Consider the following 144,179-nt stretch of genomic DNA (forward strand, 5'->3'; position numbering starts at 1 on the left):
GCAATTTGTCTGCTTAGCGGAAATCTGAAGGATAATTCATGGCCATCAGATGTCGTGGTTATAACTGCTGGAGGGGGGTTTGGGCATACCTGTCAACTGTTCCTGATTTTAGGATCATACTTTTGATCTGTCCCACCTAATGACTACTAAAACTGGTAATTTTGCAGAAAAGGTTGTGATTTAGTGTTTATATTATATCCTCAAAGTCAGTTCAGCGAACGGCATTTTACATCAAAATGCCATTCAGCGAACTTGCTCTTGTGGAGGGCTGAGCCCCCTGCTAATTATATATAGCAACTCCGAGATCACACTACAGTGAGGAAAGGGCAAATTTTCCAATCTTCACTGTACTGCGATCTCACTATGAACAGTTCGCTGAACGGCATTTTGATGTAAAATGCCATTTGTTGAACTGAATCTTTGAAGATATAATATAGACCCAGTGATTTACACCTAATAAATGACAATAATTAGAGTTATAGGCTACTTTTGCTTCAGAAAATGTATGTTATTTTACATGCTCAAATTCTGTCAACTTCCATGCTAATAGTACTAGTATTTTAAAAAGCATCCCTGATTGTCTCTAACTATTTTTTGGATTTGTCCCTGATTCTAGTGATAAGAGATTGAGAACTATTGGGCTGGGGTTGGCTGGATGAAAGTAAATTACCCTCTTTCTTGCTCAGTTTTAAGCAGTACGTATTTGGCTTTGTGGGACTAGTGTGCTATAATTGCTTGGTGGCAGGGTGTCTGGATGAAAGTAAGTGGTCATCTTTTCACTTTTTCAGCTTACGGTCATCTCTCCAAATAGTATAAAATGTGTCAAAGAATACCCATATCTTCAGAGTTTAGGGGGGGGGGCTGGGTCTGTACAGACTAAAGCAGTATAAGTGAATTCTGATATGAGATTAGAAGTCACCTCTACCCTGAACCCCACCTGGTCTAAAACCAGCCATAGTCAGAGATTTACACAAAAGGTCACAGTAGCTTTCGTGAGGTACTAGGGAATGATGTCATTATTTATTTAATTCCCCAGAAACTGAATAGGTCACTGTTTGTATTGGGCTTGAGATGATGTGGTTGTTATATCTTTAACTTTCCTCATAAACGTCAGATGGGTGAACAGATGGTCATTAAGCTTATACAGGAGCAGTATACTGTTATTTCATTTCATTTTCCTATCAAACATCAGATGCATATACAGGCGGTTATCTTTTGAAGAACGGTAAAGTATTCTGTTCATATATGTCTGACAGCAGATACATTCTATTTGTTTTTTTCAGTTTTGTTCAAGTCTGACATCAGAGGAGTACACAGAGGGTAGCTGTCTTTTGCAGGTAGGAGTAAGGAGGTATGTTGTATATACATATCATAGAAGCAACTTGAAATATATTATTATGGCAATTTGATCCTTAATTTTCATCCCAATGTAATACCAGATGGGGATGCTCAGAAAGTGACTACATTTTTTAAGATGGGGTAGGGAGGCAGGTACTTTTTCCAGACATGAGACCACTGGTCTTTAGTGAGTGTCAGACATTTATCAGTAATACACAGAATGTTTCATGGGGTCCCTAATCTGACAACTAGTATAATACATGGATTCCACACTGGTGCAGATACACAGGACAAATTTGATACATGAGTTGTAGTTAGAGTTAACTGCTGTGTTATTTTGGAAAACTGATACCATTATAGTACTAAATGAAACAATACAAAGACAATTTAATTTGGCAAGAATAAGGTGAATTTGACATTAGCATAGTGTAAAGATATCATGAAAAACACAGGCCCAGCAGAAACTTGGAGTGTTAGAAATTTTTGGGGGTTCACTTACCCCAGGATTCAATAAACTCTGTGTAGGGACAGTGTAATTTCTACATGGAGTGAATGGTGTTCACGTCTGTATATCCTTCTCAGCAGCAAGCTTTTCATATTAATGAAGGTGCGCTACTCACAATGGATCTGAATGAGTGCAGGGGGCATGTTGCTCGCAGATCCAGCATGCCCCCTGCACTCTCAAAGTGCCATACTGCACTTTTAAATGCTTTCAGTGTCTGCAGACACTGAAAGCAACTAATAACAGTAAAACAGTGTCCGTGGACACTGAAATAATTAGTAGGAGCTGAAATAAATGCAGAAAGCATGATTGTCAATAGGAAGCAATGCAGGGGTGTGTGACAGGAACTGTAACACACCCCCTGCATTGTCAAAGTGTTTTATGGCACTTTACAGTACAAGTGTGTCCTCAGACACACAGCCATACCTGTAAGCCTCTTAGTGCCCAAAGGGCAACCAAATGGGGGGACAAAGGTCCAAAAATTGAGACATATTTTGAGTACAGCTCTCATAAACTTAGAACGTTGATAGAGGGACAGGATTTGTATTAACATAACTTTTCTGAAGGATTAGAAGTCTGAAACTCAAATGTATGCTATTATTTAGTGACTTCAGTCCTGAGATCATCCCACTGATTTGCAGAAAACCACGAATGTTACAAGGAACAAAAAAAAAATATGAGCCAATCATATGGACAGTCTGCAAAAATCTGGACAGTTGAGAAGTATGCACACACCTCAACCTCTTCCACCAAGAAATCTGGATAAAGCCATGAAATAATAGGGCAAATCTAAAACATATTGCACATACAGACTTAGAAAGTTGATAGAATGACAGGTAGTGCATTACCAAATATGAATCAGCATTAGTATTAATATATGTAATTAAAGTGGTTGTATACATTTTTTTTCCATTATAAGTGAAGTTTAAGCGTAGCTGAGCAGGTTTGCATGTCGCGGCACTTTCCTCAGCATTGCTTACACATCTCAAAGGAGCTAAATACAAATATATAGCTAAAATCCTCAATGGCAAGATAGTCTAGTGGTTAGCATTCCGGCTTTGCATACAGCAGTTCACAGTTTGAGTACCAAGACAGGCCCTTCATTTTTATATGGGAAAGCATTGTTAAAAATTCTTTTTTATTTTTAAAAGATATAGTAATTGATATTTGTTAACCAGGGTGTGTATCTGGTGGATAATTGAAGTGCCAGTGGATATATGCTGTGAAACCCCCATATAAACACAAGTGCCCCATACAGTACAGTCACACCCCAAGGTAATGTCATGTAAGCACATAGGGGGATATCATGTAAAGTAAAATATATACACTTAATAATATGCCAGTAATGAGCAATTAATGTCCAATTCAAAACTGTTTTTGACCTGAAAATTGAGCAATGCTTAGCAGCACTCATTTCTGCTTAGCCGGTTTCAGCAATGCTTAGAAGTCTATTCTAAGCAGTATTCAGCCTAGCTGAGTGGATTTGTGCACTGCTAAGCACTGCTCAGCATCTACCCCTTTAACCACTGCTCAACTCAGCTTAGCAGGTTTGCACACTGCTGAGCTGAGCTCAACATTTTCAAAATGGTCTAATGATGTCAAAGAGTAGGAATATGGCCTTATTTAAACCTTACAGGTGGGAATCCAGCCAGAACCTGTTGTAGTTTGATCTATGCATTAACTATGTCTGGCATTGGAGAGGGACCGTGCTTTCAGGCATAGTGTTGGGCATCTTGGAGTCCAGGGTCATGGTTGGGCTCCTTGTTAAAAGCCATGACCATAGACTGCTACAGGGCCAGCACCAGGGCTCACAGTACAAAGTGGAGGCCTAGGACTGTCTGGCACATGATCTCACCAGTGCTACTGGAATTTCCCGAACTGGTGAGCAGGTACAGCATCATTATGCCAACCTAAATTGTAGGAAGGGGGCACTCTTGGCTGAATGGATCCAAGAAGCTTGGGACCAGAATGCCCAAGTAGTTTGTAAGTACCAAATTCTAGCCTGAGTATGTGATAGACAGGTATGCATAATGTGCCTTTTTTCCCCTACAGCTGCAGCGGAGAGGGCTAGCAATGTGGAGGCCCATGCGGACAGACTGTCGAGGCTGCACCGACAGGCTGGTGAGTACAGCTCTATCTTGCAGTATATAGTGCAATAAATAAGGAGTATGTTGTTTACTGCCAGTAGGTATAGTGTGTTTTGTGTCTACTGAATAAATAAAGTTTGTCAGACTAATATTGATCTACAGGATATGCAGTAATAAAGCACTGTGTCTTGTTACTCAAATAAAGATTTATACCACAAACTGTTATGTTTACTCTGGTATGTTGTTGTAGAAATAGAATGTGCACAGGTTCTTCACAGCAAATATGGCTTTGACAACATGCAACTGAGGTTGTTCTGAGAACCAGCTGTTATGCAAAACTGTAGATTGTGGAGCTGTAAAACGCAATATAAATAAAATATGAAATATGTCCTGCACTAAGATCTGAACCCTGAATAGTAATGTGTAATGTATTATAGTGTGTCCCCTGCAGCATTGCCTTGTGTTAACCTTTGCTTTCCCGATTGTAGTATCTCAAAGGAGGAATACACAGTACACTATCTGTCATGCATGAATCTCATGATTACAAGGTCAGACTGTCTAACCAAGAGAGTATTAGGCAGAAATCAGTCAAACAAGAGACAGCAGTTCCTCAGTAGCTCAGTGTTTTGAGAAATAGCTTTATTGTTCATTCTTACATACCCAGACATGGTTTGAATCCAGGGAGTGGTACTAAGAAGTATACATATTTACACTAAAGAAATCTTGAATATTTGTAGCAACAGTCAGGTAGTGTTAACAGATATTTTCTCCAAATGTCTTACAGGTAAAGAAATGTTTGTAGTAGCTGTAGGAAGGGTATACTAATACACCATGTACAACTGTTCCACTCTCCAACCCCATGCCTGCAAATCATAGCAGGATAGGTACATACACCATGCACTCTTCCCGATACATGTCTCTCAAGTGTCACATTGTCACAGCTAGTGGTCACTGCTGCCAATAACCTTGGACACAGATAGGAATCCAGGTGAAGTACAGCAGTAACACATTCACACAACATCAGTGCAGGGCACCCTTCTTTGTCATATATGCAACCCTGACATGTATGATTCCCCTCTAGTAATATATCCAGGGTTGTCACAGTTTGTCCCATACCATTCCAGGTTGACAGTTTAACAGCTATGTATGTGCTACAGATGCTATGGGCCATAGGTAGATATAAAGTGAGGGCAGACCTGTAGAGTATTGAGCAGTACTGTTGTTAAAAATAGAAGCCTATACTGCTGTTAATGGACTTTTTTCTCTCCCCCACCCCTTATCTGCATTAATAATTATTATTTCTATACTATGGGTATGTTTTTCTCAAAATCTAATGTTGGGACTTGTGTTCTATTATTGTTCATATATTTAACTGGTTGCATATTAACATACCTTGTTCAAATACCATTGTCGGTGGCCTGTTGCCGTCAATGTAACTGGCATGCTGTTACAATGCTTACTGTTGTTCCATTTATGCATGTGTTCTGTTTGCTATGCAACTGTTTCAAATCTATTGGTTTGGGTTAATTTGAACACAGATGCATGTTGTTATAACTAATTTTGACATGTGTTCATAAATAACCAATAAATCTTGGAAAACTTCAACACCATAGCACATTTGTGAAGGCAGGTCCCAGTGGCTCCACCTATCCCACCACATCTGACCATGGCACCAGGCCCCAGCACATATGGGACGCAACCTGGAACTTCCTCCTCCGCTGGTCCTGCACCACCTTTGGGATTAGGTTCATAGGTTCATAGGTTGGTATTAGGCTATCAGTCCTAGGGCCTATACAAGCCTAGCCGTAACAATTACCTGGCTATTTCTTCCCAAACTATTTACTTCCTTGGACCCCTGTCTAGCAGGGCAACTGACATGATCCCCGGGGTGAATTTCCTTTCTCCCATCCAATTGTCAATGTTCCTTTTGAAGAGGGCCAAAGAGGCACTCTGTTTGACATGTATAGGCAATCTATTCCAGAGTCTGGGGAGTCTCTGGGTCAGGAACCTATCCCTCCAGCATGTTTTGTTTATTGTGATGACAAGGTTTAGATCCCTGGAGCATGTGGCTCTGTGGGATTGGGATTTCTTTAAGTGTAGCATGTCCAACAGCTCTGGGTTTGACATGGCCTTGTATGTTAAGCAGAGATCGCCTCTGAGTAGACGATATGCGACAGAGTATAGATGGAGTTTTTTAAGGCTGTCAGCATAGGGCATCTGCTTTAGGCCTGTGATTCTTTTAGTGAGGTATTTCTGTGCCCTTTCCAGTTGTTGCAGATGTCATGAGAGATACATACCAAATGGGGCATTGCATTCTATAATGGGTCTAATGAGGGATGAGTACAATGGGACAATGACCTCCTTTTTTCTGGATGAAAAGCCCTTAGTGATGAGGTGTGCCACATAGAAGGATTTCCTGACTGTTGTGGCAATGTGGTTATCGAAGGTGATACCACTGTCCACCTGTGTGCCTAAGTTTCTTATCACACTTTCGGTGTTTAGTGTACTGCCACCTATATGGTAATTCACAGATACATGTTTTTTCCCAAAGGGGATAACTATACATTTCTTGGCATTGGGCTTGAGCCCATGGCTCTGGCACCAAGCATCTGTTTCTGTAAGGCCCTTTAGTAGAGTATCCACATCATTTGGGGATTCAATAATGGCTCCCAGTTTGCAGTCATCTGCGAACTTTGTTAGCCAAAGTCCCTTAGTGTTGGCCTGTACTTCAGAGAAGTAGATGCCAAACAAGAGTGGTCCCAGGACTGAACCATGAGGTACTCCACTTGTCACTTGTCTGGAGCTGGATTTGGAGTCGGCTACTTTTTCAGTGTGTATTCTATCAGTAAGCCAGTTAGCAACCCATTGGGTGACGTAGGGATTAATGCCCAGCTTAGTAAGTTTATCTATGATTCCAGAGTCGGGGATGGTGTCAAAGGCCTTGGCAAGGTCTAGATAGGCTGTGTGGACCACCTTACCCTTGTCCATGGCTCTGGAGACTGATTCGAAGAAGTCAGTCAGGTTCAGGAGACAAGATCGGCCCTTCACAAACCCAAACTGGGTGGGGTCCAGTGTTTGAAGATTGCCAATGTCTTTGTTTATAAGTTCCATGATAATACGCTCCATGGCCTTGCAGATAAGGCTTGTCAGACTGATGGGACGGTAGTTTCCAGGATCCAAGGTGGATCCCCCCCTTGTGGAGTGGGATAACTGTAGCTCTGCGCCACTCAGTGGGCATGAAACCTGAGGTGAGGCTATGGTTAAACATGACACTTAGGTGAGGTGCCAGTTCATATTGTAGTTCATGTAGTACACAGCCTGGGATGTCATCTGGTCCCATGGATACTGTATTCTTAGCTTTGTAGAGTGTGTTTTTTACTTGTGTGGCCGTTATTACCAGAATTTGGCAATCTTCCGGTATTGAGATGGGCCATTTAGGGGGTGAGAGGAAGATGAAATTGACACTGAATCGATCTGCCAGGATATTGGCAATATCTTTGGGATCAGTATATTTAATGCCATTCTGTTTTAGCTTAGAGCAGATCTGAGCATTGCCATTTAGATTCTTGACATAGTTATAGAATGTCTTGTGGTTGTCTTTGGAATCGTTGGCAATTTTATTTTTGTAACTAGCTTTAGAGGATTTTATGAGGGATCTCAGTTCCTTACTGAGGCTGGTAAGGGAGTTTTTTGCATCCTGGGATTTTCCTCTTTTCTGCAACAGTTTCTTTCTGTTGTTATAAAGTTTGTTTATGGCAGGAGACCACCAGATTGGCTTCTGTTTTTTTGGATGAGAGCATCTTGGTTCTATTTGGGATGGCACGATTCATGCATGAGTGAATGTGCTCGTACAGTACCTTAGTGTAGGATTCAGCAGTTGAACTTTCAGTTCCCGTCTGCATGGGTGTCATGAAGTTTGTCACTTCTGACTTGAGTAGCATGAAGTTGGCTTTGGAGAAGTTTTTTTATGGAGGTTTCCTTACTGGGGGGTGGGAGTGGGATGTGGATGTTAAGGGTGATTAGCTTATGGTCAGACCTGACTAACGAGGGGGTGACCATAGGTGTGGAGCATCGATTTCCCATGTTGGTAATGACCAGGTCTAGGATATTGGAGCCCCTGGTGGGATTATGGATTAGTTGATCCAGGGCATTGGAATTTATGAATTCCAAGAACCGTTGGGCAAAGGTGTTTGTACATGAGTAGTTTTCCCAGTTAATGGCAGGGTAGTTAAAATCACCCAGTATTTGGGTGTTTGGTTCTATCTTAATATTTTCCAGTATGTTTAGAAAGTTGTAGTGAGAATCTTGGGGTATGGTGGGGGATCTGTAACAAGCTACAATTTGGATTGCAGTCTTACCTAGTGTTAGTTGCACCTGGAGAATTTCAGACGCATTGTGTTGGGCAACTAGCCTGGTGGTGTGAATATCCTTGGTGAATATCAACACTCCTCCACCTTTAGTGTTTCGGTCCTAGTTTGGTGGCTGAAAAGTGTGGTAAGAGTTGTAGCCTGGTATTGCAGGGGTGCTCTCTGGAGCCTAGAACCACGTCTCAGTTACTGCACAGATATCGATGTTCTCCATTTTTAGGAGTGCCTCGAGAGAGTGCATTTTGAGGTTTAGACTTCAAGCATTGAGTAGCATTACCTTCAGATTTTGCATGCTTATACCTGTCACGGTGGTGGTTTTGTCCTTTGAACTTTGCCTAAAAAAGGTACTATAGGGGTGGCAAGAGCCTTAGCCAGTAACCTGAATCCCAGGGGCGACAGGTGCAGACCATCTCTGGCAAAGTATCATGGTCTGTCAATCATGTCGTCCCAGGCAGACAGATACTGGATCCCCTTTGAATGACACCAGAAGCTTGGCCAATTATTGAAGTCAATCATTTTGTCTTTATATTGTGGTATCATTCTGGGTGAAAGCAGGATGCTACTCAGGGCTAGGGTCATACCTGCCTGGGCCACATGATCCAAGAGCTCTTCCATGTCTCTTTTCATGTAGTCCAGGGAGGTATGTCTCAAGTCATTCACTCCAACATGGACAATGACAGAGTCATATTTGTACTTGTTGTGGAGTGACTTGAGTGCATGCATTATGTGGTGGATACTGGCACCCGACAGGCAGCTGACTGTAATTTTCTCCTTGTTCAACCTGTTGAGAGGGACATCAGTGTGCCAGACTATAGAGTCACCTATGACTAAAGTGTTAGGCACATTGTCTTGCCTTAGGGGCTGTTGCTGGGTGGCACACTGGTGTTGTGAACTGTGTGACACTTTGGTTGTGATTGGTGTTTGTTTGCATTTCAGCTTCAGAGGTCCTTGTTGCTTGGGCAGGTTACAGTTAAGGGCCTCTGCATATGTGGATTTAGTGTTGCTATATGTGGGTGTTGGTGGTGTGGGTTTAGAAGGGCTATGTGTTGCTTGAGGTGTATTGTGGGTGTTAACCTTCTCCTCTTGACTGTCTAGTACAGTCTTGGGTGGAGAGAGCTTTGCTTCCATTTTTGCTATGTAAGTGCATCTCTCACAGGTTAAAGTGTTAGGTGGTAGGAGGAGAGGGTTGTCTGTGTACATGAGGCAATTGCTGCATTGCCCCAGTATGCCCAGATTCACCAGGTGGACAGGAGAAATCACTGGAAGCTGAGCCTTGGACATGCCTGGTTTGGTGCTTTTTTTTTTTTGTAAAGTACATTAGCTGTTTTCCCTTACATTAGCAAGGTACTTTGCAATTATAGACTGTTTAGTGCCTACTATTAATTTCTCCTTATTAACAAGGAGAGTTGAGTGCTTGTATTAGTTTAAGGCTTCCTAGTGCTTTCCAGCAGGTATTAGAGAAAGTGCTAGTCACAGGGATGCTTAAAGGTAAGATGAAAAAATAATGCACACTACAGTGTGCACTAGAGAAGTTAGATGTGAAAGTAGGTAACTTAAGTTTTACCTGTTTAAAAAGTTAAGGTTTATTGGAGAGTTACTATTTTTAAAACAGCAAGATGGGTTGAAAGGGGTGGTCACTTTTGTATTCTGGTACTATGGAAGACAGTAGGATGGCCAATAAATTTAAATAGTTGAAGGGGAGGGATTTCAAAAATGATGATTTTGTGATTACTCACAGAGGCCAGTGAAAATAGAGAGGAAATGAGATATATGATCAGATTAACATAAGAGGCAGACAACTAGAAAGACAGTGGTATTTAACAAGACAACTGTAACTGGGTGGGAAGGCAGGAAAACAAATTCTGCCTGACTCAGAAGAGAGAGAGAGAGAGAGCTATGGTCTCTTTTGAAGTTTTAATATGCTGTTAAAGCAGAATGCAAGTAAAACACAAGGTAAAGAAAACAAACCACAGTATTCAAAATATAGAAAGGCAATAAAGTAATACAAAATACAAAAAATAAAAGCAAACTAACCTTTCCTTCACAGCAAAGTGTAGCAGAGTCTGGATGAGCCTGGGGATGAACTGCCTCAGGGGGATAGGGCCCATCCCCCCTGGGCGCAGGCATGGAGAGGTGCCCATCACCCACAGCAAGTTCTGGGGTATGGTGCACAATGTCATCCGGTTAGAGTTGGATGGATGACTGAGCTAGATTGAGGGCTGCCTGGTGCACCTTGAGGGGAAGCCTGCCCCTGTTGTCCAGCCCCCAGCACAGCCACCTTCAGGGCTGTGAAGGTGCAGTAGTGACTACCCATGGGTGGAGAACTCAGTCCCACTGTTTCCATCTCAGGGCACATGGGCTTCCAATTCTCAACCACCATCCCCATCCAAGGTGTTTACCCCCCTCATGTGTCATACACCACTCCTGTCTGCTGTCTTGTCTGTCTGCAAAAGCAAACTCTCCTACCCAACTTACCTCCCCAAACGTACTTACAACCTTTCCCCAACATCCCACTCTCACCTTAAAAAAAGGGGCATCTGTCCCCACAAAAAAAAATCCCATCCCATACATAGCTCTCCATTTTGGCTCCACGTACACTGATGTAAATCAATTCACCCTTAAATTACTGAAGGAATGTATGTCGCCCACACCCCTCCCTGTGTGGTGTGAGGCTCTGAATTCCGAATTGTCCACAACATTCACAGCTGTTGCTGCAGAATAAATGGAGAGCTATGGTCCTTTCCTATACCCATCCTGCACATCCCTAGCTGTTTTTCCTAATGTTTTTCCCACTACTTGCCTCCATTTCACCACTTTCCTATTACCCTTTTTTCTTTTCTTTTTTGAAATTAATGTGGGTTTAAGTGGGAATAAGTGCCACTAAGCAAAGCTAAGGGGACTTAAGCACTTCTTAGCATCATTTAGCTTCGTGCAAAACCATGCAAATGGGGTTGGGAGGGTGGCCTAATGGTTGAGGTGTTTGCCTTGCAAACACAAGGTGCAGGGTTTGAGTCTCACAAGGGATAATTGGCTAGGCTTAAAAATGGCTCGCAAGGGCAGTTAGCCTAGTACTAATCTATGAACCTATGAACTCGCTTACAACTGCTTAAAAGTGCTTTAATCACTCTGTCTCAATAAGCCCTTGCTCTGCCCAGCAACAAAATAATCAACCCTACCAAGTCTCAAACCCAGGACCCTGTGCATTACAATTACAGCAACATACCACTACACCATCTGAGGTATGGGAATTTATAATGTTTTTAAAAACATATCATTCATTACGGTCATTTATCATAAGGGGAAAAATACACATCCCTGGCAAGTCTTAAACCCAGGCCTCTGGGCACTCCAGTAACATCAACTACCGCTACTCCACATGAGCTGTGAAAACTAGGAGAATTAGTAATACCTCAGTAAATACATCATGCAGGATGGTCATCCAACATTAGGGAAAAAGCTGTGGAATTAGTAATGTTATATATGTGCGACCTCGGAGTTAGTATATATAAGTAGGGGTGTGTGGGGGGTGCATGGGGGCTTGCTCCCCCTGCTTGTTTGTAGTGTAGAATTGTTTGATTGTGGGGGGAGATTGTGTGTATGTGTGTGGTGTATTTGTACTCTAGGTTTGCGATTTTAAATTTCTCGGTTATGGGGTTTCGGTATTTAAAGGTTTCGGCTATAGAATTTTGAAATACTGAAATTCGGGATTTCAGTATTTCAGGATTCTATAATGAACCCATACATATATATATATATATATATATATATATATATATATATATATATATATATATATATATACACACACACATAATATAGATATATACTCAACCCCTTTGTGCAAAACATCTGGACAAAGCCTGACAAAGTGGGGGCCAAAGGCCAAAAAAATAGGGACATAACTTAAATATGGATTTTATAAGCTTAGAAAGTTGCTGGAGTATCACAATTTGTTTTAACATATATTTCTTGATAGATTATAAGTCTGAAACACAAATGGTTGTCATTATTTAGTGACTTCAATGCTCACATCATCCCAGTGATTTGTCAGACATCCATAACAGTTATGGGGAACAGACCAAAAAAATGAGCCACACATCTGGACAGTCTATGAAAATCTGGACAGTGGAGAGGTATGAGTGCAGTTATGTAGCAGAAGGGAAAAAACACTGATATTTGCCAACCATTTCACCACACACCTTCTGAATTACAGTCAGACCAACACAACACTACACTAAATCAGCTCTGGAGAATTGCTCATGCATTTGCAAATATAGCATGCACCACAGGGATGTAATTGTAGGGAAAAACAGACATTGGTAAGAAATTGTCTACCCACAACCATTTGCACCACAGTCACAGCAATATACCAGTAAGCAACTGACCTCTAGAGTATAATGACTGTTTGAACAAACATATCCTGATTGCCAGTCACACACTACTCCTAGATATACTGCCCCAAGTCACAGTGTTCTTGGAATCCTGAGGTGTTAAGGGACATGTCACAGTCTGCCCCTACAAGCATATACAGCTGATAGACCACCAGCAACTGTAGCAGCATGTACAGTCAGATAGGAAAGAATCTATGACACTCACATCTGCCCCTCTCCCTACTCAGCCCAACAAACATTTGCACACTACACTGCTACACAATCTTGATAGTTTGTTAACAATGGCCAGACATACCTAACTCTCACCTGTTCAGATTTCCACAGAATTTCCAGGATTTGGGACCATATTTATGGCCTCTTCCTCATAACATTTCTGGGATTCTGCTAAATCTATGGGATGATATCAGGAATGAAGTCACTAAATAATGATATACCATACCTCTGAACCTCTTAGTGTAAGACATCTGGACAAAGCCTGACATACTTGGGGGACTGAGGCCCAAAACTAGGGACATATTTTAAATAATGGTGTTATAAACTGAAAAAGTTGCTGGAGTGACAGGGTTTGTTTTAACATAAAGTTTCTGAAGGATATGAAGTGTGAAACACAAATATATGTCATTATTTAATGTATTCAGTCCTCAGATTATCCTAGTGATTTGACAAAAATAAAAATTGTCTGAGGAACAGACCAAACATAAGAGGCATACCTTTGGGTATTCTAAGGAAATCTGTACAGTTGAGAGGTATGTCATATACATATCAGTGGCAGACTTAAAATCACACAGAAAATGCATTTCCAGACAAACCCTGTTAATCTAGCAATTTTCTAACAGTATAACAGCAATACTTACAATCTGTCCCTAATTTTGGAACTTTCTCCCCCATTTTGTTGGGCTTCTTGTTCTAAGATGTATTTCCACCTACCCACTGTGATGTTGTAGTTCCCACACCTCCATAATGTCCTCCTCACAGGCAAGAAAAAGGAGCAAGGCCCACATGAAGAACTTAATTATAGCACTGTGTTGCCATGCTATTTGGCTAATGAAAAGACAACACAGCTGTTCTGGATGCAATTAGCAAGTAGGAGACACCAACTGGTGCACAGGCCATCACCTGCTCATGAACATTACCTACAAAAGGCAAGCTGCTGCCTATGCAAAACAGGTCTGAACCTTTCTATGCAAAGTCAGAATGCGACTACAGAAACCTACACATTTGCATTACTTTGAAACAGAAAACTCTGCAGCACTATAACAGGTATGTCAAACAATTAAGCATGTAATAGAATGCAGAAGGGAATGCAATAATGGGAAATAGGAAGTTAAACAATAGGTCTCAACAACACTTGTGGACTGACATGTTGCTCTCCATCACCTATGGCCATCCTTGCTGGCTCTGTCTGCAGTGACATAGAGCACATCTCTGGCCCTCAGTCACCCCAGCAAAGGTCAGCTCACATATGACTACTACTACTGGAGTGTCTGTTGTACAATACTGACTGTGACACTGCCAGGCCAGCTATCTGAGATGATGTAAATAGTCATATGTCACTTGTGAATGCTACTATGATACATATGCTCATCTTACAAATGTAAGAGACCTATATAGGGTATGGGCATAGTAAACAACTGGCGCAGAAGTGTGTGTTGAACTGTATGTTTTATACTGAGCTCATACCTTTCAACTGTCCAGAGTTTTGCAGACTGACCACATGTTTGCCTCCTGTTTGTAGTAATATTTTCATACAGTTGTGTTTTCTTTGGGAAATCAATGGCAAATCAGTAAAGACTGAAGTCACAACATAATGGGAAACATTTGAATGTCAGATGTCATATCTTTCAGAGTATTCCTGTGAATGCAAAATCTACTTTGCTATCAACTGTCTAAGTGTGTTACAGCAATATTTATAAAGTGTCACTATTTTTGGGCCTTTGCCCCCCCACCCCCCCATTTATGTGTGCCTTTATCCAGATGTCTTGCTCTAGCAGTTTGAGAGGTATGACTAAGCTCCAAGAGTGTAAGCACAGTGTGCCATACTGACAAAAAACAGAAATGTATATCAAGTATTACCTGTGCATATGTATGTAGTAACAGTAGTAGCTGGAAGCCTCAAACATACAGACATGAGTTGCAAAATGTCAGGTAAATATGCTGTACTTGTTTTACAAATGTGTAATCTGAGTTTCAGTGCATCAAACAGACATAAATGTCTACAGCTACAGGTTGTTGTATTGCCTTGAAACAGTTTGATTTTAATGACTACCTTGAAATTGGAAAAGTGATTAACTGTGTCATGACTTTGTGTCCAAGCCTACACGAAACATCTATATGAGCACCTACATAGCTGTATGGACTCAGCAATACCTGATTGGACAAAACCATCTCCCCATATGTAAATTAAACCTCTGTGGTGGACAGCAGCAATACACAAACCCCATAATAGGTGGAAATATTGGCTGTACAGGGCCAAGAAGGAGCAGGTGCCAAAGTGGAAGCAATCTCACCTTTGTCTGAACAAGAAAATAAGGTCACAGGTGAATTACTCTAAGGCTAACTTTGAGTGCATATTGAACACATCCACCAAGGCCAATTACAAGGCCTTCTGCACATATGTCTGCAATCTCAGAGGGAACACCCAAATCTGCTCTGTACTGGTGGTCAATAACACCACATACACATACACCATGGATATAGCCAACCTGCTGCAGACAGTTTAAGTGAAAACATCACCCCCCCTGTCCTCCCATCAGTAAAGGGTGACATGCACAGCACCTGTCCCCCCTCCTCTCATCATCAGGAAGCAGGTCCATAATGCCCTCTCAAGGCCAACAAACTGAAGTCTCCATGGGACCTGATAACATCCCTGGCACATCCTACATGATCTCAGGCATGAGCTCTCAGGTCCATTACACACTGTAGTCAACCAAAGCCTGAGGATCAGTGTTATCCCATCTGCATGGAGGACAGCCACTGTCGCCCCTCTACACAAAGGTGGAACATCCACTTACCCAGCCAATCATATGCACATCAGGCTAATTAGCCTGATCTGCAAGACCATGGAAGGCATTATCAAAGACCTTATAAACAGGGACATCGGCAACCTCAAAAAGCTTGAGCCAACACAGTTTGATATTGTCAAAGGGAGATCAGGCCTGTTAAACCTGGTCAACTACTTTGAAATGGTCAACAAACACATGGACGTGGGGAAGACAGTGCACACTGCTTACCTTCACCTAGCCTAAGCCTCTGACAATAATCCCCAGTTGGCCATAATACATAAGCCTACACAGCTAGGCATCAACCTGTATGTTACCAGATGGGTAGCTAACAGTCTCAATGATAGTACCCACTCAGTCAAATTAGTGAAAGCCACCCATACTAGTAGACCCTTAAAGAGTGGTGTACCCCAAGCATCTGTTTGGGGCCTCTACTGTTTGGGATATACTGTTGTGAGGTGCAAGACAAAACTAGTGGTCTGTGGCTGACCAGGTTTACAGATGACTGCAAGCTGGACACTGTCTTACATCTCCCTAGTGATGTGAGCATCCTCCAAGAGGCCCTTACCCAAATTAATGACTGGTGCTAGAAGCATTGCCTCAAACTGAATGCCAGGAGATGCATCATTATCCCTGTTGTGGTATATGTCATCCACACTAGTTATGACATTAATAACAATGTACTGAGCATGCAATCAGGCGTGAGATGACTTGTACACCAAGGTTGATATCAACTTGACAGTTTCCCACCCCATTAGCACCATTGTATGGAAGGCTGTCTACATGGCCCACTTCACAAATAAGGGTATGTCATCCAGGAACCAGGAGGCCATAGCATCTCTGTACTCCTCCCTTATCAGACCCATTACCAAGTGCAATGGCTCATTTGGCATGTACCTTGCCAACCACATGCAGCAGTTGCTAACCAGGAAAATCCAGGGTCTGCAACACCTATCCTATACAGATAGACTGAAAGCCCTGTCTCTCTACTCAGTGTTATACTGACTGATCATAGGTGACGTGTGTCTGACTAACAAGGCCATTCCCAAACCAGCCTTGCTGGAGTGTATGCATATCCATAGGACAAAGCCCACACCACACAACCTGCACGCAAGGCCCTCACATGGTTTGTGACATGAATAGTACTTGTTGGCGGTATAGATTTGTGTCTTAAACAATACACTGTTTGTAAAATACACTCCCTCCCCATATCTAGCAGAGTACCTCTCTAGCCTTCTTTCAGAAGAAGCTGGATGACTGCATGGCAAACACAAAAGACACCCCAGGATCCCACCAGTGTCCCTGCTGGACAAGGGAAACAGGTGTTGACATTGAAAGGACATGGGCAAACATCTGGGCTAGGCTTATGAGGACATCTGGGCCAATAGCCTAGTATCATCCTATGAACCTATGCACCTAGTACTTTACATGTTTCCTGTATGTATTGCAGACTGTCCTGTAATGTTGTCATATATGAATCCCTGTGAGTCTGAACTATATTTATTATTATTTATTTATTTGCATTTGTTAACCGGGTTGGTCCAGCTGGGTAAGAATTACCCTTTTCAGTGGAGACCCGAGGGGAAAAGCCCCAAACAGACATACAAATGCATACGAATAGAGACAAATTAACAATATTACAGAGGAAAACAATATTATGGGTACAATGGATAAGAAAAACAAACAATGAAACTTTGAGAATATGAGTAAGGTAGGCCAGAGGTATGCATGCAAAAGATTTATGAAAAGGTGTTCTGAGCAAGATCTCTGAATTAAGTTAAAGTAGGCAAAGAAATGATGATTTCAGTGTGGAGTTAGTAGTGTGGGAGTTTTAGGTGGGAGCATGTGAAGGACATTCCCATTTGGAGGAGAGATGGGAGAGAAGCATGGATTTGAAATTGTTGTGGTTAGGTATATTACGTAGTGGTGTGGGGAGATTGTTCCATAGTTTGGCTATAGTGTGGGATAGTAGTAGTTTACCAGTTGGATGGATGGGTTTGTGTACATGCAGGAAGTTTTGGCCTGTGGATCTCAGGGTATGGGTAGTTGTGTAGGGTGTTAGAGATTTAGCAAGAGAGGGGTGTTCTGCTGGTTTAAAGATGAGTTTGTGGGCTGTTGTAAGTTGTAGGTACTTGAACTGTGTAGTTACTGCATTGATAGAGTATTCTCTTGTTCCTTTATTAGTTATTGTCACATATTGTTATACCTTGTCATTGTGTCAAGTCTGTATAGCACTAGGTCAGCTCTTAGAGTACTTGCATATTCACATGGTGACACTGTATAGCTCACTTCAATAGCCTTGGTCTTGGTCACACTTACTATTTTGCTAACAAGCTCATCACACAGTAGGATTTGTCACCCTTTGTTGAAGGCCTTACAGTAGCTGTTACAGAGATAGATTGTGGCAGTCAGAACTACCTTAAAGTATGGGCTGAAGGGCCCATAGGTAGCAAAGTTGTGCCAGACTTTAACAGGACTGTGCATGTTTGTGAGTGTGTGTATGTGTGTGTGTGTGTGTGTGTGTGTGTGTGTGTGCGCGCGTGTGTGTGTGTGATTCAAAACTCAAATAGCAAAGTGTGTATGTCAGCTACTTGGCCAGGGACCCAAAGTACTGGATGAACAGAGAGGGTGACAGATGTTTTGGATTGACTGCTCTGCTAAGATGTTAACCTCATAGATGTGTCAGTGTGGAGTGTTACTGCGGTTGTGGAAAGAGAGGAAGAAATTATCCCCACACTGACTGTGACCTCTGTGTGCTCTGAAGGGTAATTGTACTTTAATGTGTGTGTACTTGTCATCGGCCATTGTGCACATCCCTCACTGGTGGTAGTGGTGAGTATTTAGGCTCCCTGATGATTGGGCCAGTGCAGGGGGGACACACTGACAGTACGCACTGGTGCATACAGATGGCATATCACATTGTGTACCATCATTGAGCCCCTCTCAGTCTGACAATGTCATACATAGTTATTTCACAGATTGTCTGGGTCTCCTTGACCATTCCTAAAATACTCTGCCTAGGTGACTGTGTACTCCACACCTGTACCTGATTGCCTCACACTTATGGCTAGCATACCTGGTGACCCCTGCAGCAGGACTGCAAGTTATAGGTAGTAGTAGTAGTAGTGGGTGGATGCTGGCACTAGGTCAGCAGCAGTGCATACATACTGAGCATACAATGTAAGGGAATGGATACAGTTCCAGATACCAAGGTATCATCACTGTGCCCCCAGGGGTCTGGCATGTCACAGACACATTCCCCAAACTATGTGTACAAACATTGTGTATTGTTCAACTGGTGTGCAGAAATACACATTTGTCTGGTGGGGGGGGGTCTACATCTCTCAGGCACATGTACACATTCCACAAATATCTGGGTGCTGAAGACGTCAGACACCTATGAGGAGGTCACCCTACAACACATACGCACTGATCTTAGTTATTGTGTAGCTCAGATATTACTGGAATGTCCACATGCACCTGTAGGAGCACTTACCTATTTGTGGTATGTAGGCTTGAATACAAGTTGTAGACGAAAAACGTGTGTTGTATTTTCGTCACGTTTTATGTCAATAAACTTTGGATTTTATCATGGGCTGTCTGGTGCATTGCTTTTCCTCATTGCAGTGCTTTTGGAGGTTATGTAGGCTTGAATACATGGTACTGTAATGCTGCCTATAGGGGACAACCAGCAGTCAATGGCACTGATGTGTGGACACATAAAAACACAGTCTGTCACAGCAGACAGGCCACTTATGGTATTCCACGTACCATACCAGATTACTAGGCTGTGGGCATTGAGCAGCCATATCCCTAGGCCACATGTTAGTCCATGTGTATGCAAGGCAGTAGCTGATGTCCCCATCCAGCAGGGACACAGGTGGTATCCCAAGGATGTATGTGCCATTAACCATCCAGTTAACCATGTTATACCTACAAAGGTGCAGGTAGCTACTCTGCCTGATGTGGACAGCATGCCCATTCCCACCACAGGGTGAATGTGTGTGGCACACATCCAAGCTGCCAACAATGCCAGTCCAGGTCACTCATCAGTTGGAGGCTGTTTGTCTGCGTGTGTGTGTGTGTGTGTGTGTGTGTGTGTGTGTGTGTGTGTGTGTGTGTGTGTGTGTGTGTGTGTGTGTGTGTTAACAGAGTGGAGCATGACCTGCACTCCTGCAGCAGTGCCAGTTTTTAATTTCTCCAAGTTTTTTGGGTCTCTAATACCATGATGGGAATGGACCCCATTCCTAAGTCAAAGTACAATTAAAGTTTATGAAATTAGTATTGTTTCATTCTTTGATGTCAGCCAAAAGTGCTCTTTGCAGCTCTCGAAATGTGCCTAGTAATGACTCCTGCAATTCGTATGGTGTTACATGAACTGGTGACATATCTAAATACGATTGTAATTTTTTTTTTATAAGACCCGTTGCTCCCACTACTATTGGAACTGTCTGGGTATCTTTCTTCAACATGGCTCTCACTTCTGCCTGCAGATCCAGGTATTTTATGACTTTGTGTCTCTCTGTACGCAAGACACTGTAGTCACAGGGTGTGGTGATTTCAATGATCAATGCTACTTTTATCTTCTTTTCTTGGACCACTATACCCAGTTTTCTAGCATCCATCTTTTGAACTGTTGGTATTGGGTGATCCCATGTGTTATAAACTTCATCCTTTTCTATGATTCTTTGTGGCTCATGTTTCCAATGATTTTCAGCCCACTTCAATACCATAATGTTTGCACAATCTCCAGTGTAACAGTCTCACCACATTATTATGCCTTTCAGTATACAGTCCCTCTGCTATTAGTGCATCATACCCAGCAACAATGTGTGTGTCTGTTTCCAGTTCAATTTTACAAAACCTACATATGTCTGTTTCTCCCACATGTTCAATGGACTTTGTAAACCAGCATGTACGTAGCCCACTATCTTGGGCTGCCAATATTAACCTTTCATTTCTTGGTTTGAATTTGCCTCTCCATAATCATTCCTGCGTTCATTCTTGATCAACAAGAGGCTCTTCCAGAAGTTTTCTATACTTGCATCTATATTTATGATTTTTCCACATTTCTTGCCTTCTCATCTGGTCGTTCATCTTATATTCTTCCTTTTGTTTTTTGGAACATTCAGTTGCTGCCTAGTTTTTATCCACTTCTGGTTTGATTTCCATTCCTGCTTGATGTCAATATGCTTCTGCTAAATTAAGCAGAGATGTCATCTTAGATTTATTATCCTCATGTTTCAAAACTTTCACTACATTTGGATCTTGTGGGGTCAGTAGATATGTGTGGAGTCCCACAACTGCAGATCTATACATGTAATCAATTTCAAGGAGGCCCATCCTTCCTTCGGAATGGGGAATATATAATCTTGGCATACACCGATGTTTATAAATTATTTGGTGAGCATGAAGCATCCTTCTTGTTTTAATATCCAGTCTATCCAACACTTTTTGAGGACAGTCAATCACTCCAAAACTATAAGTTAGGACAGGAAGAGCAGCTTGATTTATAGCTTGGATCTTGTTCGTAGATATCAGTGCTGTTCTCAGGATTAATTTAAGTCTTCTAAAGTATTCCATACTGAGTTTTATTCGCATCTGTTTGTGTTTTATTGCTGATCCTTCATCAGTTCCCAAGTATTTATACACTCCCTCTTGTTCAAGTTCTTTTATATTACATTCTTGTCCCAAACTGATGTTTTCCTTAAAGGTTGCTTTTGCACATTTATCAAGACCAAATGACATTCCAATATCATCTGAAAAAGTTTTGAAAACATGCAGCTGTGCTTTCAATTCCTCATGTGATGAACTATACAGTTTTAAATCATCAAAAAAGAGAAGATTAGAAGTCATTAGACTTTGCTGTTTTCTAGGATCCAAATTGTAGCCATGGCCTAAGCTATTAAGTAAACAGAACCCAGACTGCAAAAGTAGCCAACTCCAAATCCAGCTCCTGACAAGTGACAAGTGCAGTACCTTAGGGTTCAGTCCTGGGACAATTCTTGTTTGGCATCTACTTCTCTGAAGTACAGGCCAACACTAAGGGACTCTGGCTAACAAAGTTCGCAGATGACTGCAAACTGGGAGCCATTATTGAATCCCCAAATTATGTGGATATTCTACAAAAGGGCCTTACAGAACCAGATGCCTGGTGCCAGAGCCATGGGCTCAAGCTTAATGCCAAGAAATGTATAGTTATCTCCTTTTGAAAAAAACATGTACCCATGAATTACCACATAGATGGCAGGACACTAAACATCAAAAGTGTGATGAGAGACTTAGGGACACAGGTGGACAATGGTCTCACTTTTGATAACCACATTGCCACAACAATCAGGAAATCCTTCTATGTGGCACACCTCATCACTAAGGGCTTTTCATCCAGAAAAAAGGAGGTCATTGTCCCACTGTATTCATCCCTCATTAGACCCATTATAGAGTATAATGCCCTGTTTGGTATGTACCTCACAAGACATCTGCAACTGCTGGAAAGGCCACAGAAATACTTCACTAAAAGAATCACAGGCCTAAAGCAGATGCCATATGCTGACCGTCTAAAAAAATTCCATCTATACTCTAGCATATCGTCTACTCAGAGGTGATCTCTGCTTAACATACATGGCCATGTCAAACCCTGAGCTGTTGGACATGCTCCACTTAAAGAAATCCCAGTCCCTCAGAGCCGCATGCTCCAGGCATCTAAACCTTGTCACCACAATAAACAAAACATGCTGGAGGGATAGGTTCCTGACCCAGAAATTCCCCATACTCTGGAATAGACTGCCCATACATGTCAAGCAGAGCGCCTCATTGGCCCTCTTCAAAAGGAACCTTGATGATTGGATGGGAGATAGGAAATTCACCCCGGGGATCATGTCAGTCGCCCTGCTAGACAGGGATCCAGAGAAGTAAATATTGTGGGAAGAAATATCCAGGGAATTGTTATGGCTAGGCTTGTATAGACCCTAGGGCTGATAGCCTAGTACCAACCTATGAATCTACGAACCTTAATGGATTAATAGCAAGGCAGAATAGCAACGATGACAGACAGTCACCTGGAATATCCCCCTTTGAATTTTTATCCCTGGGATAATGATCTGTCCTTTATCATGGCTTAATTGCAAAGTGGTCTGCCATTGTTTCATGGTTACTGTAATGCAGTCAGTTAATGTAGGGTGTATCTTATACATTTTTAAGCACTCTTTTATCCATGAATGTGGGATACTATCAAATGCTTTTTTATAGTCAATCCATGCCATACTTAGATTCTTCCCCTTTTTACAGTTGTCCACTATAACTTTATTCAACAACAAATGATCCTTTGTTCTATATGACTTTCTTTTATTGCCCTTTTGTTCTACTGCCATAATTGAGTTTTATTCTAAATGACTATAAACTCTGTCGGCGTCAATTCCCGTGTATAGTTTATACTTCATTGGAAGACAAGTTATTGATCTATAATTTTTAGGATAGCTTGCAGGTTCACTCTTAAGTAAGAGCATTGTTTTCCGTGTTGTTAACCAGTGTGATGTCTGTTCGGGGTGTGCATATAAATAGTTCTTACTCATGGCTAAATCCTTGTGCAAAGATGTTAATACTTTCAGCCAAAAGTTAGGTACTGCATCTGGGCCTGGGGTTTTCCAATTCGTGGCTTTTCTTAACTTTGTTTCAATCTCTCTGGCTGTTACTTCATCCTATTTCATATCCTGTACCTTCAACCCTCTTATTCTTTCTTTTACTTCTTCTATCCATTTAATATCTTTCTCATGTTCCACAGGATCTTCATAGATACTTCTCCAAAATGTATCTATTTCTTCTTTTTTTGGCGGTCTTTCAATTCCTTTCACCTTATTTCCCAGTTCTCTATAAATTTTTTTTGGATCATCAATAAATTGCTTATTTTGTATTTTTCCTTTATATTTATCTTTGTATCATCTAAGTCTTTCCGCCTGTGCTAAAATTTTTAGTTTGTTATTTGGTATAGTTCATGATAGATCCTGGTCTGTTCTAATACTATGCATTGCTTTTATCACATCTATCTTTCTTAGTATTTATGTTGATCTGTTCCCTCTTCTATAATCTTCTAACAGTGACACTTCTTATCTTAGCTGCTTTATAGTTTTCTCCATTTGTTATTTCCACGATGGTATTTGCTTTCAATCCTTCCTTTCCCCTCTCTATCCTGTGTTCCTGTGGTAGAACTTTTTCAGTTATTAATTTAGCTGTACAGTAATATATTCTGTTTACTTCTGTTATATCATAGGGATCTCTATGGACAGTCCTAATTACTGTGTTCATTTGTTTTATCAAACTTCTGACTTTGGGGGTTTTATTAACCTTCTGCAGTCTATTGCTTTCATTGATCTTGATATATCTGTCTATGTCTATTAAATCAAGCAACTCTTCTCTTAACTCATTTTCTTCCAAACTGAAGGCACATCCCTTATTTTCTGTTTCCTGCAGGCATTCTATAGAAGATTCTATAGCATCTTCCTGTGGCACATTCTCTTCAACTTCATTCTGTGCTATCCACTGCTCTATCATATGGGAACTCACTGGCCTATCACTCCTCAACATTGACTGCATCAGTTTTCAGTTTCCTGTTCCTTCCTTTGCTGTATGGCTTCAAGTGAACGTTTCTACTGGTTTCCTGTGGAAGGTTCCAAAATATCTTGATATGGCACTTGACCAATTGCTTCCTGTTCCACTGGTTTCCCCTTAATTTGGATATCCATTGCTCTATCCTGTTGTGGTGCTTTCTGCATGCAATTTTCTACACTAAATCCTTCTCTTTGCAGCTACTCCATAACCTCAATTTCTATTTCTTTGACTTCTCCATTAAAAATCTTGTTTTCTACTTTTCCTCTTAATCTCCTTATTTTTTGTATTGTAAAGTTTTCCATATCCGGATTCCTTTGCCTATATTTTTCTTCAAATATCTCTGGTGCTGCTCTTTTTGCATTGGTTAATTTTGCTTTCTCCACCATATTAAACCTCTTTTCCTTTTCCCTGTCCATATTTATTCTTCACGTCTCCTGATCTTCTTGCTTTTCCTTATTCTGGGGACTCACTCCATCATGCTGTGATGTAGTCTGTTTTAGATCTTTTACATTAAATCATTCACTTCACAGGCACTCCATAACTTCAACTTCTATTTCTTTAACTTCTGCTTTACTAATCTTCTTTTCCACATTGCATCTTTGTGCTATTAATCTTTTTATTATGACATTTTCCATATCTGAATGCTTTTGCCTGTATTTCTCTTTGAATATTTTTGAAACTGCTTTCTCTATATTAGTTAACTTGGCTTTCTCCTTTGCACAAATATTGCACCATATCAAATCTCTCTTCCTTTCCCATGTCCATATTTCTTTTTTATATTTTTCAAATATCTGTGGGTTTTGCTGTTTATATTTTCGCACTTCCTCAGATGCTTCTTTTTCCAAGCAGGTCAAAGTTTCTTGATCTATATATTGTTTTTCAAATGTCTGCTGTATTAATGAACGCAAATTTTTATTTGAAGCTTCTGACAGTTTTTCTTGAGGAAGTATTTTTCTTTCCTCTAATTTCTCTTTTAATCATTTTGTCTATCTTGTGTCTGGAAATTCTGGGCTTTTTACATAATAGTAACAATACATAATTTCTTTCTTATCCTCAATAGTCCACTCTATCGTCTTTATGGCTCTTCTCTGGCCAATCCATTTTTGTGATATTTGTGGACTTCTACTTCCTTCTACAACAGGGGGCCAGCAATGTGGAGTGTGTGATTGCCTGGCATGCCAGAGTGAGGTAACTCTTGAGGGGTATGTATGACACTGGGGAGAGGGTTGGCCTCATAGCCTATAGGTGTACGGTAGATGTATGATGGACTGGTATGCCCTGGTAGGGAACTTATGTGATGTCCCCAGCAGCTGCATGTATTGTCTGATGTGAATGATGACTGGAGTATTATGCACATTAATGATCCTTATTTGGGGGAACATGAAACTTCAGGATCAGGAGTGCACTGCATGCTGTAATGCCAGTATGGTGCAAATACCCACACACATACTGTGCTGATAGAGGGCAGGGATATGATGTGGGTGTTAACAGTGGATAGTGCTAGGAAACATGGATGATCATGATCTGTACATAACAATGCCCAATGTATGAGGTCCTGTGATGTGTTTCCTTGCTCATGTCTTTCAGATGGAATGTCTCAACAGTGGCAGCAACCATTCTCAGACTCTGAGACTTCAACAATCGTAGATGGCATAAGACTGCACCACACAGACATATTTGGGAGGGGGAGACAGCAGCTGCAACAGTGGCCACCATGTGGTCAGACCTAGTGGCCACTGTGAACAATCTGGGCCAGCATGGGCACACCTATGCACATGTCAGGCACAGGGCCACTGATCTAATCCACCATGCCCAGCAAAGGGCTGCAGGTGTGGCCAGGGACCGGACAGCCAAAGGTGGGGGTCCTGCTATGCAACCTCCACTTACACCAACAAAGGAGTTCCTCGCCAACCTTGGGGCAGCCACCACACCCCAGGAAACCATACAATCCTATGCAGTGGAGGCGGGTGGCACACAGGCAACAGGTGAGGAACATCTAGGTAAGGCCCCATAGACACCACTTCAATACTGTATCATTCATACTGGCGTCCTTGGAGTATCTGGATGCATATGTCAGGTCAAACTGCATTTGTGGGTGGGATTTTGTAATGCACACAAGTGCACATCTATTGTGAATGACAGCAAATTGTGTAGTATCAGAGCTTGTACTGTACATGTTCAGAAATGCATCGTTTATCCTGTACCAATGCCACACGTGAGTGTGCAGAAAATACCTCTCCCCCACAACTACATAGGTCCCTCTGGTCTGGCTGGAGAACAGCTGGCTGAAGCCAGTGAGTATGGAAATGTCTTGTTGTGTTTCACCAATACATTAGGCATATTAAGAGCATGTATTTTTCCATGTACACAACTGCTACTGTTAGCCATATTGCAATATGTGCATGTTCACTTGTGGTGGGGTTAACTGCAGTGCATCACAGTGGTCATCACAGGAGCCTATATGCAGGAGCTGTAACATATCGGCATGTATGTTTCTGTAGGTGTTGCCTATGCTATACAGGGGTACATCAGTATTGTGTACATGGGTGCAGTGTGTGTTAGGTGAAGGTCCATCACATAACTACCACTCCTCACATATCTCAGATGTATGTATTAGTAGCAACATTAAGTGGACATAGCTGAACTGCATGTTGTTGAGGGCCTGTCCAGAGTTTGTCTGTTGTGGTCTGATTGTGTGTTGTGCATGTCATCATTCAGAACATGTGTGGTCTGTATAATGCCTTTGTGCCACCTTGCCTATATGTGTGTGTGTGTGTGTGTGTGTGTGTGTGTGTGTGTGTATGCATCTGTGTGTGTGTCTGTGTGTTTGTCTGTGTGTCTGTGTATCAGCAAACATTATAGTGCAGATATTGATTTACATATGTTGTCTTTCCCTCACAGGTGAACATGGGGGTTTGGGTCTCTCCCCCTCACAACCTGATGTTAGTGACTTAGCGGACTATGATGATGGCAGTCATAGTGAGGCAAAGGTGGGGTTGTTTGGCATCTCACTTTCACCTACAATGTCCTCACACACAGTCAGTATGCCCCCACATACCCAGTCCCCAGAAGCCACAGATAATGGACAGTTGGAGGGTGGTGGCATGGAACAGGCTAGTGTGGTGACTATGGCAAGTATGAGTGTAGACACTATCCATAGCCAGAAAGCAGGTGAGGTCCCACAATGGCAGATGGACAGGGGTGCTTGAAGGAGGACTGTGGCCCATCAAGCCCCTGTCGCAAGTGTCACAGCAAGTTTCACCAGATGCATGTTTCAGTCTGTCATGGAGGCACGGGCATGTTCTGAATGCAACACCAGACAGATGCTCAGGTTTATGAATGCAATACTTCCAGCCATGCGTGATGACCTCCACACCCATGTTATTATGCTGATGTCGTGGACAGACGGTGGGGTGAGACATTCTCTTTGCTCAGCAGTGCAATGTCTGTGCTGGTGCATGTGGAGGGAGTAAGGCATCGGCCAAGTGGAAGTAGGTCAGCAACAAGATCAGCTGAGAGTTCACGTGGATGCGCACATTCACAATCCCATAGTGGTAGTACCAACAGCACTACTGAAGGGAGGGTGCTGTCCACACAACAATGGAGCAAGCCATGGGCATGTGGTCCTGGCTGGTCCCGCACTGCATCTGGCCTTGGGCCTGGTGGTGCCAGTGAGACTCCTGGCAGAACCAGTTCTCATTTCCGTGGCCAGAGATGGTGAACTGTACATCATGCCATGTACGGTCCACGGCTGTCCAACATACCCCTGTGTAGGGCAAGCACATGACTTGACTGTGTGAATACAAACACTTACACATGTCTATCACAGGCAGGTCACCACCAGACACACATAGCTCCTCTGCACGGCCCAGTTGAACAATACCCCTACAGACACACACACACACACACACGCGCACACACACACACACACACACACACACACACACACACACACACACACACACACACACACACACACACACACGCGCACACACACACACACACACACACACACACACACACACACACACATGATGTCAACCACATGGCCCATCCCAGGCCTCTGGCAAACCCACACCACACCCTGGGAATGTGATGATACCTGTGCCACATCCCTGTTATCCATACCATCAATGTAGGGACATGCTAATATGAGTCTTATGCACAGGATGAATATAGTACAGTATAGTAATGCAATGCTGTGTAAGGTGCGGTCTGCTGGCAATTGTTATGGTTACACATTGTAGTGTATGTTACCTTTTCAGCCATGATGCATTATTGTTGTTAGTACTGCTGACTGACTGCAGTCTCACATACTGTATTCTGTTTGTGTTTGAGGTGCCTATGTGTCTGCAGGCTGTGGGCCAGCTGAGATTAGCAATGATGAGTATAGTGGAGTGGAAACACAATGATCTTTTAATAACCAGCTGTATATGTACATGTTTACCAGGTGTGTATGCATGTAACAGCATGTGAGAGACACTGGGGGCAGACAGGGTGACCTTGCATACATACCCCTTGACAGGACCATCTAACCTTCATACATCTCACCTGGGTGGTCTGTAGTACCACAGGTTCATACATACAGGAGAGGTTACTTGAGTAATGGCACTAGGTCCCTCACAAGCCTAGCCATTACTTTAACCCCCAACAGATTCACCTATCTTGTGGGCACCAGGTAGTCACCAGATCTTCACATGTCTAAATATTGCACACACATAGGCAACACACAATGTGTGTATGACATTATCAAATGTGGAGTGTGGGACACAACTTATAGTAATGTGACATTTGGCAGGACATAGCATGCCCACAGCAAATGTAACACACAGGACTTCCTCTGGTTTGCTACTATGACACCTTCTTTCTGTGCCATTACCATAGCTGACAGTATTTTTCATAACATTAAGGTGCAATAACTGCTGTACGCAATCAGTACAGAACTGTATGACTGTTTCTTGTCCTATAGTCTTGGAACCACTCTTCACTGTTTCAGTTGTTGTCACATGTTGCACTTTGCCAAATATTGACTGCTACATACAGGGTGGTAAAGACATGCCTCACAACTGTACAGATTTCCTCAGAATGTCTGGATTCTTGCCTCATATTTTTGGTGCATTTTCTCATAAACCTGTGTTGTTCTGGCAAATCATTGCCAAATTATTGTGGGTTGATGTAAAAAAATAATGGCAGACATTATGAGTTGCAGACTTCATATATTTCAGACTACCTATGCTAATGCAAAACCTGTTATTCTATCACATTTATGAGTTTGTAGGAGCAATATTTGAAAAGTGTCCCTATTATGTGGTCTTTGTCACCCCATTATTTATGGCTTTGTAAACATTTATTGCTGTAATAGCTTGGGAGGTATGGGTATACATGGTGGCCATACCTCTGACGTCTGCATATCTCTGCAGATTGTCCTGATGTCTGACACATGATTACTTTCCATCTGTCACAAACATGTGGTTTTCTGGCCAACATTTTGGAAGATCATGACAGACTAACATTGCAGATTAATGACGGCTGTTGTCATGTAACAGCACATACCATTTGGAAGGTGCATTCAAATGCATGTCCTGTTCTGCTATCTATTTCCCATGTGTGCCACAGCAATATGTGAAGGGTGTGCTCAATGTTTGCTGTTTGCCCCAGCTTCTCATATGGTTTTAACCAGATATCTTTTTGTGAGTGGTTGAGAGGTATGCTGGTACATACATACAGACACACACACACACACACACACACACACACACACACACACACACACACACACACACACACACACACACACACACATTCATGACCTGCCCCTGCTGATAGTTGAACCTCTATCTGCCCAGTTTTACAAATGATACTGATAGATACATAACAGAAACACCACAGAGGTAATGTAGTGTTGCAGTGTCTGCCACTACTATTCAGGTGGGTGACAATTGCAGGGGCTGTTAGGATTGCCAATGGTGGGGGTCAGAGGCCCTTAACATGGTAGAGCCACCTGAAACACACACACACACACACACACACACACACACACACACACACACACACACACACACACACACACACACACACACACACTGCTGCATGGAGACATGCATTGAAATGCACTTGTACACAGAGTTGACACTTCCCATAGTAGATGACCCACCTATCTATTTATGTACAATACACAGTGATATGATGATTGCATGCACCACAGTGCCTTTGTTCATAGGTTCATAGGTTGGTACTAGGCTATCAGCCTTAGGGCCTATACAAGCCTAGCCATAACAATTTCCTGACTATTTCTTCCCATACTATTTACTTCCCTGGACCCCTGTCTAGCAGGGCAACTGACGTGATCCCTGGGGAGAATTTCCTTTCTCCCATCCAATCCTCAAGGTTTCTTTTGAAGAGGGCCAAAGAGGCACTCTGCTTGACATGTATGGACAATCTATTCCAGAGTCTGGGGAGTCTCTGGGTCAGGAACCTATCCCTCCAGCATGTTTTGTTTATTGTGATGACAAGGTTTAGATCCCTGGAGCGTGTGGCTCTGAGAGATTGGGATTTCTTTAAGTGTAGCATGTCCAACAGCTCTGGGTTTGACATGGCCTTGTATGTTAAGCAGAGATCGCCTCTGAGTAGATGATATGCGACAGAGTATAGCTGGAGTTTTTTAAGGTGGTCAGCATAGGGCATCTGCTTTAGGCCTGTGATTCTTTTAGTGAGGTATTTCTGCGGCCTTTCCAGTTGTTGCAGATGTCTTGAGAGGTACATACCAAACTGGGCGTTGTATTCTATAATGGGTCTAATGAGGGATGAGTACAGTGGGACAATGACCTCCTTTTTTCTGGATGAAAAGCCCTTAGTGATGAGGTGTGCCACATAGAAGGATTTCCTGACTGTTGTGGTGATGTGGTTATCGAAGGTGAGACGACTGTCCACCTGTGTCCCTAAGTCTCTTATCACACTTTTGGTGTTTAGTGTACTACCACCTATATGGTAATTCACAGATTCATGTTTTTTCCCAAAGGGGATAACTATACATTTCTTGGCATTGAGCTTGAGCCCATGGCTCTGGCACCAAGCATCTGTTTCTGTAAGGCCCTTTTGTAGAGTATCCACATCATTTGGGGATTCAATAATGGCTCACAGTTTGCAGTCATCCGCGAACTTTGTTAGCCAGAGTCCTTTAGTGTTGGCCTGTACTTCAGAGAAGTAGATGCCAAACAAGAGCGGTCCCAGGACCGAACCCTGAGGTACTCCACTTGTCACTTGTCTGGATCTGGATTTGGAGTCGGCTACTTTTACAGTGTGAGTTCTATCAGTAAGCCAGTTAGCAACCCATTGGGTGACGTAGGGATTAATGCTCAGCTTAGTAAGTTTATCTATGATTCCAGAGTGGGGGATGGTGTCAAAGGCCTTTGCAAAGTCTAGATAGGCTGTGTGGACCACCTTAGCCTTGTCCATGGCTCTTGAGACTGATTTGAAGAAGTCATTCAGGTTCAGGAGACAAGATCGGCCCTTCACGAACCCAAACTGGGTGGGGTCCAGTGTTTGAAGGTTGCCAATGTCTTTGTTTATAAGTTCCATGATAATACGCTCCATGGTCTTGTAGATAAGGCTTGTCAGACTGATGGGATGGTAGTTTCTGGGATCCAAGGTGGATCCCCCCTTGTGGAGTGGGATAACTGTAGCTCTGCACCACTCAGTGGGCATGAAACCTGAGGTGAGGCTATGATTAAACATGACACTTAGGTGAGGTGCCAGTTCATATTGTAGTTCATGTAGTACGCAGCCTGGGATGTCATCTGGTCCCATGGATGCTGTATTCTTAGCTTTGAAGAGTGCATTTTTTACCTATGTGGTCATTATTACCGGAATTTGGCAATCTTCCAGTATTGAGATGGGCCATTAAGGGGGTGAGAGGGGGGTGAAGTTGGCACTGAATCGATCTGCCAGTATATTGGCAATATCCTTGGGATCAGTATATTTAATGCCATTCTGTTTTAGCTCAGAGCAGATCTGAGCATTGCCATTTAGATCCTTGACATAGTTATAGAATGCCTTGTGGTTATCTTTGGAATCTTTGAAAATGTATTTTCGTAACTAGCTTTGAAGGATTTTATGAGGGATCTCAGTTTCTTACTGAGGCTAGTAAGGGAGTTTTTTGCATCCTGAGATTTTCCTATTTTCTGCAACAGTTTCTTCCTTTTGTTGTAAACTTTGTTTATGGCAGGGGACCACCAGATTGGCTTCCTTTTTTTGGATGAGAGCATCTTGGTTCTATTTGGGATGGCATGATTCATGCATGAGTGGATGTGCTCGTACAGTGCCTTAGTGTAGGATTCAGCAGTTGAACTTTCAGTTCCCGTCTGCATGGGTGTCATGAAGTTTGTCACTTCTGACTTGAGTAGCATGAAGTTGGCTTTGGAGAAGTTTTTTATGGAGGTTTCCTAACTGGGGGGTGGGGGTGGGATGTGGATGTTAAGGTTGATTAGCTTATGGTCAGACCTGACCAATGAGGGGGTGACCATAGGTGTGGAGCATAGATTTCCCATGTTGGTAATGACCAGGTCTAGGATATTGGAGCCCCTGGTGGGACTATGGATTAGTTGATCCAGGGCGTTGGAATTTATGAATTCCAAGAACCATTGGGCAAAGGTGTTGGTACATGAGAAGTTTTCCCAGTTAATGGCAGGGTAGTTAAAATCACCCAGTATTAGGGCGTTTGGTTCTATCTTAATATTTTCCAGTATGTTTAGAAAGGTGTAGTGAAAATCTTGGGGTATGGTGGGGGATCTGTAGCAAGCTACAATTTGGATTGCAGTCTTACCTAGTGTTAGTTGCACCTGGAGAATTTAAGACGCATTGTGTTGGGCGACTAGCCTGGTGGTGTGAATATCCTTGGTGAATATTGACACTCCTCCACCTTTAGTGTTTCGGTCCTGGTTTGGTGGCCGAAAAGTGTGATAAGAGTTGTAGCCTGGTATTGCAGGGGTGCTCTCTGGAGCCTTGAACCAGGTCTCAGTTACTGCACAGATATCAATGTTCTCCATTTTTAGGAGTGCCTCAAGAGAGTGCATATTGAGGTTTAGACTTCTAGCATTGAGTAGCATTACCTTCAGATTTTGCATGCTTGTACCTGTTACGGTGGTGGTTTTGTCCTTTGAACTTTGCCTAAAAAAGGCACTATAGGGGTGGCAAGAGCCTTAGCCAGTAACCTGAATCCCAGGGGCGACAGGTGCAGACCATCTCTGGCAAAGCATCGTGGTCTGGCAATCATGTCATCCCAGGCAGACAGATACTAGATCCCCTTTGAATGACACCAGAAGCTTAGCCAATTGTTGAAGTCAATCATTTTGTCCTCATATTGTGGTATCATTCTGGGTGAAGGCAGAATGCTAATCAGGGCTAGGGTCATACCTGCCTGAGCCACATGATCGGAGAGCTCTTCCATGTCTCTTTTCATGTAGTCCAGGGAGGTACGTCTCAAGTCATTCACTCCAACATGAACAATGACAGAGTCATATTTGTACTTGTTGTGGAGTGACTTGAGTGCATGCATTATGTGGCGGATCCTGGCACCCGACAGGCAGCTGACTGTAATTTTCTCCTTGTTCAACCTGGTGAGAGGGACATCAGTGTGCCAGACTATAGCGTCACCTATGACTAAAGTGTTAGGTACACTGTCTTGCCTTAGGGGCTGTTGCTGGGTGGCACACTGGTGTTGTGAACTGTGTGACACTTTGGTTGTGACTGTTGTTTGTTTGCATTTCAGCTTCAGAGGTCCTTGTTGCTTGGGCAGGTTACAGTTAAGGGCCTCTGCATATGTGGATTTAGTGTTGCTATATGTGGGTGTTGGTGGTGTTTGTTTAGAAGGGCTATGTGTTGCCTGAGGTGTAGTGTGGGTGTTAACCTTCTCCTCTTGACTGTCTAGCACAATCTTGGGTGGAGAGAGCTTTGTTTCCATTTTGGCTATGTAAGTGCATCTCTCACAGGTTGTAGTGTTGGGTGATAGGAGGAGACGATTGTCTGTGTACATGAGGCAATTGCTGCATTGCTCCAGTATGTTCAGATTCACCAGGTGGACAGGAGAAATCACTGGAAGCTGACTCCTGGACATGCCTGGTTGTGTTAGAAACTGTGTAACTGTGCTAGTAAGGTGGATGACATCTGTAGTACTGCAACTAGGTTAACAATGGGGGAGTTAACAGGGTGGTGGAAGAGGCACACAAAATTACATAACCATCGCATACATACAGCAAAGACAGCCACAGGCGATATGCATACAGCAACACATACACAGTTGCCAATAGATTACTAACCCTACGTATCCACTTGTATGTACAATAGTGCTACATACACATTACATGCACCACAGAGATTATATGCTGGTGACATAACTTACTACCTCTTACAACAAGTAATCTTGGGAAGCCTTCATGGATGGTGGGATAAGACACCCAAAATAGCAACTGGTCTCATATTTTGCTCTTACATACCTGGACAAGTGATAGATTAAGAGATGTTGTATCAGCATGATGTTTCAGACAGGTATGATGTCTGATGCTGACATGTCTGTCACTATGGTAACTGTGACATATTTTGCAATGATTACTCATAAATGCCCATTGTTAGCAGACACAGACCACATATAGGTTGCAAACATCTGGATATTCCATCTACATCTGTACAGATTATTGGAATGGCCTGTATAGTTAACATGGTGCATGTAAGGCAGATGCCATTAACTGCCTCCTTAAAATAATGCCAATGGGAAGGAGTCAACAGGCCTTAAAATCATATAACCAACACTCACATGGGATATGCTTCATAAGCAAACAGTACTATAGTTGCCAGTATTGGGATTAAAACCCCATCTATCTAATTATTTGCACTATAGTATTACACAGTTATTGCACGTGCCACAGAGCTTGTAAAGTTGTGCAATGGGAAGTTTACTGGGTGAAACACACACACACACACACACACACACACACACACACACACACACACACACACACACACACACACACACTCTCTCTCTCTCTCTCTCTCTCTATCACAGTTGCCAGTATTGGGTTTAGAACTCTTATATATCTAGTTATTTGTACTACAAAGTTACCACAGAGCTTACAGGGTTGAAAAGTGTTCCAAGCTACTTCTAATGGGAATTACATCAGCAGCCCTTGTAAAGTATGGCAATGTGAAGTTTACTGGGTGGGAAAGGCCTCAAAAGATTTAACCTACAAACTGTTACACACAGACACACACACACACACACACACACACACACACACACACACACACACACACACACACACACACACATATATATATATACACACATTTGCCAGAACTGAGGTTAGAACCCATGTCTATCTAGTTATTTGCACTATACTGTTACATAGTTATTGCACGTGCCTCGGAGCTTATTGGGCTGAGGACTGTCCAAAGGTACTGCTGGGGTGAATAACATCAGCAGCCCTTGTAAAGTATGGCAATGGGAAGTGTACTGGAAAGGCCTCAAACACTTTCACCTACAAATATACACACTTACAAACACACACACATTTGCCAGAACTGAGATTAGAACCCTTGCCTGTCTAGTTATTTGTACTATAGTGTTATGTAGTTATTGCATGTGCCACAGAGCTTATTGGGTTGAGGGTTGTCCACAAGTACTTCTAAGGTGAATAACATCAGTAGCCCTTGTAAAGTATGCCAATGGGAAGTGTACTGGCTGGGAAAGCCTCAAAACACTTTCCTCTACAAACACACTTATACATACACACACATTTGCCAGAACTGAGATTAGAACCCCTGCCTATCTAGTTATTTATATTATACTGTTACGCAGTTATTGCACGTGCCATGGAGCTTATAGTGCTGATGGGTGTCCACAAGTACTTCTAAGGTGACTACATCATCAGGACTGCTAAAGTAGAGCAATGGGAAGTATAGTGGGTGAGAATGGCCTCAAAAATCTTTAGCCTACAAACACACATACATTTTGTAGAACTGTGATTAGAACCCCTGCCTACCTAGTTATTTGTTATATACTGTTACGTAATTATTGCATGTGCCATAGACCTTATAAGGCTAACAGTTGTCCAAAGGTACTTCTAAGGTAACTGGCATCAGCAGGACTGATAAAGTAGAATAATGGGAAGTGTACTGGGTGGGAATGGCCTAAAACTCTGTAACCTACAAGCACACACACGCAGGCATACACACACACTTATGTTTGCAAGGACTGAGATAAAACCCCCTACCTATCTAGCTATTTGTACTATAGTGTTACACAGTTATTGCACATGCCACAGAGCTTATATGGTTGACAAGTGTCCAAAGGTAATTGTAAGGTGAATGATATCAGCAGATCTTGTAAAGTAGAGAAATGGGAAGTGTACTTAGTGGGAAAGGCCTCATAATACATTAACCTACAAACACACGCAAAAAGGCAGGTGATGTCATATTACAATCCCTATCTCAGTACTATTACACAATGGAGCTCACCTTCATGCTAGCACATGCAACTGGTCTCAACTGGTATCCAACTGTCTGCAGCAGGACATCACTCTATGCCTTTTAGGGTATCTCTGTCCATGACTCACTCTCTGTGTGTGTGTGTGTGTGTGTGTGTGTGTGTGTGTGTGTGTGTGTGTGTGTGTGTGTGTCCCTGTCTCTCTCTCTCTCTGTCACTGTCTGTCTGTCTCTCTCTCTTTCACATATCTATGTGTGTGCATGCTTGCAATATTGTTATATGCTGTACATATATATGTCTGTGTATCATATACAACAGATGCAGATATGTCACATATGGGCCATCTACAGCTAGTTGAGGATAATCCTCTCTGATGGGTGTGGGTAGAGTCAGTTAAGGTGTACATAGCTGTCTGTATGCAAAGACATCTATGCACAATACAGTTATATAGTCCGATGTGGGGTTTAGACAAGGGCTGTAATTCTATAAGTGTAGGAGCAGGGCCAATATGACCTTCTATAGTAAGAGTGGGACTCCATTCCAGAGTTAGTTGTACTGGGGTTTTGTGTGTTACAGCCATACCTCTCAACCGGTTAGTGCAAGGAATCTGGAGATAGCCTGCCAAAATGGGGGGACAATGGTCCAAACATAGGGAGACACTGGAAATATTGCTCTTATTAATGTGGAAAGTTACTAGTATAACAAAGTTTGTTTTAGCAGACATTGTCTGACATATATGACATCTGATACTGAAATGTATTGTGTCATTACTTACTGCCAGAAATCCTCAGATCATCACAGTGATTTACCTGAGATATCCGAGATGTATGATGCACAGACCAAAATTATGAGCCAGACTATACACATTCTTGCCCAATCCGGCCAGTTGTGAAGTGTGGTTATGGCTGATTGGCTGATGAAGCTATGTAAACAGTCCAGCACCTCAGTGATATACTGGCTGGAGATCACCTGTTCGTGTGTTATTCTTCTTAACTGAAAAGTCATATCTTGGTGTGACTCATACCTCTCAACTGTACAGTTGTTGCAGAATGTTGCAGAATGTCCAGATGTTTGTCTCGTAATTTTGGTCCGTTGTTCATAAAACTGTGGGTTTTCTGGCAAGTTAGTGGCAAATAATTAAAGACTGAAGTTAGAAAATAATGACAGAACATTTGTTTCAGACTTTATAACCTTCAGAAAATTCATGCTAATGCAAAACCTGTTATTCCATCAATTTGTAAGTTTGTGAGAGCAATATTTAAATATAGTCCCTATTTTTGGGCCTTTTTCCCACTTTTATTTCTGACCTTGTCAAGTTGTCTTGCTCTAAGAAGTTGAGAGGTGTGGGTGTGGGCACAGCGAGTGCATTCTACTGAGCAGAGATGTCCATTATATGTGTGGTATATTTCACATAGCACTGTGATTTCCAGGTATGTCAGTGTCAGAGCAGTATAGAGTAATGTGGTGAACCACTGACAGACATTGTTTATAGATTGATAGGTTGATATGAGATTACTAGGCTATTGGCTCTGACACCCTTATAACCCTGGCAGATGAGAGTGTAGCCCATGTTAAGACATGTCAGCACCTAGAGCCCCTGTACAGCAAGGACACAGGTGGATTTATAGGACTGTATTTTCTGTTTCCCATGCACTTATACAGGGAGCACTTCACAAGGGGTATTGAGAGACTCGGCTTGATGTGGATAGGGAGTTTCTTCCACAGATGGGGGGAGTCTGTGGGACACGTACCTGTCACACCAACAAGCCCTTTTGATATCACAGACCAGGTTGATACTGTGCTTACAGGTTGATCGATTGGGCCTTAACTTCCAGATGTGCAACAGTGCCATCAAGGCAGATTTGGATTGCTTTGTATGCCAGACAGAGGTCACCTCTGAGGAGTCTGTATGGAGATGAGTAGAGAAACAGTGCTGTTAGCCTATCTGTGCAGGGTAGGTGTTTGGGGTCATAGAATCTCCTGCTGAAGGACCTCTGGGGTCTCTGCAGCTGCTGCATGTGCTTTGTGAGATACATGTTGAAGGGGGCATTGTACAAAATAATTAGCCTTATAAGGATAGAATACATGGATCTTATGACTTTTTTGCTCCTGGATGAGATACCCTTACTTTTGTGTTGGCCCATCTATGAAGCTTTCTGTACAACGGAAGCAACATGGTGCTCAGACTTCAGGTTGCTATCAACCTTGGTGGCCAAATGCCTCACTACTGATTGTGTATGTAGGACATTGTTGTTCATGTGATAATATGTGGGGGCATCAGACTCCCCTAAGGGGATGATGATGATGCCTTTGCAGGCATTCAGCTTGAGGCCATGTTTCTGGCAACAGTCATTTGTTTTGGTGAGACCCTGTTGTAGGACGTCCACATCACTTTAGGTACTGATGACTGTTCCCAGCTTACAGTCGTCTGCCAACTTGGTCAGCCATAGGCCAGTGTTTTTGGCCTGCACCTCAGGGGAGTATATCCCATATACCAGAGACCTCCAGATCGATCCTTGGGGTATGCCACCCATTACAGGTGTACTGCTTAAGTTGGCTACCCATATTATGATTATGTGGGTTCTATCAATGAACCAGTTTGCAACCCATCTGGTAACATATGTATTGCTGCTGAGTTGACAGAGTTCATGTGCTATGGCCAAGTGGGAAATAGTGTGTAAGGCTTTGGTCGATTCAAGGTGGCTAGCGTGCACCATCTTTCCATCATCCATACCATTGTTGGCTATCTCAGGGAAGTCATCCAGAGTTCACTGACTTACCTCCCCTTGAGAAAGGCAGAATGTGTGGAGTGAAGTATTTGTAGTTTGCCAATGTCCCTGTTAATGAGGTCCATGATAATCCATGCTGATCCATAATGATAATACTTCAGATGGTTTGTGTTGCTATGTTATTATGAGGCTACATGTTGGCTCTAGCTGTCAACCTGTCACAGACTGACATCTGTACAGGCCATATATGAGAGTCAGACACAGGCCCACATACATACATACATACATACATACATACATACATACAAATGTTTCAAGCATGGGCATTAACGCCCTTCTAGCTTTCCAATATGCCAAAACACTTGTTCCCATAATAAATTTCCAGGCTGTTCTTAAAAATATCTAAACTAGTACTTGCTTTAATGTAATTTGGTAGTCTGTTCCAAGCATCAGCTACTCTGTCAGAGAACCAATCAGTACAATTCTCATTCCTATAGAATCTTCTACATAGGTTATCTGACAGTTCTCTAGTACTTTTTGATAACCCCAAACATTCCCAGAGGTAGTTGTCCCTAAATGCCTTATATACCTGAAAAAGATCTCCTCTTAAATATCTGTAAGAGACACTGTACAAGTTCAGATATTTTAGTCTTTCATAATAACTTAGATTTTCACATCCATGGATGCCCTTATTATATTTCCGCTGTACTCTTTCCAGTTTATTTATGCTTGTTTTCCTATAGGGTTTCCATATTGTTATTCCATACTCAAGTTTTATGTTTGGTTTCCTAGACTTTATATAACTTTTTATACAACCTATAGTTCTATAACTATCATTAGCCAATTGGTTGATTTGATTAAAAAAACTCATAGCTGAATCTACACATATACCCAGGTCCTTAAATGAGTCTATAGTTTCAATCTCTGTGTGCTGTATTAAATATACACCTTTCAGTTTATGTCTCCCAAATCTCATATGCTTAGTTTTTGATGTATTTATCAACATATTATTCTCCTGTGCCCAAATGGTCAATTTAGTCAAATTGTTTTGCAGACATGCCTTATCTGTAACACTTGTAATCAGTTTACCCAATTTCAGGTCATCAGCATATAGACTGTAGAACACCTCAGATGAGACTGTAACCAAGGATTTCACCTGTCCAGTTGATGTGTGATACTTGCCATGTCTTTTTTGTAAGCCATTCAGCTATCCATCTTATCAACAGTGCATCAATACCTAGTTGTACTCCCAACCTATCTAGTTCTGACAATAACTTATCCAAATACCTTTCTCATTATTTTTTTTTCACAGATGAAAGTAGACTTAAGGGGCTACATGATTCTAGGTTTGCCATACTCCCCTTTCCCTTAAAGACAGGTTTAATAGGTGCATGTGTCCAATCTTGTGGAATCTCCCCATATTTATATGACTTAGTGAATAACAGATGTAATGGTAGTGTAAGTTCTTGATTGTTTATTCCTTCTCCTCCCTGCGCTTTGTTTGGATCCAGTTTGCACAGTTCTTTTTCAATATAATCTAAATTGATTCCAGTATCTGGGGTTACCTGGATGTCACTAGGACAACTTACCACCCCTTTTGTGGAGCCAAACTGTTTTGCATAATATTTTGTAAATATATCTATAATCTGTTGTGTCTGAGAATAAATTTTAGAATCTGCACACAGTTTATCAATTTGTGTATCTTTACTCCTTCCACAGCTTATGTATCTATAAAAAGGTCTCCTATTATGCTCAATATCTTTATATAAATTTTCTTCAACATTTTCTTGATCTTATCTAACACTATGGTTAATCTGTTTGTCCAGCTTGTTTATTTCATTTTTCATAGTTGTAGTTCGACCTCTTTTCAATTTCTTATATGTTTTATCTCTCATCTTAATCAGGTATCTTGTTCTTATGGAAATATACCCCCCTGATTTTATGTGCCAAGATCCTGATGTTACACATTTTTTTTACTTTTTGCACTCAAACAAATTCTCTCTCAAAACTTTTCACATTCTATTTGCACTTTTTCCTCTGAACACCTCACTCCAGTTAGTTTTATTTAGCAACTTTTTTGCTTCCCTATAATCTGTAATTAACCTTCTGTGCATTGGCTTAGATTTCAGTTTGGCAGAATTATCTAGCAACAATTAGCCTTTATGATCACTGTACATCAATGGTGGTAAAACTTGACTTGAAGTTACAGTAATTTCTTTAGGAACACAAACAATATCTAGTATATTCCATCCCCTTGTAGTTTTTTTTTTACAATCTGAAGCATTTGTTGTTCCTGAATATACTCTGAATAATTTCTTAACTAACGTTGTTGAATCAATATTATTCCAGTCTGTTTCTGGTAAATTTAAGTCGCCAGCTAATATTATTCTTCCCTCCTGTGTTTCATGTAAGAAATGTATGAATTCCTCTAGATCATCTGCACTTGACTTTAGTGGTCTGTATACTCCAACAATTGTTATATGTTCCAGGGTTGTCTTTATTGTCACAGTTACACAGTCTATAGTATTGGTATTATCACTGAACATGTAATAATCACAAGTCTCATAGCTATCTTTAATACCTATCATAACACCTCCAACTGATTTTTTGTTAGAATGTCTGTTACAGTAAAAACATTTATTACCCTGACAGAACTGGTTCCCAGAAGTACAAAGCAGGCTAGCAAGTATGGTAGATGCACGGATAAACCAACCTTGATTGAGAGCAAAAAGAATCCAGCACCCTGAGTATAAGTAGCAAACAAAACAAAAGTTTATTATGACCAAAACCGGTTTCAGCAACTAGCTTTCTTCAGTGGCTGATTTAGCAACATCACAATGAGTCATATATATAGGAAATACAAACTAGGTGACCTGACATCACTTCCTGTATTCTCACAATATAGCCACAAAAAATGAACAATGATTTAAAATTTGACAGTAAAAGTAAAATATTGGTTGTGTTTGGAAAATTATATAATTTAAATACAACCATCCATGAAAAAATATCCATGAAAAAATAATATAAAATACCATATGAATGCTGGTAAATGTAATAGCAAGCATTCAAAAGATTATAATAGACCAAAAAATGGCCAAAAAATCTATAATCACGGAATCAATATTGATATAATATACTAAATGACATTGAGTAAATCATTATAGTTTATCATTGAGACCTGATGGGAATAAGCCACCTAATTTCACTATCCATTTGGTCTCTTTGTTATCCGATATTTTGTGCCATCCTGTTTTATACATTCTGTTGCCAACAATTCTGTCAATACAAACAAAGGAGAAATGGGCCGTTTTGTGTATAATGGAATGCTTAAATAATGCATTAGTTTGCCTGGCATTTCTAATATCCCCCAAATGTTCAGAAATACGGATGCGAAACTGTCTGGATGTTTGTCCAATATAGAATGCCCTGCATGTGCACGTAGCTAGATAGATCACCCAGTCCGTGCTACAATTGGCAAAATGTTTGATGTCATAAATCTTACCTGTGTTTTTGCTAGTGAATTCTTTAGTTGTAAAAACAAATTTGCAAAAGGCACAATGGCCACAAGGGTGACAACCAATTAATTTATCCCCTAAAATGGTGGTTTGAATTTTGGAAGCTTCCAAGGGAGTATTTTTTTTTGAAATGCGAAAAATATGATCCCAGAGTTTTTCCTTTCCTATAAGAGAAGAGGCATCTATCATCTAACCAATTTGCTAAATGTTTATTGTTAGTTAGTATGTTCCAGTGATGATTTATTATATCTTGTAGTTGATAGGTGTTTCTGCCAAAAGTAGTAACTAAATCTAGGTTTCTGAGCAAGCGATTGAGCAGCCTTAGGTTTGTAGCATAACAAAGAATCCCTAGACAGGTTGGCAGTCATGCCAACTGCAGAGTGAATGTCTGAAATGTGATAACCCCTCTGTGTAAATCTATTATAAAGATCATACTGACAACATTTGAGGTCATGGTTCGATGAACAAATTCTCTTAATCCTGATGAACTGTGATTTGGGAATGTTCTTGATAATGTGTTTGGGATGTAAACTGGAAGCATGTAGTACACTGTTGTATTTTGGATGTTTCCTGTGTAATGTAGTACATAGTGTATTATCTACTTCTCTAGAAAGATGTACATCCAAAAAATTCATTTAATTTGTATCAAAATTAACTGTAAATTTAGCACCCCATTTATTGCTATTAAGATATTCAACAAATTCTTGGAGATACTCAATACCTCCTTTCCAAACCAGCCAGCAATCATCAAGATAACGTCTCCAGATGTCCATGTCTGGCAGATATAGGTTGTGCAATTCGTTATATATGATTTGATCTTCCACATATCCCATAAAGAGATCTGCATAAATGGGTGTGAAAGACGCACCCATTGCAGTACCCTGTATCTGCCAGTAGCAATTGCCTTTGAAATAGAACACATTTTTAGTAAGGACGTGTTCCGCCATGCAAATCAATAGGGTGTTAAATCCAGGACTATAAATGTTGATCCTTTGTAGCCAATATTCAAGAGCTGTTAACCCTGCCCAATGTGGTATACTGGTGTATAATGACGTAACGTCTAAAGTGCACATCATCCAGTGCTCTTCGAGCTGGGATTCAGAAACAATCTGAAGAAACTCTGTGGTATCCTGTAATCTGGCCCTGATATACCGTAACACAGGCTTAAGATATTGAGTCAGAAAGGCAGACAGAGGTTCCGTCAATGAACCTATACCTGACACTATGGGTCTCCCTGGAGGTGTAGAATATGATTTGTGAATTTTGGGGAGTAAATACAGGTATTGTTTGGCTGGATCCTGAACAGTAAGATGAAATTTAGATTTAGTACTGATGATACCTTCATCAACTGCGAGTTGCAAAAAATCATCAATTTCTTTTTTGAAATTAGGCGTGGGGTCAATGGGCATTTGTAAATAGTGCTGAGTGTTGGACACATCATGTATTAACACCAATGGAAGAACAATTGTTAAATAAAGGACTTGGTTTTATTCCTGGCTTTTTGGTTGATGAAAGTACTTTTGTATTTGATGTTATGACTTTCTGCAGAAAGTTAAATCTTAAAATCTTTTTTGATGAGCAGGATTCTACTCAAAGATCTACTGAATTTAAATTTCTACCATCCAAGTTCAGTCCTCCGATTGACAAACATGTAGCTATATTTCAGAATGCAGTTATTGAGGATTTACATCAGCAGTTAGGTACTGGATATATTATCAGAAACAATCTAAACATCAATGAACAACAGGCTTTTAAAAACCTCAAAGATAATACTGATATAACTATTCTTCCTGCGGACAAGGGTGGGGCCATTGTGGTGATGAACTTCAGTTATTACTGGGCTGAAGGATTAAGACAAGTGTCCAACACTCAGCACTATTTACAGATGCCCATTGACCCCACGCCTAATTTCAAAAAAGAAATTGATGATTTTTTGCAACTCGCAGTTGATGAAGGTATCATCAGTACTAAATCTAAATTTCATCTTACTGTTCAGGATCCAGCCAAACAATACCTGTATTTACTCCCCAAAATTCACAAATCATATTCTACACCTCATTTTTAATTTTTAAAGTTTAATGAATTAAAACATTTAATTGAACTATTAATTAATTATTAGATAATTGATTGTGAGGGTATATATTATTGTGTATTTACTAGGTATGCATTCAGTTTTCTTCATCTGAGGAAGTCACTTGAAACGAAAATGCAGGATATATTTCTGTACAGCGTTAATGTGTTCGAAGGAATAGGAGTCTCAGTGGAATAAAGTGTATTACGTATTACTAAGGATTCAAGCTTTCTTTTTCAATTGCTCCTTTGTATCTATGCATGTGACCTATGACCCACCAGTTTATTTGTCCCCCCACATACACTGCAGTGAGTTTTGTCACCTAGGTGACTACTGCATACTCTGCAGAAGTCAGTATTGCGTATTAAATTCTCATCCAGCTGGCATTGTAAATCCACAGCTTGAGCCATGTAGTCAACATCTGTCTTTCTTTTCATTTTTTTTACAGTAATGTTCTTCAATCCTTCCACGTTCAGTTTTAATTTCTTCCTTTTCACCTGCCCTTTGCCTCTTTTTTCTACCTTTTCCATAGCAAATCGTTAATTGCACTCATTTAAGGACGTAATATTCAGATTTAATTGAATAAAATATTGCAAAGGAAAAAAAAATACACAAAATCAGTAGCAAAAAATTCAAAGGAATTTAAATCAACTTCTATGACAAAAATTATACCAACAATATACAACTAAATAATAAAATACAATAAAGTTGTTCTGACCATACACGTTCTACCAGCGAGACAGAAGTTGTAATTTTTTTACGTCTCACTATAGCTCACAGTCACATCTCCTTTTAACAGTAAAAATAAATAAATCTTCTCTTACCAGTCAACTCCATAACAAATCACAAACCAAGACAAGATTCTTTTGATATGCTCAGAATGTTCCTCTCGGCAGTCTGTGTAAATTTATAGCTGTCTAGGCCCCTTGTGGTGGCTAGAGCTTGCCTGTCCAAAACCTATCCCTTTCTCACAACCAAAAGTGAAACTAAAGGTAAAACAATAAATATGACTCAGAGTAAAGCTTGTTAATAAGCATTCTCTTCCTACCTACAAACAGTTAAAATAGTGATTACAAATGCAATATAAATTCAAATACAACTGCTCTTACCAGTGAACTCCACAACAAATCACAAACCAAGACAGGATTGTTTTGATATGCTCAGAATTTTCCTCTCTGCAGTCTGTGTAAATTTATAGCTGTCTAGGCCCCTTGTGGTGGCTAGAGCTTGCCTGTCCAAAATCTATATCTTTCTCAAAACCAAAAGTGAAACTAAAGGTAAAACAATAAAATATGAATCAAAGTAAAGCTTGTTAATAAGCAGTCTCTTCCTTCCATAAACAGTTAAAAATAGTGATAACAAATGCAATATAAATTCAAATAAAACTGCTCTTAACAATCAACTCCACAACAAATCACAAACCAAGACAGGATTGTTTTGATATGCTCAGAATATTCCTCTCTTCCTTCTTCTTCTTCTTTCACCAGCAAATTAGGTGATTTGCATTATTCCATTGCGTCAGTGTCGGAATAGTGCTGGGAGGCTCGTGCACGCTCCCAGCCTTGTTTACTGGATCCCACAGGCTCCAAACTCCGTGTTCGAGCCATGCCACTATGTTTACATGGAGATTAGCTCCATGTAAGCTTTATTAAATCCCAGGGTTAGTCTTTTAAAACATAGACAGTAACATAAAGAAAATAAATAGATAGTCTTTATAGCATTAAACCCTGTGTAACAGCTGAAACAAGAATAACACCAGCTTGTACTATTCTACTCCCTAAACTTGTGTACTGAATAATAGCATGTTAACTTTGTCTAGCCATTTGAAGGACAAACATAGAACACATAAAAGCATTACAAGGTTTTTAGTAGGCTCCATTCGATCAGTCACCACTGTGATTATAAAGAACAAAAAACTATTGCACAGCAACAAATAAAGGGAGTAATGATATGAATATATACTGTGTTAAAAAAGAATGTTTTGGGGTCTTTGTGCCTTTTATTTGTTGCTTTTGCATTCACCACTGTAATACTTCTGAATATAATGTGGATGACATTCAGGCACAGAAAGCCATGTGATCAACATTTATTTACCTAAAAACTTCTGTATGGAAACAAATGCTCCCACCTGTCTGACCCCTTTTTGTAGCAAAGGCCCAACAGATACCAGTGGTCCACAAATCTAAAATATATTTATATTCTTTAAAATACATGCCAAAGTGATGATAAAGTATCAAGTATATTCCCAGCAATCCATTAGAAGAGGCTTCATCCTCACTTTAGAGCAAAAGAAGAACAATCTCAGTTTAAATAATCTTCTAAAAACACTTTCCTCAATTCAAGGAGTGCCTGCAGTGCAACAGATTATTTAAATTAAATTTCTCCTCAATATATATACCTGATTCATCCATCTGGGTAAGTCTGTTAATATTTTAGCTATACTAGAATTGTATGCTTTCACCATTGTAATGCCTAGATGTTTGCCCTCACCATTTATGAAATTCAAAAAATTGTGAATGCAACTGAAAAGTGAAATACTAAGTTAACAGTTGTCCATTAATCCCATCTCAATGACTACCAAACCACAGAGTTAAAAGGTACACAGGCAAACCAGTTAATAAAAACTAAAAGAAAAACCTAGCCAAGCTAGAGTTTTCACTTTGTGATACCTAAAACCTGTTGTTATAGAGTCCCATGGGATATAAGCAAACAACCTGTTACAGGCATCACGTGTTTCAGCTATATGGCTTCTGAATGTCCATGACTTTTTACTTTTTTTCTTTTTAAGTCTTTGTGGGATACATTCAGGCCAATAAAACCAAACAATCAGAATAACTAAATTCATCATCTTTGCCTATGGTATGATACCTCTAATGAAGAACTCAGGTGTATCCTCTAGGTAGAATTTGGTTACATTTTTGTATACTTTTATTGTGTTGTTTACTGAATTACATTACATTACTTTACTGTGAGCTTATTGTCCATACCTTACTGATTATGCATTAATAACTGATACTTTAACAAATGTCTTGTTCTGTACTTAGACAAGCCTGTTATTGTGTTGATTCTTTGGAGATCTTCCTCATGTCCCCTTTTAAATGGACTCGGCACAGTATGTCTAGCATTGTTAATAAAATAATTAATTAAATAATAAAACTTAAGGCATTCCTCTATCACATCACTGCTGCTGTCATAATTATGTACTACACTCAGCTTGTTTTGGATACTCTTCACTGAATGTGGCTGCTAACTTATGTTTCACTGTATATTTGTCCTGCATTTGGGAAGCCTCCTTATTGTACTGATTCTTGGCTCTCCAGTATTTGCTTAAAGCTTTCAGTACTTGTTTCCTGGGATCACGCACAGCATTAGCAATAGGCAAGTGAATAAATTCTCATCTTCTTGGGTATGTATATTATATTTCTGACCTGAAAGAGTGTGATGATTTCCTTAGCATTTGTATATAAGCAAGTTGCTTTCATTGTCTATATTTGATGCAGAATTCCAGATGGTGTGTACTCAGTCTTTTGTTCTATGCTTTTTAGTAGTGAGAACTCATCCTTTATTTTGACTTCTTGGTTTGTTCTCTCTCTCTCTTTCTCTCTCCCTTACACTCATTATATTGAGGACAGCTTGGTCATATCAGTTTTTGTTTTACTAACTACGACTATATTTATGTGCTGTTTAAAACTAAATTTCACTTCCATTTGCTTTACTGAAACCTTCTTCGTCTTTCAACATAAATTAGACTTCAGAGTTAACTTCTTGTCTAGTTATATCTTCTTAGCAGAGGGTTTACATAACAAGGGGATTCCCACACAGCAGTGTGCTGAGTGTTTCTGACACACAATTTGCCCTATAACTACTCTCCCCCATTCCGTCTAAGCTCGCCCTTTGCAAAAATTTCAGGTCCTGCAGCTGCATTTAGAAACAGTTACATTTAAAGTTATGTGTATTATGTCTGCATTAACTTAGTTGGACTCAGCATTTTTCAGCAATATGTTCACAGTGCCTTGACTGACTGGTATATTCTTGTGAGACACCATACAGTTCATTTTTGCTGCTTTTCTTATATTGTGACAGGATTGGTTGCCCATATTCAGCTCTGCAATTTGTTAAGACGTAACTGCTGTTGAATGCTTTCTACACTAATGTATTATATTGTACATTTTTGTTAAATACAAATGCATTTCATCTGTTGATTAATTATTTATAAATCTAAAGCATGTACAATAACATTGTATGTATCCTGTTTATGCTTTACTGGATGTAGAATCCGTATTTCAACCCTCACGTATACACATCCCCATATCTTTTGTTGTTGCACTTAGCCTACATTTTGCACCTACCCATGTGATGCACTTTTATGTCTCTAATAACTATTTGTCTCATGCACCTTATCTGTGTTAAAGTTATTGTTTAAACCCTGCTACAAATACTACACAGCTGCTTTCATGGGTTCATATGCAAAGTACTAAGTAATTAGTCTGCAGACCAGTTTCAAGCCTAGTAAGAAAAAACATATTCAAAAGTTACCTCTAGCCTCAAGGAGGGCAAGACAAGATACACCTGGATAGAATTTGATGCTGCCTATCCAATCATTTAGGTTTACCTTGATGGTGGCAAGGGTGCTACTCTGCTACCTCTCAACTGTCCAGATTTCTGCAGAATGTCCAGATTTTTGCCTCATACGTTTGGTCTGTTCCTCTTAAAATCTGTGTTATTTCTGGCAAACTACATTAGACTGAAGTCACTAAATGACATACATTTGAGTTTCAGACTTCATGTCTTTCAGAAAAAGCAAGCTAACACAAAACCTGTTGTTCTACCAACATTCTAAGTTTATAAGGGCATATTTAAAATCTGTCCCTACCACCCTATTCCCCCCATTATTTAAGACTTTATGTAGATTTTTTGTGTTAGACAGTTGAGAGGACTGCATGTTGTGAAAGTTTGTTTGAGAGCTGAGGGACATATTGGGATATGGCTCTGTCACACCAATGTGTCTTTATCTGTTGATAAATGTTTAATTCCTTGAACTGAGTATTTGAGGTACCATTGGCTCTACAAAGAAATAGGAGGTCAAATAGGGTTAAAGCTTTCATGGCTTGAAAGGCTAGACAGGTATCTTCACAGAAGAGTCTGTAAGAGACTGAGTACAGAGAAAAGGCTGCCAGTCTCTCCTGATAAGAGACCACTGATCTTTTTAGTTAAGAATCTTGAAGTCTTTCAAGTTGTGTGATATGTTTAGTGGATACATGACAAAAGGTGCATTATATTCAATAATGGGTCTAATAAGATATGAGTAAAGGGGAATTCAGACTTATTTGAATCTAGTGGAGATGCCTATGGAAAATGGATGAGCCAGATAATGGAATTTCTGAATTACTATGGAGATTTGATAGTCAAATGGTAAGGAATTATCAGCAAAAGTGACTAAATCCTCTAAAACAGTGTTTGATTGGAGGGGTGCATCATCTATGTAATAAGTAAAACAGTTTTGTTACCAAAATGCACTGTTACATTTTTTTTTATTTTAATTTGAGACCATTGTGCTTTCACCAATTATTAACATTGTGTAGCTCATGCTGGAGCAATTGGGAGCCAGTTGAGGATCAAATAACACACAATTCACAGGTCTAAAAAGGTCTGAGAAATGCCAAATAATAGAAGACCTAAAACTGAGGCCTGCGGGTCACCTCTGTTAACTTTTGCTTTCAGAAGTGGCTCCTGTGATTCTAATCAAATGTGTTCTGTCTTTTAACTAGTTATCTATCCACCGTACAATATAAGGATATGTATTCAGATTTAGAGGTTGATCAGTAATGCCTGCATGTGAAATAGTGTCAAAGGCCTTGGTCAGGTGTAGACATGCTGTATGCACTACATAACCACTAGTCACTGCTTCAGTTACAGTGTCGAAGAAATTAATGAAGTTAAAGAAGAAGGACCTTTCTTTGAAAAAGCCACATTGATGAGGGTCCAGGGTTAAGTAATGCATTCCATAGCTTTACGTGTATGACTACTGAGACTAATGAGTCTATAGTTACCAGGGCAGTGGTATTGCATTACAGTGGCTATTTTCCAGGCTTCAGAAATGCAACCAATAGAGATGCTGAGATTAAAAGTTTAAGTAAGGGTTCTGAAAGGTCATATTTGGCACTGATAATTGGGCAACTTGGTATGTTATTAGGGCACATGGAAGGAATAATCTAAGTTTTTGATAGGGCTGAGAGAACCTGTTCCATATTAACTGAGGGGGTGGCTGGGATATGTACAATTTTTAACTATTTCCTTTAGATATTATGGACTAGTTCCAAACATTGTTGGATATCAGTTCTTAACTTCTTGACATAAAGAAAGATTTTGTTCATGCTTGGCTTTGAGCTTCCTAATGGTTGCCTGAACCTCTTCATTAGTTTGCTTAAGTGTGCTCTTAAAGTAGGTAGAATGAGACATCTTATAAGTATTAAGCAGTTTCTTTTTCTTGTTATATAATTTATTTATTTATACGCGTATTCCACCACAGGGGTTATTTTTAAATTTCTCATTATATTTTTACCCCATTCTTATCTACTGGTATATTTTGTTCTTGGCATCTCTTAATTCTTCTTCATTTTTTAGGGTCTGTGATCTGTTCAGCCACATTCACAAATAAACCCTCAGAGCTGCAGCTACCTTAGTTGCTGAGACACTTCATTTATTCTAAATTTCAAGTGTATTAATAAAGTCCAATATCCTAAAAGATTCAAAAGCTTTGGTATGTAACTCCCAACCCCAAAACAATAGCAGGAATAGCTGTGGATTACTGTGGCTTAGAAACAGAGCAGCAAAACTATGCAGTTGAGAAAGTTCCAGACAGTTTAATTGTGTACTAATTGAATCTACTTGGTAGAGATGTTGAACAAATGTGCCAATTAGGTTTAAACTTTGAATATCCGAGGAATTACTATAACCTTATCTGGGGGCTTTGTTAATCTTGTAGAGCTTGCTTGTTGCATATACCTCTGTATCCACACAAACAATGGTGATAATACCACATTTCGACCAGAGACATAACTGAAGAGTGGAGATGCCAGCTTTACATTTTTTTTTCACATTAACTGCCTTTATATCATACATCTTCAATGCATTTGTAATAGTTCAGAGCATTTAAGGTTTCCTCAGTTCTTGCATTACCACAATTTGTTGAATATACTGTAGCTACCAAGCTATGTAACCCAACTGTACAGTATTTTGCTTTGTATTTCTGAAGTCATCTATATTCTACTATGTTTCTGTAATTCCTAGGTCCTTACAATTTGGTTATTGCCATTATACGATATTCCCTGTGGCCTATTAAGTATTATAGACATATAAGTTCATATTAACCTTATGGCTAGAAGGCCATCAAGAAGCTTAGTCACAATACCCCTTGGTATTGAGAGTATATTAGTTACCCCTGGTAAAGAGACCATATCCACATACACCAGGTATGAGTTTACAGTCTCCCATCTGTTCATGAAGTAATTTCTTTAAAAGCAGACAGGGTATTACTTTGTCTAATGTATGGACAGAATGTTTTTTTTTATTTACACTTTGAGCAGGTTAGTTTCACTAGGCCAATGGCCGCTTTTCAGGGGAGACTGGAGGTGGTACTCATACTGACTAAGGTAAATTTGACAAGCACACCAGGGAAATTCCCCTACTCTTTTGACAAGTGCTGTGGGGATCTTTTATATTCACCTGAGCTACCACCAAATGAGGCAGCTGAGGCCATCATTTAATGTCTCATCTGAAAGAATGGACATTCAGGAGTGCAGCCCCCCCCCACACACACACACACCATGCTGCACAGCAGTCTCAGTACTGGAAAATTAATCCAAGTACTTGGTATGGGAATAGAATCCACAGCCTTCTGCACCAAAGGTGAATGTGTTGCATTCCAAGTACAGGAAATGTGCAGGGTTATGAATTTATTATATCAGCAAGCACTGTTGATATTTCTGTGAAGGTTGAGACTTTGACTCAAGTGTTAAAAGGACTATTGATTCAGGGACAGTGGAGATGGTTTAAAATGATAGTGATTTTCAGTGCTAAATAGTTCACCCCTAAGGAATCTATATGGGACAGAGTAGAGGGTTAAGGCTTTTAGTCTTTGGGGGAAATTATATTAAATAATTCAGGCATCTTCTTGATCAAATATGTTCAGTCATTCAAGTTGGTCAAGATAATTAGTGAGGTATATTCTAGAATGGCATTATTTTTAAGGGTAGGTCTGACTCCCCTGCAGACACTAGCACTCTTCAAGAAGGCCTGTCTCTGACTAACAAATGATGCCAAAGCCATGGTCTTAAACTCAATGCTAAGAAATACATAATTGAACCCTCTGGGAAGTCAACCATCCCAGCTAATTACTGTGTTAATAATATGCCCCTAATAGTTGACCCAGTGGTCAGGGATCTGGGTACACATAGACCGTAGCCTTACCTTTGACCAACACATGACCACAGTGATGAGGAAATCCTTTTATGTTGCACAACTTAGAAGTAAGGGCATGGCATCTAGGTAGAGAGAAGTCATTATCCCACTGTACTCTGCCTTTATCAGACCTGTCATAGAGTACAATCATACCTCTCAATTGTACCAAATGCCTCTGTACTTCCTATTTTGGGGGGCAAAATCATATGGTGCCATGAATTCCCAAGTGGCCCCCTTCAAATCTCAATTTTGTTTTCTTGCTTTATTTACATTTTTAGAGAAAGATGAGGTGATTATGAATTGCTGGTGTATCCTGCAACCTGCAGGGGTGTGCATGATGACGTCAGCCTCATGAGACAGTGTGGCAGTGCCTGAATGCTAATACGAGGAATATGACTTCGATATTTTATAAAACTGATTACCTCAAATTGGGTTTGTGGGGGGGGGGGGGTTACACAATTAGTATATTCTTAAACACATGGAAGTGTAACCTGGTAACCTTTATTGTATGTAAATGTAGCTCAGCTGCCAACCCATTTTCATCGGAGCAGGTTATGCCTTATTAAATATTAATATTCACTGAGTGTGCTATGCAAGCAGTGCCCAGTCCCACTAGTCCCACTGACACTGAAACAGTCACAAAATATCTAATTCCACAACAGCTACCTAGCTTGGTTTACCATATACCCATCTGATTTGTTTCCCAGGCCCTAGTTCTATAAATCTCTCTTTCCCTTATTACAGTTAGATGCTAATTATTCTCAGTCACCTGTCAACAAGGACTGCTGCCTGGCTTATTAAAATAAACACTTCTGAAAACTATGTCTATGCATTTGATGCTTATGAAATGCATTCAACAGTCCGCCCCCAGCGCAGTAGGAATTACATCAACATGTACTTATTCTAGCTTGGGAACCTTTACCAACTACCTCACCTAATTCAAAATGCCTGCTTTTACAGCAGCTTGTTTCAGTGTGATTTGAATCATGCCACATTACCCTGCATGCTCTACTGTTTCCTAATCCTAGCGTAGGAAGGTTCTACCAACACAGTTGCTAAGCTAACAAACAGGATAACACAAAAACAAATCTGCAGCAACAGTATCACACCAGGTAGCCAGGAGAACACCACTCCCAGCCCTTATGCTACCCTTCCTGCTGCAAGGAAGGATCACTTTACTTACAGGACCTGGTATCTTCAGGAGCTTTTATCTAACTGGAACTGGTAAGAATCTGGGCCTGGCATCTAAACTTTTCAGTTGCCAAGCTTAACTCATTAAATTAATTTTCTGGGTTGCAGTGATAGTGTCAAGGGGTGTGGACAGCTTATTTGGAAGTGGATGTAGCAGGTGGTTGAATTCATGGCATTTTAAGATGGTGTAGGGGTGGTCTACAATGTCTTGATGTTGATGTTACTTAATGTTTATGGGAATACCTGATTCTTTTATTGTTTTATATCTAAGAGTAGAAGCTGGTTGGTTTAATAATGTAGTCCTTCCCTGCTTTATGCATGTAGGTGGCTTGGGTGAAACTGATGCATCCTCAAGGTCTATGCCAAAAAATAAAGCATTACCATTTAGAAATTATTCATGTATACCCTTGCACATCATATATAAAAATGGCACTGATGTACTTAAGGATATGAAGGATAATTGATGATTTGCTAAAAGCTTTGCCCTGAGCATTCATTCAGAGGAAATGTGATTGGTATTTCTGTATAGTGCCAACAGTTGTCATAATCAATATCAGTTAAGTTAAAACATTCTTAATACTGACACACCATGTGCGTGATGAACATGCACTTTTTAAGACTCAGAATGGGGAACATTCTTTGTAATGAGGTACACTTGAGAAGTAGGAGGGGTTGAGTGGGATGGGGATGGCTGATGCACATGTTTTCATACAAGAAACACAGCGGTTAAAAAATATCATGATGGGGAGGGGGGGGCACATGCTTTTCACAGGAAGCTGTGATGATAATATGTTACAGTTTGGTCGACCTCCAATACCAGCATACCTCATGGCGTAGCCGGCTTTAGTTGCCAGCAAACCTTGTGGTCACTGGGGGCCCCCAACCATAGCAAGTTATCTTATCCTGATATTTTATAACATATATGTCAACTGTCAAACCAACAAAAGCTAGTACAGCAATCTGGTGTACTTAGTAATCCAGCTGGGTTATAACTCTTATTTATGCATATCCTTTAAAATAAAACAGTATTGTTCTGTTTATATTTTGTATTTAATATTTTGTCTGTTTTTCAATTTGTGTTTGAATGTTGATATCCCACGATTCCACTGGAGTGGGCAGGGTTACATAATTACACATGCAAATTTTATGTCAATCAGCATCCAGATTTATGGCCAGTTATACCTACTTTTCATGGGCCTTTGTTCAGATTTTTGATGTTTCCAAGTTGAGAGGTATGGGTATGAGTACAATGATTCCTTCAGGACAGACGGTGCAGTGGTGCAGCAGTAGTGTTGTTACCTTACACAGCAAGAGGTTCTCTGGTTTGATTCTCAGCTGGGGTGCCTTCTGTGTGGAGTCTGCATGTCCTCCCTGTGTTTGTGTGGGTTTCCTCTGGGTGCTCTGGTTTCCTCCCATGTTACAAAGACGTGCATCTGGAGCCTTTCTCCCTGGGCCTTTGCTGAAAAGTGGCTTTGTTCCAAGTTGGACTTTCCTGGTTAACAAATGATAAATAAATTTCTGTATGTACATGACCAGCCTTATGCAGTAACTAGAGCGACCTCAGAGGTTCCTTACAAAAAGAATGCAAGGCACAACAAACCTGTCTTATGCAGAGCACTTTAAATCCCTTTCCCTTTACTTCAGTCTCCTATAGATTGCTGAGGGGTGATCTATGCCTGGCTTACAAGGCATCTGCAAACCCCACACTTATGAATCTCCTGCATTTTCAAAAATCAAACAATACTAGAAATACAAGGTCTAGGAACTTGAATTTTGTCTGTGACTTAACAGAACATGCTGGAGAGACAGATATGTGTCCCACAGACCATCAGTCCTATGGATCAAGCTTCGCATCCATGTGAAGCTGAGTTTTGTGTATTACCCAGTTTAAGTGCAAGCTAGACCAGTGGATGCGGAAAAGGAAATTTATACCAGGCCTAGCACCCATTACAAAAGTAGCCTGGCCCTCGTTATCTTATTTGGATACAGAATGTCATTATTCTTTTGGGAAAACCTGGCTAGGCTTAGAAAGGCCCCCTGGGTCTATAGCCTAGTAACAATCTATGAATTTATCTTGGGGACCCATTTAGTGACATTTCCCTGGTTAGTAGAGATACCCTCTACCTCAACAGTGGGGGTTCTCTTGGAGAACCAATTGGTTATCCAACAGACAGTTTATATTAATTTGGGAAGCTTATTAATAATACCAACATGTGTGATAATTTGAACGTTCTTGGCAAGGTCAAAGTATGTAATATGGACTGTCTGGCCATCTCCCTTTTAATGAAAGCAGTTAAATTTATTAGGCATGAGCTATGTTTTACAGTACTAAGCTGGTTTGAATCCAGGGTTTGCAGAGCACCTTTGATGCTGCATATTAGCTTAGCAAATATGCACTCCATAACTTTACAGATGCTACTTGTGAGGCTAATAGGACTATTGTTTCTAGGACCTATCATGGAGCCTCCTATGTATAATAATACCACTGTGGTCATTCTCCATGCTTCAGTAACATAACCCATGGAGAGACTGCAAGATATTTAAGAGAGGTTTGGCTATGTGGTGCTTGACACTAATGAGCAAACAGCTTTGATCAGGTACCGTGGATTTTTGTTTCTATATAGTGTGGCTATAACATAGTGCGAGGTGATTTGTGGATGGCTGGTTCATTAAGGGTGGAGGGAGGGAGGGAGTCTAGCTGGGTAGAGGTAATAAAGTTAGCACTGAATTTGTCTGCTAGTGAGTTAGCAATGGTTTTGGAATAAGAGTGGGTGATACTATTGGAATACATTTTATACAGTAACTGGCATAATTTGTAAGTTTTCTAATGGAATTGAAGAAGGTCTTGTCATCTTTAGCATTGGTAGTAACCATGAGTTCATTTCTGGGATTGTACTCCTCGACGGTATGCTTGACATTTTTTTCTTAGATGTGAGTCCTTTTTATAATTGGGAAGTAAGAATCTGTTGCATTTCCTTTTTATTGTAAATGTTTCTCAGATGTGAATTCTGTTGAATGAGCAAATTTTTGAATTTACCATTATACTTATAGCACATGAGAACAGATGATGATGCATCTGTCTGTAAGAGAATATATTTCAAAGAAGTATGCAATAATGCTGAGTACTTGGTTATTTGGAGGAACTGTACCAATTATACTTGTCAGGAAGGTCTGTAAATAGGAGGGTTATTTTGGAGTTAATCATTAAATATTTTGGGGAGTTCAAACTATGTTTTAATAAAGAAGGCTATTTATTTATTTATTTACAGATGTTTGATTGTCAGGTTGCTGCTAGGTGGTTTGATTTTACTAAGCAGATAATGGCTTTAGGGCAACCACAGAAAGAGAAGAAGTTGTCAAAGACAATGTCAATGGATTATAACCCAGATGATGAGGGGAACTATTTGATCAAGGAAATTACTATTAATAAAACTGAGGAATTGTTCAGCATATTTGTTGCTAGTGGTGTAGGCCTGACAGTTTATAGTGGGATATGTAAAGTTACACATATTAATTGTATTCAGTTTGATGAAAAGCTTTTTGTTTAACTTACATAATCAGTATGCCCAGGGACACTGAAGGGAACCTAAGGGTGCCAAAGATATAGTAAACAATTTTAATGAGATTTACCTGGAATGATTCATGAACTGTTGTGAAACAATAGGTTCCATAACAGATATAGATAAGCCCCCACCGCTCTCTTTGGTCCTGAATACATGGCAGGTGCTAAACCCTGTCAAGGTGGGAGTACTATCCTTCCATTATAATAAAATTTCCATAATTATACAGGTATGTGTATTCAAAGTAGAGGAACATCTCAAACTCAGACATTTTGCTGTTCAAGTTTCTTGTACTGGTAAGTGCTACCTTGATAGTTTTCAAGTGAAAATCTGCTATGTGGGTGTGTCTTTGAGTTGATCTTTGCCTATAAGGGCATTATGGAGGCAGCACATGGTTTAACCAATAAATACAAGCCATGAGATGAGAGGTGCAGTCCAATTCTAGTAAATCAGGACTGAGTGTTGATGACCTTGTTCCTAGCTGACCCATGCAAGAGCCCCATGAGTTGACACCCATTAACTAGACAGTTGTTGAAATCTTCTATTTTTTAAACATCACTATTAAACATGACATGTCTTAAAAAGTGACATAAGTATATATGCAGGAATAGAAATTAAAACCAACCACAATAAAGTTTCCCTTGTTATTTTCATGAAGCGTACATCTTAAAAATCTTCATTCATTCCAGTATAACATAACTAAACAAATTCATCCCTTCCCTTAAATTTCACTCCTCCTTTTGAACACTATATTGCATGTATTGTTTCCATAAATTGCATCTATTTCTGTATAATTTATATCTTCCATTTCTTTGTATATTGCCTTTCCGATCTCTCTCCCCGATCTTTTCATACCTCCTCTGATTGATTCTTTTATCATGCAGTATTTTACATTATCTACTAATTGCCTCTTTTTAACAGTAACTTCTGTTCCAGACTTGACTAAAGACATTATCAGAGATGATCTTTCATTTAATAACCCCATCCCTTTCACTTTGCCTTTGCCCTGTTATCAGTCCTGGTAAGGAATGTAGTCTCTAACCTACAGTCCAAACTTCTGCTCATCATTATCCCACTCTTAGCTTTATCTCTGTACTTATTTGTTCCCAAAAACTTGGTTGCTTTGCTACTTTTTTCCAGTACATTCCAACATACCTTTGCTTATTTTACATGCATTTACCTGCAGTCATCTGTTTGTAAACTCTCATTTCTCCTTTGTGAAACCATTTGGTTCATCTTTGAACCTAAACATAATTATTGATGAGTGTAAAATACTTCTCAGTAAAAGTGGCTTTCCATCATTGGAGACAGGAGAATGGAAGGTCCTTAAACAAAAAGCAATCAAAAGAAGGCATTACTAAATGTACAACATACCCTTCCAACAAGAAACTTTCTAAACTACTTTTCCAGTTGTCCACAACCTCTCCTTATCAAGCCACCAATTCCTTTCACCCATCAGACTGGGTCTATATAATTTCAGTGAACTGTCACTTTAGCGAACAGCATTTCATCGGAAATGTCGTTTACCGACTTCCCCTAGCACCCCCCACTCCCCACTAATTATATATACCAACTCCGAGATTGCGCTACAGTGGGGAAAGGGCAAATTTCCCTATCCTTGCTCTATGAACAGTTCAACGAATGGCATGTTCGATGCAAGTGCACTGAAAATGTCATTCGATTAACTGATTTTTCACTGAACTGATAGGGACCCCATCAGACCACCTATATTCACTCCCTTTCTAGTTTTCTAGTTTTCAGCCAATAACAACAACAAATTGTAAAACTCTTACTCCAAATATCTGATGATTCATCACCCAGGTCTGATGAACTCTACCCTAGTTTACTAAGTTATGTTGTGATCATGTAGTGTACCCCTTATTCCACATTTATAATATATGCCAGTTATATAAATGTTGACTATATTTAGCACTTTCTCAGAAATTCATAAACACATCTCTGCCAGTGATTTCTATTTTTCCAACCATTGCACACATTTTGAAAAGTTAGTTTGCATACAACTGTCTACCTATGTTCAAAAGTATAATGTGCTATATCTGCACAGAGTTTCAGTGTTTTGACACTTCAGTGTTATGAAGTGAATCTATATATATATATATATATATATATATATATATATATATATATATATATATATATATATATATATATATATATTCCTGTTGCTGCTTTGTAAGTGTTGAAAGTAGTTACACCAATATTTTCACCAATTTCAGTATACTACATTGTTTTAAATTTTCAATATACATGTTTAGGAACACATGTCCAAGCTATGAATATATTATATATTACTAAATCTAAATCTTCAAGGCCTCTATGACTGTACAAGGAGACTATACTGTTCTGTGAAATATAATTAACCTAGAGTGGCTAGGCAGAGAACTGATGATGGTTAGTAGAGGATGGTGGAAATAAATACAAAAATATATAAAAAGAAAGAGGAGAAGACTAGAGGCAATTACACTATAGAAATGTAGCCACACTGTGATATCTGACGCCCCACTCCCTCATCTTGAAATGGACAACAGTCTTGTCAATCAATACATTTCCAATAAGACTGGTACCTAGCTCCCTGAGCTTGTAATTTCCATGCTGCGTATTATGTAATGCCCTTAACCTTACACATTTATCTGTAACAATAAAATTATTTATTACAGATATTACCTTTGCAACAATGTAAGCGCCTATCATTTTGCATATATTCCTTACCTAACATGAATTTGTGTAATTACTACGCATTTTGGAAGTAAGCCTTTTAGTAACTGTACATCTGTACATTTAAGAGCAACATTTGTAGGCATCTTCAAATATGCTTAGGTCAAGCTTGTTACATATTTTAGCTATACAGAATACATCCTGCATCCTTTAAAACATCTGCAGCCAAAACTCAGGAATTACCAGAACGTTTTAAATCATTGTTAATGCTATAATGAGTTAGAGTTAATGTTATGCACATTAAGACCAGTGAGGCAAACAAAGCTGCAGCAAAATTTACTGCCAGAACCGTTTTGTTTTGAAATGGGTAGAATTCAAATGTTACATGCTATTTCAAGTTAACTCTGGCAATTATTGCAAAGGATTAAGGCTATGCACTATTAAGAAAGCTGCTTCCTGTTACTGAGGGCTTGATTCCCTCAGGCTCCAATTACCTACCACATGATTCTGAGCAAGTCACTTACACAGGCAGTGTTCTGGGACAAATGAGAAAATGGGCTAGGTCCCTCAATTGTCTCTTTTGACTGCATGTCTAATAGCTATATTTAAATACAGCATTTAAATAACAGTTACATTGCACTTTGAATACTCTCCTTGCCACTTTTAATAATGCTAGCAAAATTCAAAAAATAACTGTGCCTTTATTGTGGCAGATGTCAAAATATTTATTGACTGCAAGCTTTAACCAGAACACAAATGCAGCACAAGGGTCTTGACTGTCAAAAGGAAACCATTTGGTTGTACTGAAACACAACATGGTTTTATTGTAATTCATCCCACTCAAATTCAATGGGCTGGATTCGCGATGGCTTGCACGGAGTCTAAGAGTAGAATAAGACTCCATGCAGCCATCATGTCCGACGAGCGATCCACGAACAGCCTGTAGGGGCATGTAAGAGAGCTCCTAAAACGGCTCTTACACAGACAGGGTTTGGATATGCTAATTACCTCACTTGCAGCTGAAAGGCATGCAAATGAGGTAAATTTGCGATCCAGGAAGCACAAATCTGTCCGTGTTGGAGCCGTGTTAACTGCAGAAATGTACTCAGTTGACAACTGAGTACCGTTCTGCAAATACCACAATGGAGCCTTGTCAGCTCCAAATAAAGGTTGCATATGTTCCAGGAAGCATGCTAATGGCCAAATATGTGGCCACTGGCAACGTACCCACATGCAAAATTAAAATAAAAATGTTTAAACGTAGTGCAGCACCGCACAAACGGGCTGCGCTGCAAAAAAACAGAAAAATAAAAATTTAAAACCCACAAACATGAGTTTTATGAAAACCATCAATTTACAATGTAAGGGAATAGCAGGCTGAAAACAACATGGCCACCGAGTAGGGGTTGCTAAGGGGGGAAGCTCAGTGTAAGACATGTAACTAAGCATTAGTAGGCAATCCTATGTAAATGAGTGTTAGGATACTGAATCACACTTTTACATAGCAAATGAGCACATTCCCTGGAGTGTAGGAGTAGGATAAGGGAAGTAACAGAGTAGGAGATAGGTGACATCACAGGGGGGTATGTATGAAAGAAGTGAAGCTCATTGGAGCAGAGTGGCATGTGAAAGCTGTCAGTTAGACATCATGGAAAGAGGTGTGTCAACAGGTAGACAAGGGAAAACCAAGAAATGGAAGGTGTACACTGTGGATAACACCAAAGTTTCTTGCTGAGCGTGCATGCGCGTGTGTGCACGCTGGGACGCCCGAGTAAGATGGAGTGCGCGTGTGTAAGCGTGAGTGCGCACGTTTACTCCGGATTAAGCATGTAGAAGCCTGTTTAAAGACTTGTAAGTGCGTTTGCGCTGGTGTGCGCATGTTTTAACCCAAATAAGCAAGTTGTAGTCCATCTAAGCATGTGTGCGTGCGTGTTAGCTGCCGTGCGCGTGTTTGCCCCTGTATGCGTGTTGCTCCCCCCTGAGGAAACAGACAGGAAAAAGGAAGCACAACAAATTGTAGGAAGCTACCAGGGAATACTAGCAGAGCTAGCAGGTGAAAACAATCAGAATCAGGCAATTACACAGGCAGAACAGTAGCCCAGCCCAGCACTGAAAACTCTGCAAACAACAGTGCAGTATGTGTCTCTCAAGAGACACTGCAACACTGGAGTAAGCTACTAGAAGTGAAAACTGAAAAAGCTTCACTCAGACAAAAAATGCTAGGGGCTGCCATAGCTGTTATAAGGCGACATATGCAACATGCTGAGGGTGGTGACAATGTAAATGCTGCCGGACAACCCACAGTGAGGAGACGGAGAAGAGTGTACAGGCTCAGGGTCACCTACCAGGGGTTACATGAGCTGGAGATAGTGGAGCGCTATAGAGTGGACAGAGACCTCCTGCAGCAAATTGTTGAGCTGTGCAGGCCACGCCTCACACACAGAACCAACAGAGGGGAACCCATCCCAGTGGAAACCAAGGTATGTGTTGGCCTAAGAATACTAGCAACAGGTACCTTCCAGAGACCAACTGGTGATATGATGGGGATATCACAGGCATCAGCATCCAGGGTACTGCACCAGTTCCTGGATGCCATGTCAGCACATGTCGGTGATCATGTATATTTCCCCAATTCCCGTGAGGTATTGGCCAGCAATATGCATCTCTTCCAGCAAATAGCGGAATACCCTGAGGTAGTGGCTGCAATAGACTGCACGCATATACACATCAAAGCACCAGCCGGTAAGCAGGGTAGGGCCTACATTAACCGCAAGGGCTTCCCCTCCATCAACTGCCAGGTTGTGTGTGATGCCCAGGGCATAATAATGAATGTGTGTGCTGGCTGCCCTGGAAGCTACCATGATTCCCATATCTGGCATCTGACGCAGCTGTACCAGATATTTGCTAATGGGGACATCCCACATGGTCACCTATTGGGGGATGCTGGCTATGCACTGGAGCTGTGGCTGATGACACCCATCAGAAACACACACACACCTGAACAGGAATGCCATAATGAGGCACACGCACAAACACGTAATGTAATAGAGCATGTGTTTGGGCTGCTCAAGTCATGGTTCCGGTGCCTGGACACATCTGGTGGAGCCTTGCAGTACTCACCAACTACATGTACCCAAATTGTCATGGTATGTGCTATGCTACATAATATGATTCTGCAAAAACAGCTGCAGCAGGACCAGCATAGGCCTGGCCCAAACAGCCCCCCACCATTGCCAAGGCCATCACAGGCAGAGCGTGACTCGGAGGAGGAAGAACCTGAGCCTACCCCAGTAGGCAGAAGGAGGCGTGCCCAGTATGCCTTAGCCTTGGCAAAGAGGCAACGCATAGCACATACACTGGCTCAGTAGAAACCCTGGAAATGATACCTCTCTCTGACTCACACATATAGTAAAAGGGATGCCTAAGTTGACACAACCTGCTTTCAAACATGTACAGGGAGTGTAGTATGTGCATCCAACATAGACAGCCCTGCAGCACCGCCTGAGGCATGATTGCCATGTGTTAAGCAATGTAACACCATATAGTATATGCAAACTTGATAACCCATGAGTAACATCCTACCCTCACCAAGCATGATGCCACAATATGAAGACAAGATGATCAATTACAACAATTGGCTTAAGTATTGCTGTTAGTCAAAGGGGATCCAATGCCTGTCAGCCTGGGATGACATGCTGAGCAAGACACGATGCTCCACTAGGGATGGCTTGCACCTATCACCCCTGGCCTTTTGGATACTGGCAAAGGCTGTTGTCACCCCCATAGTGCCTTGAATAGGTAAGGCTCAAAACACAAACCCATCTCCATAGGTATCACAAGGGATACAAAACTAGAAGTAATGCTACCCAATGCCAGAAGTCTAAACTGCAAGATGCATGCAGTCCAAACTCTCCTCAGCATGGAGAATGTTGATATCTGTGCAGTAACAGAAACCTGGTTCAAGGCTCCCAAGATCACCCTAGCACTACCAGGTTACACCTCATACCATGCTTTACAGCCCCAAAATATGGATCGAACTACAAAAGGAGGGTGAGTATCAATAATTGTCAAGGATACCCACACCCCCAGGTTGGTGCCACAGCATGAAGCAGTACAGACTATCCACATGCAAGTAACAGTGGCTAAAACTGCCTCCCAGTTCATAGCCTGCTACAGACCACCCTCCTAAATCCAGGAACCCCACTTGGCCTACTTGAGAACACATGAAAATATGAAGGTCTCTCCAAACAACATTATATTGGGCGACTGCAACTACCCAAACATAGACTGGGAGCATTATTCTAGCTCCAACACCCTAGCCCAAATGTTCCTAGACTTCATAAACTGAAATGCTATGGAACAACTTGTCACCACTCCCACAAGAGGGGTAAACATACTGGACCTGATAATCACCAACATGGGGACTCTATGGCCAAGACGAGAAGTGTATCCCTCACTGGTAAGATCAGACCATACAGTAATCTCACTGGATAGTCACATCCTGACCCCAGTCTCTGGCCAGAAAACCACAGTGAAAAACATGTGTAAATCAAATTATGCACTCCTCCAAACTGAGGTGGAATCCATTAAAGCCCTTGTGCCTGTGAAAAATATGGCCCAGACCTCAGAACCCTTTATGAATGCATTCTATGAACACCTTCAGGAATGCATGGATTATGCAATCCCACATAAAACCAAGACCCAATCCTCCAAAGGCAGGCATCCTGTCTGGTGGACCCCAGCCATTAACAAACCATGCAAGAGAAGGAGGAAGCTACTACATGAAAGAGCAAAAACCAAAAAGGGAAGGCATCACTGATCAGTATTATGACAAAAAACTATGGCCAGCTACGAGATAAAAACTGTACAGGACACTAAGGATAATCACAAGGCTTTCTTTACTGATGGTAGGAACCTGGGTGGGAATTCCCAGATATGCTCAGAATTAGTCCAAAAATGACAAACAATACACCAAACCCACAGACATTACCAACATCCGACCTGACAGGTTCAGTGCAAACTTCTCCCCCCCCCACCAAAAGGCCAAATATCTATCCCAGCAGAGTGCTGGCCTCCTGACATCGCAGATGCTCAGGTAACAGCCAGCGTCCCTAAAGCAAAACACACAGCATCAATGGGACCAGATGGTGTCCCGGGCTGCATCCAACATGAAGTCCAAGAAGAATTGAACATCAAATAAAACTACTGCTCAATCTCAGCCTTACCACAGGATATGTACCCAAACAACAGTGTACAGCAACAGTAGTCCCTCTCCACAAAGGTGGTGCCTGAATGGATCATGCAAACTATCACCCCAGAATCCTGACTAGCACGGTCTGCAAAGCTATGGAAAGGATCATCATGGACCTCAGAAATAAAGATATTGGGGACCTACAGACACTGGACCCTACCCAGTGTGGCTTTCTTAAGGGCTGATCCTGCCCCTTAAACTTGGCTGAGTCATTTGAAACAGTCACCAAGGCCATTGATGAGGGGAAGATGGTCCACACAGCCTACCTGGACCTTGCAAAAGCCTTCCATGCAATACTCCACTTGGTCATTATAGATAAGCTCACCAGCTTAAATATAAACCCCTATGTCACTAGATGGGTTGCAAACCGGCTCAAGGACAGAACTGACATGGTCATAAATGCTGGAGCCATGTCAGAGTCCAAACCAGCTACAACTGGAATCCCACAAGGCTCGGTCCTGGGACCCCCCTTGTTTGGTATATATTTCTCGGAGGTACAGGCCAACATGGAAGGACTGTGTCTGAACAAGTTTGCAGATGACTACAAACTGGGCGCCATATCTGACCTTCCAGCTGACACAGGCATCCTACAAAAGGGCCTCATAGAAACAGACAACTGGTGCCACAGCCATGTCATCAAGCTAAACACAAAAAAGTGTATAGTCATCCCCTTTGGAAAAACAGTAAGTGCCCACCAATTACCACATAGCTGGTAACCTATTAAGTACAGAAGAAGTAATAAGAGACCTGGGGACACAAGTTGATAGAAATCTTGCATTTGACAGCCATGTGGCCGTAGTGGTTATAAAAACATTTCATATACCCACCTAATCATGAAGGTATTCACATCTAGATCAGGGGAGGTCATCGTGCCTCTTCAGTCATCCTTCATCAGGCTCACAATTGAGTACAATGCCCCTTGTGGGATGTACATTAGCAGACACCTCCAGCAACTGGAAAGACTCCAAATCTGCCTGATTAAACAAACTGCAGCTCCACAGAGTGGCATACTGGCTGCCCAGAGGTGATCTGTGCCTGATATATAAAGCCATGTCCAACATGGAATCAATGCACATGCTGCACCTTGTAAAATCTGAATCCCATTGAGCTATGCACATGAGAGACCTGAACCTCAGCACTGAAATAATTAGGACATGCTGTAGTGATTGATCCATAACCCAGAAGCTCCCTCCACTCTTGAGTAAATTCACAGTCCAGGTTAGCCAGAGAGTCCCTCATTGACTCTCTTCAAGAGGAATCTTGATGAGTGGATGGCAGATTGTAGGTTTACCCTGGGTATCACTTTTATGTCACAGTTAGACAGAGGCACAGTATACTAACCTTGAAAAATGTCATGGCAAACTCCAGTTAAAATGTGTGTTGAAGGACAAACACACTCTGACTAGGATTAGAAATGCCCTAGGGCACATAGCCTAGTGTTTGTCAATGTGCACCCAAGTTGCAGAATACATTAGTAATGTTGGACAAGCCTGGTTTAAGTAGGCCATAGCTGAACAAAATGCAACATGGTCATACCTTAGTCTGGTGTGCTCAGTATGAATATTTAAAGCAGTGATGGTACTCAAACCCAGGATACTGTGCACCAGAGTGAAAGGACTGAACCACTACACTATGACAATATTACAGTGTTTGGTCAGTATGAAAGAATGTTGACAAGTGTATGCAAACTGTCCCATGGAAACCCTGCAGGCACAGCATAATCCCTGTTGGGTTCAGACACAAAGCAGTTGGGCAGTAAGAACACAACATGACTTCCAACACACACACTATAAATGTCAAAAAAAAAGATCTCAACATATGGAAAGGTCACACTGGGCATGCTCACACACTTGTCAGGCAACAAACCATGGAAAGCCTGAACTGGGCATGCTCGCACACTTAGGCCATGTCTCAGTATAGCAGTCGGCCACACATATCTGGCATTTGTATGTGTTAAGCCAGGAACCTCCCACAATACAGCAATCTGCCCAGTGCACACAGATAAATGACAACAGAGACATAATAATATACTGGAACCCTGTCATGATCAAACATCTTCCACAGATACACAAGTTGTTCATAGAAACAGGGAAAGCTATGGCAATAAACACCTGCAAACAGTTTATCAGCAACAAATATTGTGCATCCCAAACATAAACATATGGGTGCAGAGGTCGGTACTAGGCTGTTTGCCCTAGGGAATACATAAGCCTAGCTAGAGTGTATTTGGTGTATGCCTCCCCAGTACAGTAGCCTACTGTGCCTCTGTAAAGTAGGTCACAGAAGGCACCGTTTAAGGCTAGTTTGCTGTGCCTCCATCAAGCAGGGACACAGCGGAGATCCCAGGGGTTGAATTTGCAATGTCACATCCATGTGGCTGGAGTTTGCTGGAAGAGGGTTGGCGAGGGGCTATGTCTAACATTAATTGGGATTCAATTCCAGACTGAGGGGAGCCTTATCTGTAGTGTCTGGGCAATTTCACTGTCAAAACTTGCAAGTGATGATTTTGAGGGATTGAAGTGTCCTGCCAATACTGTTCAGAAATGTCCTCCCTCTGTGGGATATTGCTCTGTTATGTATTAGCTCCCTCCTTCTGTTGTACAGCTTATATATGGCTGGTGTCAACCAGACAGGTCTTCTGTTGTGGAGGAGTCTTGGTTTTATTTGGGATAGCATGATCAATGAAAACCTGCAGGTGCTCATAGAATGCATTTGTAAAGGATTCTGCAGATTGGGCTGTATAATCCTCCAGCACAGGACCTTTGAAGTATTCCACCCCAGTCTTCACAAGTGCAAAGTCTGCTTTTGAGAAATACTTTGTTAGCAGTGATTTCCTTGCCTGGGAGTGGGGATGGGATATGGACGTCCAGGGAAAGTTGGTTATGGTCATATCTTAACAATGGTGGTAAACCTCTGGTGTGGAACATAGAGTCCCCATGTTGGTGATGATCAGGTCCAATATGTATTCCCCCTTGTGGCTGTGGTGACTGGTTCTGCCATAGCATATGGATTCACAAATTGTAGTGGCTGTAGGGTGATGTTGTTGAGGCCTGAGTAGTTCCCCCAGTCAATATTCCTGTACCTGAAGTTAACCATTGTAATGGCGTATGTGAACACCTTCATATCCTACACTGTTCCCAGGGAAGCCAAGTGTGGTTCCTGGATATGGGGGGGGGGGGGTCTGAACTACACACCAAACCAAAAGGCAGTTTTGCACAATGATAGTTGTATATGTATGGCCTGTCATGCTTAGAGCAGTGGTAACAAGCCAGAGGTGTGTGTATCTGTGATGTGTATGGATACACTCCCTGGTTGTGTTGTGTGTTACAAGTCCTGTGTTCACGAAGCATGGTATAAAACATAACCAGGCAGTGCTGATGTGCATATGTGACCCTGAACTAGGCGTCTGTTAATGCATATATATTGCTATCCTCCATACTGAGGGATAGTAATAGATGTACATACCTCTTTGTAAAAACTGATGTCAGCACCCTATAAATACTGCAGGAGAAGAAAAGCCACCCAGTAATGGGAACAGTGCGCTGTACTAATGTCTCTCTCTCTCAAGTGTCATAACATAGTTAGGTAGGGGTTTGAATCCTGCAAATGCTCAGTGTGTGTGTGGGGGGTGTGCATGTGTGCAATTCTCTTTGAAAGAAATGTCCCTTTTGACAACTGGAATAACACACTACATGATGTACATTCCTCTTTGTAAAGACTGATGATGTCAGCACCCTATAAGTACAGCAGGAGAAGCGAAGCCACCCAGTAATGCGAATAGCGCGCTGTGCTAATGCATCTCTCTCAAGTGTCATAATACAGTTAGGTAGGGGTTTGAATCCTGCGACTGCTCAGTGTGTGTGTGTGTGTTGGGGGGTAGGATGTGTTCAATTCTCTTTGAAAGAAATGTCCCTTTTGACAACTGGAATAACACACTACATGATGTACATTCCACTTTGTAAAGACTGATGATGTCAGCACCCTATAAGTATAGCAGGAGAAGGAAAACCACCCAGTAATGCAAATAGCGCTCTGTGCTAATGTGTTTTTCTCAAGTGTGATAACATAGTTAGGTAGGGGTTTGAATCCTACAAAAGCCATGTGTGTGTTTGTCACACAGTTTGTCAATATGTGGTGGGTTTTGCTTTTATTATTGTATGACATATAATTATAACAGTAATTGCAATGTACACATCAGGTATGTGTATGTCACATACAGATATGTACCTGTGACCTGCAATAGTTCCTATGTGTGAAGCCTGCCTTATATGACTACAGTTGTTACCTTTGCCAGCATGTGCTGCAGATTCCCAGACCATACGCCATACATGTATGTTGATGACAATGCAGGCTACTGCAGTGATCTGTGTCCTAGGCCAACTGGGTGACACAGTCATGAAAGCTGTGATATATTAATGTGGGTGAGGGTTCATGTCTGGAGTATATGTCACACATGTTAGAACACAGCAAAGTGTGTGAGTAATGGACATCCAGTGTAGGTGTATGGCAACTGTTGCTGATATGCATAAATACACCTGCTTGCTTAGGCGATACACCAAGGCACTGCACAATACCTTTGGAAATGTGAATATCACAGGATAGACAAGAAAACACTTGTCCATATGTACACACCATTACCCATTCTACATTATGGGTGCTGCCACCTACATGATACTATTGGAATACTATGTTAAGTACATTCTGATGACAAAGTTACAGTTGTGTTACAGTAATAGAGCATGGCTTGGACAACAGGTATCTGTCTGTATGATACCCTTGTGGTGGTCATGTGTGTCATGTGCAGAATGCATTGTAGGCCACTGTATGCATTTCTAGTCATGGATGAACATATCCCTAGTGTGTTGGCATGTACGTGAGCCTGCTATATGGCAAACAGTATTCTTCCCAGGGATGTGTGGGGCTCAGTAAGAATGGCTACATGGTATAGTGTAGTACTGCAGGGATATCACTGACACTGGGTTTTCTACATCTGTGTATCAGTGGAGGATACATCATGTAATAGGTTAATAGGTTCATACTAGGTTATCTGCCCTAGGGCAGTTATAAGCCTAGCCAGACTGTGTTTGGCTTTCGCCACCCATTTTAAATGTATTTTGCTATGGCCTTTTTCCATGTTAGTATACTCTGCCTTTGTGTAACAGTGACACAGAAGTGAGACGTTTGTGCTGAACCTGTCAGCAATGATGTTGGCAATGTATGTGGCTTACGTGTATTCTTTGTCATATAGGACTACTTCTGAGCATATCTGGAAATTCCCACCCAGATTCCTAACATAACTAAAGAAAGCCTTGTGATTATCCTTAGTGTCTTGTGCAATTATTCTCTTGAAGCTGGCCTTAGACGATTTTATGAGTGCCTGTATTTTGTTCCAAATACTGATCAGAGATGCCTTCCCTTTGTGGGATATTGCTCGATCATGTAGTAGCTACCTCCTTCTATTGTTGTCTGTTATGTGGCTGGGTCCACCAGAAAGGACGCCTGTCTTTGGAGGATTGGGTCTTGGTTATATTTGGAATTGCACGATCTGTGCATTCCTGAAGGTGTTCATAGAATGCGTTTATAAAGGATTCAGCAGTGTGGGCTGTATTTTCCACAGGCCCGGGGGCTTTGAAGGATTCCACCTCTGTCTCGGTTTTGAGGTGAATGGAATATGCTTTAGACAACTTTTTCACTGTGGTTTTCTGGGCAGGGGCTGGGGTTGGTATGTGAATATACAGTGAGATTACTCTATGGTCTGATCTTACCAGTGAGGGATACACTTCTGGTCTGGAGCATAGAGTCCCCATGTTGGTGATGATCAGGTGCAGTATGTTTTCTCCTCTTGTGGGAGTGGTAACAAGTTGTTCCATAGCATTTGAGTTTATGAATTCTAGGAACCTTTGGCCTAGGGTGTTGGAGCTACAGTAATGCTCCCAGTCTATGTGTGGGTAGATGAAGTTGCCCAATATAATGTTGTTTGGAGAGACCTTCATATATTCATGTGTTCTTAAGTAGGCCAAGTGGGGTTCCTGGGTTTAGTAGGGTGGTCTGTAGCAGGCTATGAACTGGAAGGCAGTTTTACCCACTGTTAGTTGCACGTGGATAGTCTGTGATGCTTCATGCTGTGGCACCAACCTGGGGGTGTGGGTATCCCTGATAATTATTGATACTCACCCCCTTTCATAGTTAGTTCCATGTTTTGGGGCTGTAAAGCATGGTATGAGGTGTAACCTGGTAGTGCTAGGGTGATCTTGGGAGCCTTGAACCAGGTTTCTGTTACTGCACAGATATCAACATTTTCCATGCTGAGGAGAGTTTGGACTGCATGCATCTTGCGGTTTAGATGTCTGGCAGTGAGTATCATTACTTCTAGTTTCTTATCCCTTGTGATACCTATGTAGGTGGGTTTGTGTTTTGAGCCTTACTACCAGAATGCAAACCATTGACATTGGTAAACCGTATGACCCACAGCATACTGTCAAACCATGTCATACATACATGTGACCCCAGGTGAGACATATGTGTAGTACAACACAAAGTGGTCACCAATATGAACTACAATGTATGACTACTGTGTCACATGGTGCATGTCACCCTTGCCATGTGTGCACTACACATCTACATGCAGAGAATGTAACTCCACCTTGTTCACAAATGTACACCTGTAGCTGTGTGCTGCAAACATCACACATGTACTGTCCAGTCCACAACACATGCAGGCACAGGTACACACAACTGCCATGTGGCACATGTGCAGACATTACACTTTTGGAATTAACACTGGTGTATAAAAAACTACAATGACAATCATAGTGTTAATGCATCAGGCATGCTGGGATATACCCACAATGATATCATTACACTGTACTGTTAACAACATGATAATATTACTACAGTGCTATGTAGTCACCCTGTGCATCAGCACCATGCTATCCTGTTCCTGCATCAATGTTACAGATTGCAGGAGGTGGCACAGTTTCATCATATGCACAGGGTGTGTACTTGGTTTGCCAGAGTCTACCATTGACACATCCAATCGACATGTATGTGTGTGTGTGTTAGTGAGGGGCAACAGTACAACATGGGGCAATGTTGATGCGGTGTGTGTATATGTTAGCCCTAGGTGTTAGCATTATGCATGCGTTTATGCATGCACACAGTTCCACCACAAGGCTGCCATATACGGGTGTTTGTGGACAGCCACAGACTGTACCTGCCAGGTCATACAGATCACTGTCTCTGGCCACGGACATGGTACCTGTGCCTGGCAGGGGTGCTACGGACAGTATCAGATACTAAGCCAGACTGGGTACTGTCATCAGAAGCAGTGGGTTGCTGACTGGACACATGTCCCTGCTGGGACTGTCCAGAGCCATGTGCACATGGTCTTCTAGGATGGTCTGATGACAGCACAGACCCAGCATTGCTGGGGCTGGTACTGGCACTGTGGGAGCGGCTGCGGGTTTGTTGTCATCTGCGATGACTGCCAGCTGCTGATGTTGCTGGCATACATCCACGTCGATGCCTCAACCATCCTGCATTGCCCTGGCTCATGGACATGAAGTTGTGGAACAGATCTAATGTGCTCCCCCAACGTCTATCAATGACCTCGCCGACAGTATGGATGGCAGCCGCAACATCATGCATAGTGTCATTCATAGCAGTGCGATGTGCTCTAAACTCCCTCAGACCCTGTCTGGTGTACCGTTCCATACATGCCTGTGCCTGCATTACAGCCCGGAACATAGCTGAGGTTGAAAGACCTCTGTGGGCACGTCTGACAGGGGCAGTATGACCAGGGATGCTCCCACGAGAACCCCTGGACATCTGCCTGTGTGGTACCATGTCAGGACTCTGGCCATGGCTGCTGTGAGGGGATGCATGTGCCACTGATACCACATTACCCTGGTCAATGCCCACTGTATGCTGTCCCTCAGCTAAGGACATTGGTGACAATGGATGTATTGGCAGGATGACTGTGCGCATTGATGGGGTTGACTGCTGTGTACTGTTGATTGGCTGACCAACAACAGACCATGTCACACCTCCCTGTGCCATTACACATGTATCATCATTATCACTATCACCAGCAGTGGCTTCAGGTTCCCTGCTGCACGCCAACAGAGCAACACCAGAACCTGTGAGAGGAAGACAGGAAACACGGTTTACAATGTGTACACAATGTTACCACACATGCACACGGGCACACATGCACACATGCACATGGGCACACATGCACACATGCACAAAGGCACACATGCACACATGCACACATGCACATGGGCACACGGGCACACATGCACACGGGCACACGGGCACATGGGCACACATGCACACATGCACACGGGCACACGGGCACACATGCACACTCCTCAGTACAGCAGATACAAACACACACACACCTGCAATCCAGCACATACACAATACTGTTTGAGGGTATTATTGGTATTAATATTATTATTACTATTAATAGTATTGTTATTACACACTCACCAGCATGGACTGGCTGCATTGCTGTTACTCCAGAGGGACCTGCACAAATAAGAGAGTTATTGTCAGTGGCTACAACTGTGCCATTGATACTGTGAGTATGCTACAGTACAGTAGTACAACAGTTGGCTTTCACAGGTGTAGTGATGATATTCAGAATATCAATCTTGCACAAGAATAGGTAGGATAACAGCTACACACACAGTACACATCTCACACATGCATAAACTACCAGTGCAGAGAACAGTCAACTACAGATATGGCATGTTACCTGCACACTCCATGTCCACATGCCAGGTGGCTCCGGTCTCCATCATGACACATGTCTGTGGATGTTGTTGTTGTTGGCCTGGAGCCACAACACTTAGGAGTAACTCCTCCATTCTGGTGAGTGGGGGGTGGATAGGTACCCCACCACCTGTGGCAAGCTGTTGTCTGTGGATATCAGACGCACGCTGATGGACATTTCTAATTAAATCACTGCAGTGATGGCGTACCTGCTCATATGTCCGGTTATGCATGCCTATGTCATTTACCCGACGGACAAGGTCTTGCCACAGTGCAGCCCTCTGCTGCTGGTTCTGGCTGGTCCTGGAAAACAATGTATTGAAATCCCGCACCAGGCTCTGGTGTATCTCCTCATCCTCTGCAGCTGAATAACATGGGTTGCGGTGATGCACCATCGCCCTGGAAGGAAAAGATAAATATGTGAGCAAGTCATATGGCACACATAATAATCTACTGTACTGATATCACTGCACTGCCATATATAGCATCTGTCTGTCTATCAGGGGATACACATGTACATTACCACATATCAGTGCTCAGCCTACAACTGTGTGACAGTGCCTGCCACACTCCATATAACAAACTAGTATACACCAGCACTCAGCACACTGTTTGAGGTACACTGCACAACCTCACACTGGGGGTATGTATCAAGCTACTGGATGGAGAATATTGTCATCCCATACAATGCATGCAATGCACATCTACAGTTTCACTAGTAATCCACCCTAGTCTTTGCTGCCATACCCCTACCTACACCGCAGTCGTACACAGGGAACTACTGCACAACATATTGCAATCTAGTATGTTAGTATCCCAATAACTGACACATCTTTCTCTGGCCTCACACCAAGGACATGGACTACCATGACAGACACGAAGTCACACTGAGCAGTCACATCATTACAGACCTTGCACACAGTCAGTGTCACACTCATTCCTCCTCACATAGTTGGTATTGCACTGAGTACATGTGTGTGTTCATTGTGTCCTAGGTAAGTACTATGCTATTGGCCCTGGGCCTATGGCAGCATAGCCTTATGCTACCCTGTCCCTTGGGACACATGTAATGTGATTGTACTTGCTCCTGTCAAACAGTTACACAGAGGTGACTCACACAGCATATTACCTATCTCCATAACATTCATCAGGGGTATGTCTAACATCTACTAATGAGGAGCCTTGTTTGTTAATGCTGGGTGTTTTAGTCCATGGTTTGGCATATTTGCGGATATCAAAGGGGAGGCTATTGTACACTTGTTTCCCATGTTCGCTTCTGACACCTCCAGTAGTAGGCAGGCAACCACCTATGTGGTAGTTAGTGGTTAAAGTATTTTGGAATGGGGTATGGTACTCCTGTATCCACACTGGTGTTCAGTCCATGCCTTGATCACCAGGCAGCTGTTGCAATTCATCTGCCCGCATGTCCCTCTCTCATTCTCTCTCTCTCTCTCTCTATATATATATATATATATATATATATATATATATATATAGATAGATTCATATACATACATATCTATAGACATTCATATCTATCTGTATATGTGTATGTATCTATATATATCTATATATGTATATGTCTATTACATCTATATGTATATACATATTCTATCTATCTATATATGTCTATCTATCTATACATACCTCTCTCTCTCTCTCTCTCTATATATATATATATATATATATATATATATATATATATATATATATATATACACATACATACACATACACACACACACACACACACACACACACACACACACACACACATACTTATAAACATCCATTGCTGTACAACTACATGCACATCTTGGCACATAGAATGCCCACCTTTCATGGTGGGGATGTCACTTCTGTAACAGTTGTGAGACATACCATTCTGTAATGATATTGCACAGTGTTGTGCAGAATGCATTATGCTGTCCTCAGGCCGTATAGCTGTAGCAGGCCTCACTGGCTCAGTCCCACAGAAGTTCACCACCACATGTCATATACCTGCACTGCATGCTGTTTTCAATGCCACACACTATAACCTACATTGATATGTGCACATAGCAACCTTCAACTACATATGTATGTCCAGCCTTCGCTAACGGTTGCAGTATGTCCCTTGCCCTATGCACATCTTCATATACATATAGAGGGTTCACAGTATATAGATTATTAGATTATGTAGTTTACATGACCTTTGTCTCTAACAGCTTTTTAAGTTTGGCTGACTGGCTGGATGCCTGGCTGCCTGGTTGGCTGGCTGGCGGGCTGCCTGGATGGCTGGATGGCTTGCTTGCTGGCTTGCTTGCTTGCTGGCTGGCTTGCTTGCTTGCTGGCTTGCTTGCTTGCTGCCTTGCTTTTTATTTTTTTTTTGTGTCTCTGTCTGTCTGTCTGTCTATCTCTCTCTCTCTCTCTCTCCCTCCAGTCACTGCAATGAAAGTATTGCATGTGTGGACTGGCAGTACAGGCTGCTTTTGTAGGTATCTGCACATGTGCATGTGATGGCCTCTGCACCAATTGGTGGCCAGCATTTACTAATTGCATGCAGCCTGCTGTGTGGTAATTGCAGTTCTCACTGTGATTTCAGGACACTGCTATAAAATGTTAGGTTAGGTAGGCGTAGGCCTTTCAGTTTTGCAAGGTGGGGACCATGCTGGTTTGCTGTGGACACTGTTGTGTCAGTCTGAAGGTTGGTATGTCTCTCATATCTAATGTTGTGTTGTAGCCACTGAATTGCATGTTGTACTGAAACCTGACTGTTGCTTCTTCCAGTTCATTTTTCTCAGTGTGTATGTTAACTCACACCTGCTAATGCTAACACTGTTTACATGGGAGTATGTACTTTCCTGTGGGACTTGCGGATTAACTAATATACAACTGTAGCTCTTGCAATATGTTGCTATGGCTTCCCTATTTTCCCTTTACATTCACTCCTTGAAGGCCTGATATTTCTCTTTACTGGAATGTGTTGCTATGGCTTTCCTATTTTCCATTTACATTCCCTCCTTGTAATGCATGTTATATTTCTTTCAGCAGTAAATTCAAATATGTTTGCTGTGGTTTGGTGGCACTGCATGCAGTCTGGTGAGGCCAAGGTCTGGGGTTTGACACTTACAATGGTATCTTATTTTGCTGCTGAGCAGTAGTAGGGCCTTGTATTTTGTACTAATAGTTATGAATATCAGGCACATGCAGTGCTTGTAAACTGCTATACTGTCCTTAGTTTGTTAGATGGCTACATCCTTTGATATTTCTGCGTTGTACTCCTACATGAGGGTGTGCTTGTGGAAGTAATTCTACAGCTATTTGCAGAGTGTGTAACAGCAGACAGGCTGATAAGCCGGTGTGTTTCTGACACTTGCAGGCCTCAGGTATTTTCAGGTATATATTTGAGCAGCCTCAGGGAAAGGTACATATCAGTGGGATACACCCGTGATATATTTCAGATATTCTGCAGTTGTGACTGTGGGGACTGTATGTGTTTTGAGCATATGTATTACTACACCATTTCTGACATGCAAGTAGTGTCTACTTTAACTTATTGATGGTGAACATTACGTGGGATTCCCCACCTTTCTGCCTACTGTTAGTACATTTCACAGGGAGTCAGTGGGGCACAGGTAACATTTTTTGACAAATCAAGGACATCCCTGTAAATCAGTCACAGTTGGGATGTCTGGCCTCATACTTATTCAAATATGGTGTTGTTTATCCTGCTCTGATACCATGTGTTGTTTGTAAGGTGCTACTGTAACATTATTACCTACTAGCATGGCTGTTTCTCTTATCACACTCATGTAATGCAATTCCACAAGAATTGCCACTAAACATACAGGGAACAAGCTTTGTGTAATGGCCTTCCTATATTCCCTTTACATTCACTCCTTGTATTTCATGATATATTTCTTTCAGCACCATGTTCTTGTATATCTGATGTGGCTCAGTGGTAATTCATGCAGAATAGTGTTTCCAAGGTCCGGGGTTCGAGACTGACAGGGGTATTTTATTTTGCTGATGAGCAGACTACAGGCCATGTCATACAGATTGACTAAGGCACTTTTAAGCAGTTGTAAGCGGGTTTGCGCTGGTTTGCGCAATGCTCACGCATGCACACAGTTGCTTAGCTACGCGCACACAAGCGCACACCCGCTGACTACTGCTTAAAAGTGCTTACTCTTGCTAACACCCACGCTAATTTCTTTTAAAGAAAAGAAAATGGGGAGATAGGAAAGTGGTGAAAAAGGGGGCACAAAGAGGGTAGGACAGTAGAAAAACAAGCTCGGGATTTGTAGGAAGGATGTAGGGAAGGCCCATAGCTGCCCATTTCTTTATCAGCAACAGCTGTGCATATGTGTGTAATTTGGTGTGAAATTTGAAACCTTCCACCCCTGAGAGAGGGGTGTGGACAACAAAATATGTTGTACAGTCAATTTTAATTATCAGTTGACATGTCCAGCAGACATGTCTGCAAAATGGGCAGTTATGTATGGGGCATAATTCTTTTGTGGGAACAGAGTGCCCTTTTTTTATTTTTTTTTCAGGTGAGAGTGGAATGTGAAGTACAGGAAGTAGGTATATTTGGGGAGGTAGGTTGGGGAGGTTAACAGACAAGACAAACAAGATGCATACAGGGGCGGAGTATGACACATGTGGGGGGGAACACAAATGACGGGGACGGATGTTTGGATATCGCGAGCCCATGAGCCCACAGATGGCAACAGTGGAACTGAGATCCCCACCCATGGGCAGTTACCACTGCGCCTTCAATGCCCAGGACGGGGCTGTGCTGGGTTCTGTATAGGATGGGCAGGCACACCCATGAGTTGCGCCACACTCGCCTCAAGCTGGCATAGGGGATCAAGCACAGAACGCCTGATCTCGCTACGCACCACAGACCGGACACTATGGAGGGTGAGTGGACATTCTCCTCTGGCCATGCTTGCAGAGGGGGGATGAGCCCTATCCCCTGCAGCTCTTCCACCCAAAGGTGGCACAGGGCCACCAGAGGAAGTTCCGGCCTGGGCACTGGTGCCAGGTGCACTCGCCAGCTGAGGTGGGAGAGGTGGGTCCGCTGGAACCCGCCTTCCCTGTTGTCCTATGTTTAGCAGTATTTTATGACATTTTGGGTTAGTAACAAACAACACCATTCAAAATTAGTTGTAACAGCATGCATCAGTATTCCCATTAACCAAACACCCATGAATTCCGAACATTGAACAGCAAGCATAACACATGCATATTTAGAACAACAGTACACATTCCAACAGCATGCAGGGTTGATTGGTGGCAACAGACCATCAGGTTTGGATATGTGAACAGGGCACATGCATCAACGTACATGCAGATATGTATGAACCAACAGGACAAATGTCCATGGGAATTAATTGTGTATACACATACCCAGTTTGGTGTGGAATGGCATCATTTGTGAAAATAGGGTAGGGTGGCGAAATATTACATTAACAACTTAAACTACATATACATATGCTGTACATTCCTAGTATATATCCCCTACATGTATTAGTACAGTTTCCTATATGTAACCTTAGGAATGTTGGTGATGGGAATGTTACTGCTACATTAATATACATTCCATTTTTATTCATACATGTTCATATCTGGCTGTGTTCAGGTACAGCATCCTGCTACATTTGATTTATATGGCTCTAGACAACTGTGGATGTTCAGTATTTCATACAACCATACTATCTCCATATTGCAAGGGTACAGCAACATATCCAAATTGTGGGACAGACACATTCCAGGTTCAGTACTTTATTACACACATTTCACTCTTTGGTTGTGGCTGTCTCATTCATTTCATTATGTACTGACTGCAGTATAACTTTATTCCAGACTTATTACAGCTTCCTTGGTAGATTCATACCCTCTTTCTCACACTCTCACTTGTTTTATTTTTACATTTCAGGATGGTACTTAATTCTAGGCATTATTAACATTTCTTACTGGGTTACAACAATCCTTTCCAACTGACTCACTTATTTCATATAGCAGATTTTAAAAGGGATGTATTTGACACATGTCTATCCTTTGTTGATTGATTACCACTCATTTTCAGGCTGAAGCAGTTATCTGATATTACAATACAGGTGAAGACTCTCTATTTGAGACTCATTTAATGTTTATTTCTGGATTACAGGCTGCATCACTTATCTAATCTTACAGTACTAGCAGAATCTTTCTTCTAGGCTTATTTGAACTTTATTAATATGTAACAACACTGAACTCTTTTACAAGCTGTCTCACTTATATTCTATAACAATTCCAGCAAAATAATTACTAACCTGCCTGGTGGCACAACCTCACCAACCTATCAGCATAGGCTCGCTGATTCATGGAACGGACACCTGCAGCTGTAATATAAATGATGTAATATTGGAACATACATCTCCATACTATAGGCTAGGATAATTTCTTACATACTTAATTACATGGATACTTACTCAGTAGTGGGGCGTTGGGCATTTGCCGGGCCTCCTGGATCCAATGGTTCAGTTGGTGCTGCTTACATCTCTTCAGGTCTGCATGGTGGTGACGGACCTGTTCACCAGTCCTTGGTATGCCTCTGGCACTGGAGAGATCATGTGCCAACCGGTTCCACGCCTCTGCCTTGTATGCACCCCAGTGAACCTGGCCCTGAATGTGTTGTGCCTCATGATCATGGGCTAAGAGCCAAACCATATATTTTGACTCCTCAACACCCCACCTCTGTGCTCTAAAGTGACTTCCCTCTCCTGCACCTGCCATCCTGACTGCAAATAGGTACCACAATCAGTTATGCTGTGTATTCCCGCCTATGGGGCTTATATATGCCCGTTTTCCCGCACTTATCTGTGATTGGCCATTTTGGATATTTATCAGCTTAAAAAAACCTTTGTCATGCCTCTATTTCCATTCATTCCTATATATATATGCTAATACTGCATTTCTCAGTACAACTGTCATGGCTTAGTGGTTCAGTACTTTGACTATGGTGCACAGTATCCTGGGTTTGAGCCTCGGCATTGTTTTTTTTATTTTACTACTGTCTAGACAGGCTAGGAGGTGTGCCTGTGTAAAGGCGGCTTTGATACAGCTTGCTCAACGTTGCCCACTGGAAAGCTGGTTGGCGCAGTGCGCAGCTCCGCGCAAACGGCTTACGCTGGGTAATGCGTTACTTGGCTATGAGCACTCATATTACGCTGTGTGAAGCATTGCTCAACTACGGGCACTCATTTTAAGCATGTTAAAGCACTGCTCAAATCCGGGCACTCATATTACACCTGTTAAACCGCTGCTCACCTGAGGGCAGTCATATTAAGCTTGTTACAGCGCTGCTCAACTATGGGCACTCATATTAGGCTTCTTGAAGCCTTGCTCAGCTATGGGCACATAATCTCTTTTTTATATTTTATTGTGTCGGATTTCTTCAAAAATACATGGCGCATTTCATTACATTTTACTTAAATTATAGTTTTTATATATATATATATATATATATATATATATATATATATATATATGTCAGGGGATTGTTTCATGCTTATTTAACTAAAAATAGAGAATGATGTTGTGGGGGCTCGAACCATGACTACCTCCTCTTTCACCAACGTCTCTACTGCTACGCTATTGCTACTTGGCTTAATTTTCATATTTAGATCTTACATGCTTTTCACTGTCTGCTAACTGTGGCTGAGCGGAGGGAATACCCGCGCAAACGAGCGCAACTACGGGCAAACATTTTGGAAATTAAAAACAAAAATTAAACTGTTATTTTTCCGTTTTACATTACAGTTGGGTTTATAGTCTGTGGGGGCATGTGTGGTGTTGTGTTCCTTGACATTTCTGCAGATTCGCTCATGGAAGTTTACTTTCAGGACTCTGACTCTTCTGGGGGCGTGTCCCTTTGCAGAACTCGGCATTCGGACATGCCCCCTACTTTCCTACACGGACCGTGTTAGCCTAGGGTATGATTCAGCATGCCCTCATGAATATGCATGGCATGCTGACGTCATACCGTTAGACTGCAGCCTCCGTATAAGACATATTAACTCTTACACGGAGGTTTCGTGAATCCTGCTCAATGTCTCAAATAAAAAGTTTTTGACATTTTGTTATAAACCGTTTTAGAATGCATAAAACCAAGTAGCTCATAGCTGGTAGTATAACCCAGGTATCACATCCATCAATGAAGTAATACATTGAAATTCTGCAACTTCATTATTAATTAAACAAAAATGTATTTGGATAAAAATATTGATTTTCATGACAATCTTAAATCTTTACCAACATTGAAATATATTGCAAGCAGATTAGCTGCCTCCCTGCACACTTCACTGATTTTACTAAAGAATGAAGGTATGTTAACCCTTAAGTGAGAAGTTTGTAAAATTACTATATACAGTTCAAAACCTGATGTTTGCTACACATTTTAAAGATGAATTTATGAAAGCAACAAATCTAAAATGGAAAGATGTAAGACAGAAGCAAATCTTGGATAGATAATTAATAATGATTTAACTTAATGGCAGTTTTCTCTCCCCAACTCAAAGAGTCATTTATACACCACACAAAACAACAATATGTACACTTCATATTAAATAATCTATTGGCTTACCTAATACCATGGTTAAGAAATTATATACTATAAGCAGTTTTCAGCTCTAAAGAACCTTTAAGATAAAAAAACACCAAATCTCTGTATATTTCCATTATGAATGCATTTTGAAAAATACTAAAGAACTCCATTTTATTGCTTAAATTCTATACACATAATGTACCATTATTTTAACAACACATAGCATGAAATATGTCCTTTTAGTCTTGCATAAACATTGTATGGATATGTGCCGTTTTATTTGCCAGACAGACCTATTTCTGTTTTATACCACTCCCATTTATACTGTGCTATCACCATTAATATTTGCTGAGCTCCCACACACATGCATACTAAAATTTATGCACATAAGTAAGACATTTCAACACTTTAGAGAAAGCTAAGTAAAGTAATATAGCAAAAAATAATTTAATCACAGACATTTTCTACTTTTTCTACTTGACCAACAAGGACCTTTTTTTTTACTTTGATTTCTATATTGCACCTCTTTGGATTCCATTTTGTTTTATTTTATTTATTTTTATTTTATATTTGTTAACTGGGATAGTCTGACTGGACACAAGTCCATTTTCAGCGGAAGCCCAGGGAGAAAAGCTCCAGATTACAAATAAACATAGGAGCTAGTATGTAATACAGAAAATATATTGCATTGCATAGCACTCATAGCACATAGTTACATAGTAAAGAAAACCTCATATAACAAAGTTAAAAAGCCATTTCAACATATAGAGAGTAAAAGGCAGTGCATTGCACTAATAGATCAAAATAACATAGTAAGGAATAAATGCAGTAATGAATTTAAAAAGACATTCAGATTAATATAATTTGGTAGGGACGAAAATGACAGATAGCAATAGCCTATAGTAGCATATAGTGTACAGTACAAAAGGGTAAGAATGTAGGAATTACAGATACTAGTTTGTTCCTTAGCTGTTCACCCTGTGGAGTCATAGAAGCAAGACCAGTGGTCCATATAATGTGTTTTCAAGTATTTTTTAAATTGCATGGCAGAGCTGTTAGAAGTCAGGTAACTAGGTAAAGTATTCCAACTGGGTCTATATTAGGTTATTGAAAAGCTGTTATATCGAACAGCTTTTCATTGACCCATAAAAGTCAAACTGTTATAATAGCAAACACCCAAATGACTGAATTCTTTCCTTGCGAAAGGAACCGCTTGGCCATCCTTCTGAGTTTGCTCTTTCCCCCACTGTAGTGCAATCTCGGAGTTGGTATATTTAGTAAGGGGGGTGTGGGGGGTGAAGCCCCCCACTTTGTCATGTTTAAAGTAGTGTGTAGATCGTGGTAGGGCTAGCGATTTCTTTCCCAGGGAAAGAATTCGCTCATTTTGGTTTTTGCTATTATAAGAGTTCGACTTTTACAGGTCGATGAAAAGACATTCGATATAATGGCTTTTCGATAATATAATATAGACCCTTCCAAGCTCTAGAAATGGAACAGCTAAAGTGGGATTTCCATAGGTTCATAGGTTGGTACTAGGCTATCGGCCCTAGGGTCTATGCAAGCCTAGCCATAACAATTCCCTGGATATTTCTTCCCACAATATTTACTTCTCTGGGCCCCTGTCTAGCAGGGCAACTGACATGATCCCTGGGGGTGAATTTCCTATCTCCCATCCAATCATCAAGGTTCCTTTTGAAGAGGGCCAATAAGGCGCTCTGCTTGACATGTATGGGCAGTCTATTCCAGAGTATGGGGAGTCTCTGGGTCAGGAACCTATCCCTCCAGCATGTTTTGTTCATTGTGATGACAAGGTTTAGATCCCTGGAGCGTGTGACTCTGAAGGATTGGGATTTCTTTAAGTGGAGTATGTCCAACAGCTCAGGGTTTGACATGGCCTTGTATGTTAAGCAGAGATCGCCTCTGAGTAGACGATATGCCACAGAGTATAGCTGGAATTTTTTTAGATGGTCAGCACATGGCATCTGCTTTAGGCCTGTGATTTTTTTAGTGAAGTATTTCTGTGGCCTTTCCAGCTGTTGCAGATGTCTTGTGAGGTAGATATGGGGCATTATACTCTGTAATGGGTCTAATGAGGGATGAGTACAGTGGGACAATGACCTCCTTTTTTCTGGATGAAAAGCCCTTAGTGATGAGGTGTGCCACATAGAAGGATTTACTGACTGTTGTGGTGATGTGGTTATTGAAAGAGAGACCACTGTCCACCTGTGTCCCTAAGTCTCTCATCACACTTTCGATGTTTAGCGTCCTGCCACCTATGTGGTAATTCATGGGTACATGTTTTTTTTCCAAAGGGGATAACTATACATTTCTTGGCATTAAGCTTGAGCCCATGGCTCTGGCACCAGGCATCTGTTTCTGGAAGGCCTTTTTGTAGAATATCCACATCATTTGGGGATTCAATAATGGCTCCCAGTTTGCAGTCATCTACAAACTTTGTTAGCCAGAGTCCCTTAGTGTTGGCCTGTACTTCAGAGAAGTAGATGTCAAACAAGAGTGGTCCCAGGACTGAACCCTGAGGTACTCCACTTGTCATTATTAGATTTACTGACATTTAGGAGGTTCTGATTATTAGATCTTATGGTTCTAGTAGTAGTATAGGGTTGGATTAGATCCTGTAGTGCTGGGATTTTATCAGGGTAGTAGTATAACTTATGTACAAGTGACAGTTGATTGAATTTAAGAAGTTGAGGCAGCTCTGACCAGTTTAGTTGTTTGAGTGGTACACAGTGATGAGTCTTATGTGGGGGCCCTGAGGCAAACCTGGCACTCTTGTTATAGCAAGATTGTAGTTTGTTTAGGTCAGCCTTCCGTAGATTAGTTAAAATAGGGGAAGCATAGAGGAGAGTAGATAAGAAGTGTGTTCTAGCAATTGTGGTTTTAGTATGTTTAGTGAGGAATTGTTTGTTACAATAGAGGAGGCCTAGTTTTTTGTGGACTTTCTTGATAGTTTGGGATATATGGATGCCAAATCTCAAGTTATTATCTATTTCTACCCCTAATAGTTTTGTGTGGGTGGTTGGGGTGATCTTGATTTTGTTGTTGGACATTAAGATAAATTTGTCACTTGAGGAGGGAGATCTACATAGGCTGAAAAGAAGAATGTTTTGTTTTATTTGGATTGAGAATTAGGTGAGAGTTCGTGAATCAGGTTTCAGCGACTGTAAAACAGTTTTGGGTTAGGGAGTGAAGGTCATCTAGTGTGGGGGCAGTGCATATAAGGGTGATAGCATCTGCGTATTGCACTACAGAGGAGGAGGAGAGCTAGTTGGTGAATAATGAGAAGAGTAATGGGCCAAGGACAGATCCCTGAGAGACTCCTAAGGAATCTGGTAAATAGGCAATAACTAGATATTTTGTTTCCAGTATGAATTTTCCAGATATTACCAACTCAGGAGTTTAACACCACCCTCTCATATTGTTGTGTTTTTCTAATTTGATCTCCTATTTTTATTCCCTGTGTTTACAAATTTATGCCACAATACACTTGATTTTTTAATGTTTCCCTACCTGACTTAGATCTGCCTAACTTCATACATTGATGTTTTTCTCCTTCTGCACTTGTTCATGTTGTACTTATCTCACAGCTGTGAACTATTTTGTGTATTAGTAGTTGTTGTAAGTCATTCGCTCACAGGGTACTGGATCCAGTCTAATAGCCCTGACTCTGACATGTCTTCAGTCTACATCAGATACAAAAGTGGGTTTGTGTCCCTCAGACCTGTGGCCCACTCTTACCCCACTGGATTAGGCAAATGGGGCAAACATATATCCTGTATCTCACCTGCTGGCTCCTGCAGTCATCAGCTAACTTTGTCCCTTCATCTGAGTCATACTCAGGGTTTTATCCCTTCAGCTGAGTCATACTCAGGGTTTTATCCCTAAGTGTCATGGTCATGGTAGTGATGACTCACAAAATTAATACAAGTCAGGTATTGAGTCCTTTGGGCAGTCTTAAGGATGGCATGAAACTTGCTGTCAGAATACAGATAACTCTGGCTGACAGCATTCAGATAACTTTGGAGACGCATTCTCAAATTATAATTGTATGTTGATTAGACAATGGAAAAAATTAAGCCTTATACTAACATATGTAACATACCTCTGTCTAATTCTGGTACTTAATGTCTTAATATATTTATTAAAAAATAAAAAATAAAAAACAGAGCCGGTGGACTACTATTAGCAGACAACTAATTTAGTGAAGCTCTTTTCGTCTATTGCACTGAACTGACTTCATCAGATAAAATAAAAAACAAAGTTCAATCTTTTATAAAATCTAAAAAAGTCACATGTGGTAAAATAACCAATTGTACTGGTAGGAGAAAAACTAATTACTAAGCAAGCAGTTATTCATTCCAGAAGTAATAAAAATAAATTCAAGGTTAACATCACAACTGTTACACTGAACTAAAATTCAAGAATCTTATCCTGAAAACATTTTAGTTTTAATAAAGAAGTGTAATTCAGAATACATAGTTTACTTAGCCAAGTGTCAAACATGTGCAGTGTTTACATAGGAAAGACGGAGCACAGACTCCGTGACCGCATATATGAACATCTGTATGTTATCAACAATCAAAAGTTAGACAATGCTTTAGCCAAACACATTTCACTATTCCCTGGAAATACCTTTAAGTTTACTGTAATTGACCAGATATTTGTAGACAGCAGAGGAAGGCCATCATCTTTAAAGTTAGAAGAACTAGAATTATAGTGGCAACTGTTATTGAATGCCCATAGTTACCCTGACATCAATGTCATGTGTGCCATCACTTGTTTATTAAAACTAAAATGTTTATGCAGGTGGTATGAACAGATAAAAATATTAAAGAATGCAGTGTATATATGTTTGTGTGTTATATTTAGAACATTCACTAACTTTTCAGGATAAGATTCTTGAATTTTAGTTCAGTGTAACAGTTGTGATGTTAACCTTGAATTTACAACAACAACAACTTCTGAAATGAATAACTGGTTGCTTAGTAATTAGTAATTAGTGTTTCTCCTACCAGTACGATTGGTTGTTTTACCACATGTGACTTTTTTAGATTTTATAAAAGATTGAACTTTGTTTTTTATTTTATTTGATGAAGTCTGTTCAGTGCAACAGACGAAAAGTGCTTCATTAAATTAGTTGTTTCTGCTCATAGTAGTCCACTTGCTCTGTTTTTTATTTTTTAGTTTGTTTGTAACTTTTTGGTCCTTAATACATTTATTACATAGGATAATTTATAGTCCTGCCAAAATATTGATCTAGTGTTGATCTAGATTTGCGGAAGTATTACTGGTCATAATTTCTTTTGGGGTCTATATTAGAACACCGAACTTTCAAAATTTCGAGTGTTGTAATATCGACCCATTTTCAGCGAACGCTGAAAATATCAAAGAAACAGAAAAACAAATTTTTTCCTAGGGAAAGAATTCAGTTGTCCGTTTCTGTTGCTTCGGTATTTTCAGTGCTGTGGTGGAAAGTTATGGGTCGGGTTCAGGTAAGTGTGTGATTGTGTGGACATGAGGGTTAGGGCGGGGTAGGTGAGTTAGGGTTAGGGCATGGGTGAGGTGACTGTGCGATAGTGACGGACCTTAGGGTTAGGGTTTGGGTTAAGGCAAGTGGATAGTTAGTGGTGTATGTATAGTTTAGTGTAGGGTTAGGTGTAAGAGTTTAGGTGTATGTGTGTGGATTGCTGTTTGTTTGGTGTGCTTGTGTTGTGTGCATGTGTTTTGGAACAGCAAATTTTTTCCCTAGGAAAAAATTTGCTGTTCTGTATGTTCGATGTTTTTAATTTTCGATTAATAGGGTACGATATTAGAACACTTGAAATTTTGAAAGTTTGGTGTTCTAATATAGACCCTTTCTTCTGCTGTTAATTGCAAACAAGTCCCCAGCACACCTGAACTTCTCTATTTAGGAGTTGATGTCCCGCTGTCATCTGCAGAAAATGATCTGTTCTGTTCTGGGAGAGAGACATGACTTCTGGTATGGAAGTGCTGGCCTTCATCACAGTACTTCATACTCAGCAATAACCTACTCCAGCATACACCAGACATCACAGTCACCTGAGAACAAGAGAACATGTTAACTGCAAATATCAAATGGGTAGTTTTCACATCCACAGACTAGGCACTCTCCACACTTTAGTTGTGCATCAGTATCCTCTACATGAAAGCAATAAACAAGAGAGGGAGTGTGTCACAGTAGAGTGGAGTATCCATTTTGAATATATTTGACTTATCACCAAGAATATGTGCATAATTTTGTCTGTGAATTGTAGAATATGAATGGTCAAAGCATGTGTTCAAGGAGACTGAGTATGTGAAAACCTGTATGCATTAAGATAAACTCTGTACTACGAACTCTGAGTAAACTGTGAATAGTGGAAAAGTACTGAAAAACAAGAAGCCTGTTTGAAAGCAGGAAATGTGCCTTATATGGAAGTATATCCGATTTTCTTTTTCTGCCTAGAGACGTAGTAATGTGAACTGCTTTAAGCCTACGGGTAAACCACTGATTGGTTAATTGTCTTTTGTACTATTTTGATTGGTCTAGTTTATATTTTTGTACTGTCAGCAATATCACCAGTATATAAGCTTATGCATTCCTTTGTTCGGAGAGTCTCCCTGGTACTTTCCATGAGGCTCCCACATGTGTGTAATAAATACCACTGAAAGAGAGGAAGAAGTGTCTTGTCTTCACTAAAGGTAAAATGTTAAATACAACAATTGGTGCCGTTTACTCAGATCTGAATTGACAACGGCTGCGGTAGTTGGGGATTGAATGAAGTACTGCTAGTAAAAGGGCCCATGACAGAATTTTCTGTTCTGGCAGTGTTTCTTTCATTTCCTGTACTTGCCTGCTTTAAAAATTTGGTATTGATAATCTTATAGAAATTTAATAATTCCTCTCATTCAGTTGTTTTGAGGTAAGTGGCATGCATTTTTTTTCTTCTCTTTCTTTCTCTCTGCTATTGACTGTGCAGTATGAGAGTGGGTTAAAATGACATACTGGTGACATAAGAGTGAAAGGAGATACGAGAGTGGGGAAAACAACGTTTATAAAATGTCACAGCTCCATCTGTAAAAATACAGAATAGCTTATCGTGTGGAAATGGGAGCGAGTGTGGGAACCATAAAAGAGCCAGAAAGAGGTACACCAGCTGGGTATATGTATTTTTGTGTGCCCTGGGACAGTTGTATGTTTATAGGTCAGTGGGTCACCCTCACTGAGGGTGATGGTAAACTCGCCTTTCCAGAAAATGGTAGTTTTAATAAAAATATTTTGCTTAATCTCCAAGGGAAATTAAAGAGAAAGGGCGACGAATACCAGGGTTGTGCTGGGCAGCATTTAATGATTGGATGACAGAGGTGAAAGAAAGAGAAAAGGATTCGGTTATTAGTAGCTTAAAAGATAATCAGCAGAAATTAAAAGAGCAACTGAGAGAATTACAACAAACTGCTAGTTGTTTAGATATAGTAAATGGTAAATGCTTGAAGGACCCACCCTTTAAGGGGCTTTATCCTGTGAAGGAATTAGTTAAATTACAGATAACTGAATCATCGGAAGATGATAATGCTTGGCTCCCCCCACCAACTGCACCACCGATTGCACCCCCGCCATATCAGCCCCCCCCTCAATCAACAAGGAGCGGAAGCACAGCAGCCAGATTCCACCACTAAAGATTCCACCCCTAGAAAAAGAGAACAAGCTGCAGACAGTCACTCTAGTGAATCTGATTCAGACACAAGCGATAGAAAAAAGGGACCAAAATCTTGTAGTAAGATTCATAAAGAAGCAGAAATTGTAATGTATTTTAAAGCTAAACCCTATTATAAAGGTAAAGGGAAGTGACATTTGCACCGATGAAGGCATTTTGGCCAGTTCCCCACTATACTTGACAGTGGGGATGGGTATTTTGGACCAGATAAATTTAATCCAGATTCAGGATCGGAGTCGTCAGATGACAATAGACTGTTACCTTTAAGGGAGGTACCTAACCCAGCCCATGCTAGAAGTGCACAAGAACCACTGACCATTGTAGTACCTAGGGCGTGGTCGGCGGTTGATTTTCAAGCCATTACCAAATCGTTACCACCTATTCGTACTAATCCAGCTAAGTTTCAGCTTGTGCTGGCGGGACATATTTGTTTACAAAACCCTATGATAGAAGAAGTTAGGGCAGTTCTTCACTATGCCATACCAGCTGATCTTATGAAACAGATTTGGGACCATGACAATGTCCCTACTCTGATTCCAAAGCATGATGCACAAGGAGATAATGGGTTCAAAGTGGTCAGACAGCGTATGATAGATGCTATCGCAGTAATAGTTCCACTCACACCCAACTGGTCCAAAATCAAGTCAGTTCTTCAAAAAGAAGATGAACCTGTGGACGAGTATGTAAATCGTTTCACTGAAGCCTTTAAGGCTTATTCTGGTTACCCAGAACCCACCAAGGGGCCGGCACAGAACGGATTGTCAGCTGCTTTCATAGATGAGTTACACCCACAAGTACGGGATAAGCTAAAGGAAGTATGTTTAAACTAGCCTAGTCTTGGATTGCATGAATTAGTTACACAAGTGCAATACCTCTTCGACCACTTAGCACAGGAGAAAAAGGATTTACAGGAGAAATTGGTTAAAGTGCAGATTCAGATGTGTACTGCCTTTGGGCAGCATGGACAGGGAGGATGAGGATGGGGAAGAGGGAGAGGTGGACGCCAAGGGGCTGGAAACCAAAATAGACAAACTGGCAGGAAAATCGATCAGCCACACCCCAAAGCTATAATGATCAGACGGAGTGTTTCAATTGTGGCCAAGTAGGCCATTGGAGAAATAAATGTCCATATCTGGCTGAGCAACCTGCCCCACCCACTGATAGATCACCTTAGTGGAATTCTAATTGGATGCCATCCAATCAGCAGTCATCACAATGAAGGTTTCCTGAATGAAGACAACAGCAGTTGTGCCCTTTCATACCTGTGGATCAAGATGGACCACATGTTATGTTACTTGTCAAAAATAAACCGTACCGCTTCTTGATTGATACTGGAGCATACAAATCTATGTTAGCTGGTGAAACAGCAATAAATGTCCCCCTCTCCAATAATGTAACTAGAGGGGTAGGTGTCTCTGGCATTCCTATTGAATATTCTGAAACCATCCCAGTCCCAGTAACTTTGGGACCTTTACAAGACAATCATGCATTTTTAGTAGGACCCTCAGCACCTTTAAATCTATTGGGAAGAGATATGCTCTGTAAGATGGGAGCAACCATCTTTTGCACTGCTGGAGGAGTATATTTACAAGTACCTTCAGATAAACAAGATAGTATTTTGGCTACTTTAGATGAAACCGTCACTCTGCAAACAATGTGTATACAGTCTGACCTTGATAAGAATAAGTATTTAAATCCATTACCCTCTCATCTATGTACCACTCATGATAATGATGTTGGGTTTCTAATTTCAGCTACTCCTGTAGAAATAACCTTAAAACCCGGAGCGAAGTTACCTTGGCTACCACAGTACCCTTTGACGGTAGAAGCCACATCTGGTATTGCCCCCATCATTTCTGCCCTGGTACAACAAGGAATTATAATACCTACAACAAGTCCATGTAATACTCCAATTCTATCGGTAAGGAAACCTGGTAAACAAGCTTACAGATTTGTGCAAGACTTGCGAGAAGTCAATAAAGCTGTCTTGCCTGTTTTTCCAATCGTAGCAAACCCAGCTACAATTTTTAGCTGTATCCCACCTACAGCATGTTGTTTTATGGTTATAGATATTTCATCAGCTTTCTTCTCCATCCCAGTACATGCAGATAGTCAGTATTTGTTTGCATTCACTTATAAAGGCCAGCAGTATACTTGGACCCAGCTACCCCAAGGGTATGTAGAATCTCCAACCCTATTCTCCAGAGAGATGCACAGACAACTGCAGGATTTACAATTACCACCACGTTCAGTATTGGTTCAGTATGTAGATGATATTCTTATTGCTTCACAAGATACCCAGTCTTGTATAGAGGACTCACTTCTAGTTTTAAAGTTTTTAGCTGAACAAGGTTTTAAGGTAAATAAATCTAAATTGCAGTTTGCTCAAGAAAAAGTACAATACCTGCGACACATCATTTCTATGGGTTCACGTCAAATACTTCCAAGTAGAATTACCTCCATTCAGACTGCCACACGCCCTATAACTCAGGGGCTTCCTTGGCCTAGCAGGTTATTGTAGACAGTGGGTGCCCAATTTTTCAGAAATGTTGGCCTCTATGTTACAGCTTCTAAAAAAGGAGGTCACAGACCCTCTACCTTGGTCCCCTGAACATGAAAACGCCTTTCAGGCATTGATAAACCCACCTGCCCTGGGGATCCCAGATTATTCTAAACCCTTTGTTTTCTTCTCTTGTGAAAGAAATAAAACTGCCCTAGGCCTGCTGGCACAAGCGTGCACAGGAGGCTATTGACATATAGCATATTTCAGTACTCAGTTAGACCCTGTGCTTCTAGCTACCCACCCTGTTTACAAGCAGTGGCAGCTACTGCTGTTTTGATTGATATGGCAGCACCATTGATATTAGGACATGACACTATCCTAGCAGTACCTCATGCGGTACAAGCATTACTTTTAAAAACAAAAACTCAATATCTTTCTAATGCTCACCTCACTAAATATGAGTTAAGTTAATTAAGTAATCCCGCTGTTCAAATTATATGTTGCCCACCACTAAACCCTGCTTCATTAATTCCAACAAGTGACAAGGGTGAACCACATGACTGTGTGCTTGTAGTTAACACTGTTCTTTCTCCTAGACTAGATTTGCAAGATGTTCCTTTGCTTAATCCTGATTTAGTTCTTTTTGTAGATCGATCCTGTTTACAAAATAATTTTGGTGAACTCCAGGCTGCATGGTCAGTCTGCTCGCCATCTGAGGTTTTACAAACTGGACAGTTACCACCTGGCACTTCCGCACAAGCTGCGGAATTAGTGGCACTTTCGCATGCATGTAAAATGGCCAAAGACAGATCTGTTACCATTTATACTGATTCACGTTATGCCCATGGTGTTGTTCATGATTTTGGTACCCTATGGAAGGAAAGGGGGTTTTTGACATCCTCTGGGGCACCAATTAAAAATTGCCTATATATTGACCACTTCTTACATGATTTATTATTACCTTCCAAAATAGCTGTTGTTAAGTGTGCAGATCACCAGTCTAATGACTCCCTAGTTGTTGTTGTGTCTTTCGGCTTTTCTTGGTTAGGGGTCGCCACAGCAGAACTCTGGTCCACTAATGATTGGCAGTAGATTTTTACGTGCCAAGTTGCCAGCCCTGACGCACAACCTTCAATGAAGGTACGCCCATTCACGCATGTCTCCACACAGTAGACGCTCTAGCTGAGAATCGAACAGGACAACGTCTTACTGTGAGGCAACAATGGTACTGTAGCACCACCACCGCAGTTTTTAGTAGCTAAGGGAAATAATTTGGCTGACTGGGCTGCCAAGCAGGCTGCTCTTTCACATACTGTTTAGGGAAAATTTTTGTAGCCTAATTTACAAACGGTTACTTTTGACACTACTGTATTGAAAGCTTTACAAAGTGAAGCATCGGAAACAGAAAGAAAAACATGGCTGGCCCACAATTGTTTCCAATGCTCTGATTCAATTTGGCAGCATTCTGATGGCAGATTGATTTGCCCTATATCTATGTTAAATTCTCTCATAAAAGCATATCATTTGCCAGCTCATGTAGGGGTACAAGCATTACTCAAACAAATCCAGAAGGATTGGTTTGCCCCAGGACTTTCTGCTTCTGTGCAACATTTTTTGAGCACGTGCTCCATTTGTTTACAGCATAACATTTCAGAGGGCACTCTAGCTCCCGCTCAACCGGTGCCAAAACTAATGGGACCATTTTGTGCTTTACAGTGGGACTTTATTGAACTCCCACCTTGTGCACGGTTTAAATATGTGTTGACTATTGTTGATATTTTTTCGGGGTGGTTAGAAGCCTACCCCTGTGCTAAAAATGATGCTATTTCAGTTGCAAAGAAATTGTGTTATAAACTGATACCTCGTTTTGGTGTTCCTTGTCACATATATTCTGACTGTGGAATGCATTTTACTGCTAAGTTAGTTGAATCATTGTTTACAATGCTAGGCATTACTTTAAAATTTCGTTGTCCATATAGACCACAGGCATCAGGTATTATTGAACGCATAAATCAAACATTAAAAACAAGACTTGCTAAAGTCACTTCAGAAACAGGTTTAACTTGGGTGCAAGCCTTACCACTAGCCTTACTTTCTATGCGGTCACAACCGCATCCTACTAAGGGTCTATCTCCACATGAAATTCTCATGGGTCGCCCTTTACGTATGCCCATGACTCCACCACCACCTTTTTCTGAATATGATGCATTTGATAATGATATTCTTTTGTACTGCAAAACTCTTGTTTCTTTCCTACAGTTTCACCATCGACAAGTAGCAGCCGCTCAACATCTTCCTGATCCTTTTTTATCATCCGCTCTGCAACCAGGGGATTGGGTCTACATTAAATCCTTCTCTTGAAAAACAGCACTCCAGCCGCGCTGTAAGGGACCCTTCCTGGTTCTTCTAACAACGTCATCTGCTGTGCGACTGCAGGGATCTCCAACATGGATCCACATTTCACACATCAAAAAAGTTGTGCCGTCTGAAGATCAACAGCCTTTACCTGTTTCAACTCCAGATTCTCCACCCATTGCTACTCGTACTCACAGTAGAACTGTTCCAGTACCTGACAATGCCTAACATTTACCCTTTTGGAAAACTCCAAGCTACTGACACTACGCAGACTCAACCACCATTTCCACAAAAGTATTGGACAGTCATTTTGGTGGTGATTCTTGTTGTACTGTTATTTTTGCTGTGGCCATTTTTATTTCCTGCTCCATCGCCACATCACACTAAATGAGCTATTTGGCACCCACCTTTCAACACCTATCAAGCCATCAAATATGTTTATGCTTCTACCTTCAGCGCCTCTAACTGTTGGATCTGCACTGGTACTTTCCATGAGGCTCCCACACGTGTGTAATAAATACCACTGAAAGAGAGGAAGAAGTGTCTTGTCTTCATTTAAGGTAAAATATTAAATGCAACAGAATCTATAGGGACTGGATGGCAAGTAGCAATAGCCCTGGGATCCTGTACTGTTATTGCCTCTCTCACAAGGTATTCTCAGGCATACAACCATATGACTTCTTTAAATCCACAAAATACATGTAGACTATCCTGCTGAAGTTCCTTGACCTATCCAGTATCTATGGACAAAGAGCTGATCTGCTTTTCTTCCCAGATCAAATATGCATTGTTAAGTTATCAAAGTCTGTTTTCCTGATTCCTCTGTTGGCTTTCCAAAGGGATCCTGAAAAACATAATCTCTCTAATTGAAACATATCATCTCCTCTCCTTTTTGAAAATAGAGACCACCACATCAATTTGCCAGTATGAAGCTACTGTGTCACCATCTTCCATACAACATAGAAGACCATGTTGACTATTACAACCTAACAATTTCCAGCACTTTGAACATTTCTGGCCAGATGTCACCCATTTTAGCAGGCTTGACTTATATGAATTGTTTAATTATTGCACTTGCCTCATATACAGAAAATAATAGAATCCCATAATTTACTTCTGACATGGTCTGCTTAGTGGAGGGTTTATCCACTGGGGTCAATAGTTCTTCAAAACAATACTTCCAGCTCCTGGCATTGTCCACATGTAGGGTTAGTATTTCATCACACTTTCTGAAAACAGCCTGAGCAATGTCTTAGCTGCCCTAGAGTCCCTGTCTCATTTGATATAATCATTTTGAGGCCATCCAAAATTCACCTTCTTTGATTTTACCAAATTCATTGCACACCTGTACCTTCTCTGAGTTGACGTCTGTAGCTGCTGCCTCTCAAGTGTCCATACCTAATAGTCATATCTGGAGACCACTATGTTAACATTGCACAGAAATCCATCCTCTTTTACATGATGGCTCCCTTCACTGCTGTTATCCACCAATGAGTCCTTACATCGCCATCACAAGAAACACTAGTCACCTTTTGGCCATTGTTCATTATTGCTGCCTTACATATGGTTTTCAAATGTGTTTATTCAGACTGTACTTCTGCAACTTTCAACTGGTTAGTAGGATCATATGATCATAGCAGGTTATTAGGCTAATGACCATAGGGCCCTAACAATCCTAGCCAAGTTCAACCCATGTTTTCAAGGGTGTCTGGTTCAAGCAGACACTCAAATCAGCATCTATTGCCCCTGTCCAAGAGGGACACAAGTGGAACCCCTGGGGTGAATTTCTGGCTACCCATCCAGTTGTCCAAATTACACTTAAATTGGGCCAATGAGAGACTTTGTTTAACATGAATAGGAAGCTTGTTCCAAAGGTGGGACAATCTCTGTAAGACAAATCTGTCTCTCCAGCATGTTCTGTTGATGTCACATACCAGTTTAAGGTCCTTTGAGTGAGTGACCTGTGTGCCATTTGACTTGTAAATGTGCAGCATTTCCATTAAAGCTGGGTCAGAGATTGCTCTATATGCAAGACAATGGTCACCTCTGAGCCATCTGTACAACACAGAGTAAAATGACAATGATTTCAGTCTGTCTGCATAAGACAGATCTTGAAGACCCTAAATTTTCTTTGTAAGGAACCTCTGTGTTCTCTCCAATTGCTGCAGGTTTTTGGAAAGGAACATGCCAAATGGAGGGTTGTACCCTATTATTGGCCTGATGAAGGAAGAGTACTGGGGGGTTCTAACCTCTTTCTGTTTCTGGAGGCCTGAATAGGCTTGCTCCTCCAATCGGAAAAGTTCTTAAGGACATCGGAAATGTTACTCAAAGAGCTTTTCACTGGGCTGTAATATGAAGCAACAAGGAGCTCTGCCTATTGGATCAAGCTCCTCAGGTGACAGACAGTCTGATTAAAAGTAAAGAAAAGAGCTACCATGCCGGTAGAGAGGCATAAGCACAGGAGTAAGTCATTTTAAGTGTGTACGTATATAAATAATTTATTTTTGTTTCTTTACAGGCAGTCAATCTGCTACTGTGAGCATTAAGAAGGAAAGTGCTTAATTTAAGTGTGCTGGTCTGTCTGTCTGTCTGTCTGTATGTATGGGGGGAACATAAAGCTCTCAACTGTCCCTGACTTTTGCATCAAATTTTGTCTTTTTTTTTAAATGTGTGTTCTGATAAATCAGTGAAGGTTACATTTGATAACTAATGACAAACATTTTAGTTTCAGACAAAGCCTTCAGACAGTCTTACAAATGGTGGATTACACGCTGCATTCTGATGGTTCATTTGTGGCAGCTGTTTATATATTTATGCATTCGAATGATGCAAACACCTGAAATATAGATTTATCCTTGTCTAATATAATATGCTTGTTATTTATATAACAGTCAATGACTACAACAGTGGCAAGACAGAAGCAATTATATGAAGACCTGAATTTAAAACCTGAGATAATTAGGCAGGCTAATTAATTTGAAAATAAAAGGGAGTTATTTAGGAGATGTGTTAATTGTTAAAGTTTTGGTTAGAGTTTACCTATTACATATACTGTTGATTCTCACCAGTGGAATGGTGCTTAGATATTTTAGGTATTTAATGGACACATTTATATATACTTAGAGCTATTTATGTATTTATTCCTTCATTTGATGCAAACACCTGATGTATACAGTCAAAGTCATACAACTGGCTGTAATTGATGGTCACATATGTGTCTGTATGTGTATGGGGGGGCATAGATGCTCTTAACGCCCCCTAATTATACAGAATGTCCCTGTTTTTGTTAGGTCTGTTCCAAGTGGTTTATCAGGCAAATCAGTGAGGAATGCAGTCAGTAAATAATGATGACAGATATATGACTTTCATAGTTAATAGCCTTCAAAACAAAAATACATGCTAAACAAAGCCTATTATTCTAGCAAGCTTAATTATGACAATAGTTATTGACTCTGGTCCTTTGTCCACCATTATTTTCACTTTTGAATTGATTTTTGAGATAAGAGGTACAGATGTTTATGGGGTAAGGGACTGCACATTGTATTCTGACAGCAGTGAAATGAGGACATCAATTCATGTGTATCTAAAAGTAGCAAGCTGGACATAATTTTTTCATCCATCAGTTTTTTTACTCAATAGGTGGCTGTCTGTAGTGGTCTGGGCAGGATGTGTGTGATAGCAGCTGATCATTGGCAGTGTCACATTGAGTAGCATTGCCCTTTAAGTGCTTGGTTCTCTGGTTGAGTTTTTGGCTGCGATTACTTCTATGTGTTTGTAGATCAGTGTGTATACTGAACCTAGGCAGAGACTGTAGCTAGACCGTGCGTGCATATAAGTTACTCAGCATGTGCAAGATCAGTGCCATTTTGTGTAGCCTGTAAGCTTGAATGGAGATGCATGTGTGTGTGTGTGTGTGTGTGTGTGTGTGTGTGTGTGTGTGTGTGTGTGTGTGTGTGTGTTAGAAGTAACAAGTCAGTCAGTATGCATATGAAGTATATGTACAAGTTACAGCTCTTGATGTGTGTATGCATAATAAATTACTTGAACGCATACCCAGCCTCAGTGTCTTATATGAATACACAAAACATGTGACAGTGTGGTCTGCATGTGCTCTATCTGTCTGAGTTTTATCCATGTGCTTTTTTTTCTCCCAGATCCTTAGTTATGTATTAAATGCATCTGACTATTTCTACTTTTACTTTTGTTCCAATCTAATACCAAAGGGATACATAGAAGGTAACTCTCTCTCTCTTTGGATGGTCAGGAAGTCAGGTACTACCTCCAGATAGGATTGTATATCCTTGCATTTGTCTTTGCAGTTATTTTGGGGAATTCCTATTTTGTTAACTTTCAATATTAAGTTTTAATCACTTTTTTTTCTTGAAAAAAAGTAAGACTGAATTTCTTTCCTAAACTGACTTTTTTGTTCAAGTCATTATTAAATCAAAAAGTTATTATTATTCTTTTATCACAAGATACACATCAGAACATTTATTACCCTATGACTTCCTCCACTTATTTATTTTATTATTTATTTATTTATTTATTTACATTTGTTGACTGGGAGTGTCCGACTGGACGTAGGTCCATTTTCAGCGGAGGCCCAGGGAGAAAAGCTCCACAGTTAAAATAAACAGACAGTAGTTACATTGGATTACATAGCGATTAACAATTTAACATAGCAATTACTTACAACATATTTACAGATGAAGAACATAGTACATCAGTAGACAACTAGAATCTTTATTTGTGAAGTACATAATACACTTAAATCCTCCAGGACTTATTGCAGGAGGAGCTTGGACATAGGGTATGTTAAAAGCATGTGGTGAAGCGAAAAAGTAAATCAAAGTGTGAAAAAGCAAGAAAGAAGTAATTTATATGGATGGTGCTGGGCCGTGATGACAGGAAAATAGGGAAAGGCCACTGAGAAAGTATGGGAAGGGACTAATGTGCAACAAGGGACCTTTGGAGTCCTTTGTCTAAGGCTAACCTTGGTGATTGCAGGCAGACATGTGAGGTGTAGACAGTCAGTAAAGTGCCTGTAATGAGTGGTACATACTGAGGTAGTCTGTATTCGAAAATGAATGACAGCATCTGTTTGATCACAAGCTAAAATCACTGAGCTACTGTAATAGAGTCCCACCCCATTTCAGTTAGCCCCACCCATTGAGTTTCTTCCTGCATCCCCCTTGCTTTGCACTGAAGTTGCCAGCCACTACTGGCAAACAAGACACAGAAGTGTCTCAGGCATTACTGAGAGTGAAGTTTCACAGAAGCTGGAGTTAGAGGCAAGTTTACCCATGAAAAAGACTACACCAACAGCTAATCACTTTGATTTAATCAAAAGGCATAGGTTCATAGGTTCATAGGTTTATACTAGGCTATCTGCCCTAAGGCATTTATAAGCCTAGCCCAACGTTTTGTGGCTTACGCCACCCCTTATGTTAAAAAATATTGTGCCCATTAGTTTGTTGTGCCTCTGTCCAGCAGTGACACAGAGATGATTCCCGGGGTAAACCTACGATCTCCCATCCACCGGTCAAGATTTCTCTTGAACAGAGCCAGCGAGGTGCTCTGCCTCACATGGACCGGGATTTTATTCCACAGCATAGGGAGTCTCTGAGTGACAAATCTATCCCTCCAGCATGTCTTATTTATATCCGTGCTAAGGTTTAAGTCACTTGCTCTAGTGGATCTGGTAGATTTGGATTTTTTGAGGTGGAGCATGTCCATTAATTCGGGTTGGACATGGCCTTGTATGTCAGGCACAGGTCACCTCTGAGCAGACGGTATGCGACTGAATAGAGCTGGAGTTTCTTCAGTCTGGCAGCATATGACAGATTTTGGAATCCCTTTATCCTTTTGGTGAGGAACTTTTGGGGTCTCTCCAATTGCTGCAGGTGTCGGGTGAGATACATCCCGAATGGGGCATTGTACTCGATCATTGGTCTGATAAGTGAAGAGTACAGGGGAACAATGACCTCACTTGATCTGGATGTGAATCCCTTCATGATCAGGTGGGCAATGTAGAAGGTCTTTCTAACCACTTTAGCAATGTGAGTGTCAAAGAAAGGCCACTGTCAACCTGGGTCCCCAGGTCCCTGATAACCTCTTCTGTGCTTAGTGGATTGCCACCTATATGGTAGCTTGGGGTTACCTTGTTTTTCCCGAAGGGTATGACTATACATTTTTTGGCATTTAACTTCAGGCCATGGCTCTGGCACCAGCTATCAGTTTCCGTGAGACCCCTCTGAAGGATATCTGTGTCCGATGTACTTTCCACTATGGCGCCCAGTTTGCAGTCATCTGCAAACTTTGTCAGCCATAGTCCTCCTATGTTTGCCTGTACTTCTGAGAAGTAGATGCCGAACAACAAGGACTGAGCCCTGTGGGACACCACTTGTGACCGGCTTGGAGTCTGACATGGTGCCAGCAACTCTGACCCTGTGGGTTCTGTCCTTTAGCCAGTTTGCAACCCATCTTGTGACATATGGGTTTACATTTAAGCTGGTAAGTTTCTCTATAATACCTGAGTGGGGTATTGTGTCGAAAGCTTTTGCAAGGTCAAGGTAGGCTGTATGGACTGCCTTTCCCTCATCAATGGCATTGGTGACTGTTTCGAAGAAGTCGACCAAGTTCAAAAGGCATGATCTGCCCTTGACAAAGCCAAACTGGGTCGGGTCCAATGTCTGCAAGTCCCCTATGTCTTTGTTTATGAGTTCCATTATGATCCTCTCCATAGCTTTGCAGACCAGGCTTGTTAACCTTATGGGGCGGTAATTACCAGGGTCCGTAGAGGCACCGCCTTTGTGGAGTGGGACCACAGTTGCCGTACACCACTCCTTGGGCACGTATCCTGTGGTAAGGCTAAGATTAAACAGCTGCCTTATGTGCAGGTTTAGTTCCTCATTGAGTTCGTGTAGCACACAGCCCGGGACATCATCCGGTCCCATTGATGCTGTGTTTTTAGCTTTAGAGAGAGCAGCTTTTACCTGCGCATTTGAGATGTCTGGGAGGCTACACTCCGCTGGGATAGTTATCTCTCCTTTTGGGGGGGGGGGTGAAGTTTGCACTGAACCTGTCCGCCAGTATGTTGGCAATGTCTGTGGGTTCAGTGATTTTTGTATCATTTTGGACTAATTCTGAGCATATCTGGGAGATTCCACCCAGGTTTCTAACATAGCTGAAGAAGGCCTTATGATTGTCTTTTGAATCTATGGCAATTTTTCTCTCAAAGCTGGCCTTGGATGATTTTATGAGTGCTCGTATTTTTTTACTAATAATGATCTAGGGTGTCTTCTCTGTCTTCTCTTTTATGGATTTTGCTCTATCATGTAACAGCTTTCTCCTCTTATTGTAAAGTTTGTTTATGGCTGGGGTCCACCAGACTGGACGTTTGCCCTTGGTAGAAAGAGTCTTGGTTTTATTAGGGATTGCCTGATCCATGCAGTCCTGGAGGTGTTCGTAGAAGGCATTTGTAAGGGCTTCTGCAGCTTGGGTTGTGGTTTCCACTGGCTCGGGGGCCTTGAAGGATACCACACCAGTCTTGAGTAGTGTGAAGTTTGCTTTAGAGAAGTTCTTCACTGTGGTCTTTTTTGTTTGGGGTGGGGGCGGGATGTGAATTTCCAGTGAGATTAGTTTATGATCTGATCTCACCAATGAGGGATATACTTCTGGTGTGGAGCATTTTGTCCCCATGTTTGTGATGATGAGATCTAGTATATTTTCTCCTCTTGTGGGAACGGTGACTAGTTGTTCCATGGCATTTGAATTTATGAACTCCAGGAACCTTTGGGCTAAAAAGTTTGGGCTTGAGTAATGTTCCCAGTCTATATCCAGGTAGTTGAAGTCACCCAATATAATGGTGTTTGGAGATACATTTATACCCTCCAGTGTCTTCAGGAAGGCTGTGTGGGGTTCCTGAGTTTGAGAGGGTGGCCTGTAGCATGCTACAAATTGTAGAGCAGTTTTGCCTATGGTTAATTGCACCTGGATGGTTTCCGATGCTTCGTGCTTTGCCACCAACCTGGAGGTGTGGGTATCCTTGATGAATATGGATACACCCGCTCCTTTTGTGGTGTGGTCCGGGTTTTGGGGCCGGAACGCATGATATGAGGTAAAACCTGATAGTGCTGGGGTGCTCTCAGGAGCCTTGAACCAGGTTTCAGTTACAGCACAGACATCGATGTTCTCCATACTGAGAAGGGCCTCGAGTGCGTGCATTTTGAGATTAGGCTTCTGGCATTGAGCAGCATTACCCTTAGTTTCTTCCCATTTTTGTTTTCTAGGGTGGTAGGTTTAGAATTTGAGCCTTGCCTAAAAAAGGCACTATGGGGGTGGCAAGAGCCTTAGCCAATATCCGGAATCCCAGGGGTGACAGGTGCAAGCCGTCCCTTGCGAAGCAGCGTGGCTTGTCAAGCATGTCATCCCAGGCAGACAGACACTGGATCCCCTTTGAATGACACCAGAAATTAAGCCAATTGTTAAAGCTGATCATCTTGTCTCTATGTTGTGGCATCATTCTTGGTGAAGGAAGGATACTGCTCAGGGTCAGGGTCATACCTGCCTGGGCTACATAATCAGAGAGCTCCTCTATGTCTCTTTTCATGTAGTCCAGGGAGGTACATCTCAGGTCGTTCACACCAGCATGGACAATGACTGTGTCATATTTGTACTTGCTGTGGAGTGACCAGTGCTTGTGTTATGTGGCGGATTCTAGCCCGATAGGCAGCTTACTGTGACCCTCTCCTTATTCAGCCTGGTGAGTGGGACGTCAGTGTGTCTGACTATGGAGTCACCTATGACAAGTATGTTTGGTGTTGTATTTGGCCTTAAGGGCTGTGACTGCTTTGCACACTGATTTTGTGGTTTATGTGTTGCCTGTGGTGTGTCATGAGGTGGCAGTTGCTTGGGTGTCTGCTTTGGAGACCTCTGCTGTTTAGGTAAATTTTTGCTCAGAGCCTCCGAGTATGTCTTTGTGTGTTTATGTGTTTGATTCATTGTTGTGATAGCTTTATGTGAGACTGGTTTTGTGGTGTGTGTAGTTGCCTTCTCCTCCTGTCTGGTCTTGCCAGTCCTGAGTTGAGAGAGCTCAGCCTCCAGTTTGGCCAAATAGCTGCATCTCTCGCAAGTATTTGTGTTATGTGGGAGGAGGAGAGGGTTGTCTGTGTACATGAGGCAATTGTAACATTTCCTCAATATTCCCAGATTCACCAACTGGAGAGGGGAGGACGCCAGCATCTGGCCCTTCGACATACTAGAGAAATTAAGAAGTTAGGGGTGTAACTGAATAAGAGAGGACTTAGTAAGGAAGTGGGTACTCCTGGGGGGGGGGGTTCGCTAGTGAGGGACTTTGTATAATACAGAAGTGCTAAACCTGAAAAGAAGATGCTTTTAAGACAAGTGCTGAGCTTTTATATTTGTGTTGTGAGAGATATGTGTGAAAGTAAGCACAAACCAAGTGTTAAACAAACAACAAAGCATAACAATTTCCAAAACAAACGTGTGAGCAACAAAAACGAGTTATTGTAAGCAATAAAAATGTACCAGATGCAAATGTATGGGTCAGAGCAATGGTTAGCTCAAAATAAGAGATTCAAAAAGTGTAACAAAATGAGACATTTGGCTGTTGGGGGTAAAGCTAATATGATCAAAAAAGAACAAGCAGAAAATAAGACAGAGGAAAGTGTAATAGAGACTATTTTTGGCTCACTAATTAAAATGACATGTAAAACTACCAGTTCAGCTCACCAGCGCCAATCAATTTTTGTCTAGCGACTTGCCTTGTTAGCATGAAAGCAGAGGTTTGCATGCTGTAGATTACCTTCAAAGCTAGATAAATGGGAACATGTAATTCTTTACTTTATGTTATGGACAAAGAATTTTAAACAATTTATAACACATTTATAATAGACAGAGACTGATCCAGCACTACTTGTAGGGCCCACTAGCCAGTCAGGGGGCCCAATGGCCAACAAACTTACATTTCTTCTTTACAAATGCACTCTGAGTGTGTTACATTTTTTCTTTAAGGATATACGCACATTTAAACTAACCGTAGTGGAGCAAGCTATTTTTGAAATGGGCAGCAGGATTTTCCGTATGTGTGTGCGTGTCTGTGTATGTGTGTGTGTGTGTGTGTGTGTGTGTGTGTGTGTGTGTGTGTGTGTGTGTGTGTGTGTGTGTGTGTGTGTGTGTGTGTGTAATGCTCTAGGGAGAGGTGACAGGTTAGTTAATTTAACCAGGGTTAAATCCTGTACCTTAATTACAAGAGACAAGGGCCTGAATCCTCTACACCAACTACCAGACTGTTAGTTTTGGTGCATTTTCAAGGAATTGTAAGCTTCAGTACATTTTCAAGGAACTGTGAGCTTCAAGGGAAGAGAAGTTTGCTGATGCTCACATTAAATCTGTTTTCAATGTGCAACTGATTTGTTTAGCAAATGGTCATTTCTGTTTGTGCTTGAGGGCTTTAAACTAGTGTTAGCACAACAGGTAGCATGCTTACTTTTGATACAGAAGTCTGTGGGTTCTACTCCCACACCATATAGATGGGATGCCGATACTGTGTTGTACTTTAAGGGTGTGGTGGGGTGCTGCAATCCTGAGTGTGTCCTCCTTTGAATGAGATGCCTTGTAACTATGAATCTGTTGTTGGATGGCATCCTTTCCCTATTACAATATTAGCAGCTTATCAATTTTGTTTAATGTAACATAGGTAATTTATTCAAGTACAGCAGACACTTACTTTAGAGATGCAACACTAAAATATAAAGTTGTTTGATAGTAGCGACCTCTTCATTATTTACAGATGTCTTTAATGTGGAATTATTCAGATGACTTTTTACTTCTGCAGAGATTGTCATATTGACTGACATCGGTAGATTGTAATGACAGAAGTTTGACGGGCCTTTTATGGTTGAAATGTTCTGAAATGGGCAGTTTCGTCATTATTGGTTCATATGTTTTGTTTCTTAGCTTACTGGAAAAAAATATTCAAAAACTACCAATTTAAAATGCACTCTAACTCTAGTGGTATTGTATTATACAAAGAATATAATTTAATACAATTAGGAAGATGAATCAAAGAATACATGCATGTGTGCAAGGGGCCTATGGTTTGAAAACAGCCCAAAGATAAACTTAAACTGCCACTGGGCAGATACATTTTCTTTGAATGTGGTTTTCAATGCCATTTCAATGAGTGTGCAGTTCAAGGGCAGAGAAGAGTCTGTTTTTATTGTGAGGCAGTATTGTTTTGTTTAGCAAATGTGTACCAGTGTTTGTGCTATAAAATTTGAAAAATTTGAAAAATTTGAAATAAAAGTTTTAAATCCAAATATCTGTGTTCACTGTAGACATAAAGAAGACAATAGTATGCACACTAACAGGTTTGAACCATGTTTATGGTAAGGAGAAATAGACAAGTATAGGACACTGGAATGGCTGCAGGGGGGGGGTGAGGCTGCCATGGAGGGGATAGGGGGCTGCTGGGGGGCCTCAGTCCATTACCTAGCCTAGTGCCCCATCTGACCATGATCTGGCTTTGGTAATAAACACTGGGATAGACATTACAAAAAATGTCACACTGTGTCTATAGAAGTATCTCAGTATGTCCATAACCGCTTAGAGCAGAAATGGGTATGCATAGCCCTGACAGAAAACTTTGAGAAGGGGCAAGTTCATAGCAATGACTAGCAGAAAGGATGGAAATACATGTTTTGGGTGTATGTACTCATGGGTTCATATGTAAATAATCTGCTGTGTAGAACTGTGGTCTTTGAACAGGGATTAATTACCAGAACTGATGAAGTGAATGTGTTTAGTAATACTGGACTTGCTGATTGTAAGCAAGTTAAAATATGGCTAAAGCCAGATGTTGTTCCATAAGAACTTAGTACACCAAGAAAGGTGTGTGTGTGTGTGTGTGTGTGTGTGTGTGTGTGTGTGTGTGTGTGTGTGTGTGTGTGTGTGTGTGTGTGTGTGTGTGTGTGTGTGTGTGTGTGTCTGTGTGTGTGTGCATGCGTGCCAGTGGAGCCAGAGCTCTAAAAAATAACAAAGTTAGAATATGTGTTGATTAAAAAAAACAGTAGGTGATGTAGTAAAAAGTTGGAAGACATAACATCAAAGTTAGTAGTTTTCAGCAAATACTCCTAGATGCAAGCAGTAGGAGGCTGGGAAGATTCTGTTTCATATGGTAAGCTTTTAGGATCATGCCTGCACTGGACATTTTCAGGACTGACCTGGAACATGCCTGCAATGGACATTTTCCAGACTGATCTGAGTACCTTGTTGAGAGGTCATGAGGGTGGTGTGATCAAAATAGATAACAATCTAGTGTTTGGACTTGATAACCAAATACATTATGAAAAGCTGGAAATTGTGCTTCAGAATTTTAAGAGATCAGGACTCAAGATAAATAAAGAGAAGTGCTGCTTTAACAAAGGTGAAAGTCATATTATAGACACTGCATCAGTGATTATGATATTAGACCAGATGCAAGCAAAGATAAGGCTATAGCTGAGCTGTAGAGTCCTATAAATGTGCTGAAACTCTAACACATACTTGGTATGGTTAATTTCTTGGGAAAATGCATGCTAAGACTATCAGCAGTGTTATGTGCTGTGACAGACCTATCAAGAAAAGGTGCACAGTGGACAAAGATAGGTTACCAAGAACCAACTTTCAAAAGGGTTAAGTCAGTTGTAGTGTCACCACTGGTACCTGTGTACTATGATATCACTAAATCTACCATAGTCAGAGCTGATGGACTACGTATTGCCTCAATGCAACTGGATGATAGCAAACTCAAACAAATTGCTCTCCAGAATGCTGACTGAAACTGAGAGGTAATATTCATAGGTTCATAGTAAGTACTAGGGTAGCTACCCAAACTGGAAAGGAATACCTAGCAGGAGTATATACATGTGAAAAATTCTCCTGGTCCTTTTTATTAGCAATCTCTATTCAAATGCATATAGACTATAATCCACTAGTTCCTCTCATTAACTCATATGACTTGGATAAAGAGTTACTGAGGTGTCTGAGACTACAGATGACACTTATGCTATTTAGGGCAAAAACTACATATGTACCAGAAACACAACTAGTAGTGGTTACTAACCCTATCCAAAAACCCAGAGACTGATGTGATTGAGTCTGATGCTAAACAAAGTATAACTGCCTGAATGCAAAGTAAAAGCATAACCAACCTGTGACTAGAACTAAAATGGATGTTCTCAAAGAAGGTACCAAATAAGGCACTGACCTACAGATAATAATTGGTTATGCCAAAAATGGATGGCTTAACAAGTGGACGAGGACAAAGCATCTGCTGTATAAGATTTTAAAGTAATAGGACAATTATCAGAACATGAACCTCTTTTGTTGCATGGGGATTGAATTCTGTCAATTTCACAAGACCCTGAAAACATCCAAATAATTCATGACAGTCATCAGAGGTTGGCCATATACAGAGAGAGGGCAAAAGTGTCTACATGGTGGCCAAGTAAAAATGAAGATATTGCAAAAGTGGTGATGTTGTGTCAATTCTGTATATAGCATAAGCCATCACAAAGGTGAGAGCCTCTTATAACTATACCATTGTAAAAAGGATCACAGCAAAAAGTCGCATCTGAACTGAATGAACATGCTGGGGGAAAAATATTTGTTGGTAAAGTATTATTGGTCAACAAATGATATGTCAATTCAAGGAAGTGTTCTCAAGGTGGGGAATACCATAGACCTAATCAACAGCTAAGGAACTTGATTTCTCTCCATGGAATTCCAAAATGTCTCTGAGTAATCAACATCAAGTGTTCACTACAGTGATTTGAATGGTGCTGCTGAGGCAGCAGTACAGACATTCTTATTTATGTGGGTCCACTTACTGCCTTCACGTCTTACAGAGCAACTCCGAACAGTGCAACAGGTGTGAGTCCACAACCATTAATGCTTGGTCGACAAATCTTAAATGTACAAATATCCATGCTGAGGAAACTAATATCCCTACCAAGCACACAAATGCTAACTGTAAGAGAGCACTTGCCACTATGTGAAAACTCAAGTGAGATGACTGATTCCAAATCTGAGCTGGTAGAAGCCAGCCAGAGGATTAGTCATGAGGTAGCCAAGAGAGACATTTTAACAAATGACTGAACTGCTAGTGATGTATCTCAAAGAAGTTCATTTTATGAATATTCCCCAAACTGGACAGAAGTCTCAGGACAGACTTCTCAAACAGAGAGGTCAAACCTTTATGTTCTCAGTCTTATTAATTTTCTTTTGTAGGTTCCTAGCCTGTCTGAACTTCTTTGAATGGCCTGAGGTAAGACTTCCATTGAGGTACATAGATCAGTGACCATTCCACAGACAGATAAGCAGCCAAATGACTTTGTTTGAAAAATTGTTATTAGAGACTCTAAAGTTAAAAGTATTGAGTATTCACTCTATTAACATAAATCAACAAAAGAGCAGTAGTAAATCCATGTCTTTAAAGAACACTATGTGAAATGCTTTTAAATCTGTTTTCTATGCTAAAAATGCCTTGTAACAAATGTATGTATGTATGTATGTATGTATGTATGCAGTCATCAAAAGCAGAACTATAGTCAGGTTATCTGGAACCCCATACGGTTGAAAAAGCAAAGTTGCTTCAAATGTGGCAAGAGGCTTGCTACAGTTTGAATCTTGCATAGGAAGTTCTTCAGCACTTCAGCCCCTGACCGCAAATACAGTAATCATTCATTTCTGAGTGGCACTTCTGTACTTTTGTATCATGGGGATCTGCCAGTCTGCTGATCAGACCCTCCCAACATTTTGAACTTGGAGCAGCCACCAATTTTGTTCCACCCCAGTTATACCTCTGACCAAAAGTATCAAACGTGTTTTCCAAATGTGGATACATGTAAAAGTGAAATGTTACTCCTGCAGAAAAGAAATGTCATGCAAATGTGCTTGAAAGAGAATCTGCTTATCCATAATGCATTGGAACTTGGGAGACTCAACATGAAGAAGGTAGTGTGCATGTGCATATATGTGAGTGTACATGTGCATGCATGTAGTGTTCTGCCATGCTTATGCTGAGTCTAGAAAATAAAAGCAAAATGCTTTCACTAGCATCTCTGTTGTGTCCACTCATTTAAACAATTTAAAAAATCTCATTGCGACAACTGACTTTATGATTAGAATGTGAGCACTACAAAAGAATTTTTTATTATTAAACATTAACATTTTTAGAACTGAAGTTATACATCATGCATCTGACTCTGGAGTATAAAAGTTTTAATATATATTATATACTTGCTGTGAGGCTATTGTACTGTCTTAGAGTGTTTTTGATTACGGATGTTAGGGCTTTGCTCTTTAGGTCCCTTCTTTCCCATTCAAACCTTCCAATTACACAGCTGTCATGTGTATTACTTGGTACGCAGGTTTCCAAGCAGCCAGAAAGGTTCCAGCTGCTTTCAAAAAGCCACTGCAGTATGTAAGAAAAGTGACCTCAATGTACAATTTCAAGCTCTTCATTAAAATGTTCTCTTCACTCATCTCCAGCCCTTTTCATTTTTCATTCAATTGTTGTTACTCTAGAACATAGCCATTGCAATAAGCATTTGCGTCTGTCTTGTATTTCTTGCATTTATTCTTCTTTTGTCCCTAAGGTAACATCATTTCTACTGGGTGCACATCAAACAGAACTACTTTTGCATAGCTGCCCTTCAGTGTAAAAGAATTATTTATTATTGTAGCTTGACGTTTTTCCCTTCAAGCGGAGAGCAATAATACAGAAATGTAGTATCAGTTATATTGGATGTAATAAGTGATAGGGGCTGTAGATAAAGGGTGTAATATGATAACAGGTATAGCAGCTCATTTCTTTGTCTGTCATATCTTGTGCTTGCAGACTTTGGCAACATATATAAGAGCAGATGGTGCCTCCCATGGCATGGCATATTTCTTTCCCTGCTAGAATTAATGACATTATCAATCAACTCTGGAGGCCTCTGATGTTATTGACTCCTGACTGGACAGGTTGCCTTAAATGTAACCAGTCATCTTGACATATTTTTATGTAACATGAATTAGAGCTTATTTCCATGTTTTTTTTTTTTCAGTATTACCTAATAAATCAGAAACATTCTAATTTATTATTTGTCCTACTTCATTTGTTTGGTTTCTTCCATCTCATTCCCATTCCTCTTACTTTAACTTAGCACAGATGAAATAAAATGACATTTTATACCTTTGGCATGAGAAATTATCGATATAGGTCAGTGAGAACTACCGCATTAGATTTTTCATGTTTTTCTTATTCCTGTTGTCAAATTAGTCACGTTAAAAACTGGTATTGCTGTAAGATTAAAAGTATAATGGATCTATGTCATACAATCTACTTTTTAAATAGTCAAATTTCATATGATTAAACTCATTTGATCAACTATTTAAAAAGTCGGAAACGTACCACGGAGCCCTTGTACCAGCAACAACAAGTAGGTAGTCTTAACGAATTTATTTATCACAACGTTTTACGCACAAAGGTGCAGCTTCCTCAGAAAACAAATTAACAATGAGGTAAAGTGCACGCCCCTTTTATACAAAGCAAAAGGGAAATGACAACATGATAAGGTGAAACTCATTGTAGTAATTGGTAAACAAGTAGAAGCCTTCACAAGAACAACTTGTTCCTCAAAGAGAAAATGCAAACATTAATTCATGTTAGTAATAAGCATTTCAAAGTGTGGAATGTTACCAAAGAAATAAACATAAAATTTAAAATGACATATTTAAAATTCTTAAAATATGTGAAAGAAATCATAACGTTAAAGTAAAAATTCAACATAAGTCATTCAAATAGCAACTCATAAAAAAGTAAGTATAATATGCAGTAATGGATTAAATCTTAGTGAAAAAGTAATGGTAATCCATTATAAGTATGAACCATAATGAGCAACTGTGTACCTTAAAGATATTATTGTATAAACAACAATAATAACTAAAATCTAGGCAATATTTAACATGAGAGGTGCTACAACAAAGGCACGTCACATGAAGTCAGAAACAAAAAATTTTGTATATTTTAAGAAAAGTCTTTATGTATGCATAAGAAAGTAAGGAATATCTACAAGGGGGGAACTACCTTAAATAGCTCTTCAATTTGAGTACTGCTGAGATGTTACAGTTTTCGGGTAGCAAAATGCAGTTGCCACTCCAGTTCACGTACTTCTAAGAGTAGAGTTATTGGCTCCCGGATGTTATTGGTCACTTGATCTATGGCCATAAAGAGTGCCCAGGGTGGTTGGCAATGTGTTTAGCCGAGTTTTCTTAATTGCATACATATGCTCATAGACACGGTCCCTAAGTCTGCGATCAGTCTTTCCCAGATAAAATGAGGGACAGCAATCACAAAGAGCCAGGTATACAACTGATCTACTTTCACAGTTGAGTGGAGCTTGGATTAAAAACTTCCTGTCCCTTATAGTGTAGGTCTGCCCTACCTTCATTTTGTAACACCAGTTGCAAAACCACATGGGTACATCCCTGTGCCTGTTAAAGGTTTTTAGTTAGGTCCCTCTGTAGAAGTTCCTTAAGATTGTTGTTCCTCTTGAAGACAAAATTAGGACAGGGGCCTAATTTCTCAGAGAGGCCAGGACTCCCCAAGATGAATTGCCAGTTTTTCTTAATCAATGCAGTGGTAGTCTGAGTGTTAAGACTAAATGTGTGGACGTAACTAATGGCAAAATCGCTGCATGGTTGGTCAGAGAGATGTCATTAGGAGAGGGAACACTCAATGGGTGACAGTAGTGTGTTGTTAGAACTAAGGTCAAGTAGTACATGGCTTTGCAAGATAGGTTTATAAACCCCGTTTATCCTTTTGGCTGTAACTTCAAGCCTAATTTCATCAATGAGATTCCTCGGGTAACCCTATTAAGGAACATGTTACACAAAAGTGTGCATTCGTTCTGGAAGGTGTCAAAATCACTACACATTCTAACAGCCCTAACCATTTGGCCCTTCACAATAGATTTCTTTTGTTTGAAGGGATGGTGGCTTGTGAAGTGCAAGAACAATTACAGTAAGTTGGCTTTCTGTAAACACAAGATGTGTAGGTGTTCCCTTCCTTTCTCAACTTTACATCGAGGTCGATTTCTACAGGTGAAAAATTAGAAGTGAATTTCAAGAAGTCAGTAGTACCATTTAGAAACTGTAAGAAGTCTACGGCTTCTGTGTCATTACCATGGAAGAGGATGAAAATATCACCCAGGTAGCGTGTGTAAAATTTCACTGTCTGCATCCTTTCACTGGAAAAAGGAAGTTCTTTTCCCAAAACCCATAAAGAAGTTGGCGACTGAGGCCCCACAAAGCAGCCCATCGCCACGCCTTTTTCTGTAAAAGTAATCCTTATCAAAAAGGAAGTAATTACATGAAAGGACTATGTCCAAGACTTCTGTAACCAAGTCAATTTCAGTCTGTGGTGCTCCACAGTCTAAAAGCAGGAGGAAATCCATTCCACAGCTTCTTGGTGTGGAATGGAGGTGTATAAGTCAACAACGTCGATGGTGAGAAAATTATTCCCATCATCGAGCGGAATGTTGTTGAAGTTGTCTAAAAAGACCAGGAGTCTTTACATACACCCGAAGGTCCTTCAGGTATTTAGACAGGATAGTGTCTACCAATCTGGCGCTGGGATATGTCATAGATGATCTACCATCAACCAGCGCCGCATGGGGATTATTGACATCCTTATGGACCTTGGGGATGCCAAACATGACTGGAATTTTTGGCATAGAGATGTCGATGTAATTGTAAGTTTCTATGTCAATCTTACCCTGCAAGAACAAGTCACGGAAGACGCCTCATCATACTATGGCGGTGTATTTCATTGAGAGAAGCAGGGGAATAGGCAGGTGTGTTAAGGACATCGAGCATTTTTGTTATACAGTGAATTGTCCATAATTACAAGTCCACCCCCTTTATCAGGTTTGACTACTCGAACTGGGTAATGGCATAATTCATCTAAGAGGGAGACTTGTTCTTTAGTAATGTTATACCGAGGAGTTTCGGTATAACTATTACATGCCTTAAAGGAATGTCTGATGTCTGCTTCACAGATCCTTTCAAAAAGCTGGAGAGAAGGGTGGATGGGGGGGTTATACACACTCGGTAGTTTGAGAGAATCATGTGGCAAGGCAACTTCATTGCTAAACAGTAACTTGAAATTTAACTTTCGGACAAAGCATTTTAGTTCAATAAGTTCCTTGGATATGTCACCCATTTTACTAGGGACAAATGTGTAACCAAGGGAAAGTAACTCAACTAATTCCTCCCTTAGTTCCAAGTCTGTGAAATTGTAAATAGTGAAGTCCCTTTACGGTTAAGTATAATTCTTGGACCTTGATGTAGGAAACAAGGGTTAAGGTCAGCAGTCGTGGTGAAGGAGGAAGAGACACCTGCTGTGTAAGAGAAATGAGAGTCCGAACAGTCAAGAACTGAGAGACCAGGGAAGCTTCTTCCGCTTCTATCTCTTGTTGTGAAACTGTCGGTGGTTGCGGTTGCCTAAAAACTGTTGTTGTTTTGTTAGTATTGGTCCTATTTGTGTTGGTGTTATTATTGCCTTGATTACCCTTCTTAAACCCTTTAATCCTGTCACTGCGTCTAGGGCCTACCTCGTCCACTCCTACCTCATCTTCTGAAAGTGAGGGCTGGCGAGACAGGGTGGGGTGCAGGGTTAGGATGTTCCTGGTGGGTACTAGTAGTAGTGTTGTGAGATTCAGAAGCCTGTAATTTAGGATATGCAACGTTATCCTGATAAGCCAATCTGTCTCTGACTAATTTTTATTTTGTTAAGCTTTAGTTTGACAAGAAGCGTGTTAATACTAGAAAGGTACGGTCATAGTCGAACCTGTACCTTACAAAATTCAAGTCTGCTTTAATCTCCTTGTCTAAAACATCAATCTCCTTCAGGAGAACACAAACATGTTGGTTATAATGTTTCACAATAAGCTGTAACAGATCTAAACCTTGCTGTTGAAATAAGTCTTTTAAGTCACAAAGGAAATTGTTGTTGTTGATTAAGCCTGAAGGAGAAAAAGTACTACGTAGACCTTTTGGAACAAGTTTCTCATGAATGCACTGGTTAAAGTAACCAATTTCAAGCTGTAACTTTTTAAGTTTGAGAATTTTACTGTCAAAGATCTTTAATTTATTGGACAGTGACTCATTACTTGAAATGGTATCATGCTGATCAGCTGTACTTTCCATAGGGTTAGAAAAAACAAAGTTGTCAGTATTTGTCATCCATCTTTGTCCACTGTGCACCTTTTCTTGATAGGTCTGTCACAGCACATAACACTGCTGATAGTCTTAGCATGCATTTTCCCAAGAAATTAACCATACCAAGTATGTGTTAGAGTTTCAGCACATTTATAGGACTCTACAGCTCAGCTATAGCCTTATCTTTGCTTGCATCTGGTCTAATATCATAATCACTGATGGTGGGTTAAGTGAGTTAGGGATAGAGCTGGGGGGGTAGTGGTATTTTTGGGTTATAAGTGAGTTAGGGTTAGTAGTGGCAGTTTTTTGGGTTAGGGGTGGGTTAAGTGAGTTAGGGTTAGGGCGCGGGTTAACTGAGTGTGCGATAGTGACGGACCTTAGGGTAAGGGTTTGGGTTAGGGTTGGACGTAGTTGTGTGTGTGAGGTTTAGTGTGGGTTTGTGAGGATTTTGGTGTGCTTGTGTTCTGTGTGTGGTTTTGGATAAGGGGATGTGTTTTGTTAGTTGATTGTTGTTATTGTGGTGTGTGCAGTGTGTGGGGTTTCGTGTTTGTGGACCGTCGGTTACTTGTTTGTCGGGCATGTGAGGTGTCGTGCTTATGGTTTGTCGATAATGTGGTGTCGATGTTTTTGTTGTCGGTGAGAGTGGCTGTCGATCTTATGACCTAGAACCATATATATATATATATATATATATATATATTATATTATATGTGTGTCTGTGAATGTGTGTTTATTTGCCTGTCTCTCTCTCTCTCTCTCTCTCTCTCTCTCTTTCTCTCTCTTTTTGTAGTTTTTAGGTATTCCCAAGTGTTATGACTTGAGCTCTTGCCAAGCTGAAACTTATGTTATATATTACTACTCTGCCTTTCTTAATTTCCATTCCTAACATTTAGTTAGGTGGCATATTTATCAGGTCTTCTGTTCCATCTTCTTTTACTGGAGAACATTAACAGTGCCATCAATCTGTTATCATACTCTCTAGATGGCCTCTAGAAAGTATATCCAGTGCTCCAGAAAGAGTTTCCTGCAATGAAAAAATATCCTTGGGATTCAGTAAACACCATGTAGGCTTTGTGCAGAGCCTACATGGAGTTTTCTTGTGTGCAGGGTGATGTGCGGTGAGAAGCAGCGCTAATTATATATTCATGCCTTGCACCGTGTTTAAAGGTAATCAAGTGTAGTCTCATGCCTGCCAACAATTTTGCCAGCCAGGAAGCCATGTAAAGCAACACAGATAGCAAACCTAGTTACCACAGAGCACAGTAGCTTAGCGGGATTGTGTGGAATGCCACAGTGATTACCAGGGCATAATATATAATTATGTATATGTTCCAAACACAGTACAGGACAGTGTATACAGTGCAATGTATTCTGAAATCCCATTCCAGGCATTTTGTACAGAAGTTGTATAAATAATCTGTAAGGATACAAGGGCTGCCATGTAAAATAAAGGGGAAGTGTGTGTATTGAATAGGGACACACAGATGGGTTGTAGGAACGTACACAGGGAAAGAGGACAGGTGAAACAACCTAATGTACAGCAGATAGGAGTATATCAATGGTAGACAGTTGAAGCAGGAACACCAATCACATATCAATATGGTACAGTACGGACTGCACATTGAAAATTTATATTATGTGACTATCACACAAGGTGACATAACAATGGGGAAGATGTCTTTGTGAGCTAAACATTCTTATATGAACAATGCATAGGTCATCTATCAGGGATGTTATTTACAATCGGTGTAGAGTGCATATTGTGAAGCTATGCAAACTGATTTGCCTGAATATGAGTGTAATCTCAGCAGAGATCTCTAACAAGTGGGACACAGGTAAAGGCTCATGGACAACAGTAAAGGAAGCATGCACAATCATGGACAATATCAGAATAATACCAATGGGAATCCCATGTCTCTGGTATAACATATGTGATTCTGAGCACAAACACACTTGTATAACTATTATGATGTCTGCAATCTATGAGGGGAATCATGCACCCTGCCCTGGCACTGTAACATCTGCTTAAGGTGTTATGAGGGACACTGCTATACCTGTATGTGACATTATAATCAATACAGGCTAGCTGACTGGTATGCAAATGGGTAAATCAAATGGGTTTAGGGCTGCCCATTCCAGGGACTTAAATATAGCCTGCGACTTAAATCCTCCAGCATGCCCTGTTTATCTCCCAGTGACTTCCAGGTCTTCGGAACAGGCTACCAATTCATGTGAAGCAGAGCACCTCTATGACACTGTGTAAGAGGAACCTGAATGAGTGGATGGGGCACCATAAATTCTTACCAGGGATAGCGCCCACAACACTTCTGTACATGGGCAGTCATCATTAAATGCTGTATTGGGTATTGACTAGTACCACTATGGAATTACATTGGGTTGAAATGGCTAAGCTTAAAATGACCTCCAGGTTGATAGCCTAGTAATCTCCTATGATCCTATGATCCTACGCATGGCATATATATATATATATATATATATATATATATATATATATATATATATATATATATATATATATGGCAAAATCCACACTGTCATGAATGTTATCCATGCATCACCTTATCAAACAGCTATGTATAGTTTCATAGGCTCATAGGTAGGTACTAGGCTATCTGCCCAAAGACATTTATAAGCCTAGCCAGAATATGTTGGCTTTCACCACCCCCTTAGATTAGTTCCCTGTGCCTCTGTCCAGCAGACCCACTGAAGTGATCCCCGGAGTAAATGTTCTGTTTCCTATCCACTCGTCAAGGTTGCTCTTGAAGAGTGTTAGCAGGGAGCTCTACCTAATGTAGATTGGAATCTTGTTCCAAAGCATGGGAAGTCTCTGGGACAGGAATCTATCTCTCCAGCACATCCTATTTATTGTTGGGGTGAGGTTTAGATCCCCAGAGTGTCTGGCTCTAGGGGATATGTTTTTCTTTAGGTGGAGCATGTTCATCAATTCTGGGTTGGACATGGTCTTGTATGTCAGGCAGAGATCACCTCTGAGTAGGCGTTATGCAACTGAGTACAGCTGGAGTTTCTTCAATCGAGCTGCATAGGGCATCTGTTTGAAGCCTGTGATCTTCTTGGTGACTCTCTGTGGTCTTTCCAGCTGTTGCAGGTGTCTTGTAAGGTACATCCCAAATGTACTCTGTGATGGGTCTGATGAGTGATGAGTAGAGGGGCACAATGACCTCTTTTGATCTGGATCCGAACCATTTTGTGATTAGGTGGGCCACATAAAGGATTTTCTAACCACTTTGGCAATGTGATTATCAAAGGAGAGATTACTATCCCCAGATCCCTTATTACGTCTTCCGTATTTAGGGGACTACCACCTATGTGGTAGCTTATGGGTACTTTGTTTTTTCCATGGGGATGACTATGCACTTTTTGGCATTTAGCTTGAGGCCATGATTTTGACACCAGGTATCCGTCTCAGTGAGACCCTTTTGGAGGATGTTTGTGTCAGCTGGAGAGTCAATTATTACCCCTAGTTTGCAGTCGTCTGCAAACTTGGTCAGCCATAGTCATTCTGTGCTTGCCTGTACCTCTGTGAAGTATATGCCAAACAGCAGGGGTCCTAGGACTGAGCCCTGGGGAATGCCACTTGTAACCGGTTTAGAGTCGGACCTAGCTCCCGCAACTCTCACCATGTGGGTTCTGTCCGTGAGCCAGTTGGTAACCCATCTTGTGACATAGGGGTTTATGTTCAGGCTGGTGAGCTTGTCTATAATACCAGAATGGGAAATGGTGTCAAAGTCCTTTGCAATGTCTAGGTAGGCTGTGTGTACCACCTTTCCCTCATCTATAGCCTTGGTAACTGTCTCAAAGAAGTCCGCCAGGTTTAGGAGGCATGATCTGCCCTTAACAAAGCCGAACTGCATAGGGTCCAGTGTTTGGAGTTTCCCAATGTCTCTGTTAATGAGTTCAGTGATGATGCACTCCATAGCCCTTGCAGACCAAGCTAGTCAGGCTTATAGGGCGATAGTTCCCAGGGTCTGTTGTGTCTCCATCTTTGTGAAGCAGAATAACCGTTGCTGTGTGCCACTCTATGGGTATGTAGCCTGTGAAGAGGCTGAGTTTCAACAGTGTGTTTAGGTGAGGGGTTAGTTCATCTTTGAGCTCATGTAGGACACAGACTGGGACACCATCTGGTCCCATTGATGCTGTTTTTTTGGCTTTGGAGAGTGCTGTTTTAATCTGTCTGTGATTTCTTGGGGTCTACATTCTTTTGGTATGGTTATGGGCCCTTTTGGGGTGAGAGGGGGTGAAGTTTCCACTGAACCTGTCTGCCAGGATGTTGGCAATATCAGTCGGTTCAGTGTATTTTGTGCCATTCTGCACTAACTCTGAGCAGATCTGAGCATTGCCACTTAGATACTTGACATAACTAAAGAATGCCTTGTGGTTATCTTTGGAGTACTTGGCAATTTTTCTTTCGAAGCTCGCCTTGGATGATTTTATGATGGATTATAGTTTCTTGCTGATACTGATCAGGGATGTCATCCCTTCTTGGGATATTACTCTTTTCTGTATTAGTTTCCTACTTCTATTGTATAGCTTGTTTATGGCAGGGGTCCACCAGACTGGTTTCCTTTTCTTGGAGGAGTGAGTCTTGGTTTTGCTTGGGATAACACGATACATGCATTGTTGTAGGTGCCCATAGAATGCATTAGTAAAGGTATTTGCAGCTTGGACACCATTATCCTTTAGCATGGGGGCTTTGCAACATTCCACCTCTGTCTTATGTAACATGAAGTTTGCTTTTGAAAAGTTTTTCACGGTGGTTTCCTTGTCCAGGGGTAGGGGCAGAATGTGGATATCCGGAGTGATTTGTGTATGGTCAGATCTAACCAGTGAGGGGTTGACCTCCAGTGTGGAACACCGGTTGCCCATGTTGGTGATGACCAGGTCCAATATATTGCCACCTCTGGTGGGAGTGTTGACCAGTTGATCCAGGGTGTTTGAGTTTATAAATTCTAGGAAATGTTGGGCAAAGGAGCTAGTACTTAAGTAGTTCTCACAGTTAATGTTTGGGTAATTGAAATCACCCAATATTAGGTTGTTTGGTAGGACCTTTATGTTTCCCAGTGCACTTAACAGAAGACTAATATACAGTACTGTAAGTTTGTACTTAACTTCAGCTACTAATGCAGGTTATTGTAGCCAAACAAGTCTCTCAGAAATTGAGCATAAAATGAATTTTCAAACATTGTGGCTAGCACTTAAAAGTAGAGAGAAAACCCTCTAGGCTAACAGTTAAATATCAGATAACAAAGAAGTGAGAAGACCACCACACCCTCTTAAAGCAGAGAGACACACAGCACACTATTCAGTGAAACAATTAGGTATCAGAAAAAATAAAATACAGTACTTTTAAAACTGCAAGTTTGCACTTAACAAAAGACTAAAATACAGTACTGCAAGTTTGCAGTTAACTTCAGTTTCTAATGCAAGTGATTGTAGCCAGCCATGTATATCAGAAATTGAGCATAAAGTGAATTCTCAAACTTTGCGGCTAGCACTTAAAAGTAAAGAGGAAACCCTCTAGGCAAACAGTTAAATATCAGATAATGAAGAAGTGAGAAGACCACCACATCCTCTTACAGAAGAGAGACACACAACTCACTATTCAGTGAAACAATTAGGTATCAGAAAAAAAATAAAATGTAATACTTTTAAAACTGCAAGTTTGGACTTAACAGAAGACTAAAATACAGTACTGCAACTTTGCATGTAACTTCAGCCTCTAATGCAGGTGATTGTAGCCAACTAAGTCTCTAAGAAATTGAGCATAAAATTAATTCTCAAACTTTGTGGCTAGCACTTAAAAGTACAGAGGAAACCCTCTAGGCTAATAGTTAAATATCAGATAGAGAAGTGAGAAGACCACCACCACCTCTTACAGTAGAGAGACAAACAGCTCACGATTTAGTAAAACAATTAGGTATCAGAAAAAATAAAATACACTACATTTAAAACTGCAAGTTTGCACTTAACAGAAGACAAAAATATAGTACAGAAAGTTTGCACTTAACTTCAGCTTCTAATGCAGGTGATTTTAGCCAACCAACTCTCTCAGAAATTGAGCATAAAATGAATTCTCAAACTATGTGGCTAGTACTTAAAAGTACAGAGGAACCCTCTAGTCTATCACTTAAGTATCAGATAGTAATGAAGTGAGAAGACCACCACCCCCTCTTACAGCAGAGAGACCCACAGTACACAACTCAGTGAAACAATTAGGTATCAGAAAAAAATAAAATACAGTACTTTTAAAACTGCAGGTTTGCACTAAACAGAAGACTAAAATACAGTACTGCAGGTATGCACTTAACTTCAGTTTCTAATGCAGGTGATTATAGCCAAACAAGTCTCTTAGAAATTGAGCATAAAATGAATTCTCAAATTTTGTGGCTAGCACATAAAAGTATAGAGGAAACCCTCTAGGCTAACAGTTAAATATCAGATAAAGAAGTGAGAAGACCAACACCCCCTCATACAGCAAAGAGACACACAACACACTATTCAGTGAAACAATTAGGTATCAGAAAAATAAAATGCAGTACTTTTAAAAGTGCAAGCTTGCACTTAACAGAAGATGAAAATACAGTACTGCAAGTATGCACATAACCTCAGCTTCTAATGCAGGTCATTGTAGCCAACCCAGTCTCTCAGGAATTGAGCATAAAATGAATTCTCAAACTTTGTGGCTAGCACTTAAAAGTACAGAGGAAACCCTGTAGGCTAACAGTTAAATATCAGATAACAAAGAAGTGAGAAGACCACCACCCCTCTTACAGCAGAGATACACACAGCACACACAGCACACTATTCAGTGAAACAATTAGGTATAAGAAAAAATAAAATATAGTACTTTTTAAACTGCAAGTTTGCACTTAACAGAAAACTAAAATACAGTACTGCAAGTTTGCATGTAACTTCAGCTTCTAATGCAGGTGATTGTAGCCAACCCACACTTTCAGAAATTGAGCATAAAATGAATTCTCAAACTTTGTGGCTAGCACTTAAAAGTGCAGAGGAAACCCTCTAGGCTAACAGTTAAAAAGCAGATATCAAAGATGTGAGAAGGCCACCACCCCCTCTTACATTAGCAGGAAGACGCACAGCACACTATTCAGTGAAACAATTAGGTATCAGAATAAAATACAGTACATTTAAAACTGCAAGTTTGCACTTAACAGAAGACTAAAATACAGTACGTCAAGTTTCCAATTAACTTCAGCTTCTAATGCAGGTGATTGTAGCCAACCTTGTCTCTCAGAATCTGAGCATAAAATGAATTCTCAAACTTTGTAGCTAGCACTTAAAAGTACTGAGGAAACTCTCTAGGCTAACAGTTAAATATCAGATAACAAAGAATTGAGAAGACCACCACCCCCTGATACAGCAGAGAGACACACAACACACTATTCAGTGAAACAAGTAGGTATCAGAAAAAAATAAAATACAGTACTTTTAAAACTGCAAGTTTGCAATTAACTGAAGACTAAAATACAGTAGTGCAAGTTTGCACTTAACATCAGCTTCTAATGAAACTTATTGCAGCCAACTAAGTCTCTCAAAAATTGAGCATAAAATGAATTCTCAAACTTTGTGGCTAGCACTTAAAAGTGCAGAGGAAACCCTCTAGGCTAATAGTTTAATTTCAGATAACAGAAAAGTGAGAAGACCACCACCACCTCTTACAGGGGAGAGACACACAGCATACAATTTAGTGAAAGAATTAAGTATCAGAAAACATAAAATACACTACTTTTAAAACTGCAAGTTTGCACTTAACAGAATACTAAAATACAGTACTGCAAGTCTGACTTAATTTCAGCTTCTAATGCAGGTGATTTTAGCCAACCACCTCTCTCAGAAATTGAGCATAAAATGAATTCTCAAACTGTGTGGCTAGTAGTTAAAAGTACAGAGGAACCCTCTAGGCTATCACTTAAGTATCAGATAGTAATGAAGTGAGATGCCCACCACCCCCTCTTACAGCAGAGAGACCCACAGTACACAACTCAGTGAAACAATTAGGTATCAGAAAAAATAAAATACAGTACTTTTAAAACTGCAAGTTTTCACTAAACAGAAGACTAAAATACAGTACTGCAGGTTTGCACTTAACTTCAGCTTCTAATGCAGGTGATTTTAGCCATCCAACTCTCTCAGAAACTGAGCATAAAATGAATTTTCAAACTGTGTGGCTAGCAATGAAAAACTACAGAGGAACCCTCGAGCATAACATTTAAGTATCAGATATCAATGAAATTAGAAGACCACCACCCCCTCTTAAAGCAGAGAGACCCACAGCACACAATTCAGTGAAACAATTAGGTATCAGAAAAAATAAAATACAGTACTTTTAAAACTGCAAATTTGCACTTAACAGCAGACTAAAATTCAGTACTGCAAGTTTGCACTTAACTTCAGCTTCTAATGCAGGTGATTGTAGCCGACCAAGTCTCTCAGAAATGTAGCATAAAATGAATTATCAAAATTTGTGGCTAGCACTTAAAAGTACAAAGAAAACCCTCTTGGCTAACAGTTAAATATCAGATAACAAAGAAGTGGGAAGACCACCACCCCCTCATACAGCAGAGACACACAACATACTATTCAGTGAAACAATTAGGTATCAGAAAAAATAAAATACAGTACTTTTTAAACTGCAAGTTTGCACTTAGCAGAAGACTAAAATACAGTATTGGAATTTTGCACTTAAATTCTGCTTCTAATACAACTGATTGTAGCCAACTAAGTCTCCCAGAAATTGAGCATAAAATGAATTCTCAAACATTGTAGCTAGCACTTAAAAGTACAGAGGAAACCCTCTAGGCTAACAGTTAAATATCAGATAACAAAGAAGTTAGAAGACCACCAACCCCTTTTACAGCAGAGAGACACACAGCACACTATTCAATGAAACAATTAGGTATCAGAAGAAATAAAATACAGTATTTTTAAAACTGCAAGCTTGCAATTAACAGAAGACTAAAATACAGTACTGCAAGTTTGCACTTAACTTCAACTTCTAATGCAGGTGATTGTAGCCAAACAAGTCTCTCAGAAATGTAGCATAAAATGAATTCTCAAACTTTGTGGCTAGAACTTAAAAGTACCGAGGAACCCTCTAGGCTAACACTTAAATATCAGATAACAAAGAAGTGAGACCACCACACCCTCACAGCCGAGACACACACTGCACACTATTCAGTGAAACAATTAGGTATCAGAAAAAATAAAAAACAGTACTTTTAAAACTACACGTTTGCACTTAGACTAAAATATAGTACTGCAAATTTGCAGTTTACTTCGGCTTCTAATGTAGGTGATTGTAACCAACCAAGTCTCTCAGAAATGGACCATAAAATGAATTATCAAACATTGTATGTACAGTGAGCATGACTTGAACATGTATCTCACATGTATCTGGAATAACTACTGGCAGGTTGTGTAGACCACCCATCAAGTTATGTATATGCAGCAAAAATGATGCCTACATATGGCCACTAAAGTGTGTGACAGCTCACTGTGGCAAAGGTGGTTCACTTCAGTTACACATCACTGGAAGATGTGTAGGGGGGTATATGAAGAAGGTTGCATTGTACTCAGTTATTGGTATGATGGAGGCTGTGAACTATGGAGGTGTTATGGCCTTTGATGTAGATGTCCTTCACATACTCAGTAGTTGTATTACATACAACAGAATAGTCAGCACTGTGGCCACATGCTGGTGGATATTCCATATACCATCTACCCCAGGAAACAGGGCACATACCTATTGGTCTGATTATAGGGTGTGATGTTTACATTATCCTTGGGTTATGTGTCTGTTGTCATGATGTAACAAATCCCCTCATGTTTTTGCTTCATTGCAGGTGTTGTCATGGCTGTGGCAGCAACCTTTGGTCTGTGTCTGTATTATACTAATATCATCATTGGATTCAATGACTGCCCACAATCTGTAATCCTTCAGATAGCTGTTTGGACACAGGATGTGTATGTCATTTGTGACATCTGTGACTTAAATAATGGACAGGAAAGGGTCTACCAGACAGCTCTGATGTATGGACCTGATCTCTAGCCTGAGATATAGGTCACTTCACACATTTCAATATATTTAGATGCCATGTATCTGATCCACTGGTCTACCAACTTGGTGATATAGTTGTTTATGGCCACATCCGACAGTGCTGAGTGAATACCTCAGTATGGATTTGTGTAAAATGCCTTTAGCTTGTCAAGGTCAAAACGATGGTAGTGTTGCCATCATGCATCCCTCAATGACCTCTTTGAGGACATCTAACAGATGTAACAGACATGATGTAGCATTAACGACTCACACAGGTCTGTTGCACACAGCCGAGATATCACTAGTGTCCATTTTGAAAAGGTCCATGATGATGTGTGGCCTACCTCACAGATGTGGAGAGTCAGGATGTGTTTATATATGCATGCATTGGGTGCTGACCCCAACTCAGATGGATGCATGTTGATGTACACCCTTCTTTGGGAATGTAGTCTGTGAGGAGGGTGTGTTGAAGTATGTAGTCAACCATGTCAGGAAGGTGTATGTGCTGAGTCATGCTATAGGGGATCTATGATGTTGTAACAGCTCATTGATTCTGTGTGATAGGCCTCGATGAAGGTAAGTACATACTGCCTATCTTGATCTGGCCTAGGGTTTGGACACTCCTCCACAAAGTTATCACTGAGAAACTCTCCCATCTGGAAATTAACCCTTATTTCATTAGATGGGTAACCAACTGGCTCACCAACAGAACACATTCTGTGAAAGTTGGTGAATCAACCTGTAGCAGTAGAGCTGTCACCATTGCCGTACCCCAGGGATATGTGCTTGGCCCTTTACTGTTTGGAATTTATTTCTCGACAGTTTGTGCTAAAGTATATGGCCCTTGGCTTACTGCATTTGCTGATTCTTGCATATTGGGTGCAATCATTGAGTTCACCACTGGTGATAATATACTACAGCCGGGGCTAACACAGATAAATGATTGGCGACAAAGATATATGGTCCACAAATAATGCAAAAATGTGTCTTTATTTTGTCTTTCTGCAAAGTGGAATTCCCTGCTAATTACAACATTGCCAACACTCCCACTATGCTGAAACCCAGTTATGCAAGACCTGTGAACAAACATAGAAAGCAATCTGGACTTCGACAACCAAGTGTCCATAGTGGTATGGAAAGGCTAAGTTGTGCACATCATAAGTCACGCCAGCATATTCAGATCTGAGGATTATATATAACACCGCTCTAGTTGAACATCATCAGAACACTAATAGAGTATAATGCTCCCTTTTGTATGTACCTCACTAGACACATGCCGCAGTTGGAGAGACCACAGGGGTTTCTCACCAAGAAAACACAGGGCCTACAAACTGTGCCATGACATATGTGGATAGACTGAAAGCTATGTCACTGTAATTTGTATCGTATATGATGAGGTGACTTCTGTCTGCCCTTCAGACCAGTCTCTGGCCCTGCCATCTTGGGAATAGCGCAAATCCAGAAGTCAGATATAGGTGATGACATGAGCAGTGTCTAGTGAGTAGAATATGGTAATAGCAGTGTCCCACATGCTGTTGTAAAAGGCACTCCTTAATGTCATGCAAGTGCACAAACACACACATACATACACACACACACACACACACGCACACACACACACACACACACACACACACACACACACACACACACACACACACACACACACACACACACCAGTTGACTGCAGTAAGAATAGCTAAGTACACAGACTACAGAACTCTGTATTTAAGGCAAGAGCCACAGTCTCAGACAATGCTTTATAGGTGATGACATCAGCAGCGTCTGGTGAGGAGAATATGATAATAGCAATATCCTACATGCTGGTGTAAAAGGATCTCTCTAATGTCATGCAAGTGAACAAATACACACACACACACACACACACACACACACACACACACACACACACACACACACACACACACACACACACACACACACACACACACACACATGCAGCTGACTGCAGTGAGAACAGAACGTCCTACCTAAGTACACAGACTACAGAGCTCAATACTTTACACAAGTACCATGGTATACATCTGACTTTTACAAGGGTACAGGACAACTTATAATGGATGACATCAGCAGTGGATGTTGGAGAGATGATTTTGCGGGACCTGCGTGAAATGGATGTGTACGCATATTGAACTGTGAAGATAGTTCTAGTTCTGCATGTCACCAGGTTGATGTGCATTGCATATCACACAACATTTATTAATTTATATACTGCAGTTGATCTTTTTGGAAACAAGTACTGACAGACCAAGGTTCCAGTGCATGGGGTGAGTAACACATGGCTGCATTGTAAATATGTGACACATTGTTAGATAAGGCCTTCAGTTGTTTGTTATGTGTCCACATGTAGTTTTATGGCATGAAGAGTAAATGGACAGTAAACAGCACTCATCCATGCTAATATTGACTTTGCATAGCTCAGCAGCTAGCAGCGAGTTTGCACTATGGTTGGCAAAGTGTTTGTGCATACAAAATACACATTTCCATTACTTTACCTGTTTGCACATAGTTAAGAAGTGCGCAAATGTGGGACTCGTTGCTAAAATTCTGGGAGCTAACACTGAGTGCATGAAACACACCTGCTGCTTAGCTGACTATGTGGCAGCAGGTGTAAATGCATCAATGCATTGCTTTCTGAGCCCAGATGAGACTGGATTCAAATCCAGGTGTATTTAATACGTTTAAATAAACAGTGATAATGCAATGACATTATTCTTTATAGTACATTTAGCATGTTTTACAGTGTGTTGACATAGTGCAATGGGGTTAAGCAGTATTGCGCAGAGCTAACCATAACATTGTAGAGCTGCTCATTGTTGCTTGGCATTAGTGTGAGATGCCAAACTACAGGCAAACATAGAGTCAAAGTCAAAGTAAACTTTATGGTCATTTAGGCCCACACATGAGTGCAGGCTAAATTAAATTTTGTTGCTTCAAACTCAATGTGCAGACAAAACATAAAAAAATTTAACAATGTAAATATAAAAACAGAATTACAGACTCTATATATGACATTAACAGTGACACAAAAACAGAATTACAGACTCTATATATGGCATTAACATTGACATGACACTAGGACATAATTACAATTTTCGTATGTCTGTCTATAGCAGCACTTAGTATTGCACAGTACATATTGCACTTGAGGCTTAAGCAGTGGTAGACTAGAGACCATTTTATCCCATTGCATGGAATGTAGCTTGTATTTCAAGTTATTGCACAAAAGTAATAATCATTTAGTGAACTATTGCACAAGTGAGAGAACCTGGAAATAAGTTATTGCAGTTTGACAAAAAGATATTTCCTTCAGCCAGTGTGGCCACTGACTAGGTGACCTGTTGGCTCAGATGGCCTGAGGAAAGAAGCTATTTCTGAATCTAGTCATTTTGCAGCATATGCTTCTGTAGCTCTTAACCAAAGACAAGCAGGAGAACAGTCCCTGAGCCGGGTGGACACGGTCTAACAATATTTGTGGCACTTCTGAGAGACCATGCAGAGTGTAGATCCTGTATAGGTGGATGCGTGGACCTTGTTATTCTTTCTGCCACTTTCACCACCCTTTGGAGGGCCTTACTATCCATGCCCTTGTAGTTTCCATACTATACTGTGATAGTGCTTGTCACGATGCTCTCAATGGTGGTTCTAAAGAAGGTTGTGAGCACCAAAGATGGGAGGTTTGCTCTCCTCAACCTGCGTAGGAAGTGAAGTCTTTCTTGTACTTTCTTGACAATGTGATTAGTATTGATGGACCATGTCAAGTCTTCTGCTATGTACACCCCTAGGAATTTTGTATTCTTCACCCTTTCCACTGTTTCCCCCTTGATTGTGAGAAGGAGCTGTGTCACCCATTTTTTCCTGCAGTCTACAATTATCTCTTTGGTTTTGTTTATGTTCAGACCCAGGTTATTGTTGTCACATCAGTCAAACAGATGTTTCACCTCCTGCCTGTATACTGTTTCATCACCATTGCTGATTAGGCCTATGACTGTAGTATCATCCACACATTTCATGATGTGATTTGCGCTGAACCTAGCCGTGTCATCATGGGTCAGCATGATGAACAGCAGAGGACTGAGAACACATCCTTGAGGGACTCCTGTGCTTAGTGTAAAGCTCTTTGAGGTGTTATTTCCAACTCTTACTCTTTGCAGTCTGTCAATAAGGAAGTCCAAAATCCAGTTATAAATAGGAGCACTGACCCCCAAGTGAATCAGTTTCTCTATCAGATGTTGAGGTATGGCTGTGTTAAAGGCAGAGATGAAGTCAATGAATAGTAGTTGGACATAACAGTTCTTGTTTTCCAGATGAGCTATGGATGTGTGGAGTGCCATTGAGATGACATCTGCAGTGTCAAGAAGATGTGTGAAATGGAGAGCTATGTATGGGATGATGTTTTTTTTTTTTGTGGGATAAGTGCCCATTTTTTTAAATTCAGTAAGAAAGGAATGCTGGGTAAGGGTGTTGGTATTTGTGGGTCAGGTAAGTTGTGTAGGTGAGGAAGCAAATGCAAACAAACAACACAAACAAGACAAGACACAAGGACAGTGAGGAACACAAAAGGTTAGGGACACCATAATTGGGGTGACAGAGTGGACAACCCCGGCTCATGCCCATCAAATATGGAGACAGTGAGAATCTAGTCCTTATCCACTGGACTGTCATCACTGTCCCCTTACTTTGCTGGCAGCCGGAGTGCTTGATGTCTTCTCCTCCTACGTACCATGAGGGAGAGCAGCCTCTCCATACTGTGTAGGTGTACACCAGTGGTGCAGTGTGCAACCCTACGCACCAACCCTGGCATCTTCTGGTTGATCTTGAAATCCCCACCTCCACCACAACTCCAGGACAGTACCACAGCACCAGCTGCTAGGGCAGTACAACCTGAGGAGGCAGGCAGTGCAGCAGCAGTGGGAGTACTGCCAGTTTGGGTCCCAGATGTGCTGGGCATCGGTACTGGAACCAGTGGAAAGGGAGTAGGCTGACCCACTGGGGCTGGTCTCCCTCGCTGTGCTGTGAAGCATTTAGTGATTTGTTACTGATGGATGACATGGAGGCATTTTGATGACACATAATAAAAAATAAAAAAAAACAGATGAGTTGGGGTGAGAGAAAAAGAAAGAGATAGAATTACTACCATCATATGTGACATACAATGCATCAACACAATTATACAACTATTTTATCTGAAGTATTGCATTGAAGTATACATCCTAACAAATACACACTATAACTACAGATTGCTGCAAGTAATTCTTGCAATGTGCATAGATTGCAAACATGATTGGTCCAATTATACAGATTACAGTTAACAGCGGGGCATTTATGCCACTTGTATAGAGTTTAAATTATGTAAATTATTAAAGAAATGCATTATTGTATAGTTGTTACTCATGGTATTTGAGCCCATGACCTCTGACTACAGTCTTAAACTTGACTCCTAAAGTTGGTTTGTGCTACAGACTAATGCATGCATACTTGCTCTTACAGTTAGGATATGCATGCTCAATTTGCTACAACTGTATAGAAAACCCAAAATCTATCTTTAACTTTTAAAGCTACAATGATACATCTCTTGTTCTATATACATGCTACTTGCTTCCCTCAGTCTATCCATTCAATTAGCACAAGTTTGTCAATTAAGCTCTATTTCAGCATTAGCTGTGGAAAGAACAGAAAAGAACATAAGATCATTATGCATACCAATCTTGCTTATATTTAGCTTTATATGTATTAAAATACTCTTTTATTAGTATACTTACACAGCTGTGGGATGTCACCAGTTCAAAATTCTGTGAACCACTGGTTGAGGGTATCCCTCTTGTGCCTGTGTAGGTCATTAAAATGGTGCCTACACTGTTCTCCAGAGTGTAGGAAGCCAGTAACACTGGATACAGCCTAAGCCAAACTATGTCAAGCCTCAGATTTGTATTGGGAGCCAGAATAGACCCCCAGCAGAAGCCTTTGATTGAAGCACTTTACCAGGAGTCCAGTAAATATCTTGGATTCCTGAACACCCCACATCTGCGCCCTAAACTGGACACCCTCCCTCTAACACCAGACATGTCTAATACCAGAACTAGAGCAATGGCAACTAATGATTTTTCACCAATTCATGTTAATACATTTACTGGCAGTGCACAAACCCAAGCAATGATGCCAACCACATTTGCACAATGTTAAGCAGAATACAGCAGCGCCAAGCAGGGAGGAAAGAAATATTTTAAATTAGAAGGTTAATCTGACACTTGACCTTAGTTTGAGGGGTGTCTGCTGCAGTAGCTTGGAAATATATTTAAAAAAATGGAAGGTAACTGTTAGGTGAGTTAAGTTTGCAGACATGCACTGGAGGCATAAATTTAATGACCTAACACATGTTCCTTTGGCTTTATACACTGATAAAATTGATTTTTAAAGTGTGTGATTCCAACCTAGGCATAAAGGGCAAAACATTTTCTTCCACAGTGGTGATTTTCCATTTTTGCCACAGATGAAGTGCTGCTCAGACATAGTCATGAATCATTCATAAATACAGCTAACAGTTTGAGGTGTTACACGTGTATGTGTGTGACCTGACAATATTCTTGTATATAGATACAGTTGTGCAAGTGTCTTATTTCATAGAGAAGGCCATCCGTGTCCAGAGAGCAGAACTATACTTACAGAAATATAGTAGACAGTATACCCTCAGACATACATCTGAAAATACAAAAAGGGTGTCTTAACCCTCATACATAAAATTCATATCAGCTCCACTATCTAAAATGTTATAAATGAGAGTAACTATAATGGGAAATGGAACAACAGTAAAAATGTCTGGAACATCCTGTATTAGACCCCAGGACCATGTGTATGACAGCTCTACACTTACGCCTGTTGCAACCAGAATGTTGAGATGACACTTGTACATTTTTCAGTTTATTGCTATAAACTGGACTGTCGCAACAGTAAAAATAGGTTGCATACCCTGCTCTAGAATACAGGATCTATATTCCAGTACTACACTTACACCTGCTGCCACAGGAGTAGTTACATGACAGTTCCATAATTTCCTATTCATTCTATAGTTTTGTGTGTTAACTGCAACACAATGCTGCTTAGAGTGTTTGCATGATGCTCCACAGAATTAATTGAATGTATCTATGCATATGGTTTGCAAGTGTTTGATGGCTACAGTTGTTGAGGAGCCTTGCTAACCACCGTGCAATGTTGCTTAGCGGTGTTGCCTAATGAAAAGCAAAAATTGCAACAATATATCCTTTTTGACCTTTACACTTTTACAGACCCCCTGTCTGCAGGCATTCTGTCTGCTTCCACTGTGGGCCACTATCCAGGTTTGCTCACTGCTAAGCATAACACAAATGAGATAAGCACTAAACCCAACAGTCATTGTGTTTCTCCATTTCCCTTGTTTGCCATAAGCCATGCACTGTGCAAACTCTGACAAAAAATAAATAAATAAAAAATAAAGGGAAAAGTAATTGAAATGAAGAAAAGCAATCTATGAAATAAACAGTCCAAAATGTTTGTTATTACAAATGAAATATTTTTTACTTAGGTCTGGATTTGAACAATCACTCCAATGAACTTTCATATTACAGTAAGGGTGTCTTATCCCTCTTTGCCACACAACTGATTGCATGCTTAGGACGTTGTTATTAATATGATAATTTGTGGGGACTTCACTCTCCCCAAAGGGGACAATGCATTTTTTGGTATTCAGCTTGAGGCCATGTTTCTGGCACCAGTCATTTGTCTGAGTGAGACCTTCTTGGAGGATGTCTACATCACTAGGGGAATTGATGACAGCACCCAGCTTGCAGTCATCTACAAACTTGGTCAGCCATAGACAACTGGTTTTGGCCTGCACCTGAGAAAAGTATATCCCAAATAACAGAAGCCCCAAGACCAAACCCTGAGGTACACCGCTTGTTACAGGTCTACCGCTTGTGGTGGCTTCCCCTATTTTGACTAGGTGGGTTCTATCAGTGAGCCAGTGTGCTACCTATCTGGTAACTTATGGATTGATGCCTAGTTGAGAGCGTGTATCTATTATGCCCGAGTGAGGAATAGTGTCAAAGGCTTTGGCCAGGTCAAGATAGGTGGTGTGCACCATCTTCCCCTCTTCCATGGCATTGGTGACTGTCTCAAGGAAATCAACCAAATTAAGCAGACACAACCTCCATTTGATGAAACCAAACTGTGTGGGATTGAGTTTTTGGAGGTTACTAATGTCCTTGTTAATGAGGTCCATATTAATCTGTTCTATGGCCTTGCAGATCAGGCTAGTTAGGCTGATAGGTCTATAATTTCCCAGATCACTGGACGCTCCACCTTTGTGTAAAGGGATGACAGTGGCTGTCCTCCATTCAGCTGGGATGAATCCAGTACTTAGGCATTGGTTGAATAGGACGCCTAATTGTGCTTCCAGTTCCTGCCTGATTTCACGTAGGATGCAGCCTGGTATGTTATCAGGTCTAATGGAGGCTGTATTTTTTTCCTTTGAGAGAGCAGTGATGACCTATTCCTTAGATATAAGGGGAAGGGGTCAGGTACTTTGGATGTCCTGATTTACTGAAGAGGGGACAGAGGGATGAAGTTTTCACTGAATCTGACAGCCAGCAAGTTTGCTATATCTACGGCATTTGTATATGTGGTGTCCTTAACCACCAGTTCTGAACAGATCTGAGTGTTTCCTTTGAGGTTGTGGACATATGTGAAGAAGGCCTTATGATTGTCTCTAGTAGATGTGACCAATTTGGAATGAAGTTTGCTTTGGAGGATTTCACTTGTGCTCTTATTTGGTTGTTCAGACTAAGGAGACATTGCTTCTAATTGGGTGCCTACTCCTTCTTGGTCTTGGAGAGCAATTTCTTCCTTTTGTTATAGAGTTTATTTATTGCAGATGTCCACCAGACAGGTTTACTCTTCCTTGCAGAGAATGATTTAGTCCTGTCTGGTATTCCTGATTCCATGCATCTATATAAATGCTCATATAGTACTTTGGTGTAGTTTTGGATATTGGTGCCAGTTTCTACAGAGGGAGAGGGGGATGTGAAACTGTTTATACCATCCCTCAGGAGGCTGTAATCAGCTTTGAAGAAGCCTTTATGTCTGATCCTAGCTAGAGGCAGGTTGGGGGAGATGGCGACTTCGAAAGTGACCACTTTATGGTTGGATCTTACCAGGGAGGATGATACTATAGAGATGCTGCAGTGGTTACTTATGTTGGTTAATACCAAGTCCAAGATATTATCACCTCTTGTGGGGGTATTGACTAGCAGTTCCAAGGTATTTGCATTGACAAAAATCAAGGAATCTCTGGGCATTTGTGATCTGGCATGAATAGTTCTTCAAATCTATGTTTGGGAAGTTAAAGTCACCCAGGATTAGGGAAAAGGGTTGAAGCTTTATAGATTTGACCAGGTCCAAATAAGTGGATTGGGTAGCTTGAGTCAGATTTGGGAGCTGGTAGCTAGCTATGGTTTGAATAGGGGTCTTGTCAATGGTTAACTGCACCTGGAGTGTCTCCTGTGTGTCATACTATTTGACCAGCCTGGGGGTGTGTATGTCTTTAATGTATATTGAAACTCCACCTCCTTTGGCTTTACTGCTCACAGTTAGGGGTCTGAATGTATGATAGGTTGAGTAACCAAGTAAGGCTGGGGTGCTCTCCAGAGGTATGAGCCAGGTTTCTGTGACTGCACAGATGTCAGCATTTTCCAGGGTTAAGAATGCATGCAATGAGTGCAGTTTCATGTTTAAACTCCTAGGTTTTAGCAGCATGACCTTTAATTTGCATTTTGTTGAAATTATTATGTTGGTTTTATTGACCTCAGGACTTTTTCTAAAACAGGCACTATGGGGGAGGCAAGAACCTTTGCCAGAAGCCTGAAGCTCAGGTGAGACAGATGCATGCCATGTCTGTCACTGCATCATGGTCTGTCAATCATATCTTCCCAGGCTGTCAGGTACTGGATCCCGCTGGAATGACACCAGAAACTAAGTCAATTGTTAAAGTCAATCATTTGCCGTTTGTATTGAGGCATCATTCTGGATTCAGTTCCAGATGCAGGTCTCTGCACCAAGCACAATTTCCCTCAAGAGCACACAGGGAACACACTCAGTCTGGGGGCTGGGTTTTCCTCTATCTCTCCAGGTCCCCAATAAGAGTCCCCACTGGCACAACTGTAGAGTTGAGTCCTCAGCAGAGTGTTCCAAGCCAAGACCTCCATCATCCTCTTTGTGAAGCCAGTGCTCTGTGTTCCCGCTCCAAGTAGCTGATACACACACTCTTTGAGATTTGATTTTTCACACACACATGCGCACACACACACACACACACACACACACACACACACACACACACACACACACACACACACACACACAAAACACACACACACAAAACACACACACACACCTGGGAAAGGCTGGTTCAGATTTACTAGCTCTGCTACCTGTGCCCAGACTATAAGGTAGTTACACTGCCACCAGCCAGCTGCTCTAAGGTTCTTACAAGGGTACCCAATTATACTGAGGAAAATTAATACTAATACAAATGGTAGTGTTTGACCAATGCAGCAAGGCTTTCAGGAGTGGCCACGGTGTCACCAAATAAATATAAATACTCTCAAAGGTTAAAATATTCTCTAAAAGACCAGCCACAATGAAAAGTTTAAATATATTTAATAATAAATAATAAAAGAACATGAAAATACTAAATATCTGTTTACAAAACCTAACACAGATGGATAGATTCACACTGATACAAAAAACAGTACTTAATTAATCTCACTATATTTTCCTGATTATTCTAAATAATTACTATTCTTTGTTTACTTACTGAAGTAAGGCAAGATGAAGTGGGTGAGTGGTCTTCTTAGTTCCAAAAACACACTGCCCCAAGACTTCTGTCGCATCTAGTATTAAAACATAATTTCAGTGCTGGATTACAGAATAACACCACACACATTTGTCATCTGACTTCTGGTTCCCACACTACCTCCCTTTACTAGAAATGGAACCAGAATTTAGCACATGTATATTACCATACATACAGATAGAGCTTTGCTAAGATGTGTTATAACATTTGTAAGCTATAAAACCATTTCCAAACTTCCACTTTTTCAGGGTAGCAATTATTTTACCCCTAAGGGAAGTACAGTAGGATTCCTAGTCCTGGTTTTCACAGACATTTTTGTATCTGGCTGCGACCAGAACTGTAAGATACAATCTTTAAGACCTAAACCAGGTAATTACATTTCAGACTATTTTTCAAAGTTAGCTGGACTGAGATTAACCTCTTCTCTTCCAGTATCCTCTGCTACAATATATTCATTTCAACAGTTACAATACAGTCTGACATACAGGTGTATTTCTTTTCTGTCCAGCAGGACACAATGTTGGTACATTTTTAACAGAAGCAGCTTTACAAATACATTTTCAACACAAGCACCTGTGCAAATCAGTTTGATATACAAATGACATATAATTCTTTACAAAACTCCAATTAGCTATGCTAGGATATGTTACATATGCACTTCTCTATTCCTCCTGGTATAGCTGGCAATACCTCACATTATCACAGATAGCACAAAGAAACTATATCATGTTGCAAAGCAAAGACAGAAAGATAAAGAAAATAGTAAGACACCCTTCATAAGGAATTCCAGCAACAGCCTGCTCACAAATCCTCAGGACATCAAAGGCAGATGGAAAGAGTACTTCCAAGAACTTCTGAATAAAGACAATCCTACAGAAGATGAACTTCCCCAAACACAACCTAAGATGAAAGAAGAGGAGGTACCCACCATAGAAAAAGTAAGAACAGCACTAAAAAAAAATAAAGACAGGGAAAATGGCAGGCTCAGATGAGGTCACAGCAGATATGATAGAAAAAGTTGGGTGGGACATTGGCAACTTCCAAATGCTTGCCCACACAGTTTGGTTTTGTTAAAGGGAGAGCATGCTAGTTAAACTTGGTCAACTTCTTCAAAACAGTCACCAAAGCCATGGAAGAGGGGAAGACAGTGCACACCACCTACCTTGACCTAGCCAAAGTCTTTGACACTATTCCCCACTCAGGCATAATAGATAAACTCTCCCAGCTAGGCATCAACCCATATGTTACCAAATGGGTAGCTTATTGGTTCACTGATAGAACCCACTCAGTCAAAATAGGGGAAGCCACCTCTAGTAGTAGACCCGTGTATATTGAGTGACATACCTCAAGAATCAGTCTTGTGGCATCTACTGTTTGGGATATACTTTTCTGAGGTGCAAGCCAAAACCAGTGGTCTGTGGCTGACAAAGTTTGCAGATGACTGCAAGCTGGGCACTTTCTTAAATACCCCTAGTGATGTGAACATCCTCCAAGAGGGCCTTACCCAAACTAATGACTGGTGCCAGAAGCATGGCCTCAAACTGAATGCCAAGAAATGCATCATTATACTAGGCATGCTATCAGTCATGAGGGACTTGGGCACCCAGGTTGATAGCAGTCTGACTTTTGACCACCATGTTGCCTCCTTTGAACAGAAGGCTTTCTACATGGCCCTCCTCATATGTAAGGGTATTTCATCCAGGAACAAGGAGGTCATAACATCCCTGTACTCCTCCATTATCAGACCCATTATCGAGTACAATGCCCCTTCAGCATGTACCTTTCCAAGCCCATGCAGCAACCGGAGAGACCATGGAGGTTGCTGACCAGGAAAATCCAGGGTCTCAAACACCTATCCTATACAGATAGGCTAAAATCCCTTTCCCTCTACTCAGTCTCATACAGACTGATCAGAGCTGACCTGTGTCTAGCTTACAGGGCCATCTCAGACCCAGCCTTGATGGAGTTGCTGCATAGCTGTAAGTCAAACTCCACTTGTGCAACCTGCAAGCAAAGCCTCAACCTGGTCTGTGTCATTAATAGAATTTGTTGCAGGATAGATTTGTGTCCCAAACACTACCCTCTCCATTTCAAGCAGAGTACCTCACTAGCCCACTTTAAGAGGAACCTAGACAACTGGATGGGAAATAGAAAATACACCCCTGGGATTTCACGTTTTCCTGCTGTACAGGGGAAACAGGTGTTGACTTGGTGGGAACATGGGCAAAATTCTTGGCTAGGCTTATAAGGACATCTGGGCCAATAGCCTAATATCATCCTATGAACCTATGAACCTATGAGATAGGGCAGAAATGGCTCCTGATGTAACTCATAGCAGTATGGAGAGAAAGGCATACCCCAGATGATTGGAAAATAAGCATACTAGTGCCAGTGCTCAAGAAAAAAGGGAGCATTCACAACTGTGGGCTCAAATGACCTAATGTTTGCAGCAAGATGGATACTTGAGAACAAGTTAGAGATGATGAAAGAGTCCAGCTGGTCATTCCTAGATGTGTAGAAGTCATATGACAAGATCCCATTTGGGCAATCCTGTGGTGGTTCAAAGTCCCAGAAACATTGGTAGAATTGATGCAGGTTTTGTACTAGGACCCAATGACTTGAGTATGAACAGTGTTCGGCCCATCAAAGGGGTTCCCAGTGGGAGTGGGTGTACATCACTGTTCAGCTCTGAGTCCACCGCAGTCCATACTGGTGAAGGACTACATTAGCAAACAGGTCAAAGGGGACAAATCAAGAAAGCATTACAAACAGACTCTGAAAAAAAAAAAAACTTCTGCAAATGATAGGAGAACAGAATGCAAAACTGGAAGAACTCAGGATGAAACTGAATACAGATAAGACTATTATCATGACAGCAAACTGGGGAATCAGAAGAAATTGAAAACTGAGATAGAAGAGAAAGTGGAACAGATTAAAATATTCAGTTATGTGGGAGGGGTTATTGAAAAGAAAAGTCTGAATGAGGCGGTCAAAGCCAGAATCACAATGGCTGCAGCCAAAGAAGTTGAAAACTAAACTGTGAAAACAATGATGTAACCAGTAGTATATGGTACAGAAACCTGAACTGTGACATCAGAGCAGTTGAACTTAAGGTGACGGAGGTGAAGTGCCTGAGATGGGTGGTAGGATGCACACTGTGGTACAAAGAAATGAGAACATCAGAGCAGAAGCTCAAGCACCAACAATTGCAGACAAGGTCAAAGAAAATAGATTACAGTGGTTCAGGCATGCGTGCAGGAAAACAGAAGTCAATGTGGTGGAGATTATTTGGGACAGACAGGAAGATAATAAGAGGAAGCAAGGGTATCCAACAATAAGATGGATGGATTGTGTAAAAGAAGATCTAGGATAGTTAGGCATGACAGTTAAAGAAGGTTGGAGAGCGTCACTGAATCATGAGAAATGGTGACAATTGACATGACACGCTGACTCCATGAAGAAAATAGGAAAAAGGGAACTGATGATGATGATGATGTTGGGCACAACTAATACATCTGTGAGTAGTGCATTAAAAAGTATCTTCTTGAGACAAAAGGAACCTATTTTGTCATATCTGATAGAGGTCCAGAACTCAAAATTCAAGAATTAACAAACTGTGTGTACAAGAGAGAATGTAGGCATGCAGTATCCAGTCCACACTGTCCTCAAGGCAATGGACAAGTGGTGACAACTATCTAAATAGTGATGAATCTCAAGAGAATGAGCTACAGCAAAAGCTACAAGGACTGTCATCTTGCAGTTTTGATTATACAAAGGGAATCAGTTTCTTAACAGCTTAATTATTAATTCAGCTTTGTTAAGGGCAGATCTTGCTTCTTAAACCTAGTTGATTTCTTTGAAACAGTTACCAAAGCCATAGATGAGAGCAAGGTAGTCCACACAGCCTACCTGGACCTCGCAAAAGCCTTCGACACAATACCCCACTCAGGCATCATAAATAAGCTTACCAGCTTAAATATCAACCCCTATATCACAAGATGGGTTGCAAACTGGCTCAGAGATAGAACCCACATGGTCAGAATCGCAGGTGCCATGTCCGAATCCAAACCAGTTACAAGTGGCATCCCACAGGGCTCAGTTCTGGGACCTCTCTTGTTCGGTATATACTTCTCTGAGGTTCAGGCTAACACGGGGGATTATGGCTGACAAAGTTCACAGATGACTGCAAACTGGGGGCCATAATCGAATCTCCAGCTGACACAAGCATCCTCCAAAAGGGTCTCACAGAGACGGATGCTTGGTGCCAGAGCCACGGCCTACTGCCCAACTTCCCTCCCCACCCACCCTCTCAACATACCCCCAATCCCCCTTCCACCAATTTCTCCCTCTCATCTATCTCCACCAACACTATAAAAAACTACTTCAAAAACTCAAACATTGCACCAATGCCCCTGACAACCTACCTCCTGAGTTCCTACGAGTCGCTGCCAATTCCATAGCCTATCCCTTCACCATACTTATTAACCGATCTATTCTGGAGTCCTATATACTCAAAATCTGGGAAAAGGCATACATTATGCCCCTACATAAAGGTGGCGCAAACACTGACATCGCCAACTTCCAAACCATAGCTATCCTCTCACTCATTGCTAAGATTCTGGAAAAATGTATCCACACCCAACCTCTACACTATGTGCTTCACAACCACATCCTTTCTACTACTCAGCATGGATTTTGACCAAGTCATAGCACTACTATGGCTCTCATATCCTTCTCCAACATCATTAATTAGGCCTGCAATAATGGTAAAATAATCTCCTCTCTTTTTAGACCTCTGCAAGGCCTTTCATACAGTCTCCCACCCTCTCCTTATCTCTAAACTGGCTGATATAGGCATCTCATCCCCATCCCTAGAGTGGTTCTCAAACTACCTCACCAACAAGCAACAATCAAATAAATGGCAAAATTCATTCTCTCCTTTCCTCGACACAATAACAGGCATTCCCCAAGGATCCATATTAGGGCCCCTTTTGTTTGACATCTTTATCAATAACTTCTACACCTCTCTTACACAGAGTACTGTTATCCAATACGTAGATGATTTTACAATCATCTGTGCTGCCAACTCACAATCTGAACTACTCCAAATCACACAAAATGCCCTCATTGCTACAGAGCTATGGATGTCCTAAAACCATCTGGCCTTAAACCCCAACAAAACTAAACTGGTTCTTTTTTGACCCAAAAAATCCACTCCACTAAACATGCAAAATTTCACCATCCAAGACCAAAGCAACACTATAATTGAAGTTGTACCATATACCAAACTGTTAGGCGTCACCATAGACAAAAATTTGACATTTGACCTGCATATTCAAACCAATATTAAAAAATCACACCAAAAACTGGGCACTTTCTGTAGACATAAACACTTCCTCAACCACTCTGCAAAACTCTCTCTCGCCTCTTCCTTCCTTCTACTGTCACTTCTGTACGGTGCACCTTTCCTGACCAATATTCAGCCCTCTCTGAGATACAAACTAGCCTCATGCTACAACAAAACCGCTAAATTTGTAACAAATGCAAATTATTCTTCTCACCACTGCTCATTGCTACACCTTCTAAACTGGTTGGAACTACCAGATTATCTGGCACTTATTCAATTAACCACCACTCACAAATTTATTTATAAACCGTCTAACTGCCCCTCCTTGTCTTCATTACTCACACAATATCATCCAAACAGACCCCTCCAATCCAATAAACAACTGCTTCTAAATGTAGTGAAACCTACCCATACAGGACAAATCTGCTTCTCCTTCACTGTAGCTAAACTATGGCATACTCTCCCACCTTTACATAAGATCAATCAGCAGTACTCCTCTCTTTAAGAATGCCCTGAAACAACATCTGTCTATTTTAAGGCAATGCAGCTGCACAAAGACTGTAGTTCCTATCACCTGAGCCATCATCTCCACTCACCTCCTCTCGCAATATAAAGCCTGACTCACATATTTAACTGCTCTTATAGATTCTGCCTCTACACTCTCATTCTATACTAAAGCTATTCCTTTGACTGCTCTTATCTCCAGACTGTGTTCCTACACTACTGAACTTCTTTTATGGTTGAACCTTCAACCCTACCCCTATTGCCCATCCTGGCAATAGCCCAAAACTCTCTAAAACCCATATAGTTATAACTCTCTCATCATGCATAAAATTCACACCTAGCTCTACCTCACCATCTGGATCTACTACATATTATGTATGGTACTGTTAAAAACCTTGACTTATCTGCCCAGTTTCTGTTTTTTATTGAATCCTGCATGATTATCAGAATGTAATCTCTATTAGTTCTCCACTATATGTGCTCTGTTGAACTTGTACTATGCTGCACATTGTAATGTATCCTTATAGTATATGTATATGGTTTTTGTATTGAATTGTACGTTTTCAGAATGTACTGTCTATTAGCTCGCCTCTGTGTGGTGCGGTACAGAGGAGAGCTAATAGACAGTACATTCTGAAAAACGTACAGTTCAACACAAAAACCATATACATATACTATAAGGATACATTACAATGTACTGTCTATTAGCTCGCCACTGTTCATAGGTTCATAGGTTCATAGGTTGGTACTAGGCTATCAGCTCTAGGGCCTATACAAGTCTAGCCATAACAATTCCCTGGCTATTTCTTCCCACACTATTTACTTCCCTGGACCCTGTCTAGCAAGGCATCTTACGTGATCCCTGGGGTGAATTTCCTTTCTCCCATCCAATCAT

Source organism: Protopterus annectens, chromosome 1.part1, assembly GCF_019279795.1.
Source record: "Protopterus annectens isolate FY-2018-M chromosome 1.part1, PAN1.0, whole genome shotgun sequence".
NCBI classification, from domain to species: Eukaryota; Metazoa; Chordata; order Ceratodontiformes; family Protopteridae; genus Protopterus; species Protopterus annectens.